The sequence below is a fragment of the Colletes gigas genome, unplaced genomic scaffold (genome assembly GCF_013123115.1).
Source record: "Colletes gigas isolate AHSC1104 unplaced genomic scaffold, ASM1312311v1 Colletes_gigas_Sc00035, whole genome shotgun sequence".
Taxonomy (NCBI): Eukaryota; Metazoa; Arthropoda; class Insecta; order Hymenoptera; family Colletidae; genus Colletes; species Colletes gigas.
Genome location: NW_025106664.1, coordinates 719,753 through 863,931, shown reverse-complemented (window position 1 = coordinate 863,931; position 144,179 = coordinate 719,753). Strand labels below are relative to the sequence as shown.

Below are 144,179 nucleotides of genomic sequence, written 5' to 3'. Positions count from 1 at the left end.
CGTTTAAAGCTTGGAGAAAATTTTGATTACTATAACTATTACATATCTCTTTTCAAAACTTCAGAATAATACGATGTTTCGATGAAACTTTGACATTTAATTTCTAAACAGCATTATTTTCGAAAACTTTTGGGTTTGGAATTTTCGGTATGATTGGCTATATCTCCTAAAGAATATGAAACACATAAATTTTGAAATATTGCCGTCCATAATATTCACTAAATACTTTCATATTTTCTTGTTTGGAAGTTGATTTAGCGGTAAAATAATTATTTTAAATGATGGAAGGTAAATTCTTCGTAATTTAGTGTCGAGTATATTATAAAAATTATAAAATTATGGTGAAAATAGCATGCACCAACATTATGTTCACAGTAAGGAGCAATGTTTAAATGTTTGACTAAAAGGTAATATTTAAAATATTTAAAAATATACATATTTCGAGGGTCGAATATAATGATCGAGACTACCATCTTGGAAACTAATTCAACGATAAAATAGATATTCATCCTCAAAATACCATATTGATTAAATCTCAAATACGTTCACGTCGTTCGAACACTGTTAAATATCTTGTACATATATCATTACATAAAAATAAAAATGCATTAGAAAGTATTATTGTTCTCACGCAACAGTACCATCCACGACGAATTTGCCTGCTAAATTTCTAAATGACTATTTTAATGATGGATCATCATCATCAAAAGAAACTATTGAAATACATTAACTGTGTAACTATTCCGTACACTACTTTATATATTTCATATTTTTTAGAAGATATACACAGAATCATGCCCAAAATCGACCAATATTTACCAAAATCGCTGGAAATGATTTTCTCTTCGCTAAAACTTCGTGTAAAATAAACAAATTTCGACAGGATTTCGAAGAACTCGTTCACCCGGGGTAAATAACGCATACACGTTAACGACGCTACATAATCGTCGTCGCATAAATTTCGCCGGCATTGCAAACCGCATACGGTACGCGTTCGTTTGCATAATATTCGCGATGTCCATGATTGTCGTTGCATTTTCGATCTATCCGCGGCCTAACATTAGCACGTCGTACATTTCACTTAATCGGGAACACGCGTCTACCCCACCCTTGATAACGAAGATTTCCGAATAATTATATATCATTTCCCGTGGAATACTCGCGCACGTAACACACAGCTAGCCCGGGGTATTCGTCTTCGGCCGGGTCGTGTGGCGTGCATCGACTTCAGCCTTCGAGGGGTTAAATTATGCATCGCACGTTGCAATTCCTGTATATTTACTCGCGCGAGCCTACACCTGCCCCGCGAGCTCTGACGTTCATTAATCGCGTCGCCCAATTACACCTGGCTCCGAGGGAGCTCTAGATCCGGAAAATAGTTTTCTCGATCGCTGTAAACCGCGGCGACGATCGACGATCGGAGCTTTCAAATCCGTCGAAAGGATTAGAGGTTGGACAGGTCGACGGATTTAAATTATGCATTCGATGGGATTAGATGCTCGACTCCGATAAACGGGAGAGAACGATTAATAATTAATTATCTGTGATCGGATGATCGATGTCTAGCTTTATCGATGAAGTCGTCATCGAAAACTCGTTCCCGTGTTTTTCTTTCTGCAAGCCGGATGCGTCGATCGATGGTATCTGTTATTAATTATTAACGGAGAAAGTAACCGGAGGGATGATCGGTCTGTAAAATGGGAACACCGCGGAAGTAAACGTCTTATCATCCATTATTTACAATCGTTCGCCACAATGGGGGCTAACGAAACGACACGATTCCTTCTGGCGTTAATGCACGCGCCCAATCGAACCTTTTTCCCCGATCAATTTGACATTTCGTACGAGTTACCGTTAACAGTCATGCGACTGTGCAAATATATCAAGATTTTCATCTTGATTTACGATCGTATTATTTATATGGAACGTCTGACTTCGTATTTACATATATGCTTTAGAAGCTTACGCGTTAGAAAAATTCTAGCCCCGTGAAAAACGGTAGGTGAAATTCGATCGCCCCGAGTCTTCGTAGGAACGTTTTCTTCGAAACGTTTGGGGACCATAGTATTTAGGCGTCCCATTTCTAACGGGACACCCTGTGTATCGGGGCCGGTGATCTAGCGGCGCCGTGAAAGATAATTATTCACGTTTAGATAACGAACGGCCAGCGATGATATCGAACGGAGGCGTCCATTAGCGGGGCTAAGCGTTGGCTCGAGCAAAGGTATATCTATTTATCATCAGATAACGTGCCAGGAATTATCTCGAAAACTCGCCTCGAATAGCTCGATACCGCTTGCGTGTCGGTGGTACACGCGCCCACCCGCTCGTACTTTTCTTCGTGTACACGTCACCACCATGGAACCCTCTTCGTTTTCGCTTCATCGCCCCACTGGGCCAACCACGATACGCAAAAGTCACACGGAGATTCGTAAAATTTATAAACAAAACGAAAAGAATTTTCCACGTCTCGCTACCGACGAAAGATACGGTGAAAGCCCAAAGTTTCGAACAATCGGCTTCGATTGTCCCCTCACCCCGTTCCCGCCCGAAAAAAAAGGAACTCGTGCAAGACAATGGGCCCAATTTTAGAAAGAACGAATTCCGCGTTCCGCTCGTCGAACGGCGCAAACGATTTTCGCCCGAGGGAAAGTGCGGCCACCAGGAAGCTCCCTTTCCTCCCCCCTTCTCATCCCTTTGAAGGGAATTCCAAACACGGGAACCTGTCGTGGCCGATTAGTCGCATTGTCTCGCGAGCATTGGCGCCTTCCCCCTCCAGAGATGCTTCACTTTTTGCCGAGGACGAGGCAAAGGGGACATAGGTACGCAGACCAGGACGACAAAGGGACCGTGAAGGTCTAACCCTAAACTCGTGTTCCTCTTGCTTCTCCTTTTTTTCTACTTTTATTGCTTGACCAGACCTCGAAGACAATGGATCTTGCACCTTGCGCACGATCCTCCGCCGCGTTTCGGTTTCTTCGACCCCTTCTTTACGCTCCACCCCCTTCGTTTCTGCTTGTAAAAATCTGTTCCTCTGTGGCCCGAGGGCCCGAAGGCCTCTGACAATTTTCACGGTCTTGAAAAATTTAACCTAGAAACGTGCAGAAGGTGGTGGTCGACCTCTTTTCTTAGACTTGCAATAATCGAAGAATTAACATGGAAATGGAATACAGTTATTTTTGAGAAATTTCATTTCTGTTTCTCTTTGGACAGTAGGCCCCTCTGACAATTCTCACAATCTTGAAAAATTCAACTTAGAAACGTGCAGAAGGTGGTGGTCGACCTCTTTTCTTAGAGTTGCAATAATCGAAGAATTTACATGGAAATGGAATACACTTATTTTTGAAAAATTTAATTTCTGTTTCACTTTGGCCAGTAGGCCCCTCTGACAATTCTCACAATCTTGAAAAATTCAACTTAGAAACGTGCAGAAGGTGGTGGTCGACCTCTTTTCTTAGAGTTGCAATAATCGAAGAATTAACATGGAATCGGAATACAGTTATTTTTGAAAAATTTCAGTTCTGTTTCACTTTGACCTGTAGGCCCCTCTGACAATTTTCACGGTCTTGAAAAACTTAACCTAGAAACGTGCAGAAGATGGTGATCGACCTCTTTTCTTACAGTTGCAATAATCGAAGAATTAACATAGAAACGGAATACAATTATTTTTGAAAAATTTCATTTCTGTTTCACTTTGACCTGTAGGCCCCTCTGACAATTCTCACAATCTTGAAAAATTCAACTTAGAAACGTGCAGAAGGTGGTGGTCGACCTCTTTTCTTACAGTTGCAATAATCGAAGAATTAACATGGAAACAGAACACAGTTATTTTTGACAATTTTAATTTCTGTTTTTCTTTGACCCAAAGGCCCCTCTGACAATTCTCACAGTCTTGAAAAATTCAACTTAGAAACGTGCATAAGGTGGTGGTCGACCTCTTTTCTTAGAGTTGCAATAATGGAAGAATTAACATAGAAACGGAATACAATTATTTTTGAAAAATTTCATACAGAGACGAATTAATTTACCGATTACACGAAGGAACCTAGATTACGTGGCCCACCTCCAATCCCCGATCCGAGGTAGGTTGTAATCGCGGGTATCGCGAAATTAATACCGACGATTAGAAATTAAATATTCAGACCGCAGAGCGAAAAAAAAAAGGTAAGTTAAAAATATAAGGGAAGGTTGGTTCACGCGACAACCGAGCACGGAAGCAACGAAAAATCGCCGTCGGTTGCCGAAGAAGTTGCGGAACAGCCCGGGCTGTGCCACGGCTCGGCTTGTGTCCGTAATGTACGCTCTCTCACGGAAACCAGCGGTCACTTCCGGCGTGGCTAACCGATTATATATTCGCCGCGCAGAAGGACGAAGTCGGGAGAGAATCAGCCGTTTAAACACGAGCCAGTAAGCTTCCACGAGGCTTGTCCAGTGGCCGGGATCACGCTAACCCCTCGTTAAGTCATAACTTACCCCCACCGGACTGGCAACGACTACAACCTCGAGTCCGCGGAGCGTTTTCTTATTTATATTCCCCCGTGCTTCGTAGACCGATGTTGCTAATTAAATATTAATTAAAAAACCCGCGAGATTGCGAGTTCGCAAGCTTTTCCATGGACCGTGTAGCGCCACCCACGCGTGCCACCGTCACGCTTCCGGAAAAACTCAAGAATAACTTTTTGGAAATAGTATCGAATAGCGCTAGGAAATTTCTCTAAAATCGAAATGGATCGATGAGGAAGAGTGCTCGAATGTCGTTGAACGCGTTTACCTTTGCAAAATATGTAATTTCTATCGTGTTTAATCAACGAACAATGAACGGTCTTTGCTCGCGAGGCTGGGCGCGCGAGTTTTATCTTTGACAGCGTCGCGCTGGACTATGATAATTAAATGTTAATTAAGCCGGCCTGGCTGAAATTGCCGGCACGGCTTGTTGGTTGTCCGTCGGGGTGATTGATTTCTCGAGATACGCGTGTCTAAACGTATCTAAATCCACAACGTTATTAGTCTAACGAGCACCGTCGCGCGATGTTTCACTTAAACCTGGTAATCGTTCTGCGCAGAAATTTGCAAAATTTGAAATAACTTGTTGCATCGAGTAACAACGTTCCTGCGCTGAAAGTTGGCGAACGATCGAAAAGAGAAATTCGTTTGTTTGTTGTTCGATATAGAAACGCAATCGTCCATTATCGGTGTCGTAATGGCGGCGTTCTGCTTGGTTCCTCGGCCATATTCTTCCCCTTTTTTTCAACCGCGAATCAACGCCGACGGCGAGCGAACGACTGTGACCGACTGCATTCACGGGTTATTAAATCCTTACGAGTTTGAATACGCAAGATCCGCGACGCGTTGCTCGGTTACTCTTCTCGAACGCCACGGAAAATTCTCCCCCTCCGGACCCCGCAATTCATTTACAATTACAGGTTGCAACAATTGGCCTTCCGTTGCCGCGGGCCGGCTGAATAATTCGAGACGACCGCGTTCAGTTCGCTTATCTCTCCAACTCCCCCGGTGGATCGAGCGCAATTAACCGAACGAAGATCCATCGCCGATAAACAAACGTCTCGCTAATTAATTAATCCCCCCGTTAGCTCCGCAATTTTCCTTTCCCGTGCACCCATCCTCGAGGAAGACAACGAACGGAGAGCTCCTACAACGGAAAACTTCGCCGAGCCATCGAGAACCTAGTCAAAAGTTTCGAAGATCTTCCTGAAAAAAATTTTGTAAAACTTGGTAAAATCATTGGAAACCTAGTCAAAAATTTGTGAGATCTCCCTTGAAAAAATTTTACTCTTTCCAAAATGGCGGAGAGATCCTTCAATGAAAGACTTGACAGAGTCATTGGAAATCTAGTCAAAGGTTTCTAAGATCTTCTTGAAAAAAATTTTGCTGTTTTCGAAATGATGGAGAGCTCCTCCAATGGAAAACTTGGTGGTCATTGGAAACCTAGTCAAAAATTTGTGAGATCTCCCTTGAAAAAATTGTACTCTTTCCAAAATGGCGGAGAGATCCTCCAATGAAAGACTTGACGGAGTCATCGAAAACGTAGTCAAAGGCTTCTAAGATCTTTCTGAAAAAAGTTTTGCTGTTTTCGAAATGTAAAAATGGTGTGTTCGTTCTCCGGTTGGACCAAGTTACGAAAGATCGATTCCTTTTTCTCGGTTTACGGGGCAGATCGTGCGAAAATTCGACGGGGCCCTGAATATTCACAAAACCCTTTCTCGTGACTCTCGGTTTGGTGTTTTTGTTTCTCGTCCCTCCCCCTCCGACGAGGGCCACGATCGAGAGAGTCGGTCCCACCGGCGAGCCCGGAGAGCCGACCGCGCGGACAAACTGCGAGGCGAATAAAAAGCAAGGGAAATAAAAAAAAGGAGGGCCGGGGGAAAGGAAGAAAGAGGGCGAAGGTGGTGGCGATGGTAGTGGTCGGGGGATTTTAACAAGAATTTCGCTTGGAGCTCGCAAAGAGGCGAGGAGGAACGTAGCGGAGAAGATAGCTGCCCCGAGAAGAGAGCGTTCTCGTTTTCTCCCTCCCACGCGGTCGGGGTGGCTAACCCATCATTATCGACAATTTATCAATAGCCAATAATATTATATTAAAGCGACGGGCCGCGTTCCGCAGCGGCGTGGAAACCGCTGGCCGAAACCCGCGGATCCAGTTCGAAACCCACCCTCCCTCGATCGTCGAGGCCACCTCTTTCGATCGTTCTCCTTTTCTCGGCTCGATCAGCCGCCAATGCGACGTATTTATGTTGCTTCGGATCATAATGTTTATGCTGCTGCGCGAGGGGAGTCGCAGGGCCCCGAAAAAGGATCGCGAGTTCGCGCTGAACCGTGCTTACGTGTTCATCGCGGTGATAAGTTGCGAAACGAACGCCACCAGAATGGATTTATACGGAATTTTTTCAATTTCTGACCGCTACGGTTTGATAAAATATTTGGCGGAAGGTTCGACCGGCGTTTCCTGACGCGTTTCCTGGATTCCAAGATGGCGACGAAATTACACGTCGAAGAGGCGAGGGGGATTACCATCTAATGGGAAGAGGGGCGAAAAGAAAAATGCGATGAGAGGACGATGCAAAAATGAGTCGGTTAACTCTCGCTGGCACGCTCCGACAGTTTTTCCCGTCATTACGATATTTACCGAAGTCTTAAGGAGCCCGTAAAGCCGCCACCGTGGCGCTTTAAACGGTCCTACGGTTTTGCATATAATATGCATAGTCAGTGACACGCTCCCCTCCCATCTACGGTTCTGTTTGCCCAGACGAGACTTTTTAGCCTCGATTATTCTACCGCTTCGTTCTTTTCAATGATCCTTTGCGGAAATCTCTCGCGACAGTGGCGTCGAATACTCGACCGGAAGATAGAAATTTATTTCGTTAATATATTCGTGCTCGGTGGCACTGTTGATTTGTATTGATTTGTAAACTTGCTGCTTGAAAATTCAATCAATTTTTGTTTTTTTCGTCCATTTGTTGGTTAGTTCTGGGTTCGTTCTGGCTAGAAACTCGTAATATTATGCTACTAGTGCGAAACAATCGTTTATTTTCGGTTAGGTCTGCATCAGGAATCAATTTTTGTTTCTTTCGTCCAATTTGTTGATCAGTTCTGGGTTCGTTCTGGCTAGAAACTCGTAATAATGTGTTACGAGTGGAAACTGGTAAAGCAAACTTAAGTTCGATTCGAGCTTATAGATTCAGATACATACACTGTGTAATGATTAAGATCTACAAGGTACAAGATTCTTAAAATATACACGGTAATACAGTTTTTAAGTTTGTACGTCAATTAGAATTGCACAATCTAAAAGGCGATACTTGTATATGCATGCGTCTTGAAGTCACATATAATTCTATATTAGCTAAATCTATTTGAAAATTAAAAACATATTGTACGAAAAATCTTAGAGTAAAATGATACGTAGCACTGTTGAACCGTCGACGTTGTCGTTTTATACTAATCACGTCATCAATTGTCAAATACGAATGTTAACACGAGGTGTCCTGTATCGCGTACGTTCGACCCTCCTTTCTTGCTTTGAAAGAAAGGCTTTGCAAAATATTTCTGTCGAAGGATGGCGAGCTTTTGGACGCTGGGCACTTCCGGGGTCCATTGATCGGCGAAAAATTGAAAAGATAGAATCTAGCGTGGAAAGAGAATAGCCGCGTTGTCTGCGGGTGCCTTAATTTACAAGAGCGATCGCGATCGCGGAGATAGCCAAGCCTTGTCGGGATATAATTTAGCGGTAGTCCGCTTCTACACACGATCTCTCCAATCAACCACTTAGGCCGACGATGTATTTACGAGGTGTTTCGTAATTTTCTCTAATTCGACGCGACTCACCTTCTTCCCCGGCGTTCCACGGGGATCGACGCCGAGCACGCGACTTTCTGCCGATCGAGGATATTTGCGAGCGGTTTCGCGCACCGAAAAGCCTTTCCGCGGCTCGTTAGAGGGCCGGAGATCGTTCCCCTTATGGCGCATTATGGTTTATGGCCGCCGCGATTTGTCTTCTCGGGAGCAACGAAGCGGCGTAAGATACGATCTAGCGATAGATCTTCATTTGATGATCGCTCGGATCTCGATAAGTATCGCGCCCGAGATCCAGCAGATAGTTTTCTTGATGGATGGACGCTTTGTGGGTTTTCGAAATTTGACGAGCAGGAAACGTTTAGCCCGACGATTACTGTACCGATCAGCTTAGAGAGGAAATAGCTCACGGGGCAACGTGTGTTTTATTAAACCTCCCGAGACCACCCCAAACGCCGGCTCCCATAGATCCTGCGTCTCTGAACTTCGCTTTCTACGATTTTGTTTACATAGTCGCAGAGCAGACACTTCGATGCACTGAGTGGCGGACCAAAGTTTTCAAAATAACAATTGTGCAATTCTTTTGAACTAACCCAGGTTGTAAATCTCGACCACTGAAACGACTGGCGGAAATGACGCACGGAGGATTTTCGTGTAACAGGGTTAAAATTTAAAGTTTCCTTTTTTATTTTTTTTCGTAAAGAATTAAAAGTTCTTTTGTACTAGACTTTTATGAATATGAAGAGAGACCCTTCAACTATATTAAAATATTTTTTTAGTCCATTTTTTATTATCTTTTATTAAATAGTAGTTAAGTATAGTTGGTGTATAGCGTAGTATCCATCGTAAAGATCGGAACGCAACAAACGAAAAATATTCTCAAAGCTGGTTGGTTTCCACTGGTACTGACCTTATTTTAAACAAGAAATATGGAAAATTTAAAAAATTTCAGCATTTTGAAGAGAAAAATTTCTGTATCAAAAAAAGTCATTTCACTTTGCAGTGAAATAATTTAATGAACTTCAAAGTGGTATAATTCTGGAACTATTAGACGTAGGGCATAAGGGTCTTCATACTCTTTTGTAGAGACTAAGAAATTGTACCGAATAGCGTAATCGAAGTTATAAAATTCTATTGTTTGTAAAAGTGCAATTGCATTTTTTAGATGCACCGATGCAACTGCATCCTTTTTTAAAAAGGAACTCTATGACTGCGATAGCACAATTCAATCTAGTTTTTTGAGCTCTACAAAATAGTATTATGGTACTTATGCCATAAACCTAATAGTTTAAGAGTTATGTCAATTTAAATTGAAGTAATTTAGTATGTGTACTTTAAAGTACTATAACTCTTAAACTGTTAGCTATAGGGAATAAGTGTGTTAATATTCTTTTGTAGAGATTAAAAAACTGCACCGAATAGCATAATCAAAGTTATAAAATTCTATTGTTTGTAAAAGTGCAATTGCATTTTTTAGATGCACCGATGCAACTGCATCCTTTTTTAAAATGGAACTCTATGACTGCGATAGCACAATTCAATCTAGTTTTTTGAGCTCTACAAAATAGTATTATGGTACTTATGCCATAAACCTAATAGTTTAAGAGTTATGTCAATTTAAATTGAAGTAATTTAGTATGTGTACTTTAAAGTACTATAACTCTTAAACTGTTAGCTATAGGGAATAAGTGTGTTAATATTCTTTTGTAGAGATTAAAAAACTGCACCGAATAGCATAATCAAAGTTATAAAATTCTATTGTTTGTAAAAGTGCAATTGCATTTTTTAGATGCACCGATGCAACTGCATCCTTATTTAAAATGGAACTCTATGATTGCGATAGCACTATTCAATCTAGTTTTTTGAACTCTACAAAATAGTATTACGGTACTTATGCCATAAACCTAATAGTTCAAGAGTTATGGCAATATAAAGTATATTAAATTATTTCACTTTAATTAGTTACAAGTTATAACTCTTGAACTATCAGATTTATGGCACAGGTAATTTGCTACTATTTTGTATGGACTAAAATACTGTATCGAATAGTGCAATAAGAATTATGGAGTTTCATCTGAGAAAAAGATACACAACCGATCGATGCAATGTTTTTTCTGAATGACAATTAAAGTACTAACTACCAACAATATGGGTTTGACGTTTCGAATCCATACAAATACCTAACAATTCAACCAAAACTATCCATCAGTGAAATCCTTAATTACATAGTCGCGAAACCAACGGTTCAGAACCGTGATACGAGAGAACAGCCCAGTATCGAAAATCGAGTCGCGAAATGCGCGTACCGTAAATCAGACGAATCGACCGGCCGCGGGTAGAATTTTTCACCGAGGACAATTCCGCGTGGCTCGTACTTAGCGAGCCGACAAAAACACTGGTTCCCCGTGCCGATCGCTGATATATCCGGATACATCGGAGGGCCCGGGGAGGCTGGTAGACCGCGTGTCTGAAAGGATGCTAACTAGATGCTCGACCCCGAAAAGGCCCGATCTGGCCGAGTCTCGTTCCTTCCTCTTTCGTTTCTCGGTCCCCCGTACCCTAACCCGCGCACGGTCTTCCTGTTCCTCTTTCACGGCGGCTGGCCGGGGCCCCTGCACGAGAGATTAAAAAGTTAATGGGGGGCGTGCTGTGGGGGCGTGCAACGTGTACGTGGTGCCGGGATTTATGTCTGCACCACCGAGATATCGTTCCGGTCGAACGCCAATAGGCACTGGCTCGTTCTAAATCTCTCCCTCGCGCCGCCACGAACCTGCCCCTCCAACCCCCTCCCGCCCCCTTCCACCCCCTCCTCCACCGTGCACACGAACCTCGTTCACCGAGCTTTTTCGAGCACGGACTCGCGCGAAAGACACCTAGCTTTTTCAGGAGCTTTCCCGCGGCACTCGGTGCCTCGTTAGCTATCGTTGGTCATCGATCACCGGTCCCCGAGCATTCTTTGCCACGGTTTCTTCCAGCTCGCGAATCTCTCTCTCTCCGTTCGGTTTCGACACCGTAGATCCGAGAGATTCTCTAAATTAACGCGATATCCAGCTCGCAAATCCTTATAGCTATATACACCGAGCCTAACCGCGGTCCGGTAGTGGATAAAAACGAATGGACAAAACCGTGACGAAGCGATCTACACAATTGGGTATCCAATCGAGCCGGGTGTCTTCCGGGATTTTCAGCGTCACGACTCGCCTCGTGATGCACGAAATCGATCCTTCGTCGTTTATGCGCCGGGGGAGAAACCGTGCTCGCTTTCAGGTAAAAAAGCTAGACACAGCTTCGTAACTCGTCTCGGCCTCCAGGACCAGTTATCCTTTTTTTTTATCCCCTCCATCTATTCCCCGGTTCGTCCGTTCCGTACGACTTTCCTGGCGGACGATTCCATTTTTTCCCCTTTTAATTGCCGATAATTTATATACGGGGAAATATTAGATTCGTGCGAAACCGTATTAAACCAGTCCCGGGGCAGCGTCTAGGGGAAGAGAGGAGACCAAGACCGTCGAAGGCCTGTAATTATTGCCAAACATGAACGTTACGGCCCATAAGATTAATTTTTGCGCGAGATTGATGCCGCGGGATCGAAGGGTATCGACTGACGGAACGAACGGTGCCAGGGGAGTCACAGGGGGTTAGTCTGTTCCTCTTCCTTCGGCCCCCCGATCGATTCCGCCTCTCTTAACGAGATTCCATCCTTTGGTCAATGGTATCGCGAACAATAACTGCAAATTGCACCGTGCATCGGATTTGGGGACGTTTCCCTGCCTCGATCCTCTTGCTCGGCCGTGGTTAATTGGGCCTCGATGAAAGGAGCCACTCCACTGACACAGAATCCCCCGCCAAGTGTTTTGAATTTCACCCAGCGACCGTGCGTGTAATCATTGAATTAAGTACATTCACGGGTAATCGGCCTGTTAGGGCACAACTCCGCGACGGTGAATTTAATCGCGATATCCCGCTGCTCTCACGGCAACTTAACGTCGAGAGGGCTGCTTTCGAGGTTGATGGGAAGATTATGCGAAGTTAATGAATGATACACTCAGTTTGTAACGCCAACACTTAATATTTCGCGATAGAAGCGTAACCTTAAACGTCTTGTGCTTGTACGCTGATTAGAAACCGGCTACGATCATCTAAATAGTCTGCTTTCTTCTCCCTTGTTAGGCGTACGTCTTAGAGTTTCGTTCTTTAGCACTGTCTGCGAGTGTTTGGTGAATTTTTAAATTCTTCTAGCCGAAAGGCAGCTTCCGCGATCGCCGTCGAAACGATCGTTTCGAAAACGGTCGCTCGTTTTGGTCGTTTTGTTGCACGCCCGGTGCAATACGCTCGGGATCGGCTTAATCGATCGGGCAGAGTCTCGGGGAAGGTACACCGGAATGTAAAGGCGGTTCCACCGCGATGCGGTTTACCGGCTTTAATTACGAGAGCCGTGAGAATTTCGGCCAACTCAACGGAACCAGTGATGCCGGAGATTGAAGTTTCGAAGTTTGGCCAAAGGGGTTGGAGATCGCGTATCGACGTAATGAACTCCGAGGAACCGTTCCTCGCGTGTCTTCCTCTTCTCTCTTCCCTTATGGCGCGCCGATTTGCCCCAGAACGACTAACGATCTCGGGATTCCCATCGAGAACTTCGAAGAAAAGGATTTCGTACTGTGACGTAACCTCCCGTACTCGCCACCGGAGCGCTCTTGTCTTTCTCGCAAGCGCTCGACTGACCCTTCCATTCCTATATACAGGGTGTTCACCCTTGGGAAAAATTTTAATGATAGATTCTAGAGGTCAAAATGAGACGAAAATCAAGTACACCTTATGGACTTTCGTGACCCAAACCCACTGCCATACCGACCGAAGTTGAAAAATTTCAAATCGTTCCAAAAAAATTATTTTCAGTCGCGGGAGTCAATTACAATCATTTTTTATGAACAGACATACCCTTGAAATCCTACCCACTTTCGAGAAAAAAATTCTTTACCGAAAACACAATGTCTGACAATGTATGTCTGATTCCCCTGAAATTTCATGCGTATGTTTAAAAAATCATAACTTCCGAACGGATTGGAGGATTTTAATGTTTCAAATTGCAAACAATGCGTATTAATTAACAGAAAAATGGGGCGAAACAGTGCATTGGATGTAAAGTCTACTTGTATACCTCGTCTGTGGTCAGAACTACGGGTGGAACTTTAAACGTTAATAACTTTTCAACGAAGCCTCAATCAACCAATTGAAGCCCATTAAAATTTCTCCCAAGGGTGGCCCAGCACCCTGTATACGCTTATCGATCTGATCGACTATTCAATATCCATCAGTACGATGTTTCGAAACGTGTCCATGAATTTGATAAACGTGTAAGGAAAAATTGACCAAAGTTTAAGAATAATTTCGCTAAAATATGGCGCCTCCGTCGGTCGAGTATATCAATTTGAATCGAGTTGCCCGAACGTCGTCTACGTTTCATAAATCCTTTCGAGCATCAAGAGACACATTCTCTCGCGAAGAGAGAATAAAAAGAAAGAAAAAAAAGGAATCGGAGACGACGTTCGAGAGAGTGGTTTGTCCGGGGCGAGACGGCGGAAAATCGGTCCCGGGGCAAGAGATTCCAGCCGCATCGGTGCCTGCGATGACCCGCGTCCATGAATTACACGGGGTTGACCATTAAGACAAAACCCGACCTCTGCCATAACTCTCCATAGATTTATAGTAGCCGTGCACGGGCAACGAAGGAAAAGGAGCCGGCGTTATAATCCTTCTGGTGTCCTCCTGGTACCCCGTTTCGTCCCTTGGCGAACAACGCGAGGAGGGAGAAGGCACGAACGGCCGCTGTGATACGAAAAAGAGAGAGGTAGAAGGGGATAGGTGGCCTCGGTTTATGCGCGCGAACGCGATACATTAGCATCGAGAGACAGAAACCGCAGAAAACGCAGCTTTGTGTGGTGTCCACACCGCGGACCCGAGAGCTTTGCGTATATAAAAGAACCACCGGCTATAAATATTGGCTTATTTACGGACATAGGGCCTGCCACGCAGCGGGAATAAATTCAGCAAAATGCCCATTTAATTAACACCTTATTTATTGAGACGTCCAGTCCTCCGGTCGAAAACTTTTCTCCGTTTGGTGCGCGCGCACGATTCGGTTTCTTGGCGGGAAACGATCGCAGGTACCCTGGACTAAATATACTTGACGGGCACTGTAGAAACGGATTTGCACACGTGGCCAATCGCAATACGTTTCAACGAGTACACTCGAAATCGCGTTATTACAACCGTGGACCACTCAGCGACCCCCAATTGCGCTCTTTGTTTCGGTAGCAGTTCGGTTTCAGAACTCTCGCGTGGCATTCGTTGCTCCACTGTTTAACGAACTCCCTTTGCTGGTCCACTCGATAGTCTTTTCACAGGGGTGGCAGCCAAGTGATCGGTGCATCGAATGCAAATAGTCCCACGGAAAGTACGAAACAACGCTTTCATTATTCGTTTTCGAAGTGGTAGGGAAGAGTGTCGATCTCAGGACTCGAAAAATACTAGTTTTATTAATTTATTATTAATCCCTTTTGTCTTTTGACCGGTTACGGTTTACATATCGAAGCAAGTGGACTCCCGCTGGGGAAAAAAGTGCGCGACGAATGTTTTTTTATGGCCTCATTTGAGGCGTTGTTAAGCTTCGAGACTTCAATTACCCAACCCGGAATTAGAACCTCGTTAAATAATCGTCGGGAAGCCTTTAAAAAGTTGCCGCAAAGTGGACCGTTCGATCCATAACCCGGTACCCCCCCCCAGTTTAGCTCTTCGTTTTTGGCCAGGCTCGTTCAGGTGCCACTTTTCTCGAAGATTCAGCTGCTGCCGATGTCTTCCTCCTTCTCTTGCGCTGCTGACCGGCCGAACGCGGGGATCTAAGGGCTACTACCGGGTGGTAAAGTACACCGGAATGAAAAAGGCTCGGTTACACCTGCTTTACAAAAGGTAGACGCGAACCTTCTCGCTCTCACGCGCTTTATTTCTGGCTCTGTTTCTCCCATTTCCTCCCAGTTCTACTCTATTACTCGTACGTTCTCTGTACAAATGATCCAGGGCGTGTATCTTAATCTCCGACTGCTATTCTTTAGTCAAGGTACCAAAGTTTTGAAACAACGTGGCGTTTTCTTGGCAGCTAGACGGAATTTTTTACTAAGGTGTCCATTTCGAGCACTTCCTTTGAAGGTAATCAGCTGCACACGAGGATGTAGTGCATCGAGAGTACAGAAATGGCCATAACTCGAGAACAAGGTCAAATTGGACATTTATTTGCATGAATCTTTTGTTAGATATTCAGTGGAAATAGGTCATTTACGTGGTAAATGATCTTTTACTGTTGATACACTCGTTTTGCACGTTTACAGAGAGAGTGAGTAGAATCAGTGACATAAAATCGCCTTGTTACTGTAGAAATGGCGACGTTACCAAAAATAGCTAATTTTCAACACCTTTTTTCATCGTTTCACGGCTTTTTACGCCACGATACGCTACGTATTATCCTAAACTGTCCGATCATTTATCTCGCGAGAGCGCATCTGCTGTAGATTATTATGAAATCCCGATCCCCGGTAGGTGATACATTTCGTCGTAACAATGTCACGTTTCTCGCGTCGGGATAATTTTTTGGTAGCCACGTTCGGAATTATGCATTAGCAGAGGAAACGAAACATCGATCGGAGAGACGGTTACTCGAAACGAATACGGTGTACCAGCTCCCAACTCACGAGGATCGTCCCCGTCCACAAAACCGAGCGTATTACACCTGCGCAGCTGCCCCGGCCGGGCAGGTGAATCCTCGATTCACCTGAACGCCGTGGGTTTCGCACACAAAGCTGGCCCGCGATACACGTTGACACGTGTAAAGAAAAATACAGGCTCGCGGCGGGGCCCGGGCCCGGGGAAAAGTGTCTTCGAGGACACAGGCAGGTGATATCAATTGTGCGAATTATGCTTGATTGACTTACGAGACCCGGGGGCCCCTCCTTTAGGAGGCACGAGCCAACGGCGCGGACGATGCGTCCCTTAGAATGTTGGTAGACTCGATATTGCCGGAGCAAAAAATTCTTCCGAAGGTTTCTTCTCTTGATTTCGGCTCAGCTGCCCTATATTTCGACGCTCGCGCGCGTACGTAGGCGTCCTGCGAATTTGTAACACTCCAGTTCCAGAGCACCAGGCCTGTAAGATTCTCGATTCTTGGCTGCTAGAACTCTTTCACTCGTAGGCTCATTATATGCTTTGAAAGACTTTCAAGATCTCTACTAGTCCATTAAGCTATTGAGTTATTCAGGACTTTGAAGATTCCACGCCTATGGGGGCTCTAAATTCCTGAGACTCGAGGATTCTGGGCCCTCAAGATTATACGGAGTCATGGAAGACTCAGGACTTACGAGATTCCACGCCTATGAAACTCTGAATACCTGAGACTCGAGGACTCTGAACCCTCAAGGTTATACACAGTCTTAGAACACTTAAGACTTGCAAGATTCCACATCTATGAGGCTCTAAATACCTAACGACTCAAGAACCCTGGGCCTACAAGGTTATACAGAGTCTTGGAGGACTCAGGACTTGCAAGATTCCACACCTATGGTATTCTAAATACCCAAGACTCGAGGATTCTGGACTCTCAAGATTATACGAATTCTGGAGAACTGAAGATTTGCAAGATTTCATGCCTATGGGGTTCTAAATATGTAAGACTCGAGGATCCTGGACCATCAAGATTATACGAGTCCTGGAAGACTTGCAAGATTCCACGTCTATGAGACTCTAAATACCTAAAGACTCAAAAGGAGCCTGTAGACCTCCAAGGTTATACGAGTTCTTCAAGACTCAAGGACATTGAAGATTCCACGTCTATGGGACTCTGGAATATTCAAGATTGAAAAGAGAACTTGTGGACTCCGAAATCCTAATTCCAAATGAAGTGCCGCTGTTCGACGCACCTCGAAACACAGTCTATTCGGAATTCAAAAGGATCCTAGAGACCTCCAAGGTTATTCGAGTTCTTTAAGACTCAGGGACTTTGAAGATTCCACGTCTATGGGGCCTCTGGAATATTCAAGACTGGAAAAAGAACCTGTGGACTTCGAAATCCTAATTCCAAATGAAGTGCCGCTGTTCGATGCACCTCGAAACACAGCCTATACGGCGCCAACTAATCACAACGCAATCCCTGTTGGAGCAAGGCGGCGGCCCCTCTAAATTTCCGCGCAGCTGTGGCCCCGTTTTTTTCTTCTGCGGCCCGTTCGCGTACCTCGTCCTGGATCGGCAAATAAAAACGCCTGTATCGATCTATACTCTGGCGGGGAGCTGCACGTTATACGGCAGGCCTTAGCTGTCTCTCTTGGCCGCGTACACCCGACGACCACGAGCCTCCGCTTGGCCCGCGTATATAGTGGGCAATCTTTGTAATTATAGAGCAGCCGCGCGTCCCATTAGCTCGGTACCCCTCGTGCAAACCCAGCCGTGGAAGAGGAACGGAGAAACAACCAACCATTTACCTGCGATGCGAACAACTCCGACCACTGACCAGCTCAACGTCGCGTCGTCTCGCTACCGACGCCCCGGACATACCCGACGGAGGGAAATTTTATTATTACTCGACAATTTTTAAAGATACCAACAGCAGAGATATAGTAGCATTTCGAGCTGGTCCTACGCCAGTGGACGCCATTAGTAAAGCAACTCAGACGTCGGGACATTTTATAATCTGTCGAGGAAACAGGCGGTCGAGTCGAGTACTTGCGAGAGAGACAAGAGCGTAGCCCTCTGGTGGCGAGCGCGGGATGTGTCGCCACAATAGTTTCGTCGTGCGTTCGAGATTATCCAGAGAAGTCAGCGAACACCTGAAACTTATATTAATGCACCAAGTCCTTCAGAACCGACATTTATGCACCGTTTTATTATTTAAGGTTGCGTTCCAGGCTTTTTGCACGTTCAATAATATGCTTCGATAAACATCTGAAGTTACAGAACTACTCTATTTATTCTTTCCAATTTGTATATTCGTTGACTGGGTTAATGGGTTCGTCCAAGATAAATACTCTTTCAACAATAGACGAAAAAAACTATAAATGCTCTTGCAACAATAGAGTAACCGAGGATCGCAAGGTTTTCTGACCCGAAGTTCTTTTTCTGCGAGTCGGGGAACGCGTCGGGCCCGAGGCGTACATGGAGTTACAGTTTCCTCGGCCAAAGGCAGACGACGAACCGCGAGGGACAAGCTGGAACAACCGGAAGCCAGTTGTAAACTCGTGCAAACGCTTTTGTTCGCGAGGGAGCGTCGTTCACGCACGCGGGAACAGTAATAAAAATCCTGTTAAACACGAGCTTGTGGATTTACAGGCATGCCAACGCGAACTTCTGCTATTATGGAGGTGTTCCTCGAGACGAGGCTGCTCGTTAGCTTCTTCCCTGATGTCATTATTTAACACGGTGTTATTGGCAGGGCTCTGACAGTCGTTTGGCTACTGCTTTTAAGAGCATAGCTTCGGGATACAAACCCCAAAAAGGAATCTAAGTTCGTTCAAGTTTTTGCAAATATTTTTTTTTATTTTCCCATAAAATTTACAATCTGCCTCGAAGAATAAGTAAATTGAATAGCTGGTGATTAATAATAACACGTTGGTGTTCGTCCAATGGTTCGTACCAACTATTCTAATCACTCCATTTGGAGCCTGTGTAATGGTTTCAGCCTATATAAGTGAATCTGCCAAAGTCCAGTGGCTTGTTGCGTTTTAATCTTCTTTTGTCGGTTCTTTCGTCCAGCAGGTTCGTTGTTAGTTGATTTGGGCGACAGCTGAGTCTCTTTGTATATTTACAGCCGAAATTTTTCAGATTTCACTGTTGAAATTCTCAAGCCCTCTCTTGTAATTTCGTTTGTGGCGTTTATTATTGTTCTTAAGACTTTAGATTGAAATCTTTTTAGAATTTCTATATTGAAATTTGAAGCTGAACCCCACAATTGTAACAGTTTGTTTTCGATCGAAAGCTTTGACTTACGCCACAAAAGCCAGTATATTTCTTATAGCTTGTATCTTAGTTGTTTACGCTTGCTCCATATGTGTCTTCCGTCTCATTCTTCGATCCAAATGCATTCCCAGGTATTTTGCTGATTCTGCTTGTAGTATTACTATGTTATTCAGTTTGACAGGTGTACATGGACTGATTTCTGTCCATTTATTCTCCATTTATAGAGCCATTTTTTAATTTTATTTAAGTGTATTTGGTGATAGTGGGATGCTATGGTCAATAATGCTGTGGTAAAGTAAATAGAGTAACGGTCCTAATACGCTACCTTGCGGCACACCTGCTTTTATTGCGTATAGGTCAGTGTATCTTTGTGAATATAAACTAGTTTTATTTGATAATTAACGAAACAAGCTTGTTTCGATGTCCAGGAAAGTTCTGCTGGAAATTGAAGCTGAAAGACGGGGAACAGCGTTGATTTGGGTGTTGCTGTCGCATGCAGCGGCATCGGTTATGGGGGCTCGTAATTCATTGGTTCCGCCGCAGGTGTTTTCGCTCCTTTGACGCGTTCGGGCTTAAAAGAACTATTAAATCGCGATTTTATGCTCGATCAACGACTCGTGCCCAATCGTTTCTCCATCGACTGCTTTTAAGTGGAAAAACATCGATCGCACGCGACGATACCACGCGTTTACTATTCTCAAATACTCTTAGAAATATTCTATACAGACACGTGTAATAAGAAACTGCAGAAACGCCCGACGATATTAGCATGAAGTTTTCGATATGGAAGCCTATACCTTGTAACTCGCGATTAAAACCTGTACTAATTACTCGACGTCTCATTAACGATTTCTCGACTCGCGGGATTCACTCGTCTGCGTTACACGTTGCTTTCTACCTTCGTGGCCACGGGTAAGGCGTGAGTTTTCTCGACGGAGTTGAAGCGTATCAGCCACTGCCTCGTTGCAATGCAATTTTACGAACGAAGGGAACCGTGGCCAGCATCTCGAGAAATTCTTGTTACCTCGCGCGAATCCAAAGGAACGAACGGACGAAGGGCGCATTGTTTTCCACCGTCGATTTCGGATTCGACGATGTCGCTAAAACTGGATCGCCTCGACGACGATCTCGCTACCCATTCGCCTAATTTTTTCGTTGTAAAACGAGTCGCGTGCTCGACTTTGCCACGCGTCCCGCCAGCCAGCAGGTGTGTTCGCGAACGCACGTTTATCTCCTACCTGTGGATCGACCTTAATATTCCCCTCCCCCCTCGATCGACAAATTCGGTTGCTCTTGCCTTATGAGTCGTCGCGGCGAACGTGGCGACGTACGAATTATCGAGAAGAACACCTTTCCATCGTCGTAATTTGAGAAAATGCCCGATAAAATTCTATCGACGGATCGAACACACAGCGGACCTGAAAATATCGGATTCTTTCGAAACGGTTTCGAAACGGCTTCGAATAAAATTTGCAGCAGGAAGTTTTTCGAACGAACCTCGTAGCAATAGCATCATGGTTTACGCAACGAGCGAATATCTTTTGTTGGTTATTTAAAACATTTACTCGTTAGAAGTAGAAAGTTATTTTTCTTTATACAAACACCGCATACCTGCCTGACAACCCTCTATATTTATGATTCCCATGAATCATCGCCATATAGTATATTATTATACGCGCGGTATACAAAATATCAGTGAACTTCGTTTCTCGTACTCGTTTCTCTTTTATCATCATCGTGTCATTATTGCGTGAATTATTTCTCCATTACAAGGATTATCACTTTTAAAGTTATTCCGTGAAACGAGATAAAGTAATTTGTGCTTGAGAAATTAAATAACCGTGAAATAAGTTGTCTCGTGTTATCTGGAACAGTATTTCAAGCAATGTTTTATTTTTTTTATATCAATTTTGCAGCCCCAAAGCGAGAAGATTATTTATTTTCGGTATAGCGTCGCGGGATCGACACATTTGTCTCGCCCAAAGAGGTTCGAAAAGTTGTATAATTGGCACGATTAAATTCCACGAATATAAAAACGAGCGAACTCTGTTTCTCGCAACGAGATTTTATAAGATAAACGAAAATGATGGATTAAACGTCGTAGCAGACAAGATGGGCTCGTGTTTTATAACGTGGAATGACTTACAATACTGTTACTTGTTATTTCTATTCATTATTCATTCCTCTTCTGTGTATGTGGCGGTTTCCTGCAATCTGTTCCACTTTTTTTTTTCATCGAATTATACATATTATAAAAGAAGAGTTATATTTTTCTTTTTTTATGAAACTTGTTCGCAACCTTTCTCCGGGTTTCTTTACATTTTTAGAACACTGTTGAACCATGAGTAATCGTTAAGATAGTAATGTTTCCAGATATCTTGGATTTCAGTATCCATAAATGCGCTGGTTTAGGTCGTAGACACGTCTGGGGTTCCTCGTAATTTTATTCCGCCGGGTTCCATTCCTCGTGTTAGGTATTTTTGCCTCAATTAGTGTGCTCTTGCAGTTCGAAGGAGAAAGTAATAACGAGTTTTACGGAGCACGATTTATAGATCATGAATTATATAATGCATTTTAATGGATCCACTTAAATCTCGCAGAAGAGATAAATTAGAGAAAGAATTGGAAAAATACAATGTCGAAACCGGATTACGAGCTACTTCGGCCCAAAAGAGAGTCTCTTTGGCCTCAAACTCCATTCGCTTTTTAAAATAATTGCAAAACTCTGGTATTATAACATCGCGTTAGATCAAAATTCGCAACGTTTCTTCGTTAATTTCATTTTACCAAGGCGATTTTGCGATAGAAAAGGGTGCAAGTACCGCTCACTTTCGATCGATGCATCGAATCTTTCGTCAGACTGTCGAGTTTGAACAATGGCGACCGATCGGTGGCCATATTTCGTCGATTAGTCAACAGGGTTGCTCGAGTCGAATAAACACAGACTTGCAAAGCTTGTCGTTCGAAAGGTGAAATTACCGGGCGCATCGACTCGATAACATCCTATGCAACGCGAGCCAGCCTAGAGACGGTAACCTAACCGATGATTTCGCGCCGGGGAAAAAGTCGACGGCGAACATAGTCGGCAATTACATCAGAATTTCCAGGTGTCCAGGGAGTCGTCCGTTTCCCTTCAGCCGCGGAACGTCGCGAAGGAGATTTACTTGGTCGTTAATCTGTCGGGAAGAGGAGCGAGACGATCAGCTGGCAATAGGTGGATTTTTCCGGACGCGACCGTTCCAGGGACGTTCACCTGCCCCTTCGAGAACTTTACATTTATTTCCTAATCAGTCGAAAGTTCGCACCTGCTTTCCATGGACACTTTCAGTCCCTCTCGTTCCCTCTCCCCGCGCGCTCGTCACTCTCTCTTTCCGCGCTCGTGCCCCTCGATTAAACCGGTAAAATCGTTAAACCTCAATTAACGAGTCCGAACAGAAAAACGGTCCCGAGGCCCCGTTCACGATTAATCGATTTATCGGGCTCGCGTGATCTGCCGCGATGATACATAAAATCGATCGTGCCACGTACCTAACCGCGATCACGATGACGGCCCAGGTTTATTTATATGATAATCGAACGGAATTTTATTCAGCTTCGACCGCGAATTAAGTGTACAGTACTGTTCGATTGACTCGCGATCGCCGGTCAGTGGGACACTTCGTGCGATCGTAAACCAGAACTCGATGCGATCCTGTCAAGATTAACGGGGCGTTTAAAGTTAATGAAATTGAAAATTGATCGAATTTAGTTGTCCGTAGGGACACCGGACCCGTTGCTGGGCAGAAGTTGCGTACTCGTAGATCGAAGCGGCGCGACGCGACGCAGAGCCTCGCATTAACCCGTACCTGTTACTTGGCTCCGCCGTCGGTAATTAGTTCAGCTGCAGCGAGTGGAGACGCGTGCCCAGCCGCGGTGCTGTTGCTGCTGCCGCTGTTGCAGCTGCACCTGTCGCTTCCCGACGATGCACGCCTTCATAAATACGATCCGCCACGTAGCCGAGTAGCGCGACCGTACCGACGACAAAGAGGCACGATAAAAGACCGCTATTAAGCTCGATTCCAAACGTCCAGACCGCCTGTAAGTATACACGACGTTGCACTTTAAATTTGATTTAGGGGACCCCATCCTCTCCCGTCCCTCGTGCTCGGAATAGGGGATCATCGAGTCCTCGAAAGTTCGTGAAATTCGAGCTCTTTTAGAGCCATTCACATTACATGTTTACATTAGGAATAATAGTGAAATATAGAGAGAGAAAACGGAGTGATCGTTAGTACTTCTTGCGCTCGCCAGCAGAGGGCTACGTTCTCTCGCAAGTGCCACAGATCGTCTATTTCTATGTGTACGCTCCTCGACTGACCATTGTCCCTTTTCAGAACACATTACTAAAATACTGTGAATAAAGAAGGAGAATATTTCGACGCTTGAAGTGTCATGAATTTTGGAAATTTTAAATTTTCGATTGCATAGAACTTTATTTTCGTCTATTCACGACGATGTTATAATTTTGTTGGAAGAAATTGTGGCAACCTTTCTCTTTCTCACAAGTGCTCGATAGATTTATACAGGGTGCCTGTTACAAAAATGCTGCAAACATGGTCGTGTTTGGACTCATTTTTCTCGAAAGAACCTCACTTATCCATCGATAACACTCGCGAAGATGATGAGAAGCCGGCAGAGGCTGTGAGAGGCTGGCAGTAGCTAGCAGTAATGGTTATACGTTGCCAGATGTAGCAGATGTGATATCTGAAATGATATACATATGTACGCTTATACATAGGAATAATAAAAAAGAATTTATTTTTTTTCAATCATACAAATATGATCGGGGGGTCTTAAAACGTGTATTTCCGTAAGAAATATTTCACAAAATTTTTTTCATTACAGTACCTTGCTTATGTTCGTCTACATACATAGGTCGGAAAGTAAAAAATACCTGGCCAGTCGAGACTTGGAATCGTATGCCGTCGACGTGAGGTCGAATTTCAGTTGTTCAAGGGCGAGAAGGCAAATGAGCCTTCCTCTCTCGACTTCCACGAGGCGGTCCGAAATTACTTCGGGCAGCATCGGAGAATCGAGAAAGAGGGAATGCGTCAGTTTGCCTTTGTCGACTTTCCGTAACTCCACGAGCTCACGTACGCGTGATCTGGCATGTGTGAGTAGGGCACCGTCGGTGCTTTTCTGGCACCTCTGGTTTGTACTCACTTTCCTCGAAAGAACCTCACCTATCCACCGATAACACTCGCGAAGACGATCGAGGTATTCCTCGAAAGGGAGATATTTTAGATGACTTTGTAGTCGAACGAGCGAATCTCGAATAAATTCAGGAATGGAATAAAGTATATAGGAGCGATTAAGAAGGTTGGCCGATTGGTCTGAAATTAATTCACCAGCCCGATCCGCAGGTGTTTCGCTGCTGGCGAAACGTAGTCGGTCTTCGTCCCGCCTGGCATCGCCAGGACTATTACGACGGCGCATAGTCGGTGCATAGTCGGTGCAACGCGATAAATCTCGGCCACGATAGCTATCTCAGCGACGACTATGCAAGCGAGGCAGACGGTTTCCTTGTTGGACGAGCGTCGTGAGACGCAGCCACGACCGCGCCGCGCCGAGTGTCGAAGCGCAATCGCGGATTCGAGATTCTCCAGAGCGAGGGAGCCCCTGGAATTTCGATAGCTCCAGACTTCCGCGTGCCATCGCTTCCTCCGTGGAATTTATCGAGCTCCCCTGGAGATTCGAAGATGGCGCTCCCCTCGCCAATTGTCTTTCGCCCGTCGGTAATACGAGCAACCCCGGATTTCGTGTTTCCGTTCTTTTTCGATTCGCGAACGTCAGCTTCGGGCTGCCCTCGCGCGAAATTTATGCTAGCTGTTTGGGTTAGACCTGTTGAGTTAGAGATGGGAATCGAGTATATTGCAACCATACCCTTTATAAATGTAGGGTTTTCCAACGAGAGGAATGGAACTCACGATCCTCATAGCCGCCATATTTGTTTGACGCTACCTCTAAGATCGTTGTATTCGCTTTGCAGCGATAAAAATATGTAATTTCAATTAATAAAAAATATATCGAGACGTCTTATATACTGAATTACTATTTATAAACAGGGAAATTAAAAATTTTAATCGAGGAAAAGGGTCCCCTTTCGCTTTTTTGGCCCCACTCCCCCCTCCGGGCAGGCGGAGTTTGCGTGAATCTTTCGTCCAATGGTTTCATGGTTGGAAATTGTCGGAAATTCGTTTCAGTGGTCACGAAACGGCCCGGGTAACGCGATCGAAAATTAAGGCCCGGGTAAGAACGTGCCCGGCACGCGACAACAGCCGAACTGCAAGCGCGAGTGCAAGCTGCAGCCTCTCGAATGCAATCGTATGAATCACGTGGAACGCGACCAAGCTATCATTACCGAGACGGTAATCACGGTCATTTGTCCGAACTGTTCTAATTGAGAGTCGATAACGGTCGGCCGAGTTGTACTACAAAACACACCGTGCACCTTTGCTCGCCCTGCATCGGAATCTTGTTGATTAAAAATTATCAGACGTATCGCGGACGCGATTACGTGTTTTAATCGGTTCGCGAAGTCGGGGAAACTCGCGTTTAGGGGCAACGTTGTACGACACGAATGTCCGGCACGGGACGATCTCGAACGTCGACAACTGATAAATGTTATTTTTAATTTCAACCCGATCGTTACGAGCGATTTTTGTTGAAGTTTTCAATGTGTTGGAAGCACACACGCTCCGTAATAATTTCGTCCTTGTCACGAGCGAGGATCGCGGGATACGTCTAGCTAGAAATTTTTCGTAGGAGGAAGGTTAAAGAAGAAATATGCCAACGTAACGCGAGCGAACCGGGGTTAACGATTATTGCGCAGTAAATAACCCCGGATCCACCTGCGCTGCGCTCAGCGCTTGTAAACCCGACAGAACGTTCCATTGTTTTACATGGATGATCGTAAAGCATAACGTGGCCGCGGATCTCCTTGCCTTCTTCGAATTTCACTGCACCGTGGCTGTAACAGGCTTTCCTGGGTGCTTCGAACGACAATAATAAGGACGATCGTGCATCGTTCTGGGGGGGGAAATGTTTCACTTTGGGGTTAAGTCAAAAATCTCGGTTGAACCTCAACTATTGTTAATAGACTGCGGATGTTTATACACTTATGGGAAATTTTAATTCTCAAGAAGCTACAGTATGCACTTTATATGCAAGAATATAAGGAAGTCTTAAAGAAAGATACGAATTGAGGTTGAGACAACCCTCTATAAAGCCCCCATTTCATTAACTCTACTAATAAAAGTATGAACCTTCATAAAGATTCCCAGTCTAAATATTAATCACCAGTTAATCAATTTACTTATTGCTACTAGACGGATTGTAGTCTTCAAGTTTTATGGGGTTATTAGAGACGGGATTTCTGTGTGTTTATATTTTGTCGAAGATGTTTATTTCCTTCGGGTACTTAAAGGTGGTTTCTATTCCTTTTTGATCCCTTAGAGCTGTATCAGGTTTTATGGCGTATTTATTTCTTATTCGTTCAGTTTCACTGCACTCATATGGTAGATGACTGTTAGGAACTCGATACCGCAGCAGTTGCAATAGAATTGTTCGATTTTTTGGATTGGGTATTCCTGTGTGACTTTGGTCCAGTCTTTAGTCTGTCCTTTTCTGTTAAAATTGTGGGTCGACTGGTAAAAATCTTTCACGAGGTAGTATTTTTGTTCTTTTGGTTGAGGTCTATATCTTGGTCCATTGGTTTTTTACAATGTTTTCCTATGTGGTTTATGAAATCCTTCAAAGGGGTTAAAATTGAAGGATTAGTTAGCGTTAGCATTAGCTTGTTCATATTCTGTTGTGCCTTGGTGTGATAGGGTCGAAATGATGATTACGTCCTTGTCTTTTTGCCATGATTCAGTGTATATCTCCATTATGTTAGACATCGTGATTGTTCACGTTGTTGTTAGGGCCCTTATCATGTTCACAGAATCTGTGTATATAATGAACTGTTTGTATTTTTCGGTATTTATACATTTTAGAACATAAAGTATTGCATATACAATAAATATTGAAACTATAATAGTTTGGGGAGGTTGGATGTCAACTATCATTCTCATAATTTTCGAATGAAAATAAGGGAAGATTTTGTAACGATTTGGAGCACTCTACTTGCAGTTGAGGTTCCTGATATTGAATGTAGTATTATCAGTAAACTGCGGATTTTTATTAATAGAATTAGTGAAATGGAAGCTTTGTATAGGGTTGCCTCAACCCCTAAATATAATAATTTGTATTTTACTTTATTTCTTATAAAATTTTCCATAAATTCATAAAGATCTGCAGTCTAATCATGAAAGTCGAGGAAGAATCTTAAAAAAGTGTATTTCAATGCAACCGATAATCAATTTTGTGGCGTCGCCTCCCATGCTCGTCACCAGAGGGGTCGACCGACCCCTTGGTTGCTATATATACATTCCTTGAACAACTTGCCCCAAATAATTTGCCCCAAAATTTTTAAACCAACGGTGAAGAATTTGTGGCGTCGCCTCCCATGCTCGCCACCAGAGGGATCGCGCTCTCACAAGCGCTCGACCGACTCCCAATATCCCAGTTGTCTAAGGCAAGGCCTGCTAGAAAGCCATACTGGCGAGTCCACAGGCCCTCCTTTCCTTTTCTGTCCTACGAATCTCACGAGTACCTAACTGCAGCAAGGCAGTGCCACAATTTTATCCATAAAAGCAAATATTAGTGTTCTTTTAGTGTTTCGAAGGAACGTTGCAGGTTGATCATGACTAAACTGCGGTTCTTTGTGCAAAATGATATTTTTATTAATAGAATTAATGAAATGGGAGCTTCGTAGAGGGTTGTCTCAACCCCTAAATATAATAATTCTATACTTTAAGTATTTCTTATACATATTTTTGCATATTAAGTGCATTCTGTGGCATTTTGAGAATTAAAATTTCCCATAAATGCATAAAAATCCACAGTCTAATTATCGACGTAACATCGAAAGTATTTCATGGGCTTGCAATGAAGTTTGAGGTTTCTGACGTCGCGTGAATAGTGAAGACATTTTGAAAAATGATTCTGTGAGAGGCAAGTAGTGGATCCTGCGGGTTTCTCGTAGCGATGGCAGCCGCGGAGAAAGAGCTCAGAGCAATATTATTTAACCGTTAAAGTCAGTCCTCGTTAGGCTGCGGCCGATAGAGGCGTGGGTCGTGTCGTCGTATATTAGTTCGGAAACGCCTCCCGCGGGATCGAGGGGGTGATGGCACACGAGATTAATAGCCGACGGGTCAAGTACGCTGGTATATAGACGCGAATTACCTTGGAAAGTTACGGGCAGCTTGGTCAGCCTGTCTGGAACCAATCGAAAATGCGAACTCGCGAACCTACCGTGGCGAGATTGGATCGATCGATCCCTTGGACTGCTCGGCCAGAAGAGTTTCCAATTAATTTCCACGCGGTAAGTAAACGATTCCGAGAGCGGAGCGTAGTTTCAGGGGTTCGATTCCGTAGCTGCTAGAAAACCATCGACGGGAAATTTTTTCGAACGAACGGTTTAAGACGTTCGTTTCGGTATGTTTTTCACGATGACGTATTTTAGACGTATTTCTGTTGCTAAGCCACCCACGAATCGATATCGTCGTCGTTTAATCCCTTACTTTGCAATATCGGGACCCGTGATCTGGATAGCTGGCCGATAAACAAGATAACGAAATAAATTGATCGGTGGTCGAATGAACCATTATCGCTATTTAATGATAAAAATCCAATTTGGAAGCAAAACCATATCCCCGGTACGTTAATTGATTGACTCCATGGTTGGGTACGTCCAACGAAAGAGGTTACAAAAATAAAAATCGTCAGAAATTGGGGCAATATAAATTCGTAATAACGCGATTGTCCTTAAATATATGAAAATGATATAAAATGGGTCACCGTGCACGGTTGAACCAGCAATAAACAACCGCGTCGTTTGCACGTTCGTTTATGTAACTCGCGGAGCTAATAATAAGGCGCGATTAAGATCAACACGTAAGAAAAGATCACTTCTGAATCACATTATCCAGCGGCGTTAACGAAACTTTTAACTCATCACGAATCATAATTAAACGCTGATCGAGATCCACGCGACGCACCTTTTTCGAATTAAGGGGGTTCATCTAGTGTGAAGCGTGTTATTTTAGGCTTTATTGAGGAATTTTTTGCGAATAAACTATAATACTTTTTGCAGTCAAATTTGCAAGGTTTATTTATACATATATCAGTGATATTTTAAAATTTTTTGGTCAAACAAAAGTTAAAATTGGTGGCACTGCGTAGCCTCAAATATAGTCAAACATAGTCGCTTTTAGAAAAGGTCTCATGGCGTCTGTGATTCCAGCCATTTTATTTGTTTAAAATAAAAAGCCGTGAATTAGTATAAGTTTTGCTATAGTTAGTAGCAAAATAAAAGAAAAAACACTTTGAAGTTAGATCAACGATTTTTTCATGATTGTTTTTAGCTTCGGGGATCTAAACAAATATAAAAAATAGAAATTTTGAGTTGATTTTGGTAGAGGCTATTGTCATACATATACCGAATGTGTATCTAACATTTTAAAGCGATAGTTGATTTTTCTGTATCGTGGACACCGTTTTGGTAAACATAGTTCCGAGAAAAACGCCTATTAAACTCCTAATTTTAGAAGTTTACAGAAGTTAGTAGCATAAAGTTACGTAGACATATTTTCCAAGCTATATTCTTTAAGAAACTGTAAAATAAAAATTGATTTTTTCAAAGGTTAACGGTACAGTGATTCTCGTGTAACAGATCAAATAAATGTTTTTATTTCCATAAATTAAAAGTATAATAATTCCTACACATATTTCTAAAATTTCAAAGTCCAATTCGAAAAAATAACGAAGTTATAGCCTATTTAGTAAAACGCGTCAGAGCCTGAAAGAACAAGTGAAAGCTCATACAATTTAGTACACATTTATCTAGGGATTATACCTCAAACCTGTTTTTTCAATGTATTTATAATACTGTTTTATTAATATAAACAACTTGCCCAATTTTCCATACTCTTTTAAAAAAATAGAAATAATCCCAGCGTAAACTATTTAACTTTAAGAAAATTTTTCATTTTCAAGATTCTGATCATATTTTAATAATGCATCATCTGAAAGGATTACAAAAATTGCATTAAATTCACTCTTACGATAAGAAGAATTAAAAAAAAAAATTGTTTTGCACTTTATGAATATCATTTTATACCTTAAAAAGCCAAAGCCAATATTAATAGTTTTCCAGAAAAATATTATATAAAAGTCATGTGTTTATACTGGTGTTATACGAGAAGACCCCCTTAAATCTTTGGAAAATCATATTTAACGTGGATTTATCGATGGTGTCGTCCATGCCCGGTATCGTAACATTTATTTTCCCGTCGACGCGCATGATCTACCGTCACCCTCGCGATGACTTCACGCGGGCGGGAAACGACGCTACGGAGGACGAGAGAAAACGCTAGGACGGGGCCAGCGTTGGCAGATCACCGGTACTATAATAGAAAATTATTCACGCGTTACTCAACGTCGTTCGATTAACTCCGCGGTAAGAAGATAACGCCGAGCGATTGTCTTGTAACGTCCATGCGACGCCGCAGCGTTTTCCACCGGGGCGGAGGATTTACGAGCGTCGCCGATGTACGCCTCGTTCCGCGGAAACGCAGGCGCTTGGTGGAAGCTACCAAGGAACAAGCCTCGTGAAAAAGTAACCACTCGAACGGTATCCGCGATTTACGATCGCCAGATCCACCTGGCAGAGATTGATGTCGCGTTTCGTAATTACATAATCGCGGTTGTAATTGCTGGAACAGGCCGGTCGAGTCTCTGAGTACGATGTTACTGTAGAATTATTGCCCGCGCTCGGCTTTTCCACGATCAATTAGCGGGGTACGCGTAAACGTTCCGGCGTCAGAGGATCTATGGATCCCGTTGATACGATATTCCAGTCTCTCGAAGCTAATCTCTCCCTTGTTGCGATATTCCAGTCTGAAAGTGAGACTGTGCCTCGCTTCTTGCAACGATTCGCGTTAGGGACACTTGCGAAAATATCGTCTCTTCGACGTTTACTACTTGCTGGGCTATAGTAGGCTGTTACCTTCAAAAACTACCTTGGGAGTTCTTGATGTCAAGCTTCACGATTATGAGGCTATTCATATTTTAACATTCACGAACGATTTTCTTTAGAAAATGGGGGAAGAGCGTGCCATGAACGATAGAATTTAAAAGACCTGCATCCACCCTACTAGTAACCATCGAAATGTTGGTGGACTTAAAAATAAAGTCGTCGAACTTCAACGTGTAATTGCGTGCTGTTTAGCCCCCTACAAGTTCTTGATGTCAAGTTTAATCAAGCCCTGTCATCGAGGACTGTACATTCACGAGGTATTCGTAAAACAATTCTTTTTCATGGCCATTCCTTGCACGAAGAAATTAAAAAAAATTAAATAGTACATCAAGGGATGAAATTGATATTGTGTCTTTGTACAAACGTCCACGACAGTAATTATGATCGCGGTAATCGTAGACACCGCGTGGGGAAAATTCATTAAAATCCATCGTGAGTGCTCGGTAGGGTAGCGGAGCGGCTGGAATCGTACGACGATTTTCTCGTTACCGTGTAATCCCGCCGGAGGACACGCCAGCGAGAAGAACACAGAGGAAACAACGGAACAGACGCGGCGGACGATTAGGAAAAGATGTACGGCCGGGCAGAAAATCCTAACACGATTCCGGAGACGTATAGGGCACGTTGCAGGAGCGTCGAGCACTAAATTCTCGAGCACCGCCCCCAACCCCTGCTGGTAGTCCAGTTCCTGGACGCGTCGTCCTGGACAAATGCCCGGATACCAACGGTGGACGTAATGCGTCTTAGCGCCGCTACTCTGCGAGGCGTTACGACCATACCATGGACTTCCTACAGACCATTTAATGCCCCTTGCACGAAGACTAAATGCAGGACCAGCTTTTGACCCCTTCCACGGAAGCTTTCTATCGCATCGGGGGCGACTTCCACCCTGTCGATTCCCTTTTTTTCTACCACCATTTTTTACTAAACTCTAAGATATTTTCCCCCATTCCCATATATGACGTATTAATATAAATTTAAGTCGATGTAGATAGTTTATGGGAGGTGTACAGGGCTTTTGGCCACCCAATCGAGTATTTTATTTTTTATTTTATTTAGTTAGTTTTGGGAGAATAATTCTATTTCACTAATTTTTTATATATTGTCTTTTATTGTATAAAGAGGGTATTGGGTTGATGAAATATTTCGTACAGATTTTGACGATAATTGTCTTCAGATAATGCGAGATCAAATCTTAAAAATTTTAATTGTATACTGTCACGAAAAAGTTTGAGGATTGAATTTTTTTTACAATTTTAGCATAATTTTACAAATGAACATCCAAATGGATTTCTTAAAACATTTTCATTTTATTTAAAATATGCTCTCTGTAAAATGCCCTCAATGAGCAAAATTTCGATTCCTAAGAGGTCATTAAATAGCGTTTCTTTAGCTTTTTATGGGAATTATGAAGCTATCTGAAAAATGGGAATAAGTTATAAATTAGAACGTAAAATTTATTATTGAATGAATTAACAAAATTGAAATACACAGTTTTAAATGATGCCAGTAAAGAAATCCAAGATGGTATACTATGAGTTCGCGATCAAACAAAAATGATCTACCGCTTCTAAATGTCCTTGTGGGAGTATAAAAATTGATTAACTCCAACAATTAAGAGTTTTATACAATTTACCCCTAAAGGAAGTCACACATTGCTGGACCACATTGGGTTCGATTTTAATTTTACAATCAATAAAATCCAACCTAAGTACCTAGACTAAATACTCTTGATTCACATATGAAACCTTTACCACAGCAGAAATAGAAATAATAAAAGAGTTTCAAATGAATGTCCCGAACTAAAGAGCAGTTGGTCTCAGTTGGTTACTTCCGTAACTTTGTCATTTTTGCGAATTTTACTTTAATATTTTGAGGAGTCATTCTTAAAACAAAAATTTCGAGTTTTTCAATTCATCATAGTGGTTTCCCCTCTTAATCAAATTATATAAAAAATGTATCTCCAGAAAATTCAATGCCTCCGACGTATAGAGGGTCAGTCATCTTCGAAAATTGGGTCGAGACACACGTCGAAAAGAGTGGCCCGAGTGACACGTTCGTAACGAAATAATCGAACATCTCCAAATATAGACGCGTTGCGATATCGCTCGGAGCACGGCTGTTCGGGAGGTTTATCGTGTAACGACACAGGTGAAAACGTAATTAAGAATGTTGCTTATTAAAGCGCGTTGCGCGCCGCGGGGCGGTGGAGTAAAAGGCAAAATAACCGAGTGGGCTCCATGTGTGGCACGGTTAGCAGCCCATCCATTTTTCTGGCTGCTTGTTGTTTCGCGCCAGGGGTCCGAGAGCTCCTTCGATCCCGAACCCCGTACGCTCTCGCGTCCCGAAATCCACCGAGACTAATCCAGCACGAAGAAATCCGGGCCATAATCTAATCGTAATCGATGATCCCTTATCGATCCTCCATCGGACTATCCTTCGTCCAACCCTCGATAAGCTCGATACGTTGATGGTCCAGGATATTTCGTTACGAAACACGGAGAACCGGAAGCCATAAAAGGGGAGGGTCCTCGAATATATTTCCTATGTTAAAATAACTTTTTTTATTGAATCGATGACGAATGCCTCGAGTGCCCCATAATTTGTCGATCGCCACTGAGATGTTAAAAGATTGATACTTCGAGGGGGGGTACGCAGAATTCCGAGGGGGCAAATAATTAAGGAAAAACGAAAGATCCAGCTGAACTATCCTTCGTCTAGGATATTTCGTTACGAAATATGGAGAACGGAAGCCATAAAAGGGGTGGGTCGTCGAATATATTTCCTATATTAAAATAACTTTTTTTATTAAATCAATGACGAATTCCTCGAGTGCCCCATAATTTGTCGATCGCAACTGAGATGTTAAAAGATTGATGCTTCGTGGGGGGGGTACGCAGAATTCCGGAGGACAAATAATTAAGGAAAAACGAATGATCCGGCTAAAAAACACGTCGTGGTCGAGCACCACGGAGACCTCGCCGGGCACAATGAAAATTCCAAGCGTAAAATGTCGATGTTCCGGATGTCAGGAGCTGCCGTCTGTATAACCCCTGGTGTCACGGGGCCCCGTGACACCGGGGATACCGGCTCCGGAGGAGTCCGTGGCTCACGGACGGTGTTCCTCGTTCGCTTCCACTCCGCTGGTCCCGAACATTCGATACCGACGAGAGTCCACCGCGTGATTCCTCAGCCGTCTAAGCGCCAGTCATGCCGCTCTCATCAATCTTGTTCGATTATTCCGTGATGGGCGAGAAAGAGAGCCAAAGCAACATAGAGCGAGACGGAGACAGACGAAACAAAAGGAAGCGCTTGAGGCGGGTCGTTATAAATGGTGAGGCGATTTGATTTCTATTAGGCGTCGTATTGTTCGCTCCTCGCGGGGGACTACGATCCCACGAGCCATTAATGAATTCGTGCTCGCGGATCTGTCCTGGAAAAGCTGCCTCCATCTTCTTATCGTGCAATATATGTAGAAAGTTTTCGAGAATCCACAAGGTACGATTTGTAAAATTATATTTGTCGAACGCAACGTGTTTTGAGCAATGCTTTTGGGGTACGTTATACAGGGTGTTCCACATTTTTCCGTACACATTTCAGCAGTGTGTTCCACAAGCAAAAACAAGACTAATAAATGCTTTGTTAAGAAGTTATGACGAAAATATGAAATATGATGTTTTTTTATTTACTAAAATTTTGTTTGAAGAGAGCAACTGCTAGTCGAGGCACGAAAAAGTATTTTTTACGTAGAATTATGTGGATAACTTAAACATTTTTTTATCAGAGTTTAGTTTATGTATGAATTTGTGTACCTCCAATGATAATATTTCCTCGTAATTACATGAAAAATGAATTGAAAAATTGTGCTCCTCATGGAACCATATTCGAAGCACACCGTTCTGGTTGGACTCAGATGGATACATTTTGTAGAATACCAAAAATGATATAGTTCTACTAAGTTCGATATATTATGCTATTCCATATTACGAGCACTTTGAGCCTAATAGGAAATATGGTGACCTCAGTAAAAAAAGTATTTCCTACACCGTTATTGTATTATAATTGAACTTATAAAAATTTAAATATTATGAATTTATAGAAGATCAGTTCCACAAGCAAGTGAAACATGTGTATAAAAAAAAGGTATTCCATATAAGTCCAACTGACCCTGTACCTTCGTTAGGCGCGCATAGAAAGCTTCTTATGATAAAGTTGCGCTATTCATAGTCGATTTTCGTTTCTCGTCTCGAGGGGATCAAAGTTCCCCGATAAAGCAAATATTGTTTCGCCTTTACCTCGACGAAGAGAACAAGACACGCACAACAGGCTCGTTTACTTCCTGCAGTAAACGGCACACCAGAGGAGGCACCGAGCCTTCTCTTCTTTCCTGCTTTCTCCGGGCTCGTTTTCCTTTTCTCACCTTGGCGCGAGGGCGTTGACGGGAGGTGGACCATCGCAAACACTCCCCTGAAGTGTCAGTCTCGCGGATAATTTACGTCGTGGCTTTATGGGAGTCTAACTAGCGGGTAGAGCGACGGTCGGTGCCAGCGTCGATATCCCTCCACGACGCCCACGTCCTCCTTTGAAGGATTCCTCGGTGAAGTCTTCATAAACTGTGCCTGAAGACTCGCGGAATATTTTGTTTCCCTCCCTTCCGAGGTGTTCTAATTTTTACCATTAATTGCAACCGATAGTACGATCATTTATCGATAACGATAATAAAGTGAGCTCAGCAGGCTCGATGCAATGTTTGTTGGAGGAAATCAGGGTCGTAGCGACCTATTCCTCCGGTGCAATTCTCTCTAGAGGAGAATCGATTGGGGAGGGGGTAACAATAGGCAGATTAGAGGCTCGAACGGACTCCTGGTAGTCTGGCATTCACGTAACAGGATGAAATCGGGGCAAACGATCCAGGACGCGGGAGGTGAAAGCAAGAAGGACGGCCGGGAGAAGGCGAAATTATAGGTGGCGGTGATCCGAAGTGTAAACAGGAGAGGTCGGCCCTCCTGTACCGAGGCAATTCATGCAGGAAATCGGTTTGCCAGTGTCCGACCCTCTCCTGGCTCTTTCTACTTTGCTTCTTTTTCACCCTCCTGTCGCCACGACCGTTTTCACGGTCGTCATTGTCAATTTCCCCGACGACTGACCCGTAATAGGTCCGCTATTGGCAACGGGATCGTGGGACACTCGAAATCTCGTTTGCAAATAAGATTTCACGGTCTCGTCCCATTCGATGATGCCTTCTGGGCTCGAACGATCGACGACCCAAAATCTTCTATTATATTCTACAAAGTGTAGGTTCAATTTTATCATTAGGTCTTTCTAGTTTCATTTTTTATAGTAATCTATTACTTCCACTCGAAACAAGGATCCCTATGTATAACCAATTAATTCAAGATGATCTTGACAGATTTAAATGGTATTTTACTAACTGCATTTAATCATGTTAAAGACCTCGGTATTACTTTCTCTTTTAATTTATCTTTCAAAGTAGTCACAGGGTTTCCAGACTCTTTAAGAAAAATAATACACTCAAAATTCTCCATTGTGCTTTGACAAGACCTATTCTAATAAATGGCAGTAAAATTTGGTCCCCATACTACAAACCATATATCCTTACATATTGTACCTTTTGTACTAAAGAGGTTTTCTTCCCGGTAATAAATGAATAATAGTAATTTTAATAACTTATAACCGCGCCTATGCAAACGATTTCGCTTGCCAAGCAACGTCCATTATTCTCGAGACTCTTGCTTTTCTAAATCGCCGATTGCTCATCATCTACCTTTTACCAGCAAACGCTATGATGTCACCGCGCGACACCCACGCGTATTTTCCTCGTTACCATTACTCTCTCCTCTCTCTCGCTCCAACTTACGCCAGTTTGACGGCACACGCGTCCCTTCGGTCTCTCCCGATGACCTTCTTTTGTTCTCGCATAATCGCCGGACGTTCCTTAAAGCGAGTCAAGTCGGTCCATGCCTCGCGACCAAGGCGGTTATCACATTAAACTACGTAATGTGACATTTATTGCTATTGCGAGACAAATGTTTCGATCGACTCGCCAGGCGGGTATAGCGCGGTCGCCGCGTCGATAATTAACCTCCTGAATCGCAATCCTAACCCCGTTCACAGTCGATTCTGCGAACACGTTTAAATCTATTATCTAATCTTGGTTCGCGATCGAACTTTTTCTATTATCGATGCAATGTCCTTGAATTCGGGAGAGAAACTAAATGTAAGCCTTTGTTGATCGTTTACCCTCAATGTTATTAATAACAACTCGTTTAAATCAATAAAAAGTCCGGGTATCTCTAACTATCGACGTTTAGAACCGTACGAACTTTTTGGCCAAATTACCTTTTCTCTCTACGAGATCTCTACGCTGACTAATTCTAAAACTACAAAGTTGAGACTATAAGCTGTGGAATGTGTCGCTGTTCATAGCGATCAACTCTTACTTCAATCACTAATAAACGCTTGGTTAAGAACCTATGGCTACGCATACAGGAAGTGAGACTTTGTACTTCGATGATTGATTTTCGTATCGAGCTTGCTTCTTATGAAATTTAACAGTGTATAGTAGAGCATAATAATCAAATTCCTACAGGCCTGTGCTGACCACTGATGACCACTCCTGATACCTCTGCTGGTCTCTGCTGGTATCTGCTTGCCTCTGCTGATCGTTTCTATATACACACTTCGACCGACTTCTAAATGAGCCATTTGACTAACTCGAAGATTTATATTACATATATATCATGTCGGAAGTGTCAGCAGTGGTCAGCAAATGCACGCAAAGACCATCAGACGCGAGCAGAGGACAGCGGGAGGCAAGCAGATACTAACAGTAGCCAGTAGCAATCGTTATACGTTGTCAGAAATATCAGGAATCGTCAGCAGTGGTCAGCAAAAGCTAACTAGAGCGCCCAAGGGGCAACAAAAGTCAGTGGAGGCAAACAGTAGCCAGTAGTAATCGTTATACGTTGCCAGATATATCAGAAGTGGTCAGCAGAGGCCACCAGAGGCAAGCAGTAACAAGTAAGTAATCTCTTCAGGTTGTCAGAAGTATTAGGAGTGGGAAGCAGTGGTCAGTAGAGGTCAGCAGAAGCAAGTAGAGGCCAGCAGAGACTAGCAGAGGCAAGCTCAGGCTAGCACACGCAGACAGAGATCAGCAGAGACAAGCAGAGACCAGCAGAGGCTGGCAGCAGTCACTAGTAATCGTTACAATACGTTGTCAGAAGTATTAGCAGTGGTCAGCAATGGTCAGCAGAGGCTTGTAAGAAAGAGGACATGTGTCAGATGACCTTTGTCGATTCTTCGAAACTCTACGAGCTCACGTACGCGTGATCTGGCATAGTGTGAGGAAATGGAATGAGGTGTCCCCGGTGCACCCGGGGCTTCGTCTGGTATCTCTGGTCCAGGCCCAAGAGAATCGGGCGCACGAGCCAAAACCGGTGAACGACTCCGCAGCCAGGGCAGTCCGCGAATAATAAATCGCACAAATCACGGTCCGCTAGTTAAGAAAGCCTCGATCCGGGGCGCATAGGCAGAGCCTTTAATAACGGCAATTATCGGCGCCCTCCCGTTACCGAATCGTTCGATCCTGGCAGCTCGTATTCGGCGGTTCGAATAAGGTAGGCGCGTGTTAATCATCGCTGGTACAAGCGGAGAAGTGAGAGAACGAAATCGAGGGGTCCACCGGGCCAAGGGGGGCCCAGGGAAGCGCTGGTATCCCCGAATGCCCGTGGATGACCAGTCATTGTTGCCTCATAAAGCCAGTGAATGCCCTCCCCGTGATTCCGCCTCGTTGGGGCAGCCAAAAAACGATCGGGCTAATCGTTCGACGATTGTAATAGGTTTTCTTCACGGTCATTGTCCCGCCTTGGGACCTTTCGTACACAACCTGAAGACCCCGGCCAACGCGCGCGCGCTCTAGGAGGGCCACTCTTCAACATCCACTGTCCTTTAAAAATTTGCTATGGAATTGGTTTCTTTCTTTTTGTGCACGTGTTTACAGTCGCATCAATGGCTGAGGCTTATCTTTGTTTAGGCTTGACTTATATTGAGGGAGGAGACTTGTATAAAATGGTAAAACGAGAAATGATATTTGATGAAACTTTTAGCCACTTTTCATATATATTCTGTCAAGACACAATAACATTTCAAAATACAAATATCTTCCACTTTAAGTCGTCCAATACACTCTACAAAGCAAGTATTGAGGTACTTTTGCTCTAATACTAATAGTTTCATCTAATAGTTCGAGAGTTACGTAACACTTTGCAGTTAAATAATTTAATAAACTTTAAAGTGGTATAATTCTGAAACTATTAAGCGTAGGGCATAAGTCTCTTGATACTCTTTTGTAGAGATTAAAAAACTGCATCGAACTGCGTAATCAAAATTATGAAATTCCATTTTTCCTAAAAGTGCAATTGCAGTTTTTAGATGCACCGATGCAACTGCATCCTTTTTTAAAATGAAACTCTATGACTGCAATAGCATTATTCGATCTAGTTTTTTAAGCTCTACAAAATAGTATTACGATACTTATGCCACAAACCTAATAGTTTAAGAGTTATGGCAATTTAAAGTGAAATAATTTAGTATATGTACTTTAAAGTTCTATAACTCTTAAACTGTTAGCTATAGTTAATAAGTGAGTCAATATTCTTTTGTAGAGATTAAAAAACTGCATCGAATAGCGTAATCAAAATTCTAAAATTCTATTTTTTGTAAAAGTGCAATTGCAGTTTTTAGATGCACCGATGCAACTGCATCCATTTTTAAAATGGAACTCTATGACTACGATAGCACTATTCAATCTAGTTTTTTGAGCTCTACAAAATAGTATTACGATACTTATGCCACAAACCTAATAGTTTAAGAGTTATGGCAATTTAAAGTGAAATAATTTAGTATATGTACTTTAAAGTTCTATAACTCTTAAACTGTTAGCTATAGTTAATAAGTGAGTCAATATTCTTTTGTAGAGATTAAAAAACTGCATCGAATAGCGTAATCAAAATTCTAAAATTCTATTTTTTGTAAAAGTGCAATTGCAGTTTTTAGATGCACCGATGCAACTGCATCCATTTTTAAAATGGAACTCTATGACTACGATAGCACTATTCAATCTAGTTTTTTGAGCTCTACAAAATGGTATTATGGTACTTATGCCATAAACCTAATAGTTTAAGAGTTATGGCAATTTAAATTGAAGTAATTTAGTATGTGTACTTTAAAGTACTATAACTCTTAAACTGTTAGCTATAGGGAATAAGTGTGTCAATATTCTTTTGTAGAGATTAAAAAACTGCACCGAATAGCGTAATCAAAGTTATAAAATTCTATTGTTTGTAAAAGTGCAATTGCATTTTTTAGATGCACCGATGCAACTGCATCCTTTCTTAAAATGCAGCTTTATGACTGCGATAGCACTATTCGATCTAGTTTTTTGAGCTCTAGAAAATAGTATTACGGTATTTATGCCATAAACCTAATAGTTCAAGAGTTATGGCAATTTATTTCACTTTAAATCGTTACAAGTTATAACTGTTGAACTATCAGAGATATGGATTTTCCCAAACATTCCCAATGTATTAAAACAGTAAACCTCTTCTCGTTCGTCAACTCCCCCCCCCCTTTCTCTGGTAAAGTATCGTTGCTACCAAACTTCTTTGATATTGTATTAAAATGTAGTTTATTAAAACGTTGATACTTTAAAATTATTTACTCACTAATAAGCCTGGAGATTATTTCAAGCATGATCAAGAAAATTTCGTAAGCCAGAGTAAATTTCAAACTTGAAGCTTCGACAGGATATCTAGTTGTTTGTATAAATTGTTGATGCCAAATTTTGTTTGTTTTCCATTAAGTTACAAATTTTGTCCTCGTGAATTTCAGAATATCGAACAGCAAGAACTTACGGGACGGTCTAATATTTTTTAAATATTTCTGAACTCTTAGGGGATGGTAGTTTCCGTGGACTTGACCTTGATTCAATCGCTTCGTGGAATACGATGGTTCCCTTGAGATAGAGTGAGCTGACCTTGGCAAAAGCGCGACATTCCCCGCGCATTTTCCCGATGCTCGTTTCTATTCACGTTCCCCGGGGTACGATCGCCGCGGCGCCGCGCGATCGACAGAGTTGACAGGTCGATCCTCACGTCGCCCGTACGTGGCGTCTTTTTCCAACGAGCCTCGCACTTCAAAGCGCGGCGCTGACGAAGAAAGGCGCGTTCCGCGATCTCGTCCCACGAATTAACATTTTAACACCTTCGGGCCGAGCCCCCCTGCGGCGGATTTCCATTTCATCTCGACTGTGATCTCGTTCCGAAGGTTCAAAGTTCGGTCAGCGATTCAACCCTCGAACCTACGATCCCTCTTGGTCCTCTTTATCGTAATACAATAAATACAATACACGTTTGCGAGTTAAAAAATTTAATAGAAAACACACACGCAGTCTTGATAAAAAAAAATAGTCATTTCACAGTCTTCCTCTCGTCTCCTTCTTAGCGATCGATTCGAGGGTTCCTTCGACCTGTCATCCGGCTACGAAATTTTCTTATCGACCGGTTTCTTCGCTCCCCTGTTCGATCTTATCGTACGAGGAATTGGATTAACAGGATCAGTCGTTGATGCGATTAATCCGTCGGGCGCGTATCGTTGCCGATCGAGCACCGTGCGCTTGCCCCTCGATCGCAAATAAAAAAAAGGAACCCGTGCTGGGGGGGACGAGAGGGGGGGGGGGCTGGGGGATTCCTGAGAGCCGCGAGAGATTGAAAAAAAATAAAAGGAGCATAGTGGCGGGAAAAGGATTCGTCTTGCGCCGTGGATGGAGGAGGTGCCAGGATGAGAGGAACCGATCGAGAGCCGCGATCTCTCGAAAATCGAGCACGAGGGCCGCTCAGCGAGGCGTCGATGCCTTTCGTTTCGCGGCGCCGTGCCTCGCGATTAACCTGCAATTAAATCGAACTGAATTTCGACGGTGCAAGCGGCCGTTTGCTCGATAATTTTCGCCCTGGCGAACGTTCGCTGATGATTGAACGATAATAGTCCCCCGGCTCGGCCCGGATCCGCCAAATCCTGGTGACGCCGTGTCTTTCGTTACGCGATCGTTAAAATTAATGGCGATTCGGATGGTTCGAGTCGTCGCGAGATTATGGAATTCGAGTTCGCGTTCTTCGAGTGTCCCGGTTGGTGGCTAGACGAGGGGGAAGAGGGATGGGAGGCAGAGGAGGTGGATCAGCATCGTTATTAATGGGCACGATTACTTGGCGAAACTCGCGCCTTTGTGCGCCAGCCTCCTCCCCAACCCTTGCCCCCATCTCCTCCACCTCCGCAGGACCCATAATACCCACACGAGCATTCTTCGTTTACACCTGTACAAGCCCTTCTAAGTTATGCATGGGATCCTCCCACAGAAACAATGCACCCGCTCTTCCTTTTTCCCCCCATCGCGTTTTGGTCTCGTTTCGTTCGATAGTTCCATCCGCCTCTTCTTCTTCTTCTTCTTCTCCTTCGTCTGCTAATTGAAGTCGCGAAAGCTTTCCAGCGATCCATGCACTGTGGGCCAATTTACTTCGAGGATCTCGAAAAAGTTGACACTGTCAAGCGTTCTTCTTATTTTATTTTATTTATTCAATAAAAGGGAAGCTAAATTAGTATACGAAGTAGTAGAAACATTACAATTCTCCTATCTGTGGCCTGAAGTTATGATTTTTTAAACATACAAATGAAATTTCGGAGAATTTCTGGTCAGACATTATATCTTCGGTAAACAATTTTTTTCTCGAAAGTACGTAGAATTTCGGTGGTATGTCTATTCACCAAAAATGATTGTAATTGACCCCTTCAACCGAAAATAATTTTTTCAGAATGATTTGAAATTTTTTAATTTCGTTGAATTTGACCACATACTCGAATTTTTTTCTCGAAAGTGCGTAGAATTTCGGTGGTATGTCTATTCACCAAAAATGATTGTAATTGACCCCTTCAACCGAAAATAATTTTTTCAGAATGATTTGAAATTTTTTAATTTCGTTGAATTTGACCACATACTCGAATTTTTTTCTCGAAAGTGCGTAAGATTTCGGGGGTATGTCTATTCACCAAAAATGATTGTAATTGACCCCTGCAACCGAAAATAATTTTTCCAGAATGATTTGAAATTTTTTAATTTCGTCGAATTTGTCCATCTACTCGAATTTTTTTCTCGAAAGTGCGCAGGATTTCGGGGGTATGCCTATTGACCAAAAATGATTGTAATTGATCCTCGCAACCGAAAATAATTTTTTTAGAACGTTTTGAAAATTTTTAATTTCATCGAGAAGTGTTTGTACCATTTCTCGAGAAGTTACTCGATAGGCTAGATCTATCACAGTAGTAAAGATCATAGTCTGTGAATCTTAGCTCAGCTGTCGATAATCCAAAATGGAACGACGTCTCGACAAGGATAATGACATTATTATTATTCTTATTCAATAGTACATTTTAACAGGCAATACTCTTTTTTACGAACTTATACAGCTAAAACAGAATTCAAAATTATAGTAACTATAGTAAATACCGACTTTATTTTGAAATCCTCCAACATTTCGATAGTAACTAATAGGGAAGATGCATGTTATTAAAATGTTGAGTTACAATTCATTGAACCCCGTAGATGTATCGAATTTTTTTATTACTATCATTCGTGGCTCTTCCCTCATTTTCCAAAGAAAATCGTTTGTTTGGTCTCCGATATTTCTGTTTGTTCGTCGGAATAGTCTTCGTCGAGAGACACAAACCGGTCTCGGTTTATTGTCCGAGGCATTCATTAATTCGTGGTCAGAATTTTGTTCAGGACAGGGGGAGAAGCGACGTCGGAGCAAATCAAGAGGTTCGTGGAAACGTCGAGTGGAAATCTGGTCGAGTTATCTTGTTTCCCCGCGTAGATAACGCATCGGTCTTGTCTTGGAAGTGCGTGACACATTAAATAACGTTGCGTGCGAGTGACGATAATCGAGACACCGATACGCGAGCTGCTCGGTAACGAAGGGAAGCATGTTTCACCCGACTGGAAGTATAAATCATGAACAACAACCTGTGCCCTTCGTTGCCCGTTAATTAGGATATATGAATCCTCGGGGAGTGGTTTGGATTACTCGAAACGATGATAACCGAACCACAAGAAAGGATATTCAACGCTTAAATGTTAAAGTTGAGGATATAAAAATATAGTAGAAACTATCGAAGGGTTGGAGATAAACGGGGGGTAAATGGCGGCGAAAATGGCGACGCATTCGGCGTTTGGATTACTCGAAACGATGATAACCGAGCCAAAAGAAAGGATATTCAACGCTTGAATGTTAAAGTTGAGGATATAAAAATATAGTAGAAACTATCGAAGGGTTGGAGATAGACGGAGGGTAAATGGCGGCGAAAATGACGCATTCAGCGTTTGGATTACTCGAAATGATAACCGAGTCAGAAGAATGGATATTCAACGCTTCGTTGAACGTTAAAGTTGAGGATATAAAAATATAGTAGAAACTATCGAAGGGTTAAAGATAGACGGGGGAGTAAATGGCGGCGAAAATGACGACGCATTCGGCGACCTGAGCTGTCACGCGGATTCGTCTTTCGATACGTCAACGAAGGAACTAGTCGACCTCGTGGCAGTCGGCTGGCAAATCCTCCCGATTGATTTCTCGTTTCTCATTTGTCCGAGACAGCCTCGGAATCCCTCAGTTTCACACTCGACGTGAGACTGACCCCTCGTGCTTGACCCACGCGACGGGATACACAACAGGGATTATTGGTCGTCCGTCGAACTGGCTGTTCCGTCGCTTTTTCAAGCCTCGATTCGAACGATTTTCCTACGTTTCGAGGATGACTTACCCGGGGATCGTAAAACGAGCCACGTGGAAACTGGCGACCATTTAGTTACGCACCAATTGCATTTCCTTTTCTAGACTGTGCGTTATTGTCTTGTCTCTGTCAAAAATGTCTAAATTATATTCTTGTAGAATTTGTACACAGTGGTAGCAGTCTTTTCAATATCTGTCGAAGTGTATAACAAGAGATGGGGTCCTAAAATTGCATAAATTAACACTTTAATGGCCGCCGTATCGCGCGAAAACCGTTGCCCGTCACCACTGATATTGTAGACCAAAGTGAGATACACTAAGATGCAAGAAATATTATTATGAGGAATTATAAATGTACCCTCGACAAACGTGATAAGTTGAATGTATGATGAAATGGTGACTGATACGTCTGCTAGCTTGCGAAGTCACGTATTCGTGACAGCGGCCGTCAAAGTGTTAAATTGCAACTTTCTTGAACTGCTTCTAGTAAAAATTTCGTATAAAACTATTAATTATTATAGCCATAGTAGAAATCAGCATGCGAGGCCTTAAAAAATTTCATTTTTAAAAATAATTATTGATCATAAAATGGTGGAACTTTGAAGAAAAATCTCAAAAAACTGTGACAAAATCAATTCAAATGAATGTCCCGAAATAAAGAATCAACATCCGCCAAATCTTCTGTAACTTTGTGATTTTTACGAATTTCACTTTAATATTTTAGGGGGCCATTTTTAAACCTCCAAGCATTGAAAAGAGATAAAAAGAAAATCCGTCACAGTGGTTTCCTCCCTTAGGGACCATCAGTTCAAGAACAATAAATTCTAATGTTACTTCGTAAAATATCACAAAGACGCCATATTAGGATCAAGGTTTAAGTTTTGCCCTGGAATTCTACCGGATTCGTTGACGTCGTCGGGTGGTCGTTTCATCCGCTTTTTCAAGAGCCCGACGGAATTAATCCTCCTCTCTGTCGGAGGGCTCGCAAGGTCCTAAGCAGCTGCGGCGAACCGCAGAAAGGTGAAATCGAAAAGCTTGTTGACTCCGAGCGACGCGGAGAGAGGCCCTGTCCCGGGATTACGCGAAATCCCGGGTCACTTTTATTAGAAACATACATCTTCCCCACGGGACACGATTATCCGCGAGGCTCTTCCTTTCGATTGCTCCGTCCTGTGCACCCTCCTCGAGCCTCGCGAGGTCAAGTCCCCGATTCCCGAGGAGCCATTTCCTAGCCAGCTGCCGCGACTTAAAGTTTAACCTCGCCTCTTCTGCTCTCGAAACCTATCCGAATCTAATTCGCCGTGAAACGAGCCCCATTGCTCGCCCCCCTTGCCAAATAAGACGGTTTCCCAGCGCGCTTCCGCGAAAATCACGCGACTAGGGCTTAATAACGTTCTTATATTGTTAATAAATCTTCAGTTTTATTTGGAACGAAAACCCCTTTGCGTATATTTAAAAAATACGACGATTCAACGAGATGTTTGGCAGACCAAATCAGTGAAATTGTCCACGAAAGCGGTACTTTGTTCTTAGACAATTGTAAACAACAATTTGGCATTGAATTTGTTTTTACAGCCTCAAGAGTCCTCAGATTTATTATCTTTAACATCTAATTTTGAGAATTAATAATCTATGGATGATAGTCAGTGTGTTACAGATGGATCAATGCAAAATTGACTCGTTTGAAAATGGTAGTCTCTTGAGAATGATCTAAAAACACAAAGAATAATATTATTTTACTACGCGTTTTTGACAGCGATACAAATTACTATTTTGTGAGAAGAAGGGAAAATTGACAATTGCTTTAGAAGTTGCAAATCTGTTAGAAAGAAAATTAACTGGACGTTCCAAACCTGTTCGAATCTGGCAAATATTTATTAGTATCGGGCGTACGACAGATGATAGTAATAAAAATTTCGAAAACAGTTTTCATAGCGAAATCAAGGTCACTCTTCCTCAATATCTTCGTTTATTATATCTTTCAGAAATTTTTCTATACACTGTACAATAAATAATAGTTGCATCTTTTCATTAAATAATAATGTTTTCAACAATTCGGTTTAATTTGCGTACGCGGAGGGCTGTCGGTGCCACCAACTTCCGCGATTGATCCAGTCCTCAGGCTCATCCACCTGTAACTGAAAAAAATTATCATATTGTCTTTACCGTATAATAAATTACAAACAATATAGATCCCGATGTAGATTAATTTTATACTTAAAATCTAAGTTTACTGTTCATAAATATACAGTAAGGTTACCGTAAGGAGGTCGAAAATTAATTCGTTGACCTAATGTCTCGAGTCTTGCAAGGGTTTAAGGGCTCCTTCTAGCGTAAAGCGCGTTTTTCTAGGCTTTCTTTTTCTTTTACAGTCAAATTTACAAGGTTAATTTATACATATTTCAGTGATATTTCAAAATTTTTTACACGAAAAGAAGTTAAAAATGGTCGTCTCACGGTGTCCATAATTCCAGCCATTCTATTTGTTTGAAACCAAAAATCGGAAAAGATTCTTAATTGGTATGAATTTTGCTATAGGCGATAGTAAAAGAGAAAAGTCGATAATTTGAAGTTAGACTAACGATTTTTTTACGATTCTTTTTAACTCCAGGGACTTAAAAAAATATAAGATATAAAAATTTGGAATTGATTTTGGTAGGAACTATAGTCCGTTATAACTATTATTATCCATTATTTGGTAAAAGTGCGTAAAAATATGCCAATAATAATAAGGTTTGGATGCCTATAAACAAGCAAAAGCATAGTTGTTTTACAGAGGTACGTAACAAAACTCATCTAAACATCAAACGCTGTCACTTCTACTGAATTAGGGTTTTGTTCTATCGTGGACACCGTTTCGGAAAGCATAGTTTCGAGAAAAACGCTTTCAAAGAAGGAGCTCTACTAAAACAGCCATATCGTCGACCACTTTTAAAATATTTTCACGAAAAAAATAGCGTGTAATCCTTAAATATAAGTAAAAACTATGCCATGAATCCCAGTACAATAATATCTTCTTTAAAAGAAAAATCCGAAATGGCCTCTAGACTAGAATACCGCCTTAAATCAAAAAGACGCGAATCAATTGGGCGAAATTGCTATGGAACGCGTTTCGAAACACGCGAACATCGACGCGGTAAATTTAACACGGCAGAAACGAAAGGGTTAACCGGTCCTAGGCAGACCTAACTCGTATCTATCGTTGAACCTAGCCTCTGGTTACCGTCACGACTTCCCTCGTTCTCATCGTTCTATAGCCTGCGGGCCTGTTTGCACGGCGATTCCGCGTTCGGAAGCTCCTTATTTCCCGCCGTCTCCTCCGGATATCGATAGCTATCTGCCGCCGCGACGGAATTTATTTGCTTTCGCGTACGCCGCAACGTTATCTCCCGCGTCTGCCTTTGATTTACATGTAAACACCTCGTGCCGTACGATAAGGCTTAATTAAGTCGCGCCTGTTAATTAATAAGAGGCCGCGGCTCAACGGTCGCCATCCCGATCGTCGATCATCCGATTGAAAGTTATTCTTAATTGCACCGGCCGGCCGACGAAAAAGTCGAGAATCCCGCGATAAGAATCCACGAATTCCATTCGCGGGTCGAAAAATCTTCCCGATCTTCCCGTGAAATCGACGACCCTTGGCCACTTCGATCCTCCGTTATCCGAATAAGCTTTCGACGAGAACGACGCCAAGCATTTCTAAAACGTTGTCGTCCGAATTAACGAAATTCCGTCGAAAACGAATCTAGGAAAATGCAGCAAGGCCCTTAGTATGCGTGAATTATCATTTAATTTATTTTAAGTTAAAACCTTTTTTACAATGATATTTTACAATGTCGCTTTTTACATTCGAAATAATATCGCCACGACGTTCGATCCCTCGATATTTCGATCTCTTTCGCATCCCGGCCGCCTCCATGCCTTTTTTACGCCCTTAAAAATCATTATATGTACGTGTCTCCGTGTAAATGTGTTGTGAGTGTACGCGTTGTGTTCGCACGCGTATGTGTTTCTCGTGTTTTTATACAGTCTACACGCTACTCCCTAGTAATACTATTATTAGAATAACCTCCCCCCCCCCTTCCTCCAAGGTCTCACATCCGTTTCCTCCCTTCGTCCCAACATTTTCCGATCGCGAAAAAGGGGGGTTGGTGCATCGAGGATTTCACTCGCGGTCCGTCGTTCCCGTTCCCATTTTGCTTTTCAGTCTTTGTTTTGTTCGAAAATCACGATGTCACTGACCCCCTCTCATCACCCCTATCGCAGGAAACTCGCTATTGGCTAGACGATCGATCGAGGGACAACCCCGTCGCCCTGGATCCTCCATCTTCTTCATCGAACATCTTATTATTCGAGTAATCGCGAAAGAAATCTATTTTTAGCTTCAAAGATTTTCAATTTCCTGACAAATTGGTCGACACATCACTTTTTTTGCTACCACGGATGGACATTAAACTTATATTATGTTAAAATTTGTAATTCTCGAGCTTTATATCTCCTTTCACCAAAATTTTCCAACCCGAAACGCCATTTTGTCGCGACAGTTTTCGAAGCAGAAGATCGAGAGAAGAAACGCGGGGGGTTGCAGCTCCCGATCGTATCGGTTCGCGAGCACAGTACTTTCGTTCGAATTCGCGCTAAAGCACGCGACGCACGGCGGTTCCTTAAAACGTTCTAACGATCGACAAAAAGAAAGGATCACAATGTGGTCTCGACTCGTGGTCAACGATCGCGGCCGAGTCCTACGCGATTAATTAATTAATTAGAACGATTAATGAATGGAAATCGGCGATCGGCCGATCGGCGACGACGATAATAGTGTGTAATAAGAATAATAACGATAATCGTCATTTACGGCTATTAACCTTTTCGCTCGCGATAAATCGTTTTAATTACCATCGCTTGACTATCTAGATGCAAATCTTACGATGCGCAATTAACCGCTAATTTATGCACAATCACTTTTTCACTCCTCTCTCTCTTAACGCCTTTGCCAGCCGCGCGTTCACGGCGTTATCATTATATTTATAATATTTATAATATTTATATATATATATATATTTATATTCATTTGTATATATATATATATTTCGATTTGTTTATTTATATATTTATATACTATCATTACAATAACGGTACACAATCTCGAAGATACAAAATTTACAACGTGTTCTTCACTTTTTTTTATTTTCTGTTTATGGTTTTTTTTTTCTGTCACATTTCTGGCTTGTTCCTTCTCGTCATGTCCGTCCCTGTCATTTTCTTCGTTCCGCGGTGAATATAGTTTCTTTTTGGTTTATACTCTCTATTTCGTTTTACCCATCTTTCTCTTCGAAGAATCGTCTTTATCCAATATTTTCTTTTTCTTTATATTCCTTGACAGGACGATCGACTCTCGATCTGGATCACCGGAAATTCCATATAATTTACAGATTTACTCTACGTGGTTTTACGATTACTTTGCAGTTATTTTTTTATTTTTCTTGCTTGCTTGCATTGCTATCGCTAACCGGTACGACACACGATCCCGATGGACGATTGGACGTCGACAGTTTTCCCTCGATTTTGATATTTACCGTCGCGACGAGAATCTTGCCGTAAGATCCTTTCCGGTATAAAATTAAAACGCTATCGTCGTTTCGTACGACGCGACGCGAAACTTAAAAAGGGAACCGATCGGCGTCCAATCGACCGCGGGCGGAATTATAAATTCTCGTTAATAAAAAGATTTTTAAAATTGCACGATGTCTCTCGATTCTCGTCAAATACACACTTAAACGCTACGACGTTCGCTGGCCTCCGAAGATCGATTCCGAATGGCGAGGGTTTCATACCCTTTTGTGTTCCAAAGTTCAACTTCGATTTTAAAAATCATATACAATTTACAAACCTTCCAGGCTTTCGATTCCCTAGCCCGGTAAACGATCGTTTCTGAGTTCCTCCCCTCCCACCCGCGCCCCCTAACCTCGGAGGGCACCGTTTCCGGGGTGGTCGATTCGAAATTTCGCGAAATGTCGCCCTGAAAGAATCGTCTTCGAGGCCTCCCCCTCGATCGGGGGGAAAAATGAAACAAAACGAGGGTATTTCGCGACGAAAATCGGGGGTCGAGGGACGGACGCCTCCCGCGCGCCCCCTCCCTCGCGTCTCGACCACGCATCCACGCACGTGGCATATAAATTCTTGCATTTTACCATTATAGTGTTTTTATGTACACCGCGTATAATAAGACTCGATACAAGTTAGCTGACTTCGTTTGTACTTGGGGCCTGGGCTCGATGGCCCTACGATAAAACTTTACATATTTACAGCGACGCGAGACCGCAAGAACCAGGAGATGAGAAGGGGGAAGAAAGTGGGTAGAGAATTAAAGACAGAACGGAGAATCGTAATTTCTTTTTTCTTTTTTCTTTTTTTTTTTTGTTCGACTTCCTGCCCTCGAACGTCTCTCGTTTCGCGCGGGGAGAGAAAGGGAGGAGCTTGACTTCATTACGTTAGAACGAGAGTGGTGGGCTGCGTCCTGAGCTGCTGATCACTCGCGATTCATGTGTACTCCGATCGCCAACCGGTCTGAAACCAGACAAAGAACATCCATTTGTTTTTCTCGCCGTTCGAACCTCGATACATGTTCGGGTGCTTCTTGCGAGGAAATGTTCGCGGGACACTTTCCTTCGTTCGATGGATTAAGGTTGGGGAACAGTCTTGTCGTGTCTCTGGTCTTCTTGGAACAGGAGTCTGCTTGCGGATGGATTGAACATTTCCTCGCCGGTCGATCGATTACTACGCTACTACTATACGACTAACGAAAGAATGCCAAAGATTGTGTCGATCCCTTCGTCATCCGAAATCCAACTCCGATCAGTGGCCGAAGAATCGTATTCGGAGTTCACCGGGTCTCCGAATCGAAACTGTTCTGATCTTGACCTTGTCAAGGTCGTTCGCGGTTATGGCGCGACTCAGCGCGTTCGTGTGAGTGTGCTTGGAATTCGCGGTGTACTGTGCACGGCTGGAAAGACGACGAGTGGGTGGAGCGATATTTAGCCATGCCTCGGTGGTCGTTTGCTATTGGACGAGACGCCAGAGGGCGCCACCGCCTTGTTACCGCCCCCTAGTCGTTTTTTCAGCCGTGCACAGTACTCGACGGTGGAATTAGCAAACTCGAGCGAGAATAAAAAGCGAAAGAACGTCGTAGGACGCGATCGCCATTATTCGCAGATCCGTTGCCACGGTCGTTCGTGGTTTCGCGTCGAACCAAAAGACGGCTTATCGGTTAAAGGGTAAAACAGGATGGAACGTGTACTCACCATTGCATTCGTCGTGGCGGCCAGTTGGAGACCCTGAAGACTCGTCATGTGATGGGAATGGGAATGCGAATGCGAGTGCGGGTGGATGGGGGGAGGCGCCGGTGGTGCAAATCCTTGATGAAGACCTCCGGCCACGCCGACACCCGTGTGATACATGTAATGCTGCATCGCCGGATGCATCGTGTGATGATGCTGCGACGTACCTGGAACCAACAATCACCCTTTGCCTTTAATTTCCTACGTTGGAAACAATTTTTAGTCCGATTAAAAACTAACTGGGTTATAAATGTTCCCATTTCCTGAGAGAACTCTCGAGGGATTCTAACCTGGGAGAGTTATGATCAGGGGGCTATCGACTGATTGGAAAAATTTTGCGATAAAGATGAGCGAGAAGGGTTAAGAGATAATAACGTAGAAGGGATATTACGCTTACCCATTGGTGATCCGAATCCAGAATGGAAGGGCTTGTTATCGAGATCGAGATGACCACTGGCCTTGATCATATCGCCCATAACACCGCCGAGGCCTAAGCAGCCTCCGGCCTTCTTCTTCTTGCTCTTCGACGAGAGCTTCCTGTTCCTCGTCTGAATGCCCTCCTTCTTCATGGTCAGCGGCCGGTTCACCTGCAAGAGTCGTAGCCAACAATTCGTTGAGTTGAACAGTACATCTAACGCGAGGCATAACGGAATGAACAACTATAGGGGAAACATGGGGCACGGAAGAACGCTTCGGTAACTTTGTTAACAAAATGCAGCGAGTAGGTCAACAAAGACGAAGGGCGATAAATCATATTTAAATAGGTTAAGATCCCATCTAATAAAGAGAGTATCCAAAGTAACAAACCGGCCGATTCCCATCGCGCGTCTAGCGTCGGTTAATTGCCACTTAAGGTGTAATTACTAGGTTTACACCACGCACCAGTTGCCAATTTGTATGTAAATGCATTTTACAGGCAAAGAACGCAAACCCCTGCCGGAATCCGAGACTTTTCCAGACGGCGAGTTTTTCTCCCACGAGCAACAAATACACGGCAACTTTCGTCTGGCTTCCAGACGGAGCGCAATTAACGAATCCCTCAGATTCCTGGTAGTCTCCGAGAGTCCGGCACAATTAACGAATCGACAATTTTCGAGCCACTGCGTCACCGTCGCAATTCCCCCCCGACAACGCTCGCTCGTTCTTGCTAAATATAAGACGAATTTATTCGAAGCATAGGACAGGAATTTTTATAATAAAAATAATTTCAACGCGTCGAGTACAAGGTTTCTGCACAATTACTCGCGATGCAAGTAGAATTGGATACTTTGGTTGAATTTGGAGCGTAGACGAGTCCAAACTGAGCTAGTTTTTATTCAAAACGATTAGTGCAAACTGGGGATGGATCTAGTTTGGATTTAACTCAGACCTATGTAGATCAATTTCATTTCTTTGTACAAATTAACCTAGTTTTTATTCAAACACAACCCAATACAAATCAAACTAGAGCAATCAAACTAAGGACGGATCTTGCTCGAATTTAATTTAAACCTAGGTCAATTTTACATCTTTGGATGAAACATAAGTTAGTTTGTACAAACAGAAGTCAATATAAATCAAATTAGTGCAAACTGGGGATGAATCTATCTCAAATCTAACTGGAACCTAGGTCAATTTTGCATCTTCGTCGCATGAAAGGTCGACGCGGGAACAGCGTAAATTCTTTTGTTCGTTGCTGGTGAAGAGTCGGAACGTAGTTTGGGGGGGTCGAGTGATTCGGCAAACTCGGCCAATTGCGTAATTCCGAAAAGTGTCGTTGACCGTCTGGACGTTGGCTTTGGTGGCAGCGGGCAGAGGAAGAGGACGAGAAAGAAAGGAACAGCGCCTGGGGGGCTGGGGAGGAGGACGAGGGAGGATGATGCCTCCGCCGCCACCTCCAGCGGCTCGTTCGCGTATCCCGCAATACCAGGAACCTTTTCCTTAAGTTGGCAGTTGCGTCACGTCGCGGCAACTACAAAGCGCGCCTCCACCTCCTCCCACCTCCTTCTCGTCGCATTTCCCTTCCAACCCCCCGTCCCCTTCCCCCCCACGGTGCAGCACACCACACTTGCATACCTAGTTATTTCGTACTTAAGTATTGCACGCGGCGAACGCGCATCCGTGCACACGTATACATCAGCCGCATAATTGGTCCTGGACACAGAGCTGGCTGAAAAAGTCTCGCTCCGCGAACGGAACCTTAAGGTTACGTTTTAAAAAGGAAAGGGAACCAAAACCTGTTCAACTAATGGCCTGTTAGCTATGCCCGGACTATCGAAACCTACGCGTTCGATAGTCCTTCCAATATCCCTACTATCTGAAACCCCATCTATCCTAAACCACCGGAGAGATTAGACCCCCACGTTACACTTCGTCGCTGTTGTTTATAGGTCGATAGTCCGTATGAATATGTAACAGGTAGATTAGACCTGGCGTTACGTTTCGTTAAGTTTGACGATCTTAGGGCGTCAATAGCTTACGTACATATGTAACCCGTAGGATACACCTAACGACATCCTTTCTTATTCCTCGATGATTAGGTATTAGTGATTTTGCCCGCAGGTTCGAGTCGGTTAATACTCTACACATGTAACGGAGATTAAATCTATCCGACAAAGAGGCGTCGGACTTAACGTTACAATTAGTCGACGACGTCTTCGAGAAGACCTCTAACCGGGTCATCGCTGTACCAACACGCGATCGCAACCCAATACATCGGCCTACCGGGGTTTGAAGCATGATTTAACATTCAGGTTGGATCGCGGAGATGCAACGTGAATCACGGACAGTGCGGCGGCCCATGAATAAACAAAGGATTATTAAACGCGCGTCAACTGCGTACACGCCCGGCAGAACTTCCTCCTGCTTTCCTTTCTGCATCGATGCGAGAAACGTTTGCGTCGAGGGGTCGAAGGTCGTCGGGACCGAGCGCGACGAGACAACGGAGAGCCCAAGTCGTCACGCGAAAACGCAGTATTTCAACGAATCGACGGATGAACCTTAATGAGTGGAGCGCATTCGCAAGAGGCGCAGCACGCAAGAGGCAAGAAGCGAAGTAGCCAGATACGAAAGCTCGGAACCGATTTGAATACAATACGAACGGCTTTAATAGGAACCGAGTAGCCGGTTAAGTCCGCGCTGGTGTCCGAAACTGCGCGAGGTGCAAACAAAAGGGAGAGGATCTGACGGAAAGGCAACGAACCAGAGGGAGAGACAGTGTCCTGGAGAGGAACAGTGGAACGAGAACCTGGTGAAACGGAGAGGAGGAGACGCGGAGGGGCTGTTCGAGAGATTCGAATGCAGATTGATGTGGTCACACACGATGCAACCGCACACCGATCGCATACGAAATCGGCCCGGATCGCGGCGCGAACCCGCCTGGTGGGGTCAATGAATGAAAGATTGGAGACGAACCGCGTATCGTTCGAAATTTCCCGCCGATCCTTGAATCACAATCGGTTTCGCGGAATCCTCGGACAACCGAAAGCGTCGATGCAAACTACGGCCTTCTAGTTGACCGTTAGAGCTACCGGTTAGGCGCTGAGACTGTGCATCGGCTTTCGGATACATGTAGATTAGGTTCGAACCAAAGATACGTACGGAGAAGTTAGGTTCAACGCCATAGTTCGTTAAGTCGGTCTGTCGTTAGCCTACATAGGTATGCGACGGAGAAAGTCCAACGTTATATTTCATCGAGTTGTGTTTCGATGTGTGTATAATAGCTGAACGTACGTGTGACCGAATGGTTGATTCTTAGCGCTGATCCTTGAATCTCCGATCGATTCGGGGAATTCTTGCGAATGCATACGTTTGTACTTTGGTTAAGGTTGGGTGGGTATCGTTTGCAAGTACCTACTGTAGCTGGGCTCGTCCTTGGATAGAATCGTTGGATCGAATCTGTATTTGCCTTGGACTAGATTTAAATTACAGTAAGGAGCACAGTTGAAACAGTAATCGCAAGTTTTTTATAGATTACTATTTACTGCTGACGATATAGGAGGATATTAAAAATACAAACGTTATAGTTATCTTTATCACAGTTAAAGGTAACATGAGAAACTTTATCAGTAATTCACATAGAATTGTCTTAGCAATATGTTTGCATCTAGCAGTTTAAAATGATTACAATATGCTATTCTGCATCTTAGCACTCAATTGCTCACAATCAGTCGAAAAATCAGTCTAAACAAATTTCTTATGTTACTTCTAACTGTAATAAAAATAACTATAACTTTTATTTTTTAATATTCTCTTATATTCTTAGCAATAAATAATGATTTAAACAAAACTTGTGGTTATTGGTTCAGTTATGCTCCTTACTGTAGGACCACCTGACAGAGGAGTCGAAGATTCAATGCTAAGTTGAGGTTAATTAAGTTAGCCTATATGGATAAAGTAATCATGTTTTTGCATAAAATACAATAATAGTATTTATGAAGCTGAAGCTAGTTCTCCAAACAGAAATACTGGACGCGTGTTCTAATCAAAAGGCAGAATATTCGAGCGCGAACTCGCCATGTGAAATTGGTGCACCACAAACGCTCCCAAACCCCGCATACTGATCAATTCCAATTATCTCGAGAACAAAGCCATGTAGGAAAAAATGTTGCAGAATGTTTTCGACTCATTTTTAGAGGAGGAATCGACATATGGCGATGAATTCTAACTAGGTTGTAGGTCTAGGTTATGTTCGAGAAGAGATTCGAGATAGTTTGCACCGATGTTGAAGGTTGTTGTTTGCTGAGAGGTATCGTAGCCAAAATGTTCGTTGTTCTGGGAATCAGGAGATTCTAATTCAGACGATCGAGAGCCTACGGGAACCGAGACGCGGGGCTCGTTGCAACGTGGCAGCGGAATGTCTCGTACGGCGGTTCATCAGGGGCATATCAATTGGCGCGAGCGGGCCTTTACGTTTCTTCTTCGTAACGCGATTTTACAACTTCCTCGCAAGGCACCCGGTGCCGCCTTCTTCGACGAACAAACGAACGAGACTCTCGCGATCCGTGACGCATCGCGAGATCGATCCGTGATTTATCTGCGAGTCTAACTGTACGGGCGTGATCCGCCTGCCGATCGAAAAGGAAATGTGAGAACCTTCGAGGTTTATTCAAATTTCATCGATCACTCCGGCTTTATTTATCCGCTAAATCCTATTGTTTACCATCCTAAAAATATAATTTGCAGCGAGCAAATCGGGGGGAAAATACATCGATGTTGCTCTCTTCTACCAACTCTTGCTATCAGACTTTCGGAAATAAATAATTGTGCTTTTCTTTGATCGTTGTGAAAAAAAGAAATTAACCGCGACTTTAATTATCTGCTAAATCCGTTGTTTATGTTGCTCTTTTCTACAACCCCTGCTCGCTATCCAAATTTCAGAAATAAATAGTTATGCTTCGCTTTGACTATCGAAAAGCATTAAACGTTAACGCCATCGTTTGGGAGCGTAGGTTTCCGCAACGTTGACCGTCTAAACTTGAACGCGACGACTATAAGTATCCTGTTGTTCTTGGTTTCGGGCGAGCTGACGGATCGAAGATACCAGGTCCTAAAATTATTCCGCTTATCGGTCAATCGCTGTGTCAAGCGCACGCACGCGTTTCCGAGCGCCGTGTGTAAATGCGGGGCCGCGCTGATCCATCGGGCGGGTCAGGATCGAGATCCGTATCGGAGGAGACAGGGTGCCTCTGTTTCTGGTTAGAAATTCCCCGAGTTTGTCCGCCTTCGTCCTCCTCTGCCGTTACGTTTTCATTTTAAATTTAAATCGTACCCGGAATTTTGACGAAACTCTCGCCGAATTTGGTTCTTTAACCCTTCGCTACGGTTGTGCAAGTTTTTCTGCTCGAACGAGGGCCTTTAAACCGACGAATTTTCGAAACGTTTCAAATATTTCTACGTTCACTGCTTTAAAATATGTATGATTTATATTGAGAGATTTTTTCCCTAGAATAACATTTTGTAGAGGGTGTTGGGCTATCCCTGGGAAAAATTTTAATGAGAGATTCTAGAGGCCAAAATAAGATGAAAATCAAGAATATTAAAGAATTCATTGAGGCTTCGTTAAAAAGTTATTAACAAAATTATTGATAAAATTTGTCCACCTACATGAATTATCATCTCGAAAGTGCGTGGGATTTCGGGAGTATGTGTATTCACCAAAAATGATTGTAATTGACCCCTGCACCCGGAAATAATTTTTCCAGAATGATTTGAAATTTTTTAATTTCGTCGAATTTGTCCACCTACCCGAATTTTTTTCTCGAAAGTGAGTAGGATTTGGGGGGTTTGTCTATTCACCAAAAATGATTGTAATTGATCCCTGCAACCGGAAATAATTTTTCCAGAACGATATGAAATTTTTTTTTTCGCCTCCGTCGATTTTTCTTAAAACTTCGTTTTCGATTTTTAATAAATTTGTTTGACACTGTACAGAAATGTTGTCTCATACTTTTCTATAGGTACCCTTGAGCACTAATTCAGGAAAAAATTTCATTGAAATATATGCACTATTGTAGGAGTTATGGCCGTTTGTAAATTGGACCATTTTTATGTGGTTTTTCTCATTTTATGGAGTTAACAAACAACTTTTCGAATATTTTTGGAATATCTGCATATTCTTCACTAAAATACGCGTCGTTTGCATTTTGAAACTTCAAAATCCTCCAATTCGTTCAGAAGTTATGATGTTTTAAAGATACGCATGAAATTTCGAGGAGTAATTTCTGGCCTGAAATTATATTTTTAGTAATGAATTTTTTTCTCGAAACTGAGTACAATTTCGGGGGTATGTCTATTCACCAAAAATGATTATAACTGACCCCTGCAACTAAAAATAATTTTTTTAGAACGATTTAAAATTTTTTGTTTATGCCGAAAAATTTTCCGGTCGATATGAAACTTTAAACATTAATAACTTTTTAACGGAGCCTCCAGATTACGAAATAAATATTTTTCTGATCAGTATGATCGGTTTGAAAATGCTTCGATAAACAAGGGGTGAAGCAGTTGACGCTGTGTGAGATCGAGTATTCCCGATTTCCCAAGGCTCGGGTGTCGAACGGTTCGTTTTTTTCATTTCGAGGGACACTCGATACACGTCACGAGACCGATTTTGTATCGAGCACCGAACAAAGTAGCAATATCCGGCCGAACAACGTATCCCCGAGGACGCCGACGGAACGTTTGCTCGTCCTTTTGTCCGGCTCTTACACCGGCTCCATTATAAAAGAGGCGACCACGAGCCGAAACGTCGACATGATCATCGTTCGGCCGACTCGAGGAGCCGTGTAATGCTAGAAGGTCGACATTTCAGGTGCCTCCAGCTGGAATCTAAGAATGTACCAAGATACACGCTAAGGGAGGAACAGAGAAGAAGAAAGTTCTTCCCCGAATCGTTCGCACGAGCAGCGTCTCCGATTACGGCTGACTTTGTCGTCGAAGACGTTCTCGCGTGTGCTTGGAGATCCTTTCATCGCGGCGATGCTGAGGACGTGTTTTGCTCCTCCGGGGCCACAGGCAACTTCCCTGTCGGAATTTAACCCGTTGCTCTTTCGATCAAGCTGCTCCAACAAACACCAGTTGCCAGAAACGACTAGGAAACTGAAAATTTCTTCGGTACTCATTTTTGTAACATTGCTGAAATTCACAAATTCCATCAAAAATTTATTTCCCCCAACGTTCGTTGCATTCAGCAATAGAAAAATTGCAATTTAAGTCACGTACTCTGCGAGTTGCACGCGTTTAGCTACATTGCTCGCCAGCAGAGGGCTACGCTCTCTCACAAGCACCCGATCGATCGAACGTTTTGACGTGTAAGGCAGAGGCTGCTATTCGTTTTTCTTAGTTTAGTTAAGTTTATTAATCTGCATTAAGTGCCATACACGTAATCTATACCGAAGACTACTCGAATAGAGTCTTTAGTCTGCAAACATTCACCTTTCTTGCATCCTCTACTCTTTCACCTATCCAATCATCTTTAAACACTTTCGAGGAACTTGGAGGACAACCTTTTATCAACCACACAGTGCACAGCTCTGGCCACCGCTATTCGTTTTCGTCACATTTTACTTTCCCTTGCAAACTGCTGTGTTTTGAAGTAAATAAAGAGTCTTGATGTCAAGTTTCACGATCATGAGGCTTCTCACTCGTCGTCAAGTCTAACATATTAAAACTAACACATTTTTACGTTTACAAAGTATCTAAACGGTTGGAGCCCGCGGTATTTTCGAGCACCGAAGGACGCCTCTTCCTCGAAGGAATTCGATCGACCCGGGCGACCCCGAGGCGCCGCAGGATTTCGGGGCGACGATTACCATATTTCGAGCACCCGGTAGCCTCGAACGTTGTGCACGAGTAATCCGTGTATTTTCGACTAGCCGGTCCGCTCGCGAGTTGAACCACGAACGCTATCGGCCTGCTCTATCTTAACGACGCCGGATCTGTCGTTCTGTGTCTCCGCCGTTCCCGCCTCCGCCCCACCTTTCTCTTTTCCTCGTCCAGCATCTATCTCGAATCTCGAGACAAGCACGAAGGAGAGGTGTACCCGACGTGGTGGCAGGTACAAGAGAAACTGCCGGGTATTCTGCCCTCGAAATGATTGATCTCTGCCCCGGTCCTCGTTACATACTTGGTAGCGATCGACTTCTTTTCCCACTTTTTGCTCCTTTTTCACTCCGGGCGCGTCCAGTCTCTTTACTCGCCACCGGCGCGGGCATCCGGGATCTTTAATTTGCCTCGTGGCGGGGCACCGTGTTGCTCAATTACCGCGGCGCTATCGTTCGAACCTCCAAAACGCGCGGTTTCCACGTTCAAACGTCCCTGCTACGAGTATGTTTCATTTTAATACTCGGTCAAAGTACGTCACTTGTATACGAGTGACATGATTTACCACTATGAAACGAGCAAAATTCATTCTCAAGTTGAGACGTTGTCGAATTCGTTGTTGAATTAGCTGAAATTGTAAGTCTCGACGCCATTGATTAAATCAAGGCAAGGAATGGCTACGAAAAAGAATAGATTTGTTTTGCACCTCGTGAATATAAAAATGTGTTGATTTCAATATATACGGCTCGATGACAAGTATCCTCACCAATTGTGAAACTTGATATCAAGTTAAAGATTTTGTTTCGTTGTTGTTAAGTTTGGTTGTCTCGAACCGGGACCAAAGAGTTGGAAGTGTCGCGCGACGGAAAGCCGATAGTCAGCGATTCCGTAGTTCGCGTGGAACCTTGAAGAGTCCACGAACCCGAGGTTCTCGTCGACTAATCCGTAAGCGAGTCCGTATCGTCCGATTGTTCGGGCATCGACTATTCCAAGCTGGCGTCCTTTAGTGGAACCGAAGAAAAGATATTCGGACGGACACGGTGCCCGAGACTGTAACGTGTCGGCTTAACGTCACCGAAGACAGTCGCCTATTCCGCAGCGGCGGACCCCACTTACCCACACGTTTCAACGTTCGTCTCTCTCGCGTCCAATGATCGTGTGAAAGTCGATTTGCTCGAGACCAGCCACCTCGAAATCAGCCAACTTCGCGATTCGGGTAAAAACACCGAATCTAGAAGCCTTCCTCGAGAGTGAACAGTAGGCAAAGCCTCCAAAACTATAGTTCTAAACCTCCATTTTTATTTTTTAGATTTTCTGGAAAACGAAGCCCCGTAGGAGAAGATTCTATTCATCGTTTCGATTCACTTTTATACAAAGAATCATCCCCCATTTGTACGATGAAGCTAGTCGATAGTTGGTGAATAAATCGTTAAATTTGTGACTTTTATTAGTCGAGGCTGACCGTGGTCGGTCGTGCGATTGGTTTTAAAAAGAGATTGTTTCCCCCGCGACGGAGGCAGAGGGAAAGAGGTGGAAGTACCGTCCCTTCTGTTCTAAAGAGAGAAAAAGTCCATCGGCGACAGTACCCGAATTTATTCCCCCTCGAGCGTGCACGGGCGTCCCGTGTCGCTAGGCATTCAACGGCGGAAGGGAGCCCTACGCTTAATTAATGATTACCAGGAAACGTGTCTGGGTCTGGCCTTTATGCCCAGCATTAACCACCATGGTGTTCTGCGAGGATCTTGCACGGTGTTCCTGGCCGCGCGCCATCCCCACAACCTCTCCCTTGGCTCCTGCCTACCTTCTGCTACAGATCGAGCCAGATAAACGTCACCCGGCGCACGAGAAAACGCGAATTAAGCCCGGCAACTTGTCGCTCGTTTAACAGATCGCACGCACTACGGAACCTCGATAATCGTAGGAAAACGCGTGGAGACGGTGGACATTTTCCAAATCGAGAAAGGGTACAGAGTGGGCCACCTAGGTTCCATTTTAAATAGAAATTAAAGAAAGGCTATGTCGAGACATTTTTTGCGAACAATATGCGACCATCCGCCATTTTGGAATAGTATAGATACTATAATAAGGCCCATCTAGGTCCCATTTTTTAAAATTAATTAAGAACTGCATATGTTGAGCCCTTTTCAGTGGATACTAATATTTTACTATTCTCCATTTTGGAATAATATAAATACTACAATAAGGCCACCTAGGTCCCATTTTAAAAAGAAATTTAAGAAATGTCTAGGTTGAGCACTTTTCTGTGGACAATATTTCTCCGCCATTTTGGAATAATATAAATCCTATAATAAGGCCACCTCTAGGTCCCATTTTATACAGAAATTTAAGAAATGTCTAGGTTGAGACCTTTCCCGCGAATAGTATTTTACCATCTTCCATTTTGGAATAATATAAATCTTATAATAAGGCCACCTCTAGGTCCCATTTTAAAAAGAAATTTAAGAAATGTCTAGGTTGAGCACTTTTCTGTGGACAATATTTCTCCGCCATTTTGGAATAATATAAATCCTATAATAAGGCCACCTCTAGGTCCCATTTTATACAGAAATTTAAGAAATGTCTAGGTTGAGACCTTTTCAGTGAATACTAATATTTTACTATTCACCATTTTGGAATAATATAAATACTACAATAAGGCCACCTAGGTCCCATTTTAAAAAGAAAGTAAAGAACGACTATGTTCAGCCCTTTCCCGTGAATTGTATTTTACCATCTTCCATTTTGGAATAATATAAATCTTATAATAAGGCCCACCTAGGTCCCATTTTAAAGAGAAATTAAGAACCTTAACTAAGAATTAAGTTTCTGTGACCAATATTTTACCAGCCACCATTTTGGAATCAAATAGATCCTATAATAAGGCCACCTCTAGGGCCCATTTTAAAAAGAAATTAAAAACTGCCTATGTTGAGCTCTTTTCCGCGAAGAATATTTTATCAACCGCCACTTTGGAATAATATAAATATGCTGGTGCATCTGTCGCTAGGGCAGAGATCGTGAAACCGCAAACGAAACGTATCAGTCTGCGGACAGCACGCATCGCGTTTAGATAAAGCGACCGATAAGCACCGAGTAGGGGGAAAAAAGCGCGTAAATTCAGACGGACGATTTGCTCGTCGGGATCGAGACTCATCGAGGGACGCGTGCATCCTGCGAGATGGCGGACCTTGGCGGGGGAGGGAGGACGGTGGACAGTGGGCCTCGTTGTCCCCGCGTGACAACGAGAAAGAGGAACAGAAAGACTTCTCTGACGGGAGCGAGCGTAACGAGTGTTCAACGGAGAAATCGCGAGCCAATTAGCGCGAGCCGCAAATGAATCGTCCGCCTCTTCCCGTCTCCCCTTCCCTTTTCACTCTCCTTATCGAGATCATAAGAGAGATCACGCGCTCGAAATCAAGATAACGCGAGCCAGACGCGTACGCCACTCTGGGGAGAAAAAAAAAACATCTAGCACGCTTCGAGAAATACGAGATTTCCATGGAGCGCCTATTCGTTCTTTGGAAAATTATTTTTAGTCACGGTCGTCGCGGGCAATTGTTGGTCGTCGAGGGAAATTTACATTCACATGCCAAATTAAAACTGTATGATACTCTGCAAGGCTAATATTTTAATTTTAGACCATTGTAAACTGCATAACCTAAAATTTGTTTCAATAATTATTTTCGTAGCCTTGTAAAAATTTGCAAATCCTATCTAAATTTATTTCCCTCAACGTCTCAATTAATTTTTCTAGTTCCATAGTGGAAAATTCTGTCACCTATATAAAATTATGATTTTATATTATTGTAAACTGCATAACCTAAAATTTGTTTCAATAATTATTTTCGTAGCCTTATTAAAATTCACAAATCCTATCCAAATTTATTTCCCTCAACGTCTCAATTAATTTTTCTAGTTCCATAGTGGAAAATTCTGTCACCTATATAAAATTATGATTTTATATTATTGTAAACTGCATAACCTAAAATTTGTTTCGAATAATTATTTTCATAGCCTTGCTAAAATTCACAAATCCTATTCAAATTTATTTCCCTCAACGTCTCAATTAATTTTTCTAGTTCCATAGTGGAAAATTCTGTCACCTATATAAAATTATGATTTTATATTATTGTAAACTGCATAACCTAAAATTTGTTTCAATAATTATTTTCGTAGCCTTATTAAAATTCACAAATCCTATCCAAATTTATTTCCCTCAACGTCTCAATTAATTTTTCTAGTTCCATAGTGGAAAATTCTGTCACCTATATAAAATTATGATTTTATATTATTGTAAACTGCATAACCTAAAATTTGTTTCGAATAATTATTTTCATAGCCTTGCTAAAATTCACAAATCCTATTCAAATTTATTTCCCTCAACGTCTCAATTAATTTTTCTAGTTCCATAGTGGAAAATTCTGTCACCTATATAAAATTATGATTTTATATTATTGTAAACTGCATAACCTAAAATTTGTTTCAATAATTATTTTCGTAGCCTTATTAAAATTCACAAATCCTATCCAAATTTATTTCCCTCAACGTCTCAATTAATTTTTCTAGTTCCATAGTGGAAAATTCTGTCACCTATATAAAATTATGATTTTATATTATTGTAAACTGCATAACCTAAAATTTGTTTCAATAATTATTTTCGTAGCCTTGTAAAAATTTGCAAATCCTATCTAAATTTATTTCCCTCAACGTCTCAATTAATTTTTCTAGTTCCATAGTGGAAAATTCTGTCACCTATATAAAATTATGATTTTATATTATTGTAAACTGCATAACCTAAAATTTGTTTCAATAATTATTTTCGTAGCCTTATTAAAATTCACAAATCCTATCCAAATTTATTTCCCTCAACGTCTCAATTAATTTTTCTAGTTCCATAGTGGAAAATTCTGTCACCTATATAAAATTATGATTTTATATTATTGTAAACTGCATAACCTAAAATTTGTTTCGAATAATTATTTTCATAGCCTTGCTAAAATTCACAAATCCTATTCAAATTTATTTCCCTCAACGTCTCAATTAATTTTTCTAGTTCCATAGTGGAAAATTCTGTCACCTATATAAAATTTTGATTTTAGACCATTGTAAACTGCATAACCTAAAATTTGTTTCCAATAATTATTTTCATAGCCTCGTTAAAATTCATACCTCCTATCCCAATTTATTAAAATTAAATTTTCGTGTTTCATAGTGGTAAATCCTGTCACACATGTGTGACATGGCAAAGTGTTAAATACGAATTAAAGACAAACAACCGATTGTCAATTTTGTTATGAATATTGGCAAGTCCTGTGTACTCTATAAATCAATTAGAACGAAAGTTTGCTGTCACACGGGTACACGAGCAACAAGCGAATCCGTGTATTTAACGTGTACGCAAAGTTCTAAGAGCGCATTAATTTACGAGCTTTTAATTTATCAGTACACGTGTCTTTGTCGCTACTATCGTTTTTATCCGTTTAATAAACGTTCGGCGCAGGCGAGATTAAATTTACGAGTACTCTCAACTAATGCATTATGGCGCTGTAACATTACAATTCAAGTGAATTATTAATGCAGGCCCAACACGAAGTAAATACACCCAAGTGTTCTGCATATGGACTTTCACGGATAGCCTTCTGCAACTGATCACGGAACAATCGTTGTTCTACGCCCGAACGTTCTATTAAAAAGTTAACACCAAAAGACCACTATATTTCTGTTATCTTATACTTTAGTACAAGCGTGTATTAGAAATTCAATAAAGACAGATCGTTCTCGGGTTAAAGAGAACGCGGTGCAATCGATAAGTAGAATGAGGACGTCTGACCCAATATGCTACCCAAAGATTCAATTTCAAATAAGTTGCTATACATAGGATAGTATATTCGAGGCTATAGAATTTAATTTTAGGCAGATTAACGCTAGAACTACCGACAATTATGACGCATTTATTTGTTCTAAAAAAACTAAAACGATAGATATTTGAAGGAATGTATAATGCAATGGAAATACAATAAAATGGAAATAAATTTGCAAAAATCCAGGCGAGTAATTTTTTTACGATGTTTATTAAAAATTACGAATAGGTAATTTTGATTATTTTGATAGTCCTGGCATTAAATTCTCTTTGTCATCAATTTCGATGAAAATCTAAAGAAATTAAGACGATAGATATTTGAAGGAATGTATAATGCAATGGAAATACAATAAAATGGAAATAAATTTGCAAAAATCCAGTGGAGCGATTTTTTTACAATGTTTGTTAAAAATTACGAATGGGTAATTTTGATTATTTCGATAGTCCTAGCGTTAAATTCTCTTTGTCATCAATTTCGATGCAAATCCACAGAAATTAGGACGATAGATATTTGAAGAAATGTACAATGCAATGGAAATAAATTTGCAAAAATCCAGACGAGTAATTTTTTTACAATGTTTATTAAAAATTACGAATAGGTAATTTTGATTATTTCGATAGTCCTAGCGTTAAATTCTCTTTGTCATCAATTTCGATGAAAATTCAAAGAAATTAAGACGATAGATATTTGAAGAAATGTATAATGCAGTGGAAATAAATTTGCAAAAATCCAGACTAGTGATTTTATTACGATGTTTATTAAAAATTACGAATGAGTAATTTTGATTATTTCGATAGTTAAATTCTCTTTGTCATCAATTTCGACGAAAATCTTGGGCTTGATTTGGCGATAAAAACAAATCCGAAAATCCGGTTGAGTCGCGTCCCACGTTCGACGGCGGTGAAACTAATCACAGAACAAGCGATTCTAGCAAGAGTCTGAACTTTGCGGGTCAGAAGCAGACGCAACGCATTTCTCGCCTATTAAGGCCGCCACCCACGCGCAGTCCAGCCAAGATTTCCGCCTCGCGGAAATTCACGTCGCGATGCTCGGCTGGAGGCCGCGCCCCGCCGGTCGTTCCTAGGTGAAATAGTGTTCCTGAGAAAAACTCGACGACCCCGGGGGATTTCCTTTTTCACCCCTCCCCCCTGCACTCCCCCCCTTGTCCTCTTTGTCTTTTACGTCGCTACTCTTCTGCAGTGCTTGCTTCCGCCGCTTCCTGTGTCACACGCCGTTGAGCACGCTCCACCCCCTCGTCCCGGAGGAAGGGGGAGGGGGGACAGCGTCACTCTTCGCACGTCCGGCAAGATAGAAAGTGGCCTAATTGTTGATACAACAGAGGGTGGCGAGTCGGAGGGTTGCTTCGAGTGGCCACCCAACCGTTTTGCGAAACCAATGCGGTTTAGAATCGCTTGCACGATTTTCCTTAACAGTGAACCTACCATGGTCGAATGTTTTTTAAATTTTGTTTAGAATTTCTAACACACAATGTTGCTTTAGCACCGTTTGAGGGAGTCTTCTACTGTAAAGCGTGTTTTTTCATGTTCTCTTTGATATATTTTTTATAAAGGAGCTATGCAAGTCCTTGCATCGACGTTTCGTGTATATGTTTATTACTCTTTTGGTAACATTTACAAATTTTTACAACGAGAAATAGTCAAAATTAGTGGCAGTACAGAGCCTCGTACGCAATCGCGTACCGAAAAAGTGTTCTAATGGCTTCCATGATTCTGTATGGTCTCCATGGTTCTGTTTGTCTAAGTCAAAAATATGAAGAAGATTCTTAACCAGAATACATTTTACTATAGTCGATACTAAAAAGATAGACAAAAATTGATAATTAAAACAGTGGCAGCATTTTAAAGTTGAAATATCAATTTTTTCTTGTTTTTAATTTTAGCAGGCTAAAAAAAATATAGAAAGAATAATGATTTTGACTTTATTCTGGTCCGGGCTATAGCGACACATGTACTGAAGGTACACGCCAAATTTTAACGAGATCGGTCAAGTAGATCTTGAGATATCATGGAATCCAATTCAAGAAACATAGTTTTGAGAAAAACGCATTTAAACAGAAGGATCAAAGCGATACATATATACCTTTGTTAATTTTAAGAGTTCGATAATATACTTTTGTGACCGAGTGACCTAGAATCGGCATAGTATTTTCAAGAATTTACTACGCACTGTTTACTATCTTCACGCGCGCGAGTTCATTCACCTCAATGAAACGTAAACAAACGTTTCGGACCCTTATAGCCACCGCATCGACGCGAAACTAAAATTGCTATATCTCCGGAACTAATTGAGCTATCGACTTGTACGAACGCTCATTTTAAAGGGTATTCTATCCTCTATCCAATGACTATATCAACTATTATTATGTATGCTGCCTTCTACGTTTATTTTTAAATTTACTTTGACGCTACACACCCAAAAAAGTTTCAGCAATTGATTATACGACTGTGCGATAAAACTATATTATAAATTGTTTATTTAATTAAAAATGAATTTAAATTTCTATACGGGATGTTTGCATAATTACTATGCCATTTTTTCTTAAATAATTGTTTTCTCTGGAATTAACTACGGTATCCACTTGAAACAAAAATCGTTTTCAAGGGCGTTTTATCTTCTATCCGATGAAAATCGAAACATTTCGTCGTAGCTTGTAAATTTTCTGCACAAAGTTAACCAAAATGTTGCTAATCACTTTTGGCATATGAATTTTTTAATTCCATCATCTCGGTACACATTACACAACTTTTTGCACGCTTGGGTTGCGTTCACTACTTTTTTAAAGTAATGAAGCACGATCTGAAGAAAATGTTCTTTCGAATCGTCCAGTTTTGAAACAATGTGTACGATACAAATAAAAATAAATCTTGAAAATGCTAATGCAATAATTACAAATTAAGTGTCTGCTATCAATTGATTTCGCACATTCAAGAATTAAACTGAAGTTAGTTCGTATCTAGACTGCAAAATGACAAACGTTTCCAAAAGCATCGCGAACTTGCTACCTAAGCTAATATTTATCTTTTAAATCTCATCTAGGACATTTCAAAGTATGGATATCTGGCTAATACGTGAACTTTTACTTCGTGAAATCGTTCAGCAACCACGCGACAAATTCTCGAAAGGCGGAACAGTTTCGGATCGCAGGAAACGTAGTTCCTGTATCGAAGAAGAAAGAACGCGACAGAGGAAGATGGTGGAATTAGGTTCCACGGTGGACGCCCGACAATGGATTTCGAGAGGCTGGTACAACGACAATGGCAATCCGATATTACGTTACCGACCCCGGTTTACATTCTCTCTACCCTGCGAAGCGACGATCGGTGGCTTCGACGGTGGCCAAAGAACGACCTTTTGCCTCCGGTATTTATCGGAGAGAAAGCTTTTATTATGTGGATCTCGTATCCGCCGTTTAATACCGAGCCCCTTTGTCGGTGTCTCCCTTTTCAAAAACATTGTATCGAGTGGCACCGATCGCGGAAAAAAGGGATCCCTCGATATACGTGTCTCTTGCATCCCTGCTTCCTCGAAATCCATTGCTTTCTCGTCCTCTTGGTCCTCGAAGCTCTTTCTCTCCAAATTTCACTTATCATATACAGGGGAAAGCTCTTATACTAGAAACTTCGAAATGAACTTTTTTAAATATTATAATCCCGTGAACTGTATTTTCTTTGCAAACATATAGGAGCCTAAATTTTTTGGCGAAAAAAAAAATTTCATATCGTTCTCGAAAAATTATTTCCGGTTGCAGGGGTCAATTACAATCATTTTTGGTGAATAGTCATACCCCCGAAATCCTACGCACTTTCGAGAAAAAAATTCGAGTAGGTGGACAAATTCGACGAAATTAAAAAATTTCAAATCATTCTGGAAAAATTATTTTTGGTCGCAGGGGTTAATTACAATCATTTTTGGTGAATACACATACCCCCGAAATCCTACGCACTTTCGAGAAAAAAATTCGAGTAGGTCGACAAATTCGACGAAATTAAAAAATTTCAAATCATTCTGGAAAAATTATTTCCGGTTGCAGGGATCAATTACAATCATTTTCGGTGAATAGTCATACCCCCGAAATCCTAACCACTTTCGAGAAAAAAATTCGAGTAGGGGGACAAATTCGACGAAATTAAAAAATTTCAAATCATTCTGGAAAAATTATTTCCGGTTGCAGGGATCAATTACAATCATTTTTTATCAATAGTCATACCCCCGAATTCCTACGCACTTTCGAGAAAAAAATTCGAGTAGGTGGACAAATTCAACGAAATTAAAAAATTTCAAATCATTCTGGAAAAATTATTATTGCTTATGGGGGTCAATTACAATCATTTTTGGTGAATACACATTCTCCCGAATTCCTACGCACTTTCGAGAAAAAAATTCCCGATTTGCCGTACTACGGGCGGAACTTTAAACATTAATAACTTTTTAACGAAGCGCCAATCAACAAATTGGTATTCCTAATTTTCGTCTTATTTTGGGTGGTCGAACACCCTGTATACAGGGAAAAGCTCTTACACTTCAAACTTTAAAATAAACTCTTTAAACGCCCAAAAGTTTCGCTGCAACCACTATACAGATATTTTTAAATAAATAGAAATAATAAAGGGGCTTTAAAAAAAGATTTGCAGCGGAAGTTGACAGCGTCATGACGCTAATTAGGGAGTAACGAAAGTAACCAGAGCGTTCTGAAGATTGTTCCAACCGGATCGGTTGCTCGAACCCATTCGAACTCGTAGGAATCGATCGCGCGAACGAAATATGGATGCTGGGGCGAGTTTATGATCGATTACTTACATTGTGGAGCTTGTAGTAGAGGCCGCACGCGTTGCAGACTGGCTCCCCGGCCTGATTCCGCCGCCATAGCGTGGTGGTCGCGGTCTTGCAGTTGGCACAGCTGGTGCCCGCCCGCCTCGCCGCACTCTGCAGCGACAGTTTTGGAAAAGAAAACAAACAGATATCACACCTGTAACGGCAACATCCACTCTACTGAATCGCGTCCCGCGATATTATATGAGAAACGGATACAGTAGAAATCTTCGTTGCTCGTATTAACGGGGATTCCTCGAACAGTACGAGTTTCAAAAATTAGAATAAAACGTTAGGCAAAGGTTTGAACGAAGAACGAAAAAGTTGAAACCAGAGTTTAATAGGGGAATAGTAAAAAGTTTTTAGAGATTTTGTCCTTCGACAGCGTAAGAAGGATCGAAGACAATCTTGCTGCAACTGTGTTACAGCTTCTCGGGGGAGTCCTCTTTTAGGATTTATTTTTTCCCCTCGTCGCGTCAGTGGATTTCAAGGTCGAGTAATCGATCGAGGAATTCCATTCTTACGGTCGAGCAGCTTCCAGAATCGAGAAGCCATGAACTGAGACGGGATCGCGTGAAATCGGCTGCCCTAATCCCCCCCTTTCCTTGCCGGCTGGATTCGGGTGGAAACGTGAGCCCGTGTTCTTACCTGTACGCACATAACATCCCCCCCACCACTCTTCTCACCCCTCACGAATCGAAAACGGTCGTGGGTACACCTGTTTGCCGCGTTTTCGGTTAGCAAACACTTAACGAAGAAAAGGAGTCCGTCGTGCACCCCGTCGAGTTACCTCCGGCTTACTTCTCATCCCTCCCCTTTTGCTTTTCAGGCCGCCATTACGGTTGGCTACATAAATTGGACGATTTTTATAAATATACTTTTTATTTTCCTTGCATCGACTTCCCCGTATCCGTGTTTTGTTCATATTTTTCTATATAGATCAACAACCCCTGAAAACAGAACGCCCACTTTAGCAATAATGTATCACAGATATGTTTTCCTTATTTCTATTGATGACCTATTTAACCCACCGTCAGTAAAAATTGATTTCTAAAGGTATTTTATATTTTGGCTAAATAAATGAGACAATTTAAAAAAAATATACTTTTAACTTGTCTACCCTTGTATCGACTTCTTATTTTTGTACATAGATCAACAACCCCTAAGCTACGACCCTCTATTTTAACCATAATGTTTCACAAATTTATATTGAAATGCCTTATTCCTATTCATGAACTTTTTAACCCCCCACAATTGATATCCAAAAGTATTTAATATTTCCATAGACGCGATTCGATTGAACTGAAATGTTTTAGGATCGATAACACTGTTTCACAGTTTGCAACGTGTATTATCGTTACGTTTCTATCGATGGATCGCCTGAACCCCGTCGAAAGTGTCACCGTGCCGCCGGAAAGGGATGAAAGTGGGGGTAGAAAAGCGTACCTGGGTGCATTGTCGGTGAAAGTACAAGGGATCGTCCTCTCAGAAGCTAATGGAAAAGCGATTGAAACCTGTTTGAGCGAAAACGAAATATCGCCGGCTCCCGAAATTGCACCCCCTTTGTGCCATCCCGCCGTGCGTCGCGTCACAATGCGCTTCGTGCGCGTGTCCACGAATATAAAGTGTCCTCGCAACTGTTTTTTTGTGTCTCTGACGCGGAGTGTCTTCCTGTTTCTCGTTCGAGAGTACTCGAGTCCCTTTGTCCGGCGGCACAATGACGATTTTCATGCAGTTACGAACTCTCGATTCGCTGCTTCCCGTTTTCGACTGGGTTTTTAAACTCCCGCGAGCACGGGAAAAACGAACCTGGACGATACAACAAAGTCTACCGTGGAATCGTGGAATTCCCAATTACCTATCGTTTAAGTTTCAGAGACGTTCTGAGAAAACAACCCCCAAATGGGGAATTGCCAGTCAGAAAAACCTGAAGTTGCAAGGAATTGCTAGTCCATCAGATGATTCTTCGTTTGGCCCTCGATCAGCGCGATATTTAATTCCTGTTTCTGGACGATTCGAGAGGAAACGACGCGGAAAGCTTCGGGGAAACGAGGCGACCGAGAGGACTGTTTACATACTGTTGGCCAAGAGAGAGACGGGTCAGAGGGCAGCCTCGTGGGACAACGAACGAGAAGAACGAGACGGAGAGGAGGGCTGGCATGACGCGGTGTGTAATCATGCCTTATCTGCTGGATCTTATCAACCCTTGCGCGTAGCAAAAGGGGTCTGCAGGGTGCTTCGGGCCCCGACGAAACCCCTCCGCGTGGAATCAATACGTGGAGAGCCACCTCATCAATATAGAGGCTCCTATCTGCTCTAGATCTTTGACACCCTCGCCGAACAGCCTTTCACCTTCGCGGCCAGAACCGTAGAGGGGGAGGGTGGGAGGCGCTCAAGAGGGGTGGAGTAGCCTGAAAATCGTCGGCGGCAGCAGCTTCTCGGGCTAATGGTTATTAAATGAGGGAGAAACGAATTTCTGCCGGCGGTTCCCTCGGACGATCGTTAGCAAATGGAATATAACGCGATCACGGTGGACGTGACCGTTCGCGAATCGAGGATTTCAAAAATCGTTCGAGAACCGCCCATGCGTTAGATTCGACGTAGCGTTTCGAAAATAACGATTCCGTAATTTTAATTAACATACGTACCGTTTCGGAATGTATAATGTATCAGCGAGAAAGGTGCGCGATTAATAAAAGTAAACGAGAATTAATCGGCGTCTAGAAATTTCAAGGTTCCGCGCGGCAAGCTCGAAAACGGTCCGAGGAAAGCAAGAAGAGAGAACCCCGATCGAGCTCTATCTCGTTTCGATAATCCAGTTTTCAATTTCAAGAATGACACGGCCACGCGAAAGGATAGCCGCGCATCCACCTGAACGAAAAAGGGGTGACAAGAAGACCGACAGGAAATAAAAGCACGATTCCCAACGGGTGGATGGAACCCTCCCCCGTCCCTGTACGAACGGAGCGACCGGGTTTATGCGTGGACAGAGCGGGGAGCAAAAATAAAATCCACGCGAAACAGTCGAAGCAGCAGGGCGGGAAGGGCCCGACGAAGAAAGAGAGAGAAACTGACGTGGGCCGGAGACGAGCAAAACGAGATAATAAGGAAACAAGACCAGCTCGAAAAATCGAATTGAAATAAAAGAAGGACATCAGGACGATGGCGGTGGAGGGGGGAGGGAAGCCAAGAAGTCAGTGGGGATAAAACGAAGGAGAAGAGAAACGTAGATCGCCGCGAACTTCAGAAATGTCATATCCGTCAGTGTCCAGGCGCATGTGCCTTCCGAAGGCAACCGGTTCGCTGCAACGTCACGGATAAAGTATTGCCACCCCCTCCACTCCCTCCTCCCGTGAACAGTAATTACGCAGGAAACGAGGACTGTGGATTTAATGTGTATCGATAAGCGTTATCTCGACGATCGCCGGACAACGGACACGTGTTAATTTGGTCCACTTGTCCGAAGGCGAAGGGGAAGAATTTGTCTTTGATCGAAGGAATCCTGGAATCGCGTGAGATCTTTATACGGTCGCCACCGTCACGGTGATCGTACTTGCTTTGGGGACCCTCAAAATCATTGAATTCTCGAGAAATTTCTAGCAACTCCATTCCTAACAATTCCAAAGTATTCTCATAATCATTGGCAGAGGAAGAGTCGACACCATTACAGTAATCATAGCTGCTTTGTGAACCCTCAAGATCTTTGAGTTCTTGAGAAATTCTTGGGCAATTCCATTCCTAACAATTTCAAATACTCTTTCTCACCTAGTGGGAATATTAGAATATTATAGCAGTGTAAGAGTCAACACCGTCGCAATGATCATAGTTGCTTCAGGGACTTGAAATTCACGAGAAATTCCTAGCAATTCCATTCCTAACAATTCCAAATGCTCTCTCTCACCCAGTGGGAATATTAGAATATCTTGTACGATGCACGGTCCAACGATTGCAGCGTATTAAAGAAGAAATTATTCGCACAGTCATTGGCAGAGGAAGCAACGCGATTAATTGGATCGCGAGACCTATACTTTCATAAATTAGACAGTGGAAAATTGGATTTCTCCTAAAGTGTCTAACTGGCACGTGAAAGTTAATGAGGCTTAATAAGGATGAACGCCTAATCTGTCCATTAACAACCATCGAAAGAGAAATATAATACGTTTTGAAAGAAATATAATTTACATATCGAGTTACGAGGAAAACTTAGTTTATTTGCAAGTTCCAAAAGTCCGAATGGAGCGATTCCAGAGTTTTCAGACTCCCTACGAATCCAACTACCCGGGACACATAAACATTTCCGCTCCAGCAACGTTCTAAGCCCCGCAATTCCAGGGATTTTGGCCCGCAGGTTGCGCGTTTAATCGCGAACCGATTTCGCTCGGCCAAGGCCGTCTATCAAGGGGGAGTGTCCTGCACAGGGACAGGACTTACTGCGAATATTTCGAGGATCTAATCGCCCAACAATGCGTGCACGGTTGTCCAGGATGAGCCAGTCAGTCGCTCTGCACGGAACGATCCATGGATCCTTGTCCAACGGCTCGACCGACTCGTTAGTAATACGGACGAGGCTCCGCAAAGGTCATCGTCTCGTAAAACGAACCTACGAATTTTTTCTAAAGATCCTTTTGATCGAAACGCCGTCTCGAATGTTTTTAAACCCATTTAAAACGTGGGGTCGCGTTAATTTGTTTCAATCCATAGTAAATTAGAATTCTTCGATCGTAAATAAGGTACGACACATAGGTTTCCAAAGGTTAGTAAAAACGAGTTTTGTGCAAGTTCATAAGCATGTGTGTCAAGAAGTTTCCAGTTGGAAAAACTATATCGGATTCATATTCTTTCACAAGATAATGAGACAGAAGAACTAATAACCTTCGGTTAATGGTAATCCTAGTTCAAAGATCGATTCCTCTTTCACTCGTTATAAGTTACATTGCATCACAGTTATTCTTATAGACATAATAACGCATTTATACAAATGCTATCTATCGTTGTTATTGTTTCGAAGATGAGCAAGTTACTATTGTTAATAAATTCGACTGACTAAGTGCTCCCATCCCGCGCGAGGGACGTAACCATTTATAACGATAAATAAATAAATGCAACGCAAAAAATTTGATCGAACCACGCGGGGAAAAGGGACAGTAGGGCCACCATCGATCCTTAGAAAACCGGATCGGTACGTGACTCGGGACGATTTTTCAAAGTTAATTGCTGGCGAGTTATCGATCGCTCGTGACAGACGGCGCGGGAGTAATTACTATCGTTCTTTGCTCCAGTGTCCAACCATAGTCGCGCCCTTCTTCTTCTTCCACTTCGACGGTTGTAGGCCAGCCCCCAAATAGACTCAAAAAATACAATTCCTCGATCGAACTTTCGAAACACTATATTCTCGACTATTTATCATTGAAATTCCATGCAATTCCACAGATACAGGGCTGAAGATGTATTTATTTTTAATATTCTCGCTACGAAATGCATTAAATTTGCGGTCAAGTACACCCACTGATGCTTCAAAATGTCCGCTGATAATTATTCCGATTTTGAATATCTTTGGACTGGACTCGTTGGTCAGAGTTTCGACTTCTCGGAAGCGCTTGCATAATCCCCGGGTTATCGAATCGCGTCGCTCGAATTGATAGCCGGTACCGGATTACTTATTCTTCATAACTCCGCCTTAATTGCATCATCGATCTTCGAAACTGGAATCCACGGTATCACAAGTCGCTGTCCTTAATTGTTCGTCGTTGGACGAATTCCACGAATTTCCAACGGGGCGGGCATCCTCGATTCGCGTTCCGCCGAATCGAATTTCATAAAGGATCCACTGTGCACGCACGCTCGTTCAGCCAGGAGCAATCGGGAATCCGGCCATTAATCACTGTATCGGGCTAATTAATAATGCTTAATGGCCTGACAGTCGCATCTTGCGAACCGTGCGCCCGTATCGGTATCCGTGGCCCGGTCTGAGCCACTTCCTTTCCCTCTCGTTTCCATCCTGTTATCGGGCTTATCGCCCAACACAGGTTCTACCGGTTCTAAATAGTCTGGCGTTGTTCGAAATTATTACAATAGGAACTCCAGGGTTCTGCAAATCGTTACACTCGACCTTTTCCGGACTCTCTGCTTACCCTTTCGTTCCTTAATCCTTCGAGGCACAAACGTTTTGAGCCAAAGAGTCCCCATGTTGCGTAGAAATCTTGTGTGAATTCTAGGAATTCTGGAATTGCGTCTGCAATTGCTACGATAAAAGTTTTCCTATTATACTAGGTGTTCCGGAGTTGCTACGTAAGGAACTTTCCTGATATTGAGAATTCTTGAAATCCTGGAATTACGCCTGATCTCGAGGGCTCTGAAAATCGTTACACTCGACGTTTTCTGGACTCTTTGCTTATCCTTTTGTTCCTTAATCCTTCGAGGCACAAACGTTTTGAGCCAAAGAGTCCCCATGTTGCGTAGAAATCTTGTGTGAATTCTAGGAATTCTGGAATTGCGTCTGCAATTGCTACGATAAAAGTTTTCCTATTATACTAGGTGTTCCGGAGTTGCTACGTAAGGAACTTTCCTGATATTGAGAATTCTTGAAATCCTGGAATTACGCCTGATCTCGAGGGTTCTGAAAATCGTTACACTCGACGTTTTCTGGTCTCTCTGCTTACCCTTTCGTTCCTTAATCCTTCGAGGCACAAACGTTTTGAGCCAAAGAGTCCCCATGTTGCGTAGAAATCTTGTGTGAATTCTAGGAATTCTGGAATTGCGTCTGCAATTGCTACGATAAGAGTTTTCCTATTATACTAGGTGTTCCGGAGTTGCTACGTAAGGAACTTTCCTGATATTGAGAATTCTTGAAATCCTGGAATTACGCCTGATCTCGAGGGCTCTGAAAATCGTTACACTCGACGTTTTCTGGACTCTTTGCTTATCCTTTTGTTCCTTAATCTTTTAAGGCACAAACGTTTTGAGCCAAAGAATTCCCATGTTGCGTAGAAATTTTGTATGAATTCTAGGAATTCTGAAATTGCAACTGCAATTGGTAGGATAAGAGTTGTTCTATTTTACTAGGAATTCCAGAATTGCAACAGAAGGAACTTTCCTAATATTAACAATTCTTGAAATCCTGGAATTACGCCTGATCTCGAGGGTTCTGAAAATCGTTACACTCGACGATTTCTGGTCTCTCTACTTATCCTTTCGTTCGTTAATCCTTCGAGGCACACACTTTCTGAACCAAAGAGCCCCCATGTGGCGTAGAAATCTTGTGTGAATTCTAGGAATTCCAGAATTGCGACTGCAATTGCTACTATAAGAGTTGTCCTATTATACTAGGAATTCCAGAATTGCTACAGAAGGAACTTTCCTAATATTAACAATTCTTGAAATCCTGGAATTACGCCTGATCTCGAGGGTTCTAAAAATCATTACACTCGACCTATTCTGGACTCTCTGCTTATCCTTTCGCTCCTCAACCCTTCGAGGCACACACTTTCTGAGCCAAAGAGTCCCCATGTTGCGTAGAAATCTTGTATGAATTTTAGGAATTCTGGAATTGCGACTGCAATTGCTACAATAAGAATTGTCCTATTATACTAGGAATTCCAGAATTGCCAAGATGATATTGAGAATTCTTGAAATCCTGAAATTGCTCCTGAATACATGCATAGCGTTCGATGAAGTTACAAGACCGAATGTCGCTGGTTTTAAAGTCGCAGCGAAACGAAAATGGCGAGCAAAGATGAACGCGATTCTCTCTTTCTCTCCCCTCCGATTTTATTTATTCCCGTGGCGTGGGCCAGCTGCATCGGCATACGAGCAATTTGTATCTCGACGAGAACAATGTTTGTATCGAGCTTGTATCGGCGCACTCCCTCCGCTTCTAGTCACGATTTAGTCAAGGATACACGGAGATCGTTATCGGGGCTACGCTCGTAAAACGATCGTTTACTCGCTGGAGTACGATCCGGCCGGAAAAGTCTCGATCTCTGGTTGGTAATCCTTCGATTTACAACAATTCTCTTTGAAAACAATGGGAGGGGCATCGATTCGACGCGCAGTTCCCTCGCCGAGTACGGCCGGGGGCTCTGATTTTATTTTAATTGCGTTTCCTATCCTACGTGCCGTGATTGCATCGGGCGCAGTGATATATGCGATAATTTATGGTTCGTGATTTCACGGAGGAAACTATGCTGGGAATGTGATACACCTTCTGGTATTGTGTCTGAAAAATGGCCGGGATTAAATATTATGTGTTCTCGAGGCTCTTATTACGGTCATTTGTACGATTTCAGCTCATTAATATCGATAAACTAACGACTTTGGTAACAACTATAACGGCGTAATTACTCTTAAATTCCGAAAACCTTCCTAAGTTCACGTATCTATGCTATGGAATTTCCTCTCGCAATTACACGAGTTTTGAATGCCTCGCGTCCATTCTGGAATTCTGTTGTTTTCGGTACAATGAAATTAATGAATTAAAAAGACTTCGATTAGGAATTTCTACTATAAAATTCTAATAACCTTCCCAAGTTCACATGTATATGCTATGGAACTTGCGTGGTTTTGGAATTTTCACTCGCAATTCCAGAATTTTCGAACACCATGCGTCTAGAGTTCCAGTTTAGAATTCTGTACTTTTCGATATAGCAATAATTGAATTAAAAAGATTTCGATTTGGAATTTCTAGTATAAAATTCTAAAAACCTTCCCAAGTTCACATATCTATACTATGAAACTTCCGTAATTTTGGAATTTTCACTCGCAATTCCAGGATTTTCAAACACCATGCGTCTAGAGTTCCAGTCTAGAATTCTGTAGTTTTCGGTACAGCGATACTCGAATTAAAAAGACTTCGATTTGGGATTTCTACTACACTTCGATGAACATAATTTTCTATTTAAACGGATAATATTTCCCCTTTATCTTAAGCAAAGTAGTTAGTAATACGCCGCGGGGCACGCGCGACATTCAACAGGAAAATAGGATTTTCATCGCTGTTAGATTCTCCGGATCTGATACTAGAAATTATCATGTTCTAATGAATGCGAATATTGGAAGGACAGGAGTGTTAAAAAGAAGCTCAGAGTAAACCGCGAATATAATACTCGGGTTCTGCGTATATCTTTCTGTAGCTGTACTAAATTTCAAGATTCCTTTCTCTACGTATCTGTTTACTATTACAACTCTCTCCCAGTCAATATACGTTCCATAGATTCCTACATCTACTTCAGACATGCATTGTTTCGTTCTTTCCCATAACGCTACATTTTCGTTTCCTCCCGTACTTTCGTTCGTTTCATGTTGGATTATAACTCAATTCTATCGAACTGGAGGATTCGACCTTACCTTCGAGTCGATTCTATTTCCTCTTTAACACTTATTATTTACTTATTATTGACTGCCATGTAAACCATATATGGGTGACAGAACTTTTAACAGTGAAACTAGAACAATTAATTCTCAAGTTAGAAATGTTAAAGAAAATAAATTTGAATAGACTTCGTAAATTTTAATGAGGTTACGAAAGTAACTACTACGACTACTTTTAAGTTGTGTAATTTACAATTGTCTGCAATCAAAGTTTTAGTCTCGTAAACAATTTTAGGATTTTAGACTGGCAGTCAACGTGTTAATACAAATCATAATCAGGTTTGCATTAGGTTTGACGCGACAGATCCACTCAAATTGTCTGATCGCGAACTCTTATTCTACTGTCTTGGATTTCCCGAAAAATTGTGTTTCAGTCGATTAAAATTACTTTTGTAACCCTATTTTTATCGTCACATTCCACTACTTTGTACACTAATGGTACTTCCAATTTATTGAATAGATAAATAAAATTATACTGTTAATAATTAAGAAGTTAGAATCGACCAAATAGAAAAGATCGTAAACATTGGTGAGCGATGGGTACGAGGTGGTGTTCATTAGGGAAAAATCGTGAAGTAAAAGAGTGAAATGTGATAATTAGACTGCGGATGTTTATGCATTTATGGGGAATTTTAATCCTCAAAAAACTACAGAAAAATATAAGAAATACTTAAAGTAAGATACGAATTATTATATTTAAGGGTTGAGACAGCCCTCTACGAAGCTTCCGTTTCATTAATTCTATTAATAAAAATGTGAATTTGCATAAAAATCCGCAGTCTAGTGCTAATAAATAAATATTTGACGGTGTGTAACGTGGCATGAGCGTGGAATCGTGGTGACTACGTGGCCCGTGCATGGATCGGGCGAAGGATTTGGCGTTCGGGGCAGGTTCGATAACAGACTCGTACCTACACACGAGCGTCGTACGCCTACCGGGCCGCTACTCGCGCTGCACTTATATGCAACCGCAGCCGCATAATATAATGTACCGGTGGTACCGTGCAGCGTGCGCTTGTGACTGTGACAAGCAGTGGTACCACATTCCTAACACTAGCGCGCGCTCGACCCGCTCTCGGTGCACGTTCTCCTTCTCCCTTGTTTCTTCCCCCTTTGTCCCGCCGTCTTTAGCCCTGTCTCTATCCCCGGCGCGTTTTCCGCATCGTTTGCTCTTCGTCCGTGACAGAAACTAGAGAAAGATACGAACAATGGAAGGATCCGTGCAAAGAAAGTCCCTGGGGCAGCGATTTTTATCCGACGCGTCCCGATCGACGTTTCCCGGAATTGCGAAACTTTCCGCGATCTTTCCAGCCCGGAACTGGCTTGCACACGGTCCCGTGGACGATGTCCAAACGATCTCCAGCATCAGAATCCCGGCTAGATTCGTTCGATTAATATTTACGACGCTCCGTCCGCCACGCGACAGGTTCCAGTCGGGGACTTTTATCGCTGGAATCGCGGGATACCGCCGATAACGCGGTGTCTTGTCGAGAATCCAAGGACGTCCGTGCACGGATTTCCAACCACGGCGGAAAGTGAGGTCGTCGTGCTACACTTGTTCCCATCTCGCGCGCCACCGCGGCGTATTAACATCTCACTGTTCCGCGTAACCGAGCGTCGCTCGTCAAACTTTACGACTCGCTGGATCGGACCCAACTGGCCGTGCGACTAGACCTCGGAATCGTAAATAATCTCCAACACCCGCGGAACCCTCCATTATTTCTCGCGCAACATCTACTTGCATCGAAACTCTGATCCATTGAAATTCCAAATTTCGTCGCACCTTTGCGGAATTTCAGATACGACCTTTCAGTGTTCAGAGACATTCTACGGACTCTGGCTTGGCAATTCCCTATCATGATAGCAACGTGTACTTGCACTGAACTTTGTGCTGGCAATTCCTTGCGGAATTCCGGAGCTTAGCGTGCACAGAAACTCCAAAAAGGACCTCTGAATATTCAGAGACGCCCCATAGACTCTGGCTTGGCAATCCCGTATCATGATAGCAACGTGTACTTGCACTGAACTTTGTGCTGGCAATTCCTTGCGGAATTCCGGAGCTTCGCGAGCACAGAAACTCCAAAAAGGACCTTTGAATATTCAGAGACACTCCACGGACTCTGGCTTGACAATTCCGTATCGTGACAGCAACGTATACTTGCATTGAAATTCCAAATTGTGTCGAATTTTTGCACTTGTAATTCCTGTAGAATTCCAGAGCTTTGCGTGTCAGCGACTCCAAGAAGGATCTTCGAATATTCAGAAACGTCCCATGGATTCTGTCCTGGCGATTCCGTGACGCGATAGAGGGACAATTCCAGGCAGTCGCGAAACTAACGGGCCGAAAGAGTGGTCGCGTTCCGAGAATCAGATCGCGAGTTCTCGCATATCGACGACGCAACAGGAGGGAGTCGCGGGAGCTTAGCGTGCGCCACCGGCGCGTATAGTAGCCAATCTATATGATAAACAGCCTAGTTATGTGTACACGCGTGCAGCGAGTCGGTCCGTACGAATACTCGCGCTGGTGTCACTGATGACCGCCGATGAAAAAAAAAAAGCAAAGATACTTTCGTTCTGGCCGAGCAAAAAAAAAAATCGCGATTCTAATCGGTCGGATATTAAAGACCCCGACGCTGATCCATGCTCCGAACGCGGGACGTGGATTAAAATCAGCCGGGAACACGCGTACGATAAGACGACCAGGTTGGAATTGGCTGCGATGGATTGGAAATTGACCGACGTGGCTTGCGCGCGATGAAATGCTGAATAATTTACCGACGATCGAGGATGCGCTCGGACTGGTCGGGACACTCGACGCTGGTATTTGCCAAGGAGCATGCATTGTAAAGGACTCGCGAATGACTAATCTAGCCTTGAACTACTGAACAAACGGAACTGCTGATCCCTCGAATCCCTAACCTACGTTCGACGTGTGGTATTTTCTCTATCCTTCGACGGAGGAACGCGGGGCTACGCCTCGGCCGATAGATTGTAATTAACGGATGGTGAAAATAGAGCAACAGTGGCTGAAATTACAGTCGGAAAAGGGGAAGCGAATTTTCTGGCCGGTGAGGATTCAATTAATTTCTTAATTACTTTTTCCCGCCAAATAAATCAACACGACACTCGGATTTATCGTTATTGCATAGTAGCTCACCGGCTCGTTTAATGGTACGCCGAAGATTTCTACGGCTCGTTGCTGTTTCGAAGAAGCTTAGATGAGACATTGAACAGACCTTGGTCCCGGGTAAGCAACCTTTCACTCATCTCTTCCATCCACGTAGAATAACGCGGTGCACGCGGTAAGACGTGGCAAACAATTTTCACCGTGCACACGCCGTGACGTAGCGGCCACGCCATTCCGCCGATTGACTCTCTGCCTTTCTAATAACTGCCGAGACCAGCGGACCTTAATTCGTCATTACGAGCGCACGGAGCTGTTTCGTGTTTCCGATAACGCATGGAACCGCGGAAAAATTGGAATTGGTCGTGTTCTAGCCTCTCTGCGATTCCTAGATCATGCAATTCCAGGAATTCTGAGACAATTGGGCGCTACGAACCTTAGAATTAGAATTCTTTGATCAGAAAGACTCGTGAAGTTGACGATCAATGCTTGGAATCGCGAAAATATTGGAGTTGGCCATATTCTAGCCTCCCTGCGATTCCTAGAACATGCAATTCCAGGAATTCTGAGACACTTGGGTGCTACGAACCTTAGAATTAGAATTCTTTGATCAGAAAGACTCGTGAAGTTGACGATCAATGCATGGAATCGCGAAAATATTGGAGTTGGCCATATTCTAGCCTCCCTGCGATTCCTAGAACATGCAATTCCAGGAATTCTAAGACACTTGGGCGCTACAAACGTTGGAATTTTTTAATCAGAATGACCCGTAAAGTCGATGATCGATCGACAATTCCATCGTCCAATAATAAAACCGCGATTTGGGCTGCAACGTATCTCTCGACGTTCGCCTCGTTATTCGAAACGTTTCGTTTTCGAGAGTCCAAAAATGGATCGTTATCTCGGACGACGGAACGTTAAACGTTACTTCGTTGCATAACGCAGCAGCATTGCTCGAGAGTCGAAACAGAAGAAGCGGAGAGAGGGAACAGAGAGGATTATGGAGGAAGCGAGAGAGCAGTTTGAACCATACGAGCGAAGTCACGGGGACACGGTGAATTTATTTAAATTGCGAGCAATGTTCCAGCGTGTTCAGCAGCTTCTTCTGCCCCGGTGCGATCGAAATCGAGCAAAACGAGGAGCAAGGCATAGTGGGTTGCCGGTTTATATAAGGCGGGGAGAAGTCGAACGGTGGGTCGCCCCGTGGGACAACGCCACCGAACCACCTCCGTTACGAGAGATCCTTGTTTCCCTCCTTTCTTTCTGCTACACATTTTGTTCTTCTGTTTTTCGACTCTCCGCTGTTTCGTTTTAAAGGTACACCCCCGTGAGAACCATCGATGACGATGGGATCAACGCGAAAAGGTCTGCTCAACGAACCGAAGACACCGAAAATCACCAAAACGTTTGGAATTCTTCAAATGAAAATTTCGGATGCTATTGGAATTGCAAAGTTAACGAGCTTCATAGTTTAACATATATGAAATTGCTATTGCAATACATTTTGAAAATTCTAATTCTCGAAGCTTTCCCTCGATTCCGTTCCCTATTCGTGCGAAGAACGAAATATCGCTGCGTTCTGGCAGCCACATGTTATTAACCCATTGTCTAGCGCATGGTAGCACTTAGACGCAAGTGGAAGATACAGTAATTTAAACGTCCTTTGATCCGTGAGACTTGTTTTCAACTATCGCCCCGTAAATCATCTCGCGCTCCATAAACCTGGCCGTGGTTGCATCCTCTGTCCTCCTCGGTTCTCTGGTTTTCCTCCTCGTTCGTGCTCGGCTCTTCCTCCCCCTTCCTTCACGGCCAAATAACAGGGCACGATTTACAGTGCAATTTACGGTCCAACGTACGTGTGTATACCGCGGTCTCGTCGTGTAAATACGCCACTTTATTTCGCATGCGTTCCTAGCACCGTCTCTCTCCTCGTTATTATCGCGCTCCCGTTTGAAAAAGTTTGCCAGAGCCACGGAAAACGACGAAAATTTGATCCTCGACGTCTACGAAATGTAGAATCCGAGATAATTCGTGGAATCGCTGGAATTCTAGAATTCCAAAAGTATCTACCGTGGAATCGCGGAATTCCGGAATTCTTGGAATTGCTGGTGCAAAAGGGTCAGAATTTTCGAAGTTCCACGCCAGTTTGTAACGAAGCGTGCATCCCGCCTGGACAAACCGCTCGATAAGTATCGCCGAAGCTTTGTATTCTCCGAGAGGAGTTTATCCAAGCGTGGAGCAACGCGAGGTTATCGAGGTAGACGTGACGCAAAAGGAACAGAAACTCGAACGAGCTTCTGAACTGATTGCAATTAGTAGGTAGATGGTTCGGTTCTGCTATGAGAATTCCATACGACGGCAACTAATTACCGGTTGCTTTATTTCGTTGCTTCGACGCGTACCGTTATCCCTGACCGTCCGTGGCTTCTGCGCTGTAATTTTCTTCGCCATCGAGCCCCTCGAACGATCACCGAGCGTGTATCTTCGATGGCTGACGTGAATTCGGTGAATTCGAAACGTCAGGCACGCCGTTTCGTATCAAACGGTCCTTTGTTCGAGGAAATAACGACCCGATGATGGACGATTCGACGGCGTTTCTGGGATCGGGAACCCGACGAAGAGTCGTAGGTGTAATTGTTAGTTCCGCGTTGCGGTCCAATTAATAATCGGCCGAGAAGAAGCCGAGAGCACGAGGCGGATACATTCTGTATCGGTGTAATCAAGCGGTGCACAGCACGCGTAAGCCGGAAACCGGCTCGATGGCTTCTGGGTATCCGTTTAATGATGTTACTCTCCGCCGTGGATCCATTTACAAAAATTCCTTACTACCGTTCGTTGCCTATTTTCTCGCCGTTCTCCGAACCGCGCGTCGCGGACTTTAGAACCGAACGACTTTGTAGCGACAATCCCGAAGCTTTTCCGATTCTAACGTTTCTATTTTAATATCGTACTCGGCCATAAATCTGCCAGCGATTCTTAATAGATGACGTTTATTAACCGTAACGTGATTAGATTCTGTTTTATAGTGCAATTACAGCATTACGATAGGCCAGTCCGCGATATGTTTCAGCCTCGGCTCGCAGCTCAGAATGTTTATCCTCTATAGTTCCTATCTTGCAAGTGTAATTCCGCGTATACAGGGTGAGCCACGCAATTCGGGCCGTATCTCGATTTTAGCAAAGGATAGAAAAGAACTGGAGAGGAGAAAGTTTGGCGTGGCTCGATTTTAAATGGAATTGCGTAGCGATTTTTTTTTTGTTCTACCCTAATGTTCTCGTTACGTTTGCCACGCGAGACGTGTTCCGAAATATGCTATTTGGGCGAGTTTCCTTGACTTTCACGCGTCTCTGAGCGATCCCGAATCTTGACCGGAAAAATCCAGCGTTCCGAACAATTCCAGTATGCGTGGCGAGCGGCGCAATTAAGGTCAGCTTTTTACGCGCTCAACGGTGTGACACGGGGGATTCATCATATTATAGTTTTCCCGAGACGGAGCGAGAGTTTGACGCGAAGCTCGTTCATGCTGCCTAAACAAACATAAAGCTCCGGCCGGGCGTCTGTTCGTTAATTATTACGCCAGCAGGAAGCGGCCCGGCACAATCGAGCGGATTACTACAATGGTGCAGTTACACCAGGATGCGTTCAAATGCATCTAGTTGCGTGTACGTATATAGGACAGGCATTAAGGTCGTATACTAAATTCAAAATTAATTTTCACTCGGTCAGAAATCGTTCGTCCGAGCTAGTCCGGCCTGCGGACGCTGGCTGAATATTAACCTGGTCGACGCGTAATTTACGAGACTCCGCGGCGCGGCCTGGTGCAATTAATTGCGCCGGCCGATCGAAATGATGCGGTCGATCGTTCGGGAGCGTTTGCAACGTTTCCTCGACACTTTCTCCACGGAGAGACAACGAAAAAGGAGTCACCGGGATGCTGCGTGGGCCGTGACTTACGAGCCGGGAGATCTTTCCTGGCCGCGGAGAAAGAATCGCTCGTCAACCAGCGCGGATAAAAATTGTCCCGACCACCGAATTCGTATCCGTGGCTCGTTTGTCGGAACAATTACGCAAGAAATCAAAGAAACAAGTACACCAGTTACGCGTACAAGACTTTCCAGAGAGAATGAATTCAATTGGAGAAGAAATTGCGATCTATATTCCTTGAATTCTGATGGAATCGACCAAATGTTCAGTAAAAAATTATCTCGACCACCGTCAGGGATCCTGAATTTGTATCATGACTCACTTTTTCGAACAATTACGAAAGAAATCAAAATACGAATCCTCCAGTATGCCTATAAGACTTCCCAGCGTAGAAAATGAATTCGATTGGAAAAGGAATTGCGATCTATATTCCTTGAATTCTGATGGAATCGACCGAATGTTTAGTAAAAAATTATCTCGACCACCGTCATAGATCCTGAATTCGTATCATGACTCGCTTTTTCGAACAATTACGAAAGAAATCAAAGAAACAAGTACACCAGTTACGCGTACAAGACTTTCCAGCGGAGAGGATGAATTCTGGAGAAGGAATTGCGATCTATATTCCTTGAATTCTGATGGAATCGACCGAATGTTTAGTAAAAAATTATCTCGACCACTGTCAGGGATCCTGAATTCGTATCATGAATCGCTTTTTCGAACAATTACGAAAGAAATCAAAATACGAGTCCTTCAGTACGCTTATAAGTAGACTGCGGATCTTCATGGAAATTCATATTTTTGTTAATAAAATTATTGAAATTGGAGCTTTGTAGAGGGTTGTCTCAACCCCTAGATATAATAATTCGTACCTTACTTTAAGTATTTCTTATATTCTTGCGTGTTAAGTGTATTCTGTAGTTTTTTGAGAATTAAAATTTCTCATAAATGCATAAACATCCGCAGTCTACTTATAAGACTTCCCAGCGTAGAAAATGAATTCGATTGGAGAAGGAATTGCGACCCATATTCCTTGAATTCCAATCGAATTAACACAATATTTAGTAAAGTTGCATCCTTTCCTGGCGAATTTATGTATTCGTTAAAAAAAACAGTACAAAATTCTCTCGACCGCCATTAAAACTCCCCAAATCGTATTCGTGACTCGCTTGTCGGAACAATTACGCAAGAAATCATAAGAACAAGTACACCAGTTACGCGTATAAGACTGTCCAGAGAGGATGAATTCAATTGGAGAAGGAATTGCGATCTATATTCCTTGAATTCTGATGGAATCGACCGAATGTTTAGTAAAAAATTATCTCGACCACCGTCAGGGATCCTGAATTTGTATCATGACTCACTTTTTCGAACAATTACGAAAGAAATCAAAATACGAATCCTCCAGTACGCCTATAAGACTTGCCAGCGTAGAAAATGAATTCGATTGGAAAAGGAATTGCGATCTATATTCCTTGAATTCTGATGGAATCGACCGAATGTTTAGTAAAAAATTATCTCGACCACCGTCATAGATCCTGAATTCGTATCATGACTCGCTTTTTCGAACAATTACGAAAGAAATCAAAGAAACAAGTACACCAGTTACGCGTACAAGACTTTCCAGCGGAGAGGATGAATTCTGGAGAAGGAATTGCGATCTATATTCCTTGAATTCTGATGGAATCGACCGAATGTTTAGTAAAAAATTATCTCGACCACTGTCAGGGATCCTGAATTCGTATCATGAATCGCTTTTTCGAACAATTACGAAAGAAATCAAAATACGAGTCCTTCAGTACGCTTATAAGTAGACTGCGGATCTTCATGGAAATTCATATTTTTGTTAATAAAATTATTGAAATTGGAGCTTTGTAGAGGGTTGTCTCAACCCCTAGATATAATAATTCGTACCTTACTTTAAGTATTTCTTATATTCTTGCGTGTTAAGTGTATTCTGTAGTTTTTTGAGAATTAAAATTTCTCATAAATGCATAAATATCCGCAGTCTACTTATAAGACTTCCCAGCGTAGAAAATGAATTCGATTGGAGAAGGAATTGCGACCCATATTCCTTGAATTCCAATCGAATTAACACAATATTTAGTAAAGTTGCATCCTTATCTGGCGAATTTATGCGTTCGATAAAAGAAACAGTACAAAATTCTCTGGACCGCCATTAAAACTCCCTAATTCGTATTCATGACTCGCTTGTCGGAACAATTACGCAAGAAATCATAAGAACAAGTACACCAGTTACGCGTACAAGGCTTTCCAGAGAGGATGAATTCAATTGGAGAAGGAATTGCGATCTATATTCCTTGAATTCTGATGGAATCGACCGAATGTTTAGTAAAAAATTATCTCGACCACCGTCAGGGATCCTGAATTTGTATCATGACTCACTTTTTCGAACAATTACGAAAGAAATCAAAATACGAATCCTCCAGTACGCCTATAAGACTTGCCAGCGTAGAAAATGAATTCGATTGGAAAAGGAATTGCGATCTATATTCCTTGAATTCTGATGGAATCGACCGAATGTTTAGTAAAAAATTATCTCGACCACCGTCATAGATCCTGAATTCGTATCATGACTCGCTTTTTCGAACAATTACGAAAGAAATCAAAGAAACAAGTACACCAGTTACGCGTACAAGACTTTCCAGCGGAGAGGATGAATTCTGGAGAAGGAATTGCGATCTATATTCCTTGAATTCTGATGGAATCGACCGAATGTTTAGTAAAAAATTATCTCGACCACCGTCAGGGATCCTGAATTCGTATGATGACTCGCTTTTTCAAGCAATTACAAAAGAAATCAAAATACAGGTCCTCCAGTACACCTATATGACTTCCCAGCGTAGAAAATGAATTCGATTGGAGAAGGAATTGCGACCCACATTCCTTGAATTCTAGTCTATTTAACACAATATTTAGTAAAGTTGCATCCTTATCTGGCGAATTTATGCGTTCGATAAAAGAAACAGTACAAAATTCTCTCGACCGCCATTAAAACTCCCTAATTCGTATTTGTGACTCGTTTGTCGGAACAATTACGAAAGAAATCAAAATACAGGTCCTCCAGTACACCTATATGACTTCTCAGCGTAGAAAATGAATTCGATTGGAGAAGGAATTGCGACCCATATTCCTTGAATTCCAATCGAATTAACACAATATTTAGTAAAGTTGCATCCTTTCCTGGCGAATTTATGTATTCGTTAAGAAAAACAGTACAAAATTCTCTCGATCGCCATTAAAACTCCCCAATTCGTATTCGTGACTCGCTTTTTCGAACAATTACGAAAGAAATCAAAATACAGGCCCTCCAGTACGCCTATAAGACTTGCCAGCGTAGAAAATGAATTCGATTGAAGAAGGAATTGCGACCCACATTCCTTGAATTCTGATCGAATTAACCGAGTGTTTTGCAAAGTTGCATCCTTTTCTTGCGAATTTATGCGTACGTCGAAGGAAACGGTAAATAATGGTCCAAGTTTGAGGGGTGGGAGTTCCTTGGTCTACGCGGGATGTAAACGATGAAATAAAAGTTGAAGGGGAGGGGGAGGGAGGGTGAATTATAGCGGGCCACCCCTTCTACGCGCGTACAATGCATAAAGCACGCGCGTCCCGCGTGCGTGTGCGTCTTGTGGCCGCGATTCAGCTCTCGAAACTCGATTTACGACTTTGGCTAACTGCTCGGAGGCCAGCAACAGCAGCACCCAGGGGCTGTGCCCTTGCTCGCCATCGAACAAACTCGCTTAATGCTAACGTATGCGAACCGACGCTTGTTTTCCTCTTGTTCTCGCTCGCCGTTTCGGTAATTATTGCGCTTCGCGCTGCCTCGACTTCGAATACATTGTGTCCCCGGGGTACAAATAATCGTGAAACGCCTCGCAAATTGCTCGAATCTCGGAATTCCTGCAACGCGTCCCCGGGCATTTCCTGGAATTGCCGCTCAAGAAATTCAATTCCTTTGGAATTGCCATGGGGGGGGGGGTCTGAAATGTTGGAATTGCAAGAAGACAATTCCTACCATAGTCTAAAATACTACTAAATTCCACGAACTCTTCGGAATTGTGTAACGCTTTCGTCCTTTTCTATTCTCGAATCGAGTCAGCTCGCCTATGACACAGAAACTCGGCTCGATTTCAGTCCCCGTGGCTCGACGTTGCTCCTGGATAGTTACGCGTACGCGGCTTTCCGCGAGGATAGCCATCTACAATTCAAGGCGTTACAAGTAAACGGTCCCGGCACGACATAAATCTCCAACGACTAGATCTTTCAATAGCGAACTTCGCTCGACACGGATTTCCACGTATTCCCAGTCCGCGAATGCGCGCACAATCTTCCACCTTCTTTCCACCTTGATCTTTTCCATCGAAGATCAGGTGGAGCTCGCGCAACGAAATTCCAACGAATATTCGAGCATCGATTTTTCCTTTCAGCCTCACGAAACGCAAGTTTCGCACGTCGAACGAGTCGAAAAAGACGACGAACCGAGGGTAACGATAATAAACTAGAAATTTTTATCGAAATATCGCGCAGAATACGCCGGAACGTACCGCGAAACGAATATTCTTAACCTTTTCCACCGCCCGCTACACGCGCGTCTTTTTAAATTCATTGGCCGGCTGACTTACCTCGACCGATTTGAATAGATACCGTTTCTGCGCGGCGAAATTAGAATATTGAGATCAACCGATTCGTGAAGTGACTGCACCGCGATTACAAAGTGAAATCTCACGGATCACTGTCCTCGCTTCGCCTTCTCTTTGAATTGTAAAAAAAAAGATACGAAATAAACGAGCTGGGAAGACGGGAAAAGCCTTGGAAGCAGCCAGTGTCTCTCAAAGCGCAAAAATTCCTTCGCTGTCAATTTCACGAATGCTGCCTAATAATCCCGTGAATTCCAACAATTCCACAGCATCGATCCACGGAATACTATCGTACGGTGTACGGGCATCTTCGATACTCGTGGAATTCCGTGGAATTCCGCTCGCAATTCCAGCTCGAAGAAATCGGTGTTTCTCCCGATATCTCCCAAGATCTCGAAACAATAATTTTAAACGATTCGATCGATAGACAAACGTTCGCGAGGCAGCGTGCTAATGATCGGTAAAATCGTGGCTTATTGAAACGCATGAAATTATAGGCGCAAGGCGACGCGGGATAATTGCGATTCCGCTGGCCGTAATCTGCAGTTAGATAATATACGGTATGATGGGATGCCTGGCAGCCTGGCCACGATTACCATACAGTCGGTTCGCGTGTAGACACGTGTAGACAAGCGTGTGTGGTCCCCTGTGCGCCAGGCTTAGAGAGACCCGTCGATGCCACTTTAATGGCATCATCATCGTGCTCGTTCACGGCCTCAAACACTATGTTACGCGATTTCATTGACTTAACTGATTTCTGTAATTTTGTAATTAACGAGCCGCGTCCGGAGTGAATAAATCGCCGATCGGGCCACTGCTTCGCCTCGCCTCGCCTCGCCTCGCCTCGCCTCGCCTCGACGCGGATCGGATATCGTTTCTTAAGCTAACGATATCGTTAATGCTGATCGAGATCGTGCTTAATATTCAGCGTTCAACGGAATCTGTAACGCGTGAATGAGAATACGACGAAAGAAACGGACCAGGTTACACCGGAATCTTTACTTCGAATATCAAATATCCTCGATCAAATTTCTCCAAATGTTCAAAAATATTGACATCACGAGCGTCCAAGTTTTCATTAGTCTTGGCTATCGATGTGTTCTAATTGCACTGTAAATACAAAAAGATACACTTTTCCCCAGCATTTAATGAGAAAAGGACATCCAACAAGGCTACTTGAGCCTGGAGGAGGACGCACAACTTATCGCGCATCCGCGGAAGATTGCCAGTCATCGATAGCGCCTTAATGTCGTCATCATCATCAAACCGATCATCATCATTATCCGCGACAGTGCAGAGTACGACCATCGGATTCTGCAATTTGGTCATTTTTCGACCCGTAACCGCCAGAAACGCGAACTAATATCGCGAATAATTGGGGAAAAAATTCAAATTACGAGCCAGCGATCGAGGAGCGGTCCCGATCTCGGCGCCGACGGAGTTTCAGCGATTTCGGATACATCAATTCCACGACGAACGAGAAGATTGAGCCGCGTAGAACGCAGCATCGACGACGTATCGACATTCCTCCGGCCGCGTGCTCGATATGCAAATGAAGCGCGCTCAACTGGGACGCGATATTAATTTTCCTCGGGCAAAAAGCGACTCCAGGACGCTTGAAACTCGTCGATGAGGGCAATTATTGATTTAAACCGGCGATTTTCATTCTTCCATCGGCTAACGAGCAACGCAAACGACAGACACAAATGTGTTTCGAATACGCTCGTCGGAATTGCTGGAATTGCCCGTGCAAACGATGCTCGAAACTGCAGAAATTTCTACGGAGATGTTCGTGGAGACTGGTCGAGTTAACGAGACACCAAAAACTCTACAATATTGGAGGCTGTCGCGTCGTTGGCGATCGTTAAAGATCGTTCCAATTTTCTTCCACTGGTCTTAGAAGCGCTACGAAGATAAACAAGACAGAGATTCGGATAAGAAAATATATCAACGCGACGTTACGTTCGCTGGAATTTAAGAAACCTAAACCGAACACAGTTAGAAATTCTATTAAAGAATTCGTTAATACGATACAATCTCAGGAATTTGAGAGTCCTGGGTCAAACTTATTTAGAACAGCTATTAAAACGAGCAAGGGGGGGTTTTTGATGGAAGAATGCACCAATTTGAGAAGTGCTGTTAAAGTAAACAAAGTCCTATGCCAGAAATGTTATTTAGGCGTCCATGCATTCCTCAGACTCGTAACACGAGGCATACACGGATCTAGGCCTTCATAAATTTTAGTATCCGTAGACGTACACGCTTTTATAGACCTAGATGTCCGCAGATCTAGGTCTCAATAGATCCAGTTGACCGTGAACCTAGCCTTTGGTGCTCATACATTTACTTTTCCATAGATATTTCTGCGTTCGTAGTTTTGGACATCTAGAAATCTCTGTTTAAACGTAGACTTCTCTGAAATGGGGCATCCAAGGACTTCGCCTCTATGGACTTTGGCGTCTAAATCGCAGATTTAGGTCTCCGTAGGTCTAGCGTTCGTTGGAATAAATCGAGTTTCACGACCCACATATTCAATTTGCTGGCATGGATGGGATAACGAGGAGGATTCCAGGGCACCGATTAAAGGAGTAATCGATCCAAGGGTTAATAAGCAAAAGCTAACGGAAAAATCGATCGACGGGACGTGATTTCTGGATCGGTGTGTACCTGCATATCGGCCGGGAGCCTTCGTCTATCCTGCGGAGAAACCGCGTGTTAAGTGTGTTAAGTGTGCTCTAGTGAACTTTTAGTCACGGCCACACCCAGCCTCCGTCCGAGGCAAGGCTGGACCTCTTACACACACCCACACTCGACCGTGTACTTTCGTCCGGGGCGTATTCTATGTAACGGGTGGTCGACGCGAAAGGACGAGCACCTGGTCCAGGCTCCACACGAATTCCGTGCAATTCCGCGACACGGAATTCCGAAACCCCCGGAATCGCCGCGGAATTCCCGGAATTCCAGCCGTGGGAATATCGTCGATACGTTCGAGATTCCGATCGTCGGATCTATTTCATCCATAAAGTCCGGCAACATTTCAAATAAGCATTAACCGGCGTTATCAGAAAATCGCAATGTCGTTGCTCGTTATTACAGGCCATGCTCGATTAACGTGAAAGACAGGATCACCCAAAGTGTAATTGAAAATCGGTTGCCGCTTGCGCGATGATTTCCCGTGTGGCCGTCGATCGTGACAAATTGCCCGATCCAATTAGAGCCGTTTTTTGCACAGCGCGCCGCGACGTTGCGAGGGAAAAATTATCTTGTCTGCGCGAAACGAGCACTGCTCGGCATAACTTTCGATCAGCCGTTAATCGTTTCGCCTCCTTCCCGACCGTCATTATCGCCGTGCATTAATGCCGTCGCTGGCGAACGTTTATTTATTATGTTCGCACGGGGAGCCAGTGCGTTATTCCACTGGAAACGAGATCTTCGTTCGTTGCTCGCGAAAGGGAAACGCGATCGAAACCGACGGGAACATATGAGTTCGGATATTCGAACGAACGGCTGTCTATTTGTCCGCGCGCGAAACCGACGCGAGTATACTCGCGGTGAGAGTACTCTCGCGGCCCGAAACAGATGCTAAAGCAAAAGAAACTTGACCGCTGGAATTCATAGAGCAACGAAAATAAACGACATCTGGGAATTCCTTTTGCACAACTAACCAATTCCTTTGAAATTCTTTTTCAACCTTCCTTTCATGTCGCCATTTTGTACATTTTTACTACTCTTTTATCATCATAAATCACGATTCGGATAAGCAGAACGATCGAAATCGTGTTAACTAGTGGGACAATGTTTTTAACACTAGATTTACGGAAACCGTCAATTTGACGGATGTTTGATTCCATATTTAAAATTGCAGAACGCGTAAATATTATTTTTTAACAACTTATGTTAAATTTGATTGATGCAATGACATGAATATTCTATTCTAATTTTAAAAAAATCGTATTGTAAGGTAATCGTCAACATGAAAGGCATCAATAAGTATACGTGCGATTAATGACCGTAAATCTATTGTTAAAGAAACCTTGTTCATTTCAGCTTGAAAAATATTGCGAATGTTCCTAAAATATAAATAAATATGCAAAATGTAGAAATTAAAAAATTCTGATTCTAAAAGGCCCAACAAAATGAAACTTTAATACCCTTTTAATCACAGATTTGTTAATGACATATAACTCCGTCAATTCCGATTATTTCAGCTTGAAAAATATTGCGAATGTTCCTAAAATATAAATAAATATGCAAAATGTAGAAATTAAAAAATTCTGATCCTAAAAGGCCCAACAAAATGAAACTTTAGGACCCTTTTAGTCACTGATTTTCTTTGTATTTCCAGACGATAGATTTGCACACTGCAATTTAATATGATTGCTAGATTCTTTTGTTTTTTAAAGCAATAACTGGATTATCGTTGGAAACGCTAGAAGATGGTGGGCTCGAAACTGGTCTAAAATGGCGTCCGAGCGGGCAGGTCGGTTTCCGTCGGTGTGTCGACCGATAAGCCCCGTCGACGGAATGGCATCGCAATTGTTATCAGGGTTACGTGCAATTCGTCAGTATTACGCTGGCCTCGCTGCGCGAGAAAGTCAGTCTAGCCAGTGCATTAATTACGTCACTGGACAAAACTCCACCACCGCCGACGCATAACGCGCCTCTCTGTCTCTCTTCTCGTCTCGTGGACTACACGTGCGTCCTTGTTTGTGCACGTGCGCGTTCGTGTGCGCGCGACACGTACCCGAGCAACGGACGATTGCTGCTATATCCAGGTGTGTAACGCTGGTGTGGCATTTAAGTCGTTTTACAGCGCTGCTCTTGCAACGACACCTATTCACCAACTGCGACTAATCTGCCCCGAGATTGTCCAAAACGATCGAGGATCCCCAAAACCTTCGCGAATCTTGCACTCTGTAAATTTCACCGTAAATGCACGACTCGTGGACCTAAATCCTCCGACGTACGATGAAACTGTGACGCTGGTCTGGTAAATATTTCCAAAGACCTACGATCTCCGTATTTCCAAGCATCGAACGACAAAAGCTGAGACTCCGTGCACCCAATTGCCCTTAATCTCTGCAAATTGGCATTCCATCGAACGAGGGCTCCGCGATACCAGCTATTCCTGGCTCACAATAATGATCCATGAGAGCAACCGACGTAACTCAACTCCAGCGTCGCGGGGAAGTGGTTAAAAGGCGCGCGCGTACACGTAAAGCCGTGTACAGGTAAATATATCGCAAGTTTGTCGTGCATAAGCGTGGCGCGGGTTGTGCAATCGCTCTGTACGCACGTCAGACAATATACAACACGGCACGCCGACAACGGAGCAGGATTGAATATCCTGTTCAGGCTTATTAGGGCAAGGTGGCCAGCCTTGCCACTTTGATACCGGTATCAGTGATAGCGTAACGCCCGAACGCGGGGCCATTTGGTGCCGTTACGTTTTCAGCTTCTTGCTAATGGCGATCCTCCTCGGGGGAGTTCCGTATAATTCACGGTAATGCGTGATTTATCGGCTCGGGCCGTTGAACAAACGACGCCTAAGAGAAAACGACTTCGTTTCCGAGTCCCCGAACTCCGCGGCCATTTTATTCGACTCTTCGCGAAAACTCCGCGAACAGAACGTAAAGATAAATAAACACAATGTTTTTATAACACCGTGAAAGGATAAAAATGGATTTAGAAAGTGGTGCAAAAGGCCGGCGCGGCTGTTATAATCTACAACGGTGCACTATCCGCACGGACGAGGCAGAATAATCGAAAGGATTTTTAAATTGCAAAAAATATACAAGCGTCGAACACACAGATCCGTGTAAAGATTAAAATAAGCTCTTTCAGCCGTGATGATGCACATCCGTAAATACGAGTGTTTTGAGTTCAGGAACTCGATAACAAACAAGCTATTAGATAAAAAGTGAACTCTCGATTCGTAATGAAATTCAATTGTCACGTGACGATCGTTTCCTTCTCTAATGATTTATAGAATCTAAATTAAGTGTCTGGAATACGTTATTAGCTCCCCGTCCGCATCCACTTTACGTAATTCGTCGTGCCGCGTTGCTCGGTGGTCGATTTAAATTTCTAATGGACCGATAAAAAGCCGTCGTCGTATTTTCTTGCAACTTTTCCAACCGGAAAACACGACGGCCGCGATTTGCGCGTTTCCACGCGCCGGCCATTCGTCAACTCCATCATTTTTTCTCCCTTTCGGAGCGCATTAAGCACACTCAGGCCTCTGTTATTTGTTCGGTCAACGATCACGAGATTAGTCGCGGCAATTATTCAACCGCTGTCATCCGACGTGGCTCGTGACAATCAGTCTTGGCTTGTCACGTTCGGCCAGTTAATTATATTAAATTCCGTCGCGTCCGCGCCGCAGAGTCCTTTATCGACGTCGTTGATTTTCTACTTTCAACTTTCTTGCCGTCTTCGATTTTCATTTTCTCGCCTTTTCCAAATTCCCCCCTCCTGAGTTTCAATTATTCGCACCCACGACTTTCCACGCTTTAAATTCGCGAAACTTTAACTGCAAACTTACCAACTCCATCTTTCCACCAGTTCCCCTATCGATTTTCTACCTTTTGCATTTCCAATCCCGAATTTCCAAGCGATCGGAATTACAGTGATAAAAATTCCGAGTATCGAAAGTCCATCCTCGAACGAGTTTACAAAGTCGATGAGTTGCAACGGAATTATTATTTTTACACGGTGACTCGAACCGACTAATTGTCCAATTCGCCGATTAGGCTTACGTAAATAATAAACGTCGTTGCATACGCTTGCAGCGTATGATCGAGCCTTGAATATTAAAACAATCGAATTCTCGCGCGCTTATGTTAAACAACTCGATCTCATTGAACCGATTGATAAGCGCGGGAATGACGGAATGTTTCTCTTCGAACGAATCGACAGAGAGAATAGCGCAAAAGTCACTTCGCGATTATTAAATATCAATATTTATGCTTCGTAGAAAATAGCGAGCGTTGTAAAAGTGTTATTTACGAGAGGAAAACGTACGATCCCAGTCGACATAAATTTTGCTCCCCCGCCGTCAATTAAAATCGCGCGCTTCGGGCCCGCGGAGGATCGTAACTTTTTGTTTAAATAATGATTGCCATTTTTACAAAGATCGAGAGTCGTTGGAGCGTGGCCAGGCTTCAGTGGAATAATAAACGCGAGGCAAGTGGGTACGCTGCAACAAAGAGCCTTTCTACCGTGCTTAGACCGTGGCATTATTATTTATTTATAGCGTCATTATGTTGTCTCTATTGTTGTTGCGGCTTGAGCGTATGGTAAATGTTGACCGGGTCTCCTTTCGTCCTCGTGTCCCCCCCCCCTGCCTTCGCCCCCTCTCCCCTCCTCGCGCTGGCGTTCGTTCGAGCCACGATCGGGAATACATAATTATCGAACGTTTTTGCCGGCAACGGAACTCAAGGACGATGCACGCGTATTTTTTCTTCCATCAACAATTATAATAGACGGGGCAGGAAATAATTACAAAGTCCCCAAGCGGCGTGGGAATAAATCATCGACCGACGCTTCGAAGATCGAACGCGAAACGTGCGGAGGATCGTTAGACGAAATTCGACAATTTTTCGACAAGTTATTGGAACATTCTACGAAATTGTTTTCGTGCGTGGATGAGGGCAATGCATTCAGGAAGCGTCTAAAAAAATTATAGAATGGTTAGGCGTTCGGAGATATTAGCAATTCCAGGAGTTGCGAAACACCGCGAGAGGAAAACTGATGCGACGACGCGTTAGTTTATTCCGACCGGAGGCGAAGTAAAAGGCACTCTTGTAACAAACAGATTGACCGTCTTAATGAGTCTACTCTTAGATTAATATTTATCGTAAATGGCTTTTATCGGCAGTTATTTATATCGGTCGCCGCTCACGTGCTTATCGATACACGTGTTTGCCGTAGAAACCGCTGTGTACCTACATTCTGCACGCCATTTATTTACAGCGAGAGTACCAGAGACGTTTTAATGATGAGAATAATAAGTGTATCTTAGCGGCGAAGACCATGACTGTCACCCGGAATAGCTGTTGCGCCTTCGTTCGCCTTTATACAGCCGCGATAAATAACGTTTGCCGCGGTTGCAGCAACTTCGAGGACCCGAATCTCAGACGCGACTGCGTCGTCTTCTGCTCAAATCCACGGCAAATATTTCCTGGGGATTGGCAATTTCGAAAAGTTGAGCAAGATAGAAAATTGTAGCACTCGTTAACCCCTTAACGATCACGTCCGAGTCTGACTGCTTTGAAAAACGATATTTGTTTAATCCAACGTTTCAAAGGATGACAATATTTGTTTTCCTTCAAATTATAAGATACACCAAAAATCGCATTTTCATACAGCTTAGAAACATATCCAATAAAAAAAAACTGAGCTTTCTTGGTTAATCCGAAAAATTTGAGTGTTAAGGGGTTAAATAAACAGTGTTTCAGTCTTGAAATATGAAAATACAGGGGAAATATGAGTCCGTCGATGGTAGAAACGCGCGCGATTCCAGCGATTCCTCGAGAGCAGGACGAGGCGACCGCGAAAGCGTCGTCGGATAGCGTTTAATCGGAGTTCGGTGTCCGAGTTCAAAGCGGTCGTCACGCCGTTTATTCAGTCGCGCGACTAATCGCAGGGACAGGCGCGAGCGAGCGCGAGCACGCGCTCGCTTATCGCTGGAAATTGCTGCTGCGCCTACGTTCGCGTGTGCACCGGGACAGAGGCGATAAATAACGGCCACGGCGGCCATTACTTGTCGCTCACCCTCTGGCACGGGTGCTCCTGGGGGTGCGCGACCATCGCCACCCTCGCGTGCAATCCATTTTCCTACTTTCCAGCGGAAATATTCGGCGTATGGGATCGATCAGCAACTGGGAGCACGACCGTCGTCCACCTTTTCCCTGAATCCAATTTTCATTCGGAAACTGTTGAATATTTATTTGTTAAATAAATAGAGTTTCGATCTAAGTATGTAATTAATTAATGTAGTTTTACAAAACGAAAATGCTGTTCTTAGCTTGACGGTTTTCTGCTAACTGAGTTTGAAACAATAAATTAGTGCCCTCCTCAGATAGTACTGACCTTTGCAAGGAAAAATATATGCATGCAATGCTTATTCTTAACAGAAATAATAGCTCGTTCGTACCGATTAGTTAGTTTAAAATCTTCGATTAAATTATTAATTTTTTGAAAAATAATAGGATTGAAACCAATTCTCTCTGAATGAAATAATAATACGTCCATGGAACCGACGAGAGTCGAAATAAAAATTCGTTTAAGTGGAATTTCGCGAATTTGGTCAGACGCGCTGTTAAATCGCGACCAGCGTCGATCGGTCGAACGATAGAACGAGATCGATTTTTTACCGTTTCGATTGCGATATGGTCGAAGCGACCAGCGAGTCGAGACGCGTTAAATGCACGGCAAAATGGAGACAACACGGATCGAGCGCCGTTGCTTAATTGCGCCGCGGCGTATTACTTTCGTTTCTGCTTTTTGTCTTCATTAATGGCACTCCGTTTTCCATTCGGGCCATTATTAGCTACGATAGCGCGGTCGTGTTACGGTTCGCGGAAGGGGTCGCTGCACTTTTCCCCGGTGAACGTATTATTTCGTCAAGTGTACTTTCGCGAGCGCACCTGAGGGGTCCTTGAATCGCACCGGCGATAAATCGCTCGCTGCCCGGCACGAGTTGCATTGTCACGATTTCGCGGACGAAAATAGAACGCACGGTGTTTTCTTTCGTGGAATTGCGATCGATTCTTATTAAAAATGAAACGCATATCAAGGAGTTCCCCAAGAAATATTCGAGGGGACTTTCGTGTACATTCGAGACAATTTCAGCAATTCCAACGGAATCGAAGGAATTCCAAAGCGAAAGCTTGGGAAAAAAAATTAGGACCGAACGAGACGATTTTACCTCGGCGTCCAGACGGCCAGACGTAGCGACGACAGCGCCGTTCCAGCGCCAGCGGGGACGCCATGCGTCCCGACGGACGTCCTGATTGGCCGACGCGAGGCGTCTGCGCGGTTTTCCGCCCGTATTGACTTTGCACCCTTTCCCTCGTCGCTCCGTTTCCTCCCTCCAACTGTGTCGCTCGAGAGCCTTGTGCGCGCTCGCGCACGCCTAAATTCTCCCCCTCTACCCCCTCTCTTCGCCGCTGTTCCATCGTCTTCTTCGTCGACGAACTCCCTTATTCCCGTTTCCACGTCCTCCTCGTATCCCCGTTGCTCCCCGTTTCTCATTCCCCGGGCGCGTACACACGCGCGCACGTACACCAACCTTCGCCCCCCTCCTTCGCGTTTGCCCCCCTCCTTCCCTCTCTCAAGCTCACCACGCGTCCCCTAGGAAGACCGCGAGCGCGCAGGAACAAAGGACCAACGCGGAACGAGCGCGGAAGCACCCGCGCGGAGGGGGCGGGGGGAGTGGAAGCACAAAGGAAGGTGACTCGGTTCACGGGTAACGCACGAAACCCGCGACCACGAAGGGGAAGCATCGCGAGGCGAGGGGAACGGCCGCCGGGGGAAGGAGTGGGGGTCAGGCTACACGCGAGGCGAGTGTCTTACAATTGATTTTCACGCCAGTTTGATTTATTCGACCGCGCCACCGGCTGCCGCGTTTTTCGTGCCCGCGGGCCCCAGCGACGGAGGAGTCATCCGACCAGTCGGCCTACACCACCCCCTCCCACGCCACGACCGTTCTTCCCCCTATCTTCCTTTCTGCCTTCGCGTCCCCCCTTCTGCTCGTCCTAGCCAAGATTTATGGACTTCCAGGACGATTCTTTCTAGATCGACGAGACCCTTTTTCTGGTGGCCCGTTTCTGGAGAGTGGACCCCGAGATCGCTAACGCTTCCACAATTTTTCAACATAATTTCCATAAGCGTTTCCAGCCCTACTTATTTTTAAACCGTGGAATTCAAATGTTTGCAACGGAACGTAGAAAAGAGTAAAAAAAAAATGTCCCTTGGTCGGTGTAGTCGCGACCAGCGAGACTGGCTGGTTCGCGAGCGCAATTGTCTGAACGAAATAGTCGCGACGACTGGATTGGCCATCGCGACGAGGACCGTAGAGATTGTCGGGGATATTGCAGCGACGTCGCGATTTTCTGGAACTATTCTCCGTCGTCCGGCACCGGCGAAAACGTTTCGCAGATATTGCGATGCTCCTCTTTCAACTCGAATTGACTTTTAAAATCTTTCCCTGGAGGATGCGACGCGATAGGATCTTCCATCCACTTCGCGACTGCTCTTCCATACACACGAAGCGATAAGGGGATCTGAAATTCAACGGTAACCTCCGTCCTCCCACTTGCAGAAACTCCCTGACGATCTAGTAACTTTCCTCGTCTATGGTAACGGCCCCCAAAGAACTAAAACGAGTATTTGCAACAAGCAAACACAATCGTTTTTCTATTCGCGTTCAAAGAATCAGACTCACAATACACTCTTTTAACATTCGAAATTCCTAATTATTTACATTCTCCATATTTTCAATTTCCTCGTAACTATTTCGACACACTATTCTGGTGAAATTTAGAAACAATTGTAATCGTTCGATCTATTTATCGAACGCTTTAGATACGCCTCCGTGCGCAGGACTCCCCAAATCGTTCGTTTAAGCGACAGGGTATAACAAATGTCCCTAGAATCGTTCACAGAAAAATAAACAGACACGCCAGAGAGGCGGTGGTACGTTTCTCGTGAACATTTCGATATTTCTCGTCGTTCAATTTTATCCAAGCGGCAGAAGGACCGCCGAAATCGAGTCCACCCCAAGCAGGGATCTACCCTCTACATGGGAAGGACGGGATAGGATTGGTCCTTGATTGCTGGAGGGGTCGTTTCCCGGACACGGGTGGGATACATCGAGATCGCGGCCAATGATAGCGAGCGCAGCTGCCCTGGGGAATCTACGAATCCTTCTCCGGAGATCCAGAGCCCTTTCGACTAGAAGGGGGAGGGCTGGAAGCCTGAAGCCTCCCAACGACGATAGGACTCGGGATTACATCTACCAACCCCCTTTCATGCCGGCCATCAACCCTAACTGTTACCCTGGTGTCAAGAAACGGCTACATCTCGCTTAATGACACTCGAATACAGGAAATAATAACTGGGGTGGTTCCAGAGAGTAAACAACCTTCTCTCCACTTACCCCTAAACCAGAATCATTCCTCAAACACTAAAAAGTAAAACTGTTAAATGTGATTTTCCATCGTTTATCCGATCACGCGTTTTGCAAAGTACGGGTCCGATACGAACATTTTCTTGCGCTCCACGGATTAATTATTTATTCCTCGACGGAGGAATATGGCTGTAAACTGCGCCCGACACGGAATACGAGCTGACGCACGCGAGAAAAATTCTTTCGTACTTTCTCGCGTGATTATGGCCGCGCGGGTTTCACGCGCAAAATCCTGGCCCCCCGTTTCCTTTGTGCTACAATGTTTTGACGTAGGAAGCTTGAAAATTTCAACCGTAAATTGCTGCAATTTTTTCGCTCGCTTTCATCGCGATTCCGCGTCGCGGCTGAGTTCTTCGATGTGAAATTGCTTCTCTTTTTTGTTCTTTTTCGAACATTAAGAACGATACAAATCGCGACCCCGACAGCTCCACGCTAATTAATGCTCTTGCCCTACGTGGTGTTCGTAATTCTCGAACGGAGAAGAAAGAATTAGGTATTAAAATGTAATAATACGTTTCATCCCCAGCAAATCCGGCGCTGGTAAAAACTGATAGCAACGGATTGACTGAACGGAACCGAATTACCTCGAACGCGAGGTAAATCAATTTCAAGTCCGTCGCTTGTACGGCACGGTAGTTTATCGAGCGGTCGATTGTTTCTTTGTGTCGGTGAATGATCGATCGACTTGTCGGACAGTCGAAACTGGTCGTCCAATCGCGGCGTGCCGAATCTTAAGTAGCCAGGTCGCACGAGAAAAAAAACCATGTATTGTTCGAGGTAACGGTGTCCGCCTTCGACTCTTATTATCGCGCCGATTGGGATTAAAATCCGATCTCCAGCACTCTACTATTTCTCTAGAAACTCAAACTTCACTTTTACGAAGCCAGGTTCATGGAATAATAATTAATCTTCAGCCTCCAGATTCAAAATGTCTGCCCACTGGCTAAAAAATCTAATTTGCAAGCACCTAGAAAAAGAATTGTAACGATCCAAACTGGAGAATTCAAAATGGCGAAGTCGAGAAATTTTCACGTGTGAAGGCTACTTTAAGTTATAGAAAAGGGAAACGAGTCGATTCAACTATCGAAATTTCAGCCCACTGGCTAAAAAATCTAATTTGCAAGCACCTAGAAAAAGAATTGTAACGATCCAAACTGGAGAATTCAAAATGGCGAAGTCGAGAAATTTTCACGTGTGGAGGTGGCTTTAGGTGATCGAAAAAGGGAGACGAGTAGATTCAACTATCGAAATTTCAACCCACTGTGTAAAAAATTGAATTTACAGGCGTCTAGAAAAAGAATTGCAACGTTTCAAACTCTAGAATTTAAAATAACCGGGTCGAGAAATTATCACGTGTGGAGGCGGCTTTAGGTGATCGAAAAGGGAGACCAATCAATCTAACTATCAAAATTTCAGCACACTATCTAAATATCTAATTAACACGGATCTGGAAAAAGAATCGCGAATGATCTGAACTCGAGAATTCAAAATGGCGGAGTGGAAAAATTTTCACGAACGAAGGCGGCTTTAGGTGATCGAAAAAGGGAGACGAGCCAATTAGATGGGCGTGCGCCGAAATAAATAAAAGAAATAGATTCAACCTCGAAAAAGAGGTGGAGAGGAAAAGGGCGAGTAACGAATCGTCCTAACCTATTAACTTGTAAATTGCTTCCGACTGTTGGTGCCGAGGGGTACGCGCAATACCGGTCGCGCATAAATTCGCGAAATAAATCGTGGCGCTTGTCGGCCGACGAAACGGGACGCGCGACGAAATTATTGGCTGGCGTTGATCGGTGGATCGCTCGTAAAGATCCGACGGATCGCTGGTACGGCGGGGGAAAAAAATCCTCCGCGACAATACGGGATCGGCAATATGGCCGAAATTTCACCGGGGACCTCGGAGCAGTTTCATTAAAATTGCAAATCGGTGAAACGGTCGAGAGTAACGGCGGTGGTCGTCATTCTAATTCCTGATTCGACCGTTTGATAAGATTCCGGGATTCTAAGACACCGAATGGCGACGATTTTTGTGGAAACGAAACCTGTTCCTTAGTAGGCAACACGCCTCGTTTGTTAATTGTTAGTTGCAGCAACAAACATTTATTCGCGAAGATTCCAATTATCAAAATGTCGAGCAACGAACATTATTCTAGGGAATTTGTTTACATTCTTGTATGAAGTCGTGACGATACAGAAATCTAGGGAATTTCTGGTTTAATTTACTTAATAAAAAAGCGATTTGAAACGCTGATTATCGAATTTTCTAGTATCGAAGAGTCATGGATTGGGGTAAGGGCGTCGATTAACGGCAAAGAACGAACGCTAGGGGGAAAAAGAGGCCGCCAGAGAGCGCAAGGATCGCGAGGTGGGGGAGAAAGAGGCGCGAGACAAGAGTGGCGGCGATCTCGAGGCGGACAGCGACGTATTCAAAGTGTGAACGGATGCAAATCTCGTCTCTCATGAGCGGAATTTTCAAGGAAGCTGAAAGATGGATGGAGCACGGCCGCCGGCACCGGACAATACGACGGCATTTGCATCTGGTACATAATTCAGTCGCCGTTTCTGCCCCGGACCACGACTGCGTGTGCTGTTCATAAACCACCGGTGGCGATCTCACGAAATCCAGGAGGCTCGCTGACTAGGGAAATGACGACGCGCCTTCCTTTTTCCCTTACCGTCTCTCTTCCTCTCTTTTCCTTTACGCTCGCGCGCGCGACCGCTCGAAATTTATTCCAGTGAATTTTAATGGACCACAGCCGCGCTCTCCCGGATCGTTACGCTATCCTTTTGTTCCTCGTGATTATAATTAACCAGCGCTGTACGTCGGGATTTAATTATTCCATGCAGCGACGGTACCCTCCGATTGGATAATCTAGGGATTTTTTTCCAACGTTCTCGATCGAAACCCAAGCAGAACCCGAGGGAAACCATCCAGCGTCGGATGGATCGAAGGTTAACCGCCTCCTTCGCCGAGGATCGCGAGTCGAATTTTCATAGTGGCGTTTCGGGACGATCTAGAGACTTTTCGTAGATGGCTAAAACCAGTGAAAATCAAGCGCAATCTCGTCGAACAATTAATTTCTAGTGACCTTGCGCGGTCATCGAAGACATTCTCTAGTAACTTTCGACGCCAGTCGTTTCGCGGCAGATTCGAATCGTTGCTTCGCCGCGAATAATTTCCATAATTAATCCCGATCGCGTGGAAAGTAGCTGCGAGTCGCACGAACGGATGAGTTCACGTTGTCGGGGGGGAAAACTCGATTCACTTTCGGTCCCAGTCACACCGTGCGAGGGAAATTTCTTGGGTGGAGGTGAAAAATCTACCGGCGCTTTCTCGTAACCGCTCCACCGATCGAGAAAACGAATTCGAGGGCAACGACACACGAGTCCAACTCGTCTCGCGGATCATACGCGGGCACAATGCTCGACGAGATCCGTATCTTGGATCTCAGACACCTAGCGCGGTATTGTGTCCCGCGAAGGTAAACGACATTTTTTTTAATGGAGCCCCTCTCTTTTGGCCTCGCGAACGATCTCGGAACGTTTCGATATCGTTTTCTGGTATTAGAGATCGATTAACGCGAGCAATGATACGTCACAATTCGATAGGATTAAGATTAGTAGACGCAATAGGCCCTAAGGATATCTTTAGACCCCCCGTTGTCAAAACGAAAGCAACAGTGGATTTTGCAATTTCATACGGTAGAACTTGCGTTTCTAACGAGGCCATTCATTTACAATTTTGTAATATATCAACGTGAAATCGTTAAAATATCAATTTTAATAATCGCAAATAAGAATATTTGAAATTCCGTTTGTCGGAGAAAGATTACGTGCATGGCGGTTTATTTATAGAAACGTTATCCCCCAAGGTTCGACCGTACCATTATTTAGCAAACTGTGAGTAGAGGATTTCTTAAAATAAACAAAATGGTCGCCAGTGCGTCGATTATGCCTAACGGACAATGTAGGACAACGCCTCTCGTTGCTTGCATTTTTCTTCGACTCTTCTTTCGCTCCAAGTTTCTCTTTTGTGCGAACTGTGAATCGTGGGAAGGGGTTCGGTTCAAGATGTCGAGGATGAACGGTTTGCCCTCTCGGAGCAACGAATGCGGAGTCGTTGGCCGATCTCTGCTCGCGGAAGCCATGCGATGGCGCGTGGCTGACCCGATACAAAAACAATATGGAAATATCAATATCTCCGCCATTTTTGTACTCCGAATCACAACCAGAAACACAGTATTTATAAAAAAAAAAAAAACTAGTACGATCGATTCTACTAAACTGTTCGTATACAAGGTTTGACTATTCCTAGTTTCCCTTCGTGGAAAAGTAACAGATCAATCTTACGTCAATTTCTTGAGTAACCAATTGCATGAATGATCGGGAGAAGATCTATTACATGTAAGTACGACGCATGTGGTTTATGCATGACGGTGCACGGTTACATTTCAGTCGAGCAGGACGGTTCTTCAACGAACGATTTTCTAATAGATCTATAGCTCCTACGGAACTTACTGTCTTCTAAAATAGATCTCTATTCTCGCTGCCACTCGTTAACTGTTTCTTCGTCGAACCTGTCGATACCGAGATGGCAAAAAATTGGACAACTGCCTGGAATGTTTAACAGGTTGAAATGCTCTTCCTACGAAAATGATCGACTGCACGTTGCCGGAGTACAAAAATTACTATAACAGTAGAATCGAATGGGGCACACGCCTCTACGAGCTCTTTTCATTGTTTTTGCGCACTGAATCGACCACGTGTTACGGTACACTCTGTACACTTAATTATAGTCCGTGCATGAAATACATGTCTGCCATCGTTTCCTGGTTTGAATACTTATCCATTATTCTAACACACGCGTTATGGGAATATCAAGTGCTCCTGGCAAGGGAACGAATTAGGACGGTTATAAATACTCGTCGATTTTCTATCGAGAATTAATGAAATTCCAAACTTACAATTCAATCTTTCGAATTTGTCTGTCTCGTGCAATTTTTCTTTGGTGAGTGTACATTGTGGGCCACTGCATATTGCCATTTAGAATTACGTCACTGTTATTACGCGTAGCGAAGAATGTTTCAGATGAAGTTGAATGGTTTCGAGAAGGGCACATTCTGACGATGCTAGTTTTCTTGTAGGTATAATGTTGTATTATTATAAATTAATATACATTACACGACACTTTCTGCACCGACAATGCTTGCCTTCTTGCTTAATGCTTTGTCTACGATTTTATACAACGGCGTTATGAAATGTAAACATTTGAGAATAGTTCTAATTGAAAAATAAGTTGTACGCCGACTACCATGGTCAATATGAGAGACTGTATACACAGGGTGAGTGAATCATAAATCTATCGATTCTGACAATGTGATTTAAATGGCCGTCACGATAAAACCTTTTCCTCAGTCATAATTTCCTAATAACATTAAAATATCTCCTAAGCTAATGATTTTTTATTGTGAATGTTAAGGAGAATCTATTGCAATAAGAAATATATGATTCCATTTACGAAATCGTTAATGATCTTCACATGTCTTCTACATATCCACTTACAAGAAAATTAGTATCAGAATATGGCCCCCTCGAAACCATTCAACTTCATCTGAAATATTTTATAATAATAACACAATACGTAATGATCCACCCTGTATATCGAGGACGTTTGTTTGAATTTACGAGAGGTCCAGGTTGAAAAATTCGTTTCCGACGCCGCGTTTTTCGAAATCCTGCCGACGGACGTGCGACGCATCCCCGATCCGCCATTTCCTCGACGTCGTAGCACCAGAATTCCACCGCAGGCGCGTAAAAAAGTCGAGAGGCCACGGGCCCGGGGGCCTATTCCTCGGTCTGAAAAATTCCACCAAGGGGTTAACGGGTCCCGCGAGCGTCGCTGGCGCTTCTGTGGCCGCTGGAATGTCCAGGAACGCCCGGAGGACCGTAACTCCGACGAGCACGGCATTGCACGGCGTGGCATGGCGCGCGATAAGGATCGCCAGGACGAGAAAAGAAAAGGGAGAGCGTGTAGGACAGCCGTTAACGAGCGATTCCACGCAGAAGGTTAGCCCCCGCCTCCTCGTCCCTCCGACCGGCTTCCTCTTCCTCGCCCAGGATCGTCGATCTTCCCGAGCTGACGTCCTCGAGGATTCAACGACGTCTCAAAAATTTCGATCCCTCGATCTCCGGCTGGGATTTCCTCCCGTTTCTATCGCCTCGATCTCCCGTATTTCCTCCCCTTAAACGCGGAATTCATTTTTATTTTCACCAAATCTCGTCGAGCGGTAAAGGAAACAGTCGCGAAACGAACATTTTCGACGTAAGCCGCCATTAGATCGTCCCGAAAGGGGGTGAATGCCAGCAGGGGCGGCAGAACGTGCCCCAAAACGAAACAGGGGAACGAAGAAACGACCGAGAATCGACAGAAAAGAAAAAAGTCAGCTGTTCCCTGCCTATCTTCCACCCGTTAAGGGGAGAGAGTGAAATTGTAAAACGAAAAGTGATATTTGACAATTTTTTTACGGCATAAGGGTTCGATGAAACTTTTTGCTACTTTCTATATACAGGGTGTTCGGCCACCTATAGCAAAAATTTTAATGAGCGATAGTAGAGGCCAAAATAAGACGAAAATCAAGAATACTAATTTGTTGATGGAAGCTTCGTTAAAAAGTTATTAACAATTAAATTCAAAAATTTCATATCGTTCTGGAAAAATTATTTTCGGTTGCGGGGGTCAACTACAATCATTTTTGGTGAGTACACATACCTCCGAAATCCTATCTACTTTCGAGAAAAAAAATCGAGTAGGTGCTGAAATTTTTCGGCGAAAAAAAATTTTTCAAATCGTTCTAAAAAAATTATTTTCGGTTGCGGGGATCAATTACAATCATTTTTTATCATTGCACATACCTCCAAAATCGTACGCACTTTCGAGAAAAAAATTCCTTACTGAAAATCCAATTAGGTGCCTAAATTTTTCAACGGAGAAAAAAAATTGCAAATCGTTGTGGAAAAATTATTTTCGGTTGCGGAGGTCAATTACAATCAGTTTTTGTCATTAGACATACCCTCGAAATCCTGCCCACTTTCGAGAAAAAAAATAGAGAAGGTGTGAAATTATTCGAGAAAATTAAAAAATTGCAAATCGTTGTGGAAAAATTATTTTCGGTTGTAGGGTTCAATTACAGTCATTTTTGGTGAATAGACATGCCCCCGAAATCTTGCGCATTTTCGAGAAAAAAATTCAGTAAGGGCGGCACTTTAAACGTTAATAACTTTTTAACGAAGCTTCCATCAACAAATTGGTATTCTTGATTTTTGTCTTATTTTGGCCTCTACTATCGCTCATTAAAATCTTTGCTAGAGGTGGCCGAACACCCTGTATATTCTTTGACATTTCAAGATACAAATATTTCTTTTTCGTTACGTTTTATCGACTTTGGATGAAATAATAAATGTTACTCCTTGGGTGGACAGCGTTGATCGCCGTGCAGTCTAGCATTTTTAACTCCACGTAGGAACTAATTGTTTGATCGAAAATTCCGTACGTACAACTAAAGAGAATAATATTAAGAATCACTGCACAAAGTTTTAGTTAATTTTGAGAAAAACGCGTTTAAATTATCGCACTAGACTAGATACACTTGGTCCACACAGCTATCTCGATCCAAACACTTCCCATTCGTATAAAAACTTGACCAGAGCAGAAACAATAAAAGAGTTTCAAACAAATGTCCCGAAGTAAAGTTAATTCCAAGCCTTACGCATTACATTTTTTACATCTACTAAAACTTCTGCAACTTCGTCATTTTTGCGAATTTTACTTCAATACTTCAGGGGGTCATTCATAAAACTCCAAACATTGTAAAGATTTTTTCAATTCGTCACAGTTCCTCCATTAACGCGGCGGAATTAATTTCTATTTTCACTGTATTTCGACGAATGATAAAAGGGATCGAAAATTCGCTGTTTTCGACGCGAGCCGCCATTAGATCGTCCGGAAAGGGGGTGAGCGCCAGCAGGGGGAGGCAGAGCGTGCCCCAAAACGAAACAGAACCGTCCGCCCGTGTGGCGAACGAAGAAACAACCGAGAACCGACGGAAAGGAAAAAAAGTCCCGAAAAGTTCCCAGCTGTTCCCTCCTGCCTATCTTCGCGGCGAATCAAAGATGGCGTCGGCCGGTTGCCAGCGTCGGAGGGGGTCAGAGTGGAGAGGGGGGGGTTTTCAACCCTTGCTATCTGGCCCATCAGGGTTCTTTCGAGCGCACGGTCGTACAGCGCACGTTAATAATAACGCTCCGACTGGAATTTCCGTGGAAGAGACACGTCGACACAATGTGCGTTTTCACGTTACATGCGCCGCGGACTTTATTATTTTGGAAATAGGCAGGGGGGGAGGAGGGGTCGCGTACCTGGCGGTGCTGACCATTGTTTTCGTAGATCGTATCGGCGATTCTCTTTCTCTCCTTTCGACGCATCTGTGACCCGATTCGCTCCCATGATCGCCCCGTAAAAACGCGACATATTGTGCGAAACGCACGTGGGACCCTCCTTTTTCGGCCCCCGGGGGTTGGAGGGGGGCTGTTCACGCTGTTTCACCCCTAGCTGGCCTCGTGAAAGACACTCGGGGGTCGAGGGTCGGTTAATCGAACGGATTTAAACGGTGGCGCTTCTCGTTTCTTTGTCTCTGGACGTTTGTGGCCACGTGGAAGGGTGTGATTGCTTCTAATTACTAGACTGAGGATGTTTATGCATTTATGGGAAACTTTCATTCCAAAAAATTACAGAATGCACTTAACATTAGGTTTACACACTCTCGTTGTGTTCACAGTTACATTAAAATGGAGTTTTTTAAAAATTAGGGTACATATTAACATCCTTACATTAATTAAATTCAATATAAATTGATTGAAAAAATATTTATGAGTTCTGTAATGTTAGGTTTAGAATATGAATGCATCAAATTGACACGCTCCGTAAATCTAGTGTTAATATGCAAAAATATAAGAAATTCTTCTATTTAGGTTTCGAGACAACCCTCTACAAAGCTCCAATTTGCATAAAGATCTTCAGTCTAGTGATTATTATACTACCTTTATTGTACAGACTTTATAGTAGAGCAAATACGAAAGACAGGAGAAATGAATTATTTCGCGAGAAAACCTCTGAAAAAGAAATCGGTGTCGTCGTATGACCAATCAAAAACAGTTTGACGGCGGGAAGGAAAATAGGGTCGAATACGAATTTCCTGCCACGCCTCACTTCGATACCAATTACCGAACCTGAGCGAAGTAATCGATTGTCCGGCGCGGTCGTTTCGTGCGATCGGGGACAAACTTTCGGTCGGCCAGTCCATTATTAAAACACGAGAGAGAAACGTAGCCGGAGGGATAAAAAGAACGCGCGGGGACACGACGAAGGAAGCCAGTTACACCGACGACGCGAAGAAAATTACAGTACCGGACGAAATGTGACACGCGCGCGACCGATAAATCGACGCCCGGCAGTTTGAACCGATACATATTTTATTGGGGCCCGTTGCGTCGATCCGGAGGATCCACGCGTGTGCGTCTACCCGGATGACTGATAGGTGGGCGGGACCGTTCAACGTCCTGTCATAATATTTGAGCTACTCTCGGACACCGAAAATCACGCAAAGTTCACCGCGCTTTTCGGGGGGATCCCACGACTCGCGTCGAGAAGAACAGCGGTTGGAACTTGGATCGACTGGCAAAGGTTCGCGAGAACGCGGCGATTAATAAATCCGAGCGGCGCGTGTGACGGCGTAATTAAAAATATGATGAGGCAGCGTCTAGAAAAAGCATGAAACCGTCCGGTTTCGCTCTGGCAACCGCGGGAGAAAGTGCACGGAGAGCGATAGCTATTCGCGTTTGCATCCACGGAATGCAACTAATATTATTTACCACAATACCGATCTATCGCGATGCTTCGAATACCAGGGATTCTAATCGCCTGACGCAGCTTCGTTTTTTTTTTTCTGCAACGCGAAATCCATTAGCGTTCCGCAACTTTCCCTGGGAGCGACTGTTATTTTTCCATAAACGAAATTTCACTTTCCGAGGTTTGCAAACACGCTCTACATCGTGAGTCGAGAATTCTTTTGATTCGATTAAAATTTGAACGAAGATACGATGTTGACTTTGAGAATTGTTCGGTGAATATCAGAATTTATTACAGACTGGAATTCCTTCGGAAGGACGTGGGACTGGATTTTGCATCTAGGAACAAGAACGAACGGAGGCTGATATCGGATTTCCGCGGCGTTGTATCGGACGAAACTATTCCGTCTGCCGTAGGTGCCAGGCTGCTCGACGAAAATAGATCGAATTCACACGAGCTCTACGAGCCGATCGCACGAAACACCCCCGCAGCCACCCTTCGAGCTATCGATCTGCCGACGCTCGCCCGATACCCTCTAATCCTGGCTCGATGTCGAATTTCCATTTCTAACGCGTTCGAATAATTCTCGGGGCACTTGCGATACCCGTACGCTTCGCTTCCGTTCGTAGGAAGCTCCGTTATAGATTCGATATTTTATAACAAAACAGTTCACGACCTCTAAATGAAGGGCTACGTATGATAGTTGCTCTAATTTTATCCTTTACAGCTAATGTATTCCGCTATAACTTTTAACCCTTTGCACTCCGAATTATATTTGAATTTTGTTACCAGCAGCTTCCAACGCTTTTAAGTCTTTTATTTAAAATTTACGTTAGCTAAAAAGTAGGGCAAATTTAAACGGAGGAACAAACAAATTCAATTAAATATCTGTTTTATTTACATTATTGTTGTATTTTTTAATTTTCAAGTGTATGATATCTCCTTGGTTTGGACTTGAAAAAACGTCGAGTGGGACTCGACAAGGGAGCTCATGAGATAAAAATTGATGTCGAGTCACACTCCACATAGGTGTGCAAAGGGTTAATAGATAGTTATACAACATGTTATAGTACTAGTTTATAGCAAAATAAAATCATATTATAATATATTATGAACGCTTCGATTTCGTTCAAAGGAAGCTCCGTTATAGTTTCGATATTTTATAGCAAAATAGTTCACGATCTGTAGATGAAGGGCTATGTATAATAGTTGCTCTATTTTTATACTTTATAGCTACTGTGTTCCACTATAACTTGGAATAGATTGTTATACAGCATGTTATAGTACTAGTTTATAGCAAAATAAAATCATATTATAATATATTATGAACGCTTCGATTTCGTTCAAAGGAAGCTCCGTTATAGTTTCGATATTTTATAGCAAAATAGTTCACGATCTGTAGATGAAGGGCTATGTATAATAGTTGCTCTATTTTTATAATTTATAGCTACTGTGTTCCACTATAACTTGGAATAGATTGTTATACAGCATGTTATAGTACTAGTTTATAGCAAAATAAAATCATATTATAATATATTATGAACGCTTCGATTTCGTTCAAAGGAAGCTCCGTTATAGTTTCGATATTTTATAGCAAAATAGTTCACGATCTACAGATAAAGGGTTATGCATGATAGTTGCTCTATTTTTATAATTTATAGCTTCTGTGTTCCACTATAATTTGGAATAGATTGTTATACAGCATGTTATAGTACTAGTTTATAGCAAAATAAAATCATATTATAATATATTATGAACGCTTCGATTTCGTTCAAAGGAAGCTCCGTTATAGTTTCAATATTTTATAGCAAGATAGTTCACGATCTGTAGATGAAAAGCTATGCATAATAGTTGCTCTATTTTTTAACTTTATAGCTTCTGTGTTTCACTATAACTTGGAATAGATATATGTTATATAGCATATTATAGTACTAGGTATACTAGAGTCATGTTATAGCATATTATGCACCCTTTGCTATAGTTTGGAGGAAGCACCGTTATAGTTTCGATATTTTATAGAAATACAGTTTACAACCTCTAAATGAAGGGCTACATACGATAGCGTTACGGATATTGCTCTATTTTTATCCTTTATAGCTACTGTGTTCGACTATAACTGGGATTAGATTGTTATATAGCAGAGTAGACAGTATGCTATAGAATTGAAGTTAGTATTGTATAGTACTAGTTATAGCAGACTAGAGTCCATATGGTATAAAACTACATTACTATAGCAATGCAGCAGTATTTATACATTTTATAATATATGGTATAAGACTACATATTATAGCAATATAGTATACGTAAGTATAGTAAGACGAAAATCAGGAATATGAATTTGTTGTTTGAGGCTTCGTTAAAAAGTTATTAAAAAATTTCAAATCATTCACGGAAAAATTATTTTCGTTTGCGGGGGTCAATTACAATCATTTTTGGTGAATAGACATACCCCCGAAATCCTACGCACTTTCGAGAACAAAATTCGAATAGGTGGTCAAATTCAACGAAATTAAAAAATTTCAAATTATTCTGAAAAAATTATTTCCGGTTGCAGTGGGCAATTACAATCATTTTTGGTCAATAGACATACCCCTGAAATCCTACACACTTTCGAGAAAAAAATTCGAGTATGTGGACAAAGTCGGCAAAATTAAAAAATTTCAAATCGTTCTGAGAAAATTATTTTCGGTGGAGGGGTCAATTACAATCATTTTTAGTGAACACACATACTCCCGAAATCCTACGTACTTTCGAGAAAAAAAATTCTTTATCAAAAATATACTGTGTAGCCGGAAATGTTTCTATAACTTTTTAACGAAGCCTCAATCAACAAATTAGTATCCTTGATTTTCGTCTTATTTTGACCTCTAGAATCTCCCATTAAAATGTTTCCCTTGTGTATAGTACTTGTTATAGTAGAATAGAAGCCATGTAGCTATAAGACTGCACATTATAGCAATACAGTATCTTATAGTACATGTTATAGTAATATAGCAGGATACGTCAGAAAATAGTTCACGATACAAGTTAAAACTGATTCTGTCATTCTGCAGCCTATAAAATAGTAGCTATTGGCGTGGTTCTATACATAAACCCGAGCAGTCGAACTGCAAACCTTTTGCCAGCGAACGTGACACAGCGAATCCCTATCGTCACGACGGAGCTCCCGACGAGTCTTCCTGTGCCTTTTACAGGCCATAACAGACGCGGCCAGGCGTTGTCCACCGATCGGAGGGAAGAGGGACCGTATATATTAATCGTCGTGTACAGGAAATTAACTTAGCCTTGTTTTATCATGCATTCTGATGACTGCATCTGCGTATCGTAAGAAACGTATAACGCTCCGCTGTTCCGCGCGCGCGCGTATTAATTATGTGCGACTCGGTATGCCGCGAAGGAAACGATCAAGGACACGCACTTTTACGAGACGGCCAGGTGCACCGGCGCTTTTCTGCGAATCGTCCCGTCGACCCGGAAACACCAATTGGATATCGATAAAATTCTCGACTCGGGACTCGAAACTCGGCCGCACGAAACACGTTCGATCACAAGGAATAGACCTTTGGCGCTCGAAAATGCAAGCTGCATCTTATCTGCGTTGCAAAAAAATAAAATGGACCTAGTCTGAGTCCTGTAATCTCAAAGGTAGCTAAAGTTATCACTGGTACTAAAATAAAAGTCCAGATGCGTTAGGTTTATCAGTCTGGGGCGCCCAAAGCCTCGAAATATCGTAGATATCGTTACACCTAATCACGTGCTATTGAAAGATGAGATGTTGGCACACCATCAAATTCCTTCCACTGTTTAGATTCTCGGTTCGACCTTAGTTCTTGATCGACTTATCCAATAATAACCAAGCACCTAAGAAGTGGAGGGGATTAGGTGGATCCTACATAGTAGCCATCACTTCGCCTCTGAATAGTACAGACGAGGATTGCAGTTTGCGTCCGATCGCCTAGCAACAGGCGCCTCCGTAATAACCTGACACATCCTCCCGATGGCGCGTAAAAATGGTCCCAAGTGCTCGAAGCCGGAGACCAGTTTGCGTACCTTGGACGAGGCTCGTTCCTCTAACGACTGTCTTCGATCCTTCTCGTTGAAATAGTCGCGGATACCGGGGAATATCATTCGACGGTGAAATGATTCAGCTTAGGTACTTACCAGCCGTCGTTTCGGTTTGATGAGGGGTCGATTCTGGCCGTTCATCTTGTAATAAAGCCCGCAAGCGTTGCAGAGGTAGTGTCCGGTGCCGTCTCGTCTCCAGAGCGGCGTCGACGTCGCGCCGCAATTCACGCACTCGCGACCCTCTATTGGAATTGCACCGAAGGAAAACAACGATTGTAATTAGTGGATCGTAGAGCCACGAGCGTGTATGGAGAAGCTACACGTTTATTGCTCGTGATAACGCCAGACTGAATTCTACGCGCGGGCGAACCGATTCGGATTCGCTTATATCGATCTACGAATATTTTCTTATCGAGAATTCGGTCTGGCTGATGCTGTCACGGGCGTGGTCTGAAAGCACCCACACATTGGCTTTTCGAAAATTTGGAATCGGAAGCTCGCGGACCTCCGAATCTTTGATATATTCTCGTTTGTAACGGGCAGAGAGTTTGCAAACGGACGAAAGATCGATCGTCGAAGGATGAAGAGAGCCAATTTCGAAGAGCCAGTGTGCTCGACACAAAGGTACAATTTACAAATTCGGTGATGAAACTCGCATGCAGTTGCAGACATACCATATCAAGCGATTACCAGAGCAAAAGCAGAGTCTCTTTAGGACCGTGGGCGTTCGAAGGACTCGTGGATCGAACACGATCGTCCGATAGCGGCTTGTTAATAGCAAGGACAACTTTTCAGACTGAATCGGAGAAGAAGGGAAAAGAGAAGACCTGCATCGTTAGTCTACCCCCCACCAGACAGCATAAGGAGAGAGGATAGGGCCCAAACTTCCAGACTTTGATCACTTTAAACAAATATTTTTTTTAATCGATATGTAAAAACGAAACGATTTATTTTTGTTCCTTGTTCTTAACCTCCGTAATCGTACCTTTGGATTTTTAATTTTACTTACTTACTTACGGTTCTCGTGGACGAGTTAACGAAGACACAAAAATTAAATATCAATCGTGTTTTAATGTGTAAATAATTCTTGTTTTATTGTTTGTTTAAAATCAGTCTGAAAATTTTGGAAACGGAGGGTAAAAGGAGTCGTCGAAGGATAAGAATATTTCCCGAGCCGTGAATTCCGCGTCTCTCGAATCGTCCTTCGAGCTGCATCCTCCTCGGGATTTAACCGAACGTTGGCTATTACTGGAAAAAATCTCTATGTAAAATTTCTTCCAGACATTTCGAAACGTGACCCGGAGAAACGAGATCATTTGTCGAACGCGATCGACGTGGCCAAAAATAAACTTTGATAAAGAAAAGAAAATACGCTTCTAATAATTCCTAGTAATCCTGTAATTTTCAATGTCGCTTAGTATCGTTCGAAAGACCGAATCGATAATAATTAATTGAAAATCGGAGTTCTTAAATCACTGGTGCAAACACATCGTTGACAATTCCTTCTTAGAAAATTGATATCAAAGCACGGTTGGTATCGAATTACCAGAGCGTTATCGATATTTAATCGTACCAGTCCCATTACTAACGTCTAATGTATTCCGCATACGTTTTGCATGCGTTTCTCATAAATAAATGCATAAAATCTGCTATTACAGAAAAACACAGGCTGCTCATGAGAGCCGGGACGAGATTTACAAAACGTTCAGAGCCGGGTGGAATTTCGAAGGAAACGCGAAAGAACGAGTCCGATCAAGCCAGCCGCGTCTCGTGCCGTTTTTGCCATAAACGGGTGAATTATGATCCGGGCACAAAGAGGCCATCGTTCCGTCACGAATTCTGCCCGCCATACGAATTCCCTCTTTCAGAATCGCCTCCCGACGTTTCAATAAAACCAGCCACTATCGATTTTCCGGTTTTCGTCCAACTCTAACGTCCCTCTGGAAAAAAACCGTGCTCTAAAGAAGAAACTATATCACGAACCGTGGTTTGCAATTACTTCGACTAGTAATTGAATTAAAAACCGCGAAACGTCGGAAGGAAAGCTATGCAACGGCTGAGATTAATTAATATTTCCACCAAAACCAGCCACTATCGACTTTTCTTCCAAAACGTGGAGGCTTCGAAATCTTTCTTGGGTTCCTGACATTTTCGGGTTTCCGTCCAGCTCTAGCGTTCCTCTAGAAAACCCGAGCTCTAAAGAAAAAAGGGTGACTATATCACGAACCGTGGTTTGCAATTACTTCGGCTGGTAGTTGAATTAAAAACCGCGAAACGTCGGAAGGAAAGCTATGCAACGGCTGAGATTAATTAATATTTCCACCAAAACCAGCCACTATCGACTTTTCTTCCAAAACGTGGAGGCTTCGAAATCTTTCTTGGGTTCCTGACATTTTCGGGTTTCCGTCCAGCTCTAGCGTTCCTCTAGAAAAACCGAGCTCTAAAGAAAAAAGGGTGACTATATCATGAACCGTGGTTTGCAATTACTTCGGCTGGTAGTTGAATTAAAAACCGCGAAACGTCGGAAGGAAAGCTATGCAACGACGGTGATTAATTAAGATTTCCACTTCGTTCCTAGATAGTTTAGACGTTCCTTACGGAACGCAATGTTTACCGAGCTCGTCAAATAGTTAATTTAACAGAATCGATATTTCATTTACTTTGATGGATTAATACGGATTGCTCGAGGATTATAGTTCTTAGGAGAGTTTTAATTTCGCGGAAAATCGTATTTTCCTTCTATCGCGTCTAACAGGCAACCTTAAAGAGGCTGATATATCCACGGAATCGTCTGGCTTCACCGTCATCGAGGCTAGCGCACACAATGTGTGTATATGTGTGTACGTGTGTGTGTCGTAAGTCGATTTAATTAGCGGACTTCCACGCCGCGAAGTCGGGCCATTGTTCCCGGAATTAGGATTTTTACCACGCCGTCCTTGCCGCAGACCGACTATTATTACCGCAATCAACGTATCCGGCATTTTTCAACCGTTTCATTCCCATTCTTGCCTCTCCTTTACCCCGCTTTTCGTCTTCGTTTTAATATCAATTCCCTCCCCCTCTTCGATCGACCTACATTTTCTGTTTTACGACGTGGTTTGCACCAGTGATTCGAATTTTATCGAATCGGTGAAAAAATCGGTTCGAAATTTCACCTATCGCCCCGACGAAATGCTTTCACGCGCGAAGAAAATCGCACGGAAAAAATCGTCGGTCCGCAGACTCATCTCGAGAGGGAGATTTCTCTTGCTGTGACAAAACCAAAAAACGTCAGCATGTAGCCACACCACATCGAGAAAAAAAATACGTGTGTGCTCTTTCGCGGCTTGTGTGGATATGTGATTAACACCTGGTGTATTTATAAAACGTACGTATATCTATACAGACAGCAAGATATATAAATACAAGTGATGCAGGATTAAGTCACCGGAAAGAGGACCCCCGAACGTCTCTGAGACTTTTCCAGCCGTGAAAGATCTTGTCAGGACTAAAATCGAGCAAACATTTTTACCAAATTTCTAACATGATTTGTAAAAATTTTGATCCTTAAACATTCCGGAGATTCTTCATTCTTTAAGAAATTAAGTTAGAGTCCGTGTATAATAGTTGATGTGTGAATAGTATTAGTGGAAATCTCTTAATGGAGGCTACAGATTTGGAACGTCTGATGAAAATAAAATTGTTTTCATCGAAATGGCTGATGTTTCGAGTCTCTGACAAAATATTCCGGTTGCTTAAGAGTACGAGGGACATTATGGAGTTCCTATTTCAGGTGTCCCACTCTGCACATCGACGTTTCGTCGTAAAAATCAATCAGGTGTGGTGCTGTTCACGCTCGACCTCTCGCGGGTGCCACTCAAAAAACGCATGTCAGTGAGGCAAAAATACAAAAATACACGATCGGTGTGTGTCTCCCTCTCGTCAGCAACACTCAGCTCGAGTTTCGAGGAAAAAAGAAAAAATATATATATAAATATATGTATATACGTGTGTGTTCTTCAACGTTCCGATCAACGGACTGTAAGCGAAAGACGACCGCCACCAAAAGCTCGTCAGGGATTGAAACGAAAATCTTTGGAGAAAAACGTGAGACCGGAACCTTTGATTCCTTCGAATCGTTCTCCGAGCCTATCGATATCCAACGAACGTTCAGAAAAATATATTTCGTTCGAAACAGTATTTCCTCGAGGATCGTTCCTGATAAATGTCGATCGGTTCGTGGAACGCGAATGAAACAAAATTCAAGTACCGAAAATATATTTAATCAACAGAAGAAACAAAGAAAGCAAACCGAGGAAACTGTAACTGAAAGCAAAATGCAATAAAGCCCTGGTGCACTATGGGTGCAATTTTTCACGGCAAAAGACACTCAAATATCTGGGAAAATGATTTTCATATTTTTTTGGGAGAAATTGCGTACACCAGAACTCGTGCATACAAGCGAAATTAAAGGAAACTTAAAGCAACAAAAACACGAAACTGATAACAAATAAAAGGTAAGAAAATAATACCCAAGGGTGCAGTCGATTTGGTGATAAACTTTATAAAAATAGTGAATTCTAAAGTTCACGTGGAAACTTGAGGGGGAATCGATTGACAGTGAACACGGGCGCGGAAGTATTGTCTGACCTGGCACGAACTATTCTACTGCGAAAATTCTGTAGAGACAAGGCTACTTGTTCTTCGATAGTTATTTAATAATATCGACTGCGCCCTTCTTGACCACACCCTCCTCGAGTGCCATAAAAAATTTTATTCTCAGAAAAAGTAAAAAAAATCCCCAGAATTCCCCTAGCACTCAACAGCGAAAAGGGTAAAAAGAAAATGCCCGAAATCGGTGAAGAAAAGATTCCCCAGAATTCCCGTAGCACTCAGGAACGAGTGAAGAGTAGAAAGAAAGAAAATGCCCAAAACCAGTAAAGAAAAAATTCCCCGGAATTCCCGTGAGACTCCAGAGCGTGAGAAGAGTGGAAAGGAAGAAAATGCCCAAAACCGATAAAGAAAAAATTCCCCAGAATTCCCGTAGCACTCGAGAAAGAGAGAGAGAGAAAGGTAGAAAGAAAGAAAATAAAGAAACGAAAGGGTAAGACCAAAGGATAAAAACAAAAAACGGGATAGGAAATAAACCGAATAAGGGAGTTTGGTAGGCGTGCCGCTTACCGGCGGACGTCCTCGACTTGTTCCTGGGCTTTTGCTGCTGCTGCTGCTGCGCGGACGGCGAGCTCGGCGTGTTTGCGTGCGCGTGACCGACCAACAACTTCGAATCGACGTTAACGCCGGCCACGCCGGTCGCGTTTCCTGCCGCGGCACCGGCGTGATGCCCGAATATACCGGAAACCGCGGCGGTCCCGTTGTGCGGATTGTGGGACGAAGACGAAGAAGACGACGAGGAGGCGCCGTGATGATGGTGATGGTGATGGTGGTGGTTGGTACTAGGATACTGCAGGTGCTGGTACATGTTATACGCGCTGGTTGCCGGGTCGTACTGGGATCCGGAAGTGGCATGGTGGGTGTTCGAGGCAGCCGCGGCCGCGGCTGCGGCGGCGGCGGCAGCGGCCGCGTAACTGTCCCTGCACGACGGTGAGCTCGCACCACCGCCACCGCCCCCGCCGCCGCCCGCCACGCTGTTCCCCTGATACGCGGCCTCTTGTTGCTGTTGTTGTTGCTGCTGCTGTTGTTGCTGTTGCGTGGTGCTCGCCTGTTGGCTGCCGGACACGCTGCCCGATTGGTTATTACCTTCGCGCTGTTTCACCTGACCGGTCCCGTTCCCTCCGTTCCCGTTCCCTCCGTTCCCCGGATTCGTCGTCCCGTTGTGCTGCTGATGGGGCGGGGACGGGGCGCCGTGATGATGACCCAGCATCACGCTGGGCTTCACGTCGCAGGAACTAGCACCGGATGCACCCAGGGCGTCCTGATGGTGCATGAAGGCTCCCATCACCGCTGCGTGGGCAACCGCCGCTTGGTACTCGCTGCTCGCACCGGCTCCTAGACCGGACAGAGGATTGCTGGTGTTGTTGTTGTTGTTGTTGGCGCTGCTGTTGTTGTTGTTATTCGTACTGGACGTGGTGCTGGCGGTGATGCTGTCCGGTGTCGCGTCCTTCGGCGGCGTCGGCGGGAAGGAGAAGAGATGGTGACTGGTACCGGCTCCGCCGTGACCCGACAGGCTCCCGGTGGTCGGCGGCAGCGACGAACCGAGCGGACTCTGCGGTTTGTCCTCGCTGACCGCGCCACCGGAGCCCGTCGACGTCGGGAATCCCCAGGGCGTCTTCGACGTGTCCGCCCCGCTGCCCGAGAGCCACGGGTGCAGCACCGAACTGTGAAAGTGCGGCCGACAGACCTGGCTCACAGGACCGCTCGTCACGCCGCTGCTCGACATCCTTGCTGCAAAAACGGACACAGACACCGGTTAGGCCATTCTATTTCCCTCGCACGCTCACAATCAGCCGCGTTCATGGCTATTCCGAATTGATGATTTCTATATCTTATAGCAAAACAGTTCACGATCTCTAAATGAAATGCTATATATGATAATTGATCTATTTTTATCCTTTACAGCTGCTACATTCAGCTATAACTTGAAATGGATTGTTATAATGCACGTTATATAGTATCTTATAATACTAGTTATAGTAGAATGTAGACATACTATAGTATATTGTGGAAGCTCCGTTATAGTTTCTATATTTCACAGTCTTTAAATGAAGGGCACATTTCAACTTGAGAATTCATTTTTCCACTACCATAGTGATAAATGCTGTGATATATGACATAGCAACCTGTTAAAGGGTCTTTAATCTTTATTATTTTTTAAATGAATTAAAAAAGAATTTATTTCCATTAACCAATTTGGTAAAAATCAACATTACACAAAATAATTCAATTGAGATTGAGAATCTACTTAAGGTTTAAACCAATAACACCAAGGCTACTTGAAGAGACTCTAACACACATTACCGATTAAACACTCAATCCAACCGAAATAAATCTAATACTCAAAGTACCATCGAATCCTTTTAAACCAGTTTGCCTCCGGAAACGCTAAAGATGGAGACGCAATTCTCAACTTTCCCGTCGTAATCATACCAATGTATTCCAGACCATTCCACTTGGCCAAAAAATGTCCAATATTTTCCGTGATATCATAAACTGCATGGCGTTTCATGTTATCGGCGATAACCATTAGAACCAGATGGGATCGTCGTACTAGAATGGGGCTAGGAATGGTCGCTCCATCGCGACGAGTATCTGCACGCTAAAAATGGAGAGCGCAAGATCTCGTAACAACGATCGTTCCGTTGAAAGGAAGAACCTGATTCGTGCGTGCACGGAATGATCGGGTTTTATGCCGATCGTAAAAGCACCTAATTGCTAGAGACATCTTAATTAAGTACGAGGCCCGCTCGCTTGACACGAGCTATTATTGGTGTTTTTCCTCATCCCCTCCCCCTTTACCAGGAAATCGTTCACCTTTGAATTGCCTTGTACGCGACCAGACTCCGCCTCTGTCTGCCATATTACACGGTGTAATTACTTCTTCATTAGCGATTTTAACGTCGTTCCGACCTGCCTATCTCCGCTTTTTTTTATCCCACGCGTTCACGGATTCATTCCTCGAACACTTTTAAACGACAGAAATTCATTCCCAATATGCATTTTCGCCTAATTGCGTTCCAATATACGGATATCAATCGCCCATTTTCCATGTTCGTTGCACAGATTTTTCTTTTATCATTAATTTTGTTTTACGAGACTCCCGTGCGCCGCTCTGGCTTAGATCCGCTGGATCACAAATTACTAGCCGCGTATTATAAGGCAATTGCCTCCTCTTTGGTAGCGATTGCTATGCCAGTTTCTCTCGGCGAGAAATAAGGGAAAAACCTGGCATTCTTGAGCGTGTGCGAACTTCAATGAGAAAACGTGTCGAGGCATGCATCGAAATGGACGCAACATACTTCGAGCACCTGCTGTGATGAAAGAAAATCTAGCCTTGTTATTTGAAAAGGCTCGAAATAGTTCCGTTCCATCGATAAAATTCTCGTATATTATTTTAATCTCTGCAATTGCAATACGGTAGTTGACAACGTACACGACCAAAACTATTTTCCCCGTATATGATCCTACGATCTACGCGATCGAGGGCCAAGAAAGAACAAAGCAGATGGAAGACGACAACCGGAGGAACGTTTCGAACATTCACGGCTCGACTGACGCGAATTTACGGTTCACAGGGTATCAGCGTCGGGTGTTGGGCGTTGGGCGTCGGGAAGCGCGCGTAAACCTGCTTACGTCGGTGAAGTCGAACGAAGCATACGATCGATATATCGCGTGGTTCTTGCCAGCGTTGCTCCAACTCCGCGGCATACGCTGATAACGAGAGAATGTTTTGCCAAACTCCACCCTCGCCCCTTCTGCCCCCGCCACTCGGTTGAATTATGGGCAATAATTTGAGCTACGAGTCGCCCCCCACGTTCCGTATTCCGGAATTAACAGGCAAATCTGTCGTTAACTACAACAAAACTTTTTTCAAAGTGAATCTACCATCACTCGATCCAAAGATCGCAAATATTTTTATCTACCCCATTGGTCACTCCAAAACCAAAAGCGACTCGAAATTATCAACCCTCTAAGAAGCTAATGACAGAAATGTTAAGTACGATGAAACGATGATAATTATAGTTTTTATATTTTATAGCAAAACAATTCACGACCTCTAGATAGTTGCTCTATCTGTATCATTTATAGCTACTATATTCCGCTATAACTTGGACTAGATTGATATATAGCATGTTATATAGTATCTTATTCACAGAAAAACAGTTCACAGTCTTTAAATGAAGGGCACAACATCTCAACTTGAGAATTCATTCATTTTTTTATCACTTCCATGGTGATAAATGCGTATATGGATGGCATGTCAACCTGTTAATAATTATTTAATATACGTCAATGTAATTATTTGAAAATTTATTTTGTTAGGAGTCACCGCCATGTTCCATATTCCGGAATTAACAGGCAAATCTGTCGTTAACTTTAAGAAAACTTTTTTCAAACCCTACGATCACTCGATGCGACTTAGTCGCTCCAAAACCAAGAAGTTGCGTCTCGAAATTATGAACCGTCTAAGAAGAAAACGACACAAATATTAAGTACGATGAAACGACGATAATTTCTGAAGTTTCGTCGAACGATAGTCCCTCGCATTGTGTCGATCAATTTCCCTCGACAGAGGAACGGAGCAGCACAAAGAGCTCTATCGCGATCAACGATTTCGTTTAGCTCGAATCAACGAGGATCGCTGGTGCAGTCTCGGTTGACGCGATTGCGCCGGCGAACGAGAAGATGAACGGCGTTGCGGAAACTTGTCTAAATTTAGGAGCATGAAACCGTAATATGTATTACGAGCAACGAGAGGACTGAGGGGGGTAAAGCGTGGACGAGATGAGCAGCTGCAGCGTCATGCAATTAATCGAATGCAGCGATGCCCCGCCTGTAATTGGATCTACCGCATTCTAGCGATTCACCGATGGAAAGTAAACAAGTCTAGCGAGATTCGTTCGAATTCGGGACAACAAGGACAGAAAACTCTTTGCAACGGAATAAACGTCGTCCGTTTTTTGGCTGATAAAAGGATCGTAGAAGCTATAAATGACCGGTCGTGTCTCGCTACGGCGAAAGAAGACTTAACGAGGAACATCGCGGACCGAAAAAATAGCCGCGATGAAAAAAGAAACGAGCAGAAGAGGCGCTTCGCACTCCATACGCAGTAAAAACTTCCATACTAAGGGATATTTATCATCGCGCTGGCTCTCTCTTCCTCCATCGCGGCCGGTAGTCTTTTTCGTTCAATTCCGCGCCACTTCTCCGAACTTTTTCCCTTCTAGTTCCTTTCCATCCTTTCTCTCCGCTAAGTAACGAGACTCTCGCGTCGTTATCTTTAAAACAATTCCGTCGACCCGGTGATTCTGTCCGTCGGCGATGCAAAATACAGCTGAATTAATGGCGGCGATCATCGGACGATCTTCACCGCTTCACCTCGCGAGTTTATCGCGTCGTTGCGAACGTTTCGAGCCTTTGTTCGACTCGACCGAGCGATCTGTCTATGTTTCGCGTCGGAGAGTTTTAGAAAATCGAGCGCGAAACACGCTGGACGACGTTTCTGAAAATGGAAAACAACTTTCGATAGCACGAGTGATTTCGGAAGCACGAAGAGTCTCTGTGGATTATGTAGATTCGTGATAATTAGTAGCTTGGTTTTTCCTCTCCAAAAGCACGCGTCGTCGATCGAGCAACGTTTCTATCGCAACCGTGCGCCTCGAATTTATAAAACCAGCCGCGGAACAATCGCGATCCATAAATCGCGGCGCGTATGATCGCGGTCGTTGAACGTGGCACGCGTGCCCTCGTAAATTTCGTCGGGGAAGTTGGCAAACGTCGCGACGCCGACGGAAAAAGGAGAAAAAGCCGAGGAACGGGCTCTCATTAAGGCACGAGGAGCTCCTTAGGCGTCGATTCCCAAGGCGCTCGTTTCGAAACAGGTCGACTCTAATATGGCGCCGCTTTTCCACCGCTGCCTTTTTACTTTTCTCGATCGTGAACTTCCACCGCGTTCCGATGGAGCCAGATTTTTTGTCTCCATCTTATAATCCACATGGTGATTCTATATTTTTATCATTTTAGACGACACAAATTATAAATGAAATTCGCATCGTTACGCGTTCAAAGGCGGTTAATTTAATGGTCGATAACCAAAAAATGAAAATCGTCCAATTTTAAGATGAACGGTTGATAACGATAGCACCCAAAGATCAACGCGCGATCTAGAACGGACTCATTAATCGGTTACTCGATCGCGACGACTCCGCGCCAGACTACGCCCACGCGCGTTGAAAATATTCGATCCAATAAGTTGCACCGGTCGGAATACGACATTCCGACTATTAATATGATAATTGACCCGTCGACTGGATATATCCAGCCGGAGATCAAGATCGCGATACTAACGTGCGACAGGAAATTCATTTAGTTTCTTCGACGCGTCGGGCGACATTGTAACTCGATGACAGGTCCAGAGCTTTCCCACTGTCCATCTACGCGACTCGTCTCGCGTGGAAAATACGCGACACCGTCTTTTCTTCCTTTGCACGTTTTCCAGTAACTCTTCCGACACTTTCCGTGCCAGAGAATCGCATCTCCCACCGCACCACGAAGATCAGAGCCATAGAAACGACAGAATCCCGCCCACGAGAGCCGCGTTTGCGCGCTACGATTTCTCCCTTGATCGCAGCGCGACTGCATACCAATTTCAAACCGAAATTAGAATAATTAGAACGATCACTTTCGCTCCGTTCCGGCGACATTGGGCTCAAACGTCGACGAACGACGAAAGAAAGTCTTCTACCCCCCTCGAGTAAGATTCAAACGATCGTCGATATTAAGAAAACTTAAGCGCTTGATTCGATTCGAACGATCAAAGCTCGGTTCAGATTGTGTTTCCGTGCGCCTCTTTGACCCGTGAAAGGAAGATCGCGACAGAAATTCGTCCGTACATTTCGCATAAAGGCGCGTCCCCGCAAATCCATTTGGACACCGTGCGATGAATGGCGAGCGAAAAAAAAAAGGGAATTTCCGCGACGAGTCCTCATTCAGCGGTCGAAATTTTATCTCGAGGAGCCGCGATTTATCCTCGTGAATGGAAACCCGCCGCGACACATGTGGCGTGCATCGCGATATCTCCGGGTTTGGTCAGCATTCGACATCAAAGCGGCTACTCCAAATAATTAGTCGCCCGGAGCGTTGCTGACTCTGCTCCGCTTTTGTGCACAGGCGTCGGGAACGAGTTCAAAGGCTCGAAAGGATTCAAAGAGCCCGCTTTCAAAGGACGAACCGTTCCGCGTCGCGGACAGAGAGAAAAACGTCGCGCGGATAGCGCGGAAAAACGGAATAAAAGATGAGCATTAGCCCGACGAGAATTAATTCCTCCGGGAAATTCGACTCGCCCGGTTAACTGATCACCGGCGATCGATTCTATCGGCCGTTTCGCAGACGCTCGCTTTTCATTCAGCGGAGATCGCGCCGGATAACGCGACCGTTTCATTCACGGCGAGCCACGACTCCCGGAGAAAATCGCGTCGGGAAAGGAAATCGCCGTGAATTATGCGCGAGTCGTTAGTATTCGTTGCCAGTCGAACGTTTCTAACCGCGTTTCCTAGAGCCACGTCTAATTGTTCTCTCGTTACGTCGCCCCTTTCTTGAGTGAGTCGTCGAGGAATCAACGATTAAGCCATCGCACGGAAACGATTTCGCGTTCTGCGCGAACAATCAACGCTTTTCAACATTTTCCTGGTCTTCTCGATAATTAATATTCAAGCTCTGTCAGCCATAGTTGGCGAACGGTGCACTTGCGGCTCAAAATCCTCTGCTATAAAACGCGCGATACGATAAACGGTAGGTGCACGGAATATCGCGATTCCAGTGTGACGCGATATTCCCGCCAAAATGTACTCCCCGTCGTACGCTGCGAACGAAGCTCTACTTATCTTCGATCATTAAAGACGCGTAAAGATTAAGGGTAGTTATTTTCGTGAGAATACCTCGGCGTCGCACGTCGTAAATCGTCGAATTACGATGGAAAATGAGAAAAAAATAAGTATTCCCTCGAAGGAACCGCGCCTCGGAGCTCGTAATAAGATTCACGATGTACACGAAATTCCAGGAGAAAATAACGTCTCATTTCGTCGACCGCCACTAGCAGCTCCTCGCGTAATAACATGCAATTTTACCCCGTGTACTTCTCCGGGGCTTATCGATTCTTTTTTCATGCCCGCGGGGGCTTTTTGCTCGGCGATTATTCGCAAGAGGAAAGAAACTACCGAAAGGTGTACTTGGGAGGAAATTGAAGACCGACCTAACTAAAAATCATTCAAATTTTATATTTCGTCGAGTCCAGGCTTCGAGGCGCGCGCATCGAGGATGCTTAATTTATTTCGTATAAAGAAAGAATTTGATAATAAAATAGAAACTTTGCATTCGTAATAAAATAAAAATTAAAGTAACTCTCAATACGTGTCTCAAATGAGAGGTGGGAAATTTTTCTAAAATCCAAAAAGAGTTTAGAAAAAATCCTTTACTGGTACAGTCGAAGTCGATTTCAAAATCGTGGGACCAAAAAACATTTTTCATGTTGCAACGAGGCCTGTGCAGAGGTTCTGCCGTCGAATCGTGACACCGTGAGAGGGGGGAGGGGGGGCTACCGACTCGAAACCCGCCGAGCAGACGGTTGCGAGGGCGAGGGGCGCGGAGGGCAGAGAGGAGCAACAACGAGGAGGAAGATTGATCGCGGTGAGGCTGCATCGCGAGTTGCATCTGCCGCGCGCGCGAGAGAGTCTCGAACGGGGAGCCAGAGGGGGTGGGAAGACAGACGTACCGGGAAAGAGTGAAAGAGAGAGCCCCGGGGAGAGGCTCCGCCTTCGGTTGGCGTGTGCATTTGCGCAAGATGGCGGCGGTCGCGCGTTTTGCACGACCTGTGCGCCGCGCTCGAGCGCCGGACCCTCTTCTTCGTCGCGCCGAGGTGCAAGCTGCTCGCTCGGCCCGACGGGAGAGAAAGAGACGCGGCCTGGAGGGTTGTAGGGGCAGAGACGGGGAGACAGCGTGGCGGCGACACCGGGGTGGGGGGAAAAAGGGCGCGTATAGAGCGGAAATAGAGCAGACGGGGCGAGCAATGTCGCTGGAAAAGTTCGACGCGAGAGAAATTAGAGCGGAGAGCGGATAGAGCGATTAGAGCGGAGCGCTAGAGGTGAACAAAGAAAATTGTGAACGAGATAGAGCAAAGGGGGCGAGCGGTAGAGCGGACAAACATGGAGCAGCTTGTCGCTGGTGAAGTAGACGGGGCAGAAACGAGAAAGGCAGCGAGCGGGGCACGATAAAAACCGGAGAAGAAAATAGAAAATACGACGGACAAAGACCAGAAAAACACGAAAACGCGGTGCAACGCGAAAGAGATAAAGCAAGCGAGATAAACACGCAAGAGGGGGGCAGGGGAGGCGAGGGGGGACCGGGCGGGCGGGGTGGAGAAGAAAAGAGAGGGTAACCTACAAAAGCAGCGCCTCCCGCGTGGCCTGCAATTACGTATGCACCTCTCTGAGAGCCCGTGGGCTTCGCGGTTGGCTGCGCTTCCTTCCTGTCTGCCGCAACCACTGTGTGTATTATGCATCCCGGTCCGTGGCGCGTCCGCCTATCTTGTTTATTTTTTTCTTTAGCCTCGCTGGCACCACCCTACCCGCCCCCGATCCGCATGGCACTTTCGTCGATCGATCACTCGCGGACAGAAACATCCTCTGAGAACCGTTGTCTAATGAGTCTCCAGACCGAGATGGACTTCGCCGACCTCTCCTCTCGATCCTCGAGCGTGAGGTTCGCTCGTAACCGTGGACCAAGGTAGCCTGGTCAGCTTCGTTCGAGATTTTCATTGCATCTTCGCAGAAAGATCGACGATTTCTCACCGGATCGTTCGAAGGACTCGGCTGTCAAAGCAGCAGTCTCAGCTTTGATGAAAGACACGAACAAAAACAAAAGAGTCTGGTCCAATTAATACCGAGTCTCGAACATCCTTCCTGCGTTAAACGATTGCGCGTGACTAGTTTCTCGTTACCAGAATTCGTCGGACTGCCTTTTAATTTAGTCGCGGGTAGCCACAAACAACTCCACATACGGGTTGAACGTATTTCTACGAAAGACGTCTACGAGTTTGCGCCATAACCGAAACCGTCCTTCGTTAGGGATTAGCCTACGCCGGGAAACAGGAACACTTGGGGCAAAATTAGCCGAGCATTGAAAAATATTCGTCAAACGGAGCACCGTCGTCTGCCCTAGAAACTCTCTATGTTCTCACGAGACGCGTGGAATTTCAGAGGACCGCCGGTGTCAGGGGGTCAAGCACCGAGGCAAGAAAGAAGAGAGAAGTCGTAAAGAAGTCACAGGGATTCCGGGCAGCCGCGGCTCCAGCGACAGATAGAGATTTGATTCCGATTAGGGGCGCTGGTTTTTTGGCGCAGCACGAGTTAACAGAGGGCCGAGTATGATCCATGCACGTCGGCGAGAATCAGGGATATCGCGTTCCAGGGCCTCGAGATCCGACCGGCTGTATCGAGTTTCGTGCCTCCTCGTGCACTTTTTGGCCTCTTTTCCTGCTGAATCCGGGCCCTTCTTCCTCCCCCTCCTCCCCGCGCCCCTGCGCTGCTTTTTCATGCTTGGCCAACGACGGACAACCGAGAGCTATCGGGATTACCGGTACACCTAGAGCGTACGCGCTATCGCTTTCCCAACTCCCTCTATTCCCTCTAACCCTTTGCTCTACCTCGCTCTACCTGACCGTGAAAACGGACTCGCAGCAAGCTTTTGGCAACGAGTCCAACCTAACGGAGTCACGAGGTGTCCGGACGAAACGGATACGCTCTCCCGGGATCGTCCAGAGACCAGTAAGCTGTGCATCCGCTTTCTAAGGCTCGATCTAGAGACTTCGTATAGCGCTAAAGCTTCGACTCTACAAGAAAATTTAAGCAAACACGTAAAGCCATAGTTACGTTAGGCGCATCAAATTTCAAGAAAATGATTACGTTGCTATGGGTTTTATAGAAATTATAGCACGCTGTTCCTCTATTTTCTAAGAGACTTCGCAAAGCACCAAAGCTTCGACGCTATAAGGAAATTTGAACAAATACATGAAATCGACTATAATTGCTCCAAGTGTTTCAAATTTCACGAAAATTATTAAATTACTATGTGTTTTATGAAAACTATAGCACGCTATTCCTCCACATTCTAAGGCTCGATCTAGAGACTTCGTATAGCGCTAGAGCTTCAACGCTATATAAAAATTTGTCCAAATACATAAAATCGACTATGATTCAGGTATTTTAAATTTCACGAAAATTATTCAGTTGCTATGGGTTTTATAGAAATTATAGCACGCTGTTCCTCTATTTTCTAAGAGACTTCGTATAGCACCAGAGCTTCGACGCTATAAGGAAATTTGAGCAAATACATAAAGTCGGCTATAATTGCTCCAAGTGTTTCAAATTTCACGAAAATTATTAAATTACTATGTGTTTTATGAAAACTATAGCACGCTATTCCTCCACATTCTAAGGCTCGATCTAGAGACTTCGTATAGCGCTAGAGCTTCAACGCTATATAAAAATTTGTCCAAATACATAAAATCGACTATAATTCAGGTGTTTTAAATTTCACGAAAATTATTCAGTTGCTATGAGTTTTGTAGGAATTATAGCGCGCTGATTGAGAGCTCTCTGCTCTATGCGCGCTCAACGTTTCTCGTTTCTCTTTCGCTCTCAACCTCCCCGGTTTCAAGCTCCGCCAATTACGAGTCTCATTCTTGATGCAGAAGAGGTCACTCGAAACGAAAAGTCATTTGCCAAAGGTGTCAAGAGGCCGGAAAAAGAGAGGGGCGAGGCCATTTTGGTGCACGCGCTCGCGTGCTCGAAAGTGGATAACGAGGCTCGATTGTTCTTCAACGGGATATCTCGAGCTGCCTCGAGATTAAGAAGCGCCGTATTAGTTTTCAATCTCTGCTCTCGCCTCCGATTCGAGCCCGTCGTTCCGTGAACTCGCGCGAAATTGCGTCGCTCGCGGTAAACCGTACAGGTTCACGGTGAAAGACGATCTTAAAGATGGACGCGTAGTACGTACACGCGCGGCAAACGTTGACTCTTGGAAATAACTAGCAGTTGTTCCTCTACGCTTCCACGAAGAGCGAAACCCGAACCGACGCGCAAAAACGACGAAGAGAGAAATCGAGGGAAGATACAGTTAGCTCGAGAGCCACGAAAATTCAACCTCCCACGCTTGCCAACGGACTAGCGATGTTTCTAGGAAGGCTAACGCCGGCTCTTCGAAATCCCTAGCAATCGTTTTCTCAACTACATCAAAAATTAAGACTGACAAAATGTCAAATTAGAAATTAAATTTCTCCACGTTAACAATAATAATTATACATGTATAATTTCTTAATTCAATTGATTATGTTTCGTGATCTACAGACTACGGAGGCTACAGACATAAATAAACGATGTATGAGAAATTCTATTGTCCCTGAATTTACTGGTAGTGTTTTGCAAAATTTCCAGGAATATTTCAGTGCCTCGGGGGGCGGTCCGTACGACGACATAATTAAATATCCGCGTGGTAATTAACGAGGTAGACCGAGACGCCATTAGCCGATCGTTGAACCGCGCAGTCACGAGAGACACGCGAAAAAAGGAGTCGACGCGTGCAGTTGTCATGGCCGTTGTCGGGCTTTTTTACGACCACCGGGGGTGGAAGGACCTTCGACGGTTGCGTGAAGGTGGCAGCCCCTTTTGCGAAATCATCCATAATCGTCGCAGAGATATCGTTCTTGTCGGCCGTAAATTCGCGGAAATCGTTACGCGAAATATTCCTTCCATAAAGTGTATCGTGCACTGTTTATTTACGTTATTACAGAAAAATTCGATTACTTACTGTGAGCGTAGTGTGCAGCGGCGGCGGGGTGGTGCGCGGTGGGTCCAGCGTGGGGGTAGTAGCCCCTATAGTCGGTCGGGTTGCCAACAACCCCAGCGACCCCCGCACCCCCCGATGGTGGCTCTAACGTGGACCTAGGGGGTTCGTACCACCTAGCCGCGCTCGACTCGCTGCTCATGTCCATCTTGTCGAGACTTGTCCTCTTCTAACGACCCTTCCTCCTCCTCCTCCTCCACCTCCACCTCCTCCACCTCCTCCTCCTCCACCTCCTCCTCCACCTCCTCCTCCGCCGCCTCCGTCTGCGATCCGAAGGAGATCTTTTCGCGGGGGTTGCTCAACGGAGGTGAACCAGAGGGTAACTAGGGGAGTGGGGGGAACAAGGGGGAGTGGAAGGGGATTAGGAACGGTGCCAAAAACGCCTCTCTTCCGGAAGCGTGGTCCTCCTGAGGACGCTCGGGGAGATCATAGGTAATCCTGGCGCTTCGTTTGACGATCACGAAGAAAATCTCGATCTCTGACCCCGCCTTCTGGAACAAACAGAGAAAAATATTAGTTCGGTTCAACGGTTCGATCGATCCTAAACGACTGATACCTCCTATCCACGCGATTCTTATCTAGATAACGGTTACGAATAACGAATTAAAAATTACGATCCGAATTGTACGAAACGAAATTATATTTTAACTAACGAAAACATTCTACAGTGCTTTTATTAGTGATGAATAGCAACTCTAGTGGACATCAGACTCAACCCTCTAGGCGTTGATTTCGAGGCCGAGAATAGTTTTTAGAGCTGGAAGAGCCCTGTGCCAACATTTAACGTCTCCGTAACACGGGCAACGCAGATTAGATAATCGAGAACTTCACCAAACTTCGAACCACACGAACGATTATATCGTGTCACGTTAATTCGTTCCCGATCGAAGGGAAAGTCACTATCGTACGACTCCAAAGCGTTTCACGACGATGAAAGCTGAGCAGAGGAGCACTGGGGGAGTCCGACGCTAGTGACTTTCCCTTCGAAGCGTCCAAAGATAAATCCTAACCTCGGAACCGCACGCACAAGATTTCAACCGTGTTTCCACGATCTCCCCCGAGCCGAGTGGCTAACGAACGTCTTCGCTAATTAGACTACGCTGAAAACCTGTCGCTCGCCAATTACGTAACGCCGTCTTTTCAATATCCGAGGCACTCGACGCGAGAAGTAAATTAATACCGATGGAAACGCGAGACGATCCTCGGCGAACCGCGGAATCCGGTTGCAAACAGTCAGTTTATCTCGTTACACGGTCACAGCTGGGCGAAAAGGGGACTCGCTCGACGAGCCAAAGAGTTAAAAATCCTCCTGAGAAGAGCGACCAAAACATGGCGACGACTCCTTCGGATGGAACCGGGCGTCCGAGGGTCCCATGATCGATCAAGCCAATTTCGGGCGTTCATCCTTCCGGCCTGGGCTTGATCGATTTCCCCGATCCTCGATAAAACGCGCGCGCGTACAACAAACGGCAGAAAGGCTGGCCAGTCACTTACCCGTCACGATCACCGATGATAATCGATCAGCTCGCGAGATCTCGGTTAATTGGGTCCTGATCTGCGCTTTAGTGCGGCGACACTGATGATGCGCCGGCCACTCGACGATCAAGTGCCTCCGAATGATTTATCAATCGACCGGGCATAGCCGATGATCAAGGTCATCGATGACGCAACCGGGCCCCTCTCTCGCGATCGCCCAATCCTGATACAGGCTCGATGACACGGAAAAAGGACGGAACGATCGACGTCTACGGGGAACGGAGACCGACCGTCTTATCAGCCAACAACTCCCCGGGTCTGTTTGAACGACGCTTCGTCATTACCGCGGAGCCGATCGAGGGGAGTTCTATATCTGCCCTTCGCGTCTTTTCGAACCTTTTCGCCGAGATCCCCAACGTTCGACCGGCCTGCGACACGCTGAAGATCGTTTCTCGAACGCAAACGATATCTAAAGACGTTTTCTCAGTTAGTGAATCCCTGGAGCAAACATCCCCCCCCGAAGACTAAACGAGACTTTCGTTGATGGAATTGAAATTTGTGGAAGAGAATTCATTTAATCTGAAAATGGAGCATTCGAGTCGGGGCTCTTTAACACTTTGAATGCTGAATATTCATGGCTGAAGTACTCTGTTAAATTATTATATACGAGCCGCAACTGAGTTATAAATATAATTCTTTTAACGAATTATTGTATTACAAAACACACCTCAACTTGAATAATACAATTTTTTTTTAAATACTAAAAATTGCAGTAAGTGAAAGATCGAAAGAATTGATAAATGCATACATGTATCTATGGTGCTCAAAGGGTTAATTGCATTTGAAAAATGTGTGTAGGAAAACGAATGAAAGATGGAAAATACTAGGTCCTAAATGTACGCCTTTACCCAGAGGCGGATGTAGCACTTCCAAAATTATATGTTCAGGGCAAATAAAATACTCGAAAACAAGATCCGATAAGATATACACAAAAAGCCCGGCGATAAGATTAGTACTTCGGAATTGGTTACGAATATTCGATTATTTTTCACATTGTGGATCCCAGCATTCCTCGAGCACTCTTTCCGATCACATATCACGATAATATTACAGAGTTATTGCAACCTTTTAGTCGTTTTCAGCGCCAATTAAATATTCAACGACCGCCTTACGTACATACGCGTACTCCAATATTGCTTCGATTATATAATTAACGATTCTATTTACGTTTCGATCGTAAATTATTGTATTACACCAACGTACGAAATATTTTTCACTTTCTATTTCAAGAAAATTCCATCGAATTATGAACCTTACCGTACAATTTCCCGAGAAACGCACAAATCCCGATCACTGATACGATGGATCGAATGAAACGGCGTCGATCAAATCGACATTGTTCGAAACAAATCGATCAAATCTGGAATAAACTTTTCAATTTCGCGACGTTCTCGATTCGTAAACGTCGGTTGTTTTCCATCGCGGAAAGTAGCGGGAAAGTGAATGACGCAGATCGTGGATCGTCAAGAAGACACTCGAGATTCTTTCGTCCGATATTTTCGACCGATCACTCCTCTAAATCGTGAGGTGGGCCTGAACGAGTTGACAATCGAGATAAGCTGGCTCCGAAATTGATAAGTGAAAACTACCAGTCGATTTTGAAGGTTCACGGAGATTAGGATAACGGCTGATCGAAATCTGCTCGACGGAAGGGCTCTTTTAACCGTACAATATCCCACCTTAAAATTAGTTTCTTGCTAAATTTCCTATCGACTCGTCGAATACCACTCGCGGTGCAATTTGAAAGAAACTTTTAACCCAAACGTATCGTCGGAAAATTAAATTTTCCTACGCGATGTCGCGATAGAATTTGTCGTTGCTCGCATTTCGCGTTGTTATTGTCGCTTTCCCGACGACGCGATTTTGTTTTCCTGTTTCATAACGGTACGCGTCGCTCGAGAATCGTCCTCGATGGACTTCGATCGAATTTCGAAGGCTGTCGTCGCACAATTTTTAATCTTACTTGTCACGAATCGCCGCTGATTTTCGGCCGCACGTGCATCGCCCGCTCTCGTACGGAACGAGATTAACGAATCCCGATAAGATTAGTCTTCGCGATACGTGATCGAGCAACTCTCGCCGATGGAGGTATTTTTTTTCGACCGGTTGACGTAACTTGTCACCTGTTCGATAAATCTGTCGGACGGGCGGCGATCGACGGGGAAACGATCCGGTGAAAACGCGAAAATCGATGGGAAAATAACTGTCGAACGCGCGCCGCTAGATGAATTTTCGAAAGAAGTATGCCTTATCGACAGATAAGCGGCGATAAACATCGTTACGGCGTATCTAACGATTTAATAAAATATTATTGTTGTCCGAAATCGGCCGATAAGGATTTCCACGATAATTACCAAGGAGAGGAAATTTTTTAGCCTCCTGAACTTCGAACTCTATACTTTGATTCGCAGAAATAATTTTAGCCTTCGAGGCGAATTTTTAAATTTCTAATTTTCAAGGTTTATTTGGCTGACTCGCAGAAAGTATTGCGCGTTTCGAAACGTTGATCATCGATAAGTCAAAATAGAATTATATTCGTTGAATCATTTTTAGTTATAGTAATTAATTAAGATTCGTTTTAAAAATAAACGAAACAGAGAAGATGTAAACAATATATCCTAATTGTAACAGCAACCGACACTCGTAGGAATTTCATTCGAACATCGTTTATTTCACTCGTCAAAAAACATCTTCAAACGCTCAAATTGACTTTTAAACAACTAAATCTTGTTCAATATACATTATTCAGAAGAGTTCCGTCTTTAAAACGCCTGCCAACAAATGTATTCTAATCGGCGAAGCGACACACGGGCAAATGTTTTCTAAAGAGACGTCAAACGAATCTTCGACGACAAAACTTTTTTTAAAAATCAATGGATCGTCGCAGAAGTCAAAATTAAACGTAAAACGTTCTTTAAAACTGAACCGTTGTAAACAAACGTCGTCGAATCAAACTCAACCATCGAAGTATGTCGACTGTCAAAAATAAATACTAATTTAAAGAACAGATTACATTTTTAGACACCAAAACGAGCAAAGACGATCCTCGACGAGGGGATTGCAATTTCAACGAGTATATTACGAAAGAAAAATTGCACGAATGAAATAAAAAGATTGATAAGCAGCTGATAACGTCGGTTGCAAGCTATTTTCTTTCGGAATGCGTTCCTTTGTTTGTTTTTCGATGGGAGAAACGAAACAAGGTCTTCGAAGGATTTTTCTCGTCTCGGGATCGTTTGGAACTCATCGTGGACGAAGTCAGAGCTCGTGGAGCGAAAAATCAGCCTCAGGTGGAAAATCTTCGGGGAGAAGGTCGGCCCGAGTTAGGTCCGCGTTCGTTACCTACAGGCTTTTCCAAACAATGGCCCGAGAAATTGAGAGAGTGGCACGTGCGTTCGAGGGGACTCGACGTCTTCGGCGACGCGTACCATTCCACCTCGACCCCTGGCCGTCGGATCGAGGACGATCGGGCTTCCATCGAGGAAACACGATACCTCGAGGCCTTTAGGACCAAGGACGAAGGGACGTTGCCCAAACGACGTCCCCGCGAAAGCGGAAGAGCAACGATCGGAATGTTCAACTTTGACGCGTTTCAATTTTCTCTCCACTTCGACCATTTTGTCGACTCTGTACAACGGAAACTAAAGACAACTTTTACTGTAAATGTTGCTCCAACATCGTGTCCGAAAATTTTGTTGAAATTGGAAAGGTACGAAGGAACGGAGTCGATTTGAATTCGAACGACTTTGACCACTTTTGGTGATTTCAATGCCTGCGTCGAGGCAACGTCGCACCGCTTTGAGTCGATTTCGAGTTAAGACAGGGATCTCGTAAGTGTCTGGAGAACATTGTACAGCGCAGACGCCGAAATGTCGCATTAGATTTACTTTGAGATGGTGTTAATTCATGCTCGAAGCTGATAGATTCTATATTTTGGCGTTGGAGCTACAGCAAAGACTATGAAATTAATTCGCAGACGTCGACGTTATGAAACGGTTTGAAGTAGAAGTTCGCTCCAAGATGAAGATTCCATTTCAAGGATTACTTCGTGGAAATTTTTCCGGACTTATAAAGTGTGCGTCGATAAACGGGGAATACCATTACGAATCGTTTTTCCAACGAAAACAAGCACAAAAGAATTCTTTACCGAGAATTTTCTACCGCGATAGATCGCAATCGAGCAATGATTGACTCCTCGATTATTTTTTCGCCGACAAAATGGAGTTCGAATCAAGAGTTAAGAGTTCGACCTAAGAATAAAAGTATTTTACTTTCTCATTTTTGTTCGGTAAATAAATAAATACACAATCTTTTCGAGAAGAACGGTGGTGGGAGAATGAAAGAAAATCTCGAACGATCGCATAACGAGGTTACGAAACCGCGGTTGACAGGTTCGCGGGACGTCGAGAGTCGAAAGGAAAGATTCTTGAACGGAATTCGGATCGAAAATCAAAAGCCACTTCGTCGACGGAAAGAATATTTATCGCGAAGAAACAAGCGAGTTGCTTTGAATGCATCGTTGCGCTAATAAGCGGAGGCATTTCGCGGCTAATAAATGAAAACAGAAACCGCCGGCCGTTTATTATACTTGCAAATTACCAATTATAGGCCGCGCAAACTGCCACAGCCGATATTCCCTCCCTTTTCGCGACGGGAGTAACGTTCAGCTTTTCCCTTCGAACGGTTCGCTGTTCGCCAAATCTTCCAACGGCTATCTACCATCGCACTACGCGAACCTTCCTGAACTTTGACCTGTTATTTCTGGGCGTACAAATTACGAAAAACTATCACTGTATCGACGAAGGAAGATTCAACGCTTTTTAAATATTAATAAGATTTAATACGTGTTTCTTGGACATCCAGAAAAGCTCCATGGGCAGAGTTTTAATCCTGACGTATACTTAAACCTCTTCCAAACTGGAGGCGTATATTAGAAACTATGATATGGTTGTCAGATCAACCAACTCTTAATCCTATAGATGTGATGTGGGATTGTCCATTTCCAAGACAGATTAAGTCATCTCGATTAATGATTCTGTCTAAAATGATTACAAGTTATTCGACCATATAAAGGATAAATAATTATTATTCATATTTTCAATTAGAACAAATAGCCTATCAGAATGTTCAAGTTCAGTATATAGCAGGAATAAACAGTAGAACGAATCCTTTTGACGGAATTCTCATCCAAAACACTAATATCGACCGAAAGCTGGTTATCTGGAGTAAATATTGACAAAAGAAATTGATGATTCAGAAATAAACTAACAAGAGACTAAAAACACAGTTGCCAATACTGTAGGTGAACGTATAAAGTCCTAACCTCATCGTGCTACGATGCTCCAAACTGAATTTCTAAAGCTCTAAAATGATTCATGTTTGTACAAACCAATTTTAGGAACACAGAAAGCTTCGACCACTCCAAATTCAGATTTACTGTGCCAGGAAATCGTCTTGTTGTCGTATTAATATTACTATAAACTCAAATTTGTATCAGTAACCAAATGTTCCCGAAAAAAAATTCAATATTTCTGTTGCATATTAAATAACAAAAAAAACTGTTTGGTTTTCGGAGCACAGCTGTTGCACCTAGGCCGACGGACAATAACAATGACAAACAGCCACGAATTCAGCTTCGATATTCCAATAAAACAAAACAAACAATTCGTAATGGAAGAACGATCAGCTTTATAATTAAAAAACTTGAAATATAGATACCCACTGGAGCAATATTTTATTTCGTCTCTAAATATACGATTTGGAGCCTAACGATAGAGTAACAGATCTCTGACTAAAATTCTAAAACATAAAACGCAATGTCCATTTATCATGGTAAAATTTCTTACTCGTTGGACTTGCGATACCTCGAGACGCTCTGGATTCGAATTTTCGCGTCAATCAGTTTCGTTCAAAGCTGCAGGAGTCCTCGAAGAACAAAGGAAAATTCTAGCGAAAATTCTTGAAGGATCTAGTTCAGGTGAATCGACCGATCTACCTGCGCCGTCGGGATCCGATCGACTCGGTTTCCCGGATCCTTAAAAATCGAGCTTGCGCAATCGACCGTAACGATTTATTTTTCGATGATCGGTTTCTAATTTCCTGGTTGGAAAACCTGTAACTCGATCTATCGGAAAAAAAACTGGACTCCCGAGAGATCCTCCTGGGAGGTTCTAACTCTATAAATCAGGAGAAACCAG

The 144,179-nt window shown here is 43.6% G+C and overlaps 1 protein-coding gene across 1 annotated transcript; it reads right to left on the bottom strand.

Moving 5' to 3' along the window:
• Window positions 1–51,321: 51,321 nt before the first annotated feature.
• LOC122402327 (GATA-binding factor C-like) lies at window positions 51,322–136,594 on the bottom strand. Its single transcript, XM_043405021.1, has 8 exons — window positions 136,411–136,594; window positions 124,057–125,277; window positions 118,993–119,138; window positions 114,649–114,657; window positions 71,651–71,776; window positions 53,068–53,257; window positions 52,635–52,837; window positions 51,322–51,900 (listed from the first exon to the last, which is right to left on the bottom strand). Exons 1-8 carry the CDS (start codon window positions 136,592–136,594, stop codon window positions 51,874–51,876), a joined length of 2,106 nt encoding a protein of 701 aa, XP_043260956.1. The 3' UTR covers window positions 51,322–51,873.
• Window positions 136,595–144,179: the final 7,585 nt, after the last annotated feature.

Bases quoted from the DNA above. Each gene is read 5' to 3' on its own strand.
- LOC122402327 (XM_043405021.1), bottom strand. From the start codon at position 136,594: ATGGACATGAGCAGCGAGTCGAGCGCGGCTAGGTGGTACGAACCCCCT. The intron at 125,278-136,410 runs GTAAGTAATCGA...CCGTTTTTGCAG, and splicing joins CGCTGCACACTACGCTCACA to CAAGGATGTCGAGCAGCGGC. The intron at 119,139-124,056 runs GTAAGCGGCACG...CAATTCCAATAG, and splicing joins CAAGTCGAGGACGTCCGCCG to AGGGTCGCGAGTGCGTGAAT.